At 48.6% G+C, this 143,302-nt stretch overlaps 2 protein-coding genes and 1 long non-coding RNA gene across 5 annotated transcripts; 2 read left to right on the top strand and 1 right to left on the bottom strand.

The window, feature by feature from the left end:
• Positions 1 to 15,724: 15,724 nt before the first annotated feature.
• TNFRSF13B (TNF receptor superfamily member 13B) lies at positions 15,725 to 49,521 on the top strand. Its single transcript, XM_014789436.2, has 5 exons — positions 15,725 to 15,818; positions 34,306 to 34,443; positions 37,290 to 37,535; positions 48,532 to 48,717; positions 49,271 to 49,521. Exons 1-5 carry the CDS (start codon positions 15,758 to 15,760, stop codon positions 49,519 to 49,521), a joined length of 882 nt encoding a protein of 293 aa, XP_014644922.1. The 5' UTR covers positions 15,725 to 15,757.
• Positions 49,522 to 61,611: 12,090 nt separating this feature from the next.
• On the bottom strand, positions 61,612 to 105,172 carry USP22 (ubiquitin specific peptidase 22). 3 transcript variants are annotated; one of them, XM_004432979.3, is made up of 13 exons: positions 104,917 to 105,171; positions 88,810 to 88,942; positions 81,616 to 81,729; positions 78,728 to 78,829; positions 77,379 to 77,548; positions 75,563 to 75,710; positions 72,660 to 72,765; positions 70,902 to 71,060; positions 68,697 to 68,823; positions 67,712 to 67,803; positions 66,557 to 66,619; positions 65,685 to 65,834; positions 61,612 to 64,802 (listed from the first exon to the last, which is right to left on the bottom strand). In XM_004432979.3, the coding sequence occupies exons 1-13, from the start codon at positions 105,085 to 105,087 to the stop codon at positions 64,760 to 64,762; spliced, it is 1,578 nt and encodes a 525-aa protein (XP_004433036.1). In that variant the 5' UTR covers positions 105,088 to 105,171; the 3' UTR covers positions 61,612 to 64,759. The 3 variants fall into 3 exon arrangements, with proteins under 3 accessions (XP_004433036.1, XP_087296385.1, XP_087296384.1); XM_087440259.1 differs by lacking the exon at positions 104,917 to 105,171 and adding an exon at positions 104,065 to 104,508; XM_087440258.1 differs by lacking the exon at positions 78,728 to 78,829 and having other exon boundaries at positions 104,917 to 105,172.
• Positions 105,173 to 125,573: 20,401 nt separating this feature from the next.
• LOC147914854 (uncharacterized) lies at positions 125,574 to 134,860 on the top strand. Its single transcript, XR_015554605.1, has 4 exons — positions 125,574 to 125,708; positions 131,328 to 131,428; positions 132,608 to 132,719; positions 134,422 to 134,860. It is a non-coding gene; the product is annotated as an uncharacterized LOC147914854 (long non-coding RNA).
• Positions 134,861 to 143,302: the final 8,442 nt, after the last annotated feature.

The raw sequence follows: 143,302 nt of genomic DNA, 5'->3' as shown, positions 1-143,302 counted from the left end.
TACACTTGTGGAGTTTGCTCCCTGTTTTCTTTAAGCTACTGCACGTTAAGTTGAGGCCCTCTGACCAGGCTGACCCACGTCATCCCCTCCCCAGAGGGAATCATTCCTCTGAGTTCGGTTTGTGTGGATCCAGTCCATTTTCTATACTGACATGTGTAGGCAAGTGTGCATGAATTATACCTAGTGCTCTTTGGGGTCTGGGTCTAAAATCCACAGCCATGGAGCCACGCTGTAACTGCCTCTCTTTGCTCACGGTGTTTGGGGGAGCCGTGGTGGAGACGCACGCAGGTCTGCCTTGTTTCTCTCTCCTGCTGTACAGTGTTCTGTGCTGAGCACGTCACGTTTTATTCATCCCTTTCCCTGTTGCTGTATCAGGCAGGGTCTGAGCAGGAAACAGGAGGAGCGCTCGAAAAGAGAAGGAGCTGAGTGGAGGTCCTTTTCAGAAAGGTGCCGCAGGGCCAAGGCAAGCAGCACAATCGCCGCTCGCATTGCCTGCTGCTCTCAATGGCCCCGCAGCCAACGGAGCTGTCCTGTGCTCACGCGCCAAAGCTCCTCCCAGGTCCCCGCGAGGGGGCTGCCGGGCCGGGTCCTCAGACACTGCAGTACCTGATCCAGCTCTACCTGAGAAGGTAGGGAATGGCCATTTTGATCTGCAAGTGAATGTACCTCACAGAGGAATTCACCCTGAGTCACCCCGTCCTGGAGTCACCCCGGAGGACTCCCCATGGGGCTTTTTGTACAGCTTGTCAGCACGACCCTATTAAACAAACTGCAGTTCACAGGATGACGTAAGACAGAGTGCTGGGTCCAGCCTCAGCCCCATCCCCGTTAGCTGTGCCTTTGTGCTTCTGTCTCTTCCTCGTCAGCGCCGGCGCAGCTGGGGCCCCTCCTTGCCAAGCCCACAGAGAACCAGGGGTGGGTGGCGGGGCCGGGGCTGCACTGGGCCCTGGGGAGCGCCTGGCGGCTCACTGCAGAAACAGTTCTTTTCTGCAGAAAGAACAAAAGTGCCCGCCTTTCTCTCACTTCCTTTTTGGGGCCTGGGTGGGTGGGCCTGCGAGTGGCCAGCTGCTATTTATGGGCCTCGGCTGCTCTGTGTGAAACCTCAGGCCCTCCAGAGAGGAAAGAGTGGAGGAAGGGGGCGCCAGGTGACCTCACCCTCGGTCCGCCGTGCCGCCGGCCCAGGTGTGGCGGTTACTGTCCGAGTCAAACCCACCCTGGAAGTCAGGACGGTTCTGGTGGCAGGTCTCCTAGCAGATAGCACAGCGCACATCGCATTTATAGATGCTCAGAACACAGAGTGGGGCTGCCTGTTGGATGACAGCAGCCACTCTCCCTGATTCTGACAGAAGGGGAAACTGAGTCCCAGCATGGCGAGTGCCTAGTCTGAGGTCACACACTGAGCTTGACATCAACAGGACTAAAACCTGTGTCTGGGCCCCCTCCTCAGAGGGGTGAGGGGCCAGGGTCACCCGTTTGGAGCAGAAATGAGATGAGTTTTGAGAGCCCTTGAGCATCTTCCCCTGCCCCTCGCCGTTTCCGGGGTCCTGGGCCTCCTGGTATCGTCCAGAGTCCCTGGTGGACGGGCAAGGCTGAGCACTGGGGCAAGGAAGGCGCGGTCAAGGGGGAAGACAAGGGGCTACCCAGACAGAGTCTCAAAATCTGCATCAGGCCGACAAGCAGAGCTGCCCTCCCTCTCCCTCCCATCCCATTCATGTTGGCCTTTGTGGTCTGTTTTTGGCACCATCTGGCTGCTCTTTGGTGTTCATTGTAACCTGATTTCACTGGAATAAAAATGGCTGTGTGGGATTCCTCCCCCTCCCTCCCTCCCTCCGTCCCTTCCCATACTTGTTGAACGTGTACTATGAGCCAGACGCCATTCTAGAAGTGGTCAGGGTTGTCCTCATTGACAAGGCAGGATCTGAACAAGATTTGCAGGAGATGATGGGTTACCCAAGCAGCTATCTGGGCAGAGGGAATAGCAAGTGCAAAGGCCCTGAGGCAGCTACAGGGCGGATATGCTTGAGGCCCAGAGGAGAAGTCCCGTGTCTGGGGTGGCACAGCAGGGGGAGAGCAGCAGACAGCTCAGAGAGAGACAGGGCCAGGTTCAGTGATCTGCGGCCCTTGGAAGGATTCGGGCTCTCACTCAGAGTAAGCTGGGAGCCAGCAGAGGGCTCTGAGCAGAGAAGGGTGAGGCTGTGACTTAGGTTAACCGGTCACAGGGGTCCTGGGCAGGCAGGAGGGGCACGGGCAGGAGAGAGGCCAGTGAGGAGAATACCTCACCGGTCCAGGTGGGTGAGCAGGGCTCAGACCAAGTGGGGGCAGGGAGGAGGTGAGAAGTGGCCGTCTCAGCACCGTTTGGAAGGTGGTGTCTGCACAACCCACTGGGGGGCTAGATGGAGAGGGGTGCGGAGGGAAGGCAGGGGTCCGAGCCCACCGCCCTGTGCACGGTGTGGGCCACGCCGGCTGGGCTCCAGCTTCAGCTCGGCCCACAGCGAGCTGTGTGACGCTGCCCTGGCCCAGACTCCCTGAGCTCCTGCCCCCTCCGTAAGGGAACGGCAGCCCCCAGGCTCCAGACTGCACGTGTCCAGTGTCCAGCTCAGCGCCCGGCCCGCTGCCAGTCCTCGAGCAGTTCTGACAACGTGACACCAGCGGTCACCATTCATTATGACCTGGGACAAGTCTCTTCGCAGCGCCACGTCTGTCTTCCTCTCTGTGAAACACAGGCAGCCCCTGGACAGACGTTTACTGAGCTGGAATCTCCCCTGCTGAGGACACATCGGTGAGCTAGACCAGATCCCTGCCCTGGGCTGGGCCACCTGAGGAGAGACAGCTACATGGCAGCAGCTGAGACACGGAGTTGTTGCGAGCTGTGAAGAAGATGAACGGGGCTGGGAGACAGCAGTGAAGGAGCGGCACACTTGAGCAATGGCAGACAGGAGAGGCCTCCCGAGGGGGGACGTTAAAGCTGAGGCATACAGGAAGAGAAGGCACCTGGCAGGCAGAGGATGGGAGGGAAGAGTGTTTTCGGCAGAAGGAACAGCATGTGCAAGGGCTCTGAGCCCAGACAGGGTGTGGCACGTGTGAGGAACTGGAGGAAGGTGTTTGCAGGTGTGGATGAAGGCACTGGAAGGAGATCGAAGGCAGAGAAGTACTGTCTGGGTGAGCCCAGAGGTGGTGACACAGGTTCGGGCCGCGGTTGTGGGCAGTTTGGGTAGTGGTTGTGATACAGGTGTGGGTGGTGATTGTCACATAGGTGTGGACGGTGGTTGTGACACAGGTGTGGACAGTGGTTGTGACTCAGGTGTGGATGGTGGTTGTGACACAGGTGTGGACGGTGGTTGTGACACAGATGTGGATGGTGGTTGTGACTCAGGTGTGGGTGGTGGTTGTGACTCAGGTGTGGTGGTAGTTGTGACACAGGTTGGACGGTGGTTGTGACAGGTGTGGGTGGTGGTTGTGACATAGGTGTGGATGGTGGTTGTGACTCAGGGGTGGGTGGTGATTGTGGCAGGTATGGTGGTGATTGTGACACAGGCGTGGACGGTGACTGTGACATAGGTGTGGCGGTGGTTGTGACTCAGGTGTGGGCAGTGGTCATAACACACAAGTGGGCGATGTGTATTCCTTGTCCCCAAAGCGGTTCAGAACAGGGCGTCTCCGGGCCCGTTAACACAGGTCAGTGGCGGGGAGGAGAACAGGCGTGGAGGGAGAGCCAAAGGCGGGCCTTGCCCCGCCCTGGGCATCTGGCTTTCCTTGAGACAGGGTGCCATTCAGGGCGAGGGCCCTGGGACTTGGGGCAGGCGCAGGGCCCTGTGCCGCTCTGGTCTGGACCCAGCTGGGCCCCAGTGGTCGGCGGCTGGCCATGAGGCTGGCACCCACAGCCCTTCCCTTCCAGCTGCTGGAGAAGCCCCCGTGGCGGGGGGGAGCAGAGCTCCGGGGAGTTCAGAGTGGTCCTGATCCCAGAGGGGGTTGTTTCTGGAAGCAAAGATCCAGGGCTTATCCTCCTGGGACAGGTGAGACCCGGCGCTCGACCTCCCCAAGGCTTCACACTGAGTGACAGAGGTGTCTTCCTGTTGATTCTGAAGGAAGAAGCGTGTCACTACTTCGTCTCACCCTGTCCTCACAGCAGCCTGGGCAGCAAGGACCACGGTCATCCCGTTCTACAGACAAGGACATTGAGGCTCTCCCAAAGTGTCGCAGTCACTGAGGGCAGAGGCCCGTCTGACACAGCCCAAGCTGTTGGGACTCTCATGCATAGCTGGGGAGATAAAGGGGCACAAGCCTTTGGGAGGTAGTAAATGATGTGGTGGTGTTCACCAATGCTGAGCCTATGCTGCCCACGGGCATGTGTCCGGCGCTGACATGTCCACTCTTTCAAGCGAAAGAATGTTCACAGCAGTGCCCTTACAGCCCCAAACTAGAAACTTCCCAAAGTTCCATCAACAAGAGGATGGATAGAAGAACTGTGGTATATCCATGAAGTGGAATAGTACACTGAAAACGGGTGAATTACACTCAACACCACTGATGAATCTCAGACGTGATGTGGGGTGAAAGGAGCTAGACCCACAAGAATAGACACTATGACTCCATTTCTATGAAGCTGAAGATCAGGCAAAACTAAGCTCTGTGACAGAGGTCACCTGGTGGGAGGGACAGGCCATTGGGCCTCCCGTGGGGCTGGAAATGCAGTTTCGTCTGGTTGCTGGTTACCTGGCTGTATTCACCTGTCATTGTTCACTGAGCTGTGCACGCTGCTATATTCCAACCACCCTCAATAAGAAAGAAAACACCTACACGCCTAGCCCCTCTCTCCCATCCCCGATCGGGCTGGGGCTCACGCAGGTCACAGGAAAACGAGTCCTGGGCCAGCGTGAGCTGCTGACTCTTTAAAGACCCTCCCCTGCTCCCCGCTCCTCACAGCACACACCCAGCACCGTGGGGCAGGACCTGGGCTGGTGACCAGGGGCCACAGGGCTGACACACAGAGGAGAGGAGCGGGCAAGGGATGTGAACAGCTGATGGTGTCTGGAACTTTCTGGAAAACCCATCACAGGGGTGTAGAACCAGCCCGATACAACCTTAGTTGTGTCCACTCTGTCACTTGACTGTATTTAGTGGTGACCTTTTCCCGGTGCCCAGTGAAGACTGGGCCGCCTGTCACTGTTCTGGCCACTTTCTGACCGTGGGAAGTCCTCCGGATGCTCTGGCTGGGGCTGTCCCGCCCGGGCACTCACAGGCTCGCCCACGCAGTCATCACAGCGGGGGCCTCGCCTGACTTGGGGCTCCTTCCCTTCTCCATCTCTGCCTCTTTCTGCAGGAAACCCCAGGGGGACGCCGGGATCATCGACTCCCTGCCCTCTCTGTGCCCATCCTCTCGGCCGCCCGGGGGCCGGCGAGGGGCCGCCTGGGTGCAGGCCAGTGCAGGGACAGGTGCAGGCCCAGCAGCAAGGGCGGTGGGAAAAGTGGGCTGCCCGAGTGCTTGCCCCGCGTGGTCTCAAGCAATCCTCACAGCAGCCCAGAAGCAGGCGCTGTCTGTGATCCCGTTTCACAGAGGAGGAGACCGAGGCTCACAGTGGGGTCCCTTTCTGGCAGCAGCAGAGATGGAGTGTGACCTCAGGCCCCCAGCTCTCTCTGCCCAGGGCTCCGAGCCCCGCCAGGAGCCCTGCGGGCAAACCCGGCAGGCGGGCCCACACCTCAGCAGCCCGCCCCGGGAGCAAGTTCAAAGTGTGCTCTGGGGACTCCAGCGGGACTTCCCAGCCACAGATCCGCGTGAGGCGGGTTTTCTTCAATACTTGCCCCAAACAGCACACCCATCGCCAGAGACTGGCTACAGCAGGTGTAGGGTGGACCCACCTGGCCTTTCTTGAGCCGGACCCCGCAGAGACCCGGGAACACGTACCACGGGGCTGCCCTTCTCACTCCCGTGCCTTCAATACGTGGTGAATGTCTCCTAACAATGTGTTGTTTATCTTAACAAGTAGTGGGTTTATTATTGTTATTGTAAAACCAATTGATCAGTAGACAGGTCTTTAACTTCTCCGTCTGAATTGCTAACGTGGTCACTATTGGCAGGTGTAACCCACAAACAGTGGCTCCCCAGCTCCCCCGTGGGGAGCAGGCCCCGGGCAGGAGATCAGACAGTAGAGAACGCAGGCCCAGGGGAGGGCAGGCGCCTTCTCGCTGGCACGGGGACGCCATGGCGGGCACAGCTCTCTGCAAAACTGTCCTCCCACACGGTCCCCTCCTCTGCCCCCTTCTCGGCCCCCACACTTATGTCCTTGGTAAACCGGCTCACAGTGGCCTCTGATCCATCTTGTTGGAGCCTCGGTGGTGCTCCTCAGAGCTGCTGGGTTGGGAAAAACAAGGAAAGACAGAAACTGTCATAGGTCAGAGGGGACTGAGGAGACAGGCCGAGTGAACGCAGAGTGTGGGATGCTGGGGGTCCTGGGACACGTATAGGCGTTCAGGGATAAACTGGTGAAATCTAATAAGAATGGCAGTCTTTATCATTTTGTTAATAACATTAGTTAATAGTTAACTCTATTATTTAGCCCATAGTGTTGCACCAGTGTGATGTCTTGGTTCTGTGAGTGTTGATGTTGGGGAATGCTGGGTGGAGGGTATGTGAGAACTCTCTGTGGTAGCTTTTTAATTTTTCTGTAAATCTAAAGTCATTCCAAAATTAAAAGTTCATTTAAAAACGGAGGCAGCTACCGTTCCATTTCTGTGCAGTGTACACCAGGCAGGCCGGTGGTGTGGAAGTCAGGACAGTGGTTGCGACGGGGAGGGCAGAGGCTGGGGGCTAGGCACCGTCTCTTCCTTGACCGGGGGCTGGTGACTCAGTCTGTGAAAGGCCTTTGAGCTGCATACTTGCAATGTATGTAGGTCGTATCTTAATGAATATCCAAAATTTCAATTAACAAAAGAAACTAGGTTTTGGCTGTGGGGCCTCAGAGGTTTATCCAGCTGTGACCCTTGGCCTGAGGCTGCCCACGCCGCTCTTGAAAATGGGCCTGGGCATGGAGGGCATCAGTCCAGACCCAGGGGACCCATGGGACTATGGAGTGGGGTTGGGGGGGATGTAGTCTTAAATAGACGGTCAAGGAAGAATCACAGAGAAGGGGACATTTGGGCAACGGGCGAGGGAGGGAATGGAGGCAGACGCTGGACAAAGGGCATTCCAGGTGGAGGGAGGGAATTCATCACTCACCGGATTCAACTCAATTCCATTGCGATATTTCTGGAGGGTCTCCTCTGTGCAGGCTCTGAGGGAGCCCAGAATGTTGTTTCAATCGTCCCTTCGTTCGGTACATGTTTCTCCCCTGCGCCCACGCCCACACCAGGGGCCTTGTCTTCTACCCTGTCGATATGCCCGGTGCACCCACTGCCTGGACCCCCTCCACCTAGACCCTTGCGAGCCGCCCCGCCCAGCCGCCCTTCCGGAACTCCTGTGCCTGTCACCCCCTGACCCCGGCGCAGACTGGTGTCTGACCTCTGTCCTCTGCTTTCACTGGTGTCCTCCCCCACCAACCACCAGCCCCACTAGCACAGGAACTTGGGCTCAAGCATTGCTGTATGCCCAGCACCCACGCACACAGTAGGTGCTCAGTTAATGCTTGTGGACTGAGCGAGTGAACGACTCCGCTTCTGGGCCTGCATGTCCTCTCTGAGAGGGTGAGGGGCCCCTGGGCAGAACACCAGGTCAGGCAGGAGCTCAGGCTCCCCTCTGGGACCTGACGAACATGTGTCACAGCCCCAGCTGCTCCAGGAGCAGGGGCTCCAGGGGCAGAGATCATGGGAGGAAAGCTCGGCTCCACCACATCCTCAGCTATGGGCAAAACGCTCAGTGTCTCTAAGCACAGACTCCCCTATCCGTAACCCGCAGGTCTGGGCGGCATCTGCCTTATTTTGAGGATGAAGCGATTTAAGATAAAGTTTGTGTCTGGCACATGGTAGGTGTTCGACTAACTGTGGTCAGTTATTGTTCACCTAATGCCCACCCGATACACACACGCACACGCCAGAGCCTCCCGTGGAAAGCAGCTCTAGGCCCTCTTTCTCACTCATACGGCAGCTGTGTGCGGGGTGCCTGTCACGGCCGGGCACAGCCACATGCACCAAGGACACGGTGACCCCAAGAGGGAGCACTGGCCTCCTGGAGCTTACATTCTGGCGGGGCAGCAGAGGGCCTTCCTGAGAGCATGTGAACAGGCTGGCTCCTCCTACGCAGAACTGAGAGCTCAGAGGAAATAAACCAGATCAGGGTGGGAGCGAGGGCTGCTGGGGACTCTGGCCAGGGTGGTCAGGAGGGCCTCTCTGAGGAGGTGCTGCTGGGGCTGAGACGCAGTCATGCAAAGAGCCGGTGGTCGAGGGTTCCCGGCAGGGGGAACGGCAGGGACAAGGGCCCCGGGGTGGGCATGTGTCTGGCATGTCTCCCAGAGTGAGGGGGAGGTGGGAGTGGACAGCAGGGAGGCGGTGGGGCCAGGCTGTCTGGGCCTTGTCCAGATTCTGTTCCTGGCTCTGTACTTCTCCCCTCTCGGGACCTCTGTGAGTCAGTGGACTGTGGATGTGAGTGCTCGCTGAGTCACCGACCGCCTCCCTGAGGGGCGTGGCCCCATCTTCTCACGAAGGACCCGGTTCATTGATTCTTCTTCCTCCAATCGGTCACTCCACCCAGCAGAACCCAAAGCTTGAGGGTTTCGTTTATTTGTCGGTAATTGTCAACCTTCTCATTCATTGATTTATTCGTTCAACATCTATTTGTGAAACGTGTATTGTATGCTGCATGCTTTGCTGGGCTCTGACGACAAGTTGACGCTTTGGTGTCCTCAACCAGCTCGGAGCCTAGAGGTTTCAATGCCTCAGCTTTCCCATCTATAAAATGGGTAGGCCAAACCTGAAGTCTGTAAGATACTCCACTTCTAGAGTCCCGATGACGATGGAGAAGTCTGGAAACATTCCTGCCCAGTATCACATGTACAACAGAGGGCTTGGAGAGAGAGACAGAGACAGAGAGAGAGGGAGAGACAGAGAGAGAGAGAGAGAGGGAGAGAGAACCAGAAAGAGAGAGAGCAGAGAGAGAGAGAGACAGAGAGAGACAGAGACAGAGAGACAGAGAGGGAGAGACAGAGACAGAGAGAGATAGAGACAGACAGAGAGAGACAGAGACAAAGAGACAGAGAGACAGAGACAGAGAGACAGAGAGAGAGGGAGAGATTCTTTCGCTCCCAAACTTAAGATATAAGAGTTCCACAGTTGTCAAGTCTCGTGGGTCTATTCCCCACCCACCCTGGCTACACCAATCCCAAAACTACAAGAGATAAAGAGATCACCAACCCACCTCTCCTTCCTGGGCTGCAGTGAGAGAGTACTTTCCACTGCCTTCTCTGTTTGTCTCCTAATCCAGGAACCTGGGCCAGTGGGCTGGGAGCTATTTGCAAGGCCGCACTTTTTGGTTAACAACCAATCCCTCTGCTCATAGCTAGGGGGAGGGGCAGGAAAGCCAGAACCGGCCTGCTTCTCTCAGTAAGAAGCCTCTTTTACTCTCTCTGGGAACTCTGTGGGCACGTGTGAGGAGTGTGGAGAGGCAACGCTGTACATAGGGAAGGGTTTGGGTGCTGCAGGCAGATCACTTACCAGCTCTACGGTGACCTTAGGCAAGTCACTGTACCTCCCTGACCTTCAATCTCCTCTTCAGTAGAATAGGAATAATAATAAATGAATTCCTGAGAGGATGAAATAAGGTCTGTAAAGTGCCTGTACGGTAAGCCAGTAATAAGTGACAAGTATTATTATTAATACAAATATAGAGGCGCTGTGAATTGAGAATAATTACATTCCCTCCATGGTATCCACCTGATTAGCTAATGTAGCTCCTCTCTTGGCTTAGGGTGGGCTTCGGGGGCACCCTTCCTTCCCGGGGAGTGACTGCAAGCCTTCAGGCTGCAGCTCCTTCTCCCAACGGCCGGTGACCGTCTGTGCACAGCCTCGCTAGCGTACAGTCGGGAAAGGTAAATTAAAGCAACAAGATACCATTTCTCACCTATTTGACTGCCAAAAAATCTGATGCTAAATGGACCAGTCTGATACCTTCCCCTGTAGGTGAAGATATGGGGAATGGGGACAGTCACACACTGCTATGGGAGTGCATATTAGTGTGGCCAGTTTGGCAATCCTTCCTGAAATTGGGAAAAAATTCTCTGTTTGAGAACATCCACCGAGAGAGACTCTCATATGTTTGCACAAAGATGCGTGCGCAGGTCTGCCGGAACAGCACTGCTCACGACAGCAAGGACGTGGAGACGGCGGCCCTCAGGAGAGGAGGGATGGAGGGGTCAGTGTGGATACCACACAGCAGTTGAAAGGAACAAACTAGCAATCTACGAATTAGTACGAGCTGATCTCAACAACGTTGGGTGAAAACAGGAAGATGCATGATGATATATACAGCATACTATTTATATAAAAAATTTAAAAATAACTCATGCAAAACAGCACTACATATGGTATTGTTCATAGATAAACACATACTTATAATGGTGTAAAAATGACTCTTGGAACTTAGAGCCATGTTTCTGCTGGTGGCTCCTCCTGGTGAGGAGAGGTGATGGGGGCGGGGGATGTCAGAGCTTTCACTGTAATGTTTTCCTTCTTAAAAAAAATTTGAAGGTGGTTATGCCAACCTTTTAACATAATTCTAAGTGGTAAAATATGGGTTTTGCTATATTATTCATGGTTATTTTCTGTATATTTTTTTCAAAAAAAGAAATAAAAAGAAAACTCTCCTTCCCAGACAACACCAGCTAAGGACTGCTGAAGGAATGATAGGGACAAGCTGTTGTCTTGTAGGTGTGTTGCTTGTCTCAGGCAAGGACCATCGAGGAAGCTACAGCTGTCTACCCAAGGTGGCTGGGGACCAGGACGCACAAGGTGCCAAAGTAGCACCCAAAGGTGACACTGACACAGAAGGGCAGGTGCCTTTACCTGGGGACATCTGGTGTACCCCCCAACAGGTGGTCCGCCTCAGCCTCCCTGCGTGCAGGACAAGCTGACATGGTACACCTCTGGATGAGGTTCCGTAGGAACGACACCCCATCACCCGGGAGGTCTTCTCCCCCAACTGTGTAACCTGAACCCAGGGAGCATGTGGACCTGCCGTGCCAGTCCAGAACTCACAGAGGATGAGGACAAACTACACCAGGAGGAAATAGTCAGAGATGCAGATGCGGGACCTTCACTAAGACAGCGGCCGAGTCCACACCAAACAACAAAAGAAAGGAAAGGAAGGCAAAAGAAAAAGAACTAAAGGGAGGGGACTGTTCTGGGCGAAAAATGACTGAAGAGTCATAAGCAAACGTGTGACCCTAGGCTGGATTTTAATTCAAAAGAAGCAGCCAAGAAAAACTTCTTAGGACACCTGGGGAAATTGAAACATGGACTAGTCAGTAAATGATGTTATTGAATTCTCACTGACTGTCTTGGGGGGAAAATGATCGTCTGTGTAAGAGAACATAGTCCATCTTCCTAGGAGTCGTCCGGGAGGCATCTGGGCGTGAAGCTTCAATGTCTGCTTTCAGCTGTCTAAGTGAACAGCTGTTGAGTCTTGGAGAGTCCACGGGTATTCATTTTACTTCACTTTTAACCTTTCTCTGAGTTTTGAATTTTTCATAATAAAAAGTTTTGAGGGGAAAATTTTAAAATAGAAAAAGAAACTAGGTCTTCCCACAAAAGATTGGGTGCTTTTATTGTAAAGAAATCAGTGTTTGCTTCTTTGGTGGGTTTTGCTCAAGTAACAGTATCTAGCCTTTCTGAGAAATTAGTACAAATCGAAGGAACAGGTATATTAGCAAAGTAGGAAATTCAGCACATCTGAGTCGTGTATGTAAATTGCAATCATGAAAATCAGGGCTTTCGCTGCATTTCTAAGAAATGTCCTTTTTTGGGTACTCTTGCTTTTATCTTACCTCTAAGACTCTTTAGAGAAGGTTCAACGGCGTGGCCTCAAAGGGGCCAGCGGGGGTGGCGGACACGAGGGCGGGATGAGACGAACACCCGCCGCCTCAAAGACCCTCCCAGCCCTGGAGTGGGCGAGGGGCCCTGCAGTCACAGCATCGCACACGCGGGCGAGGAAATACTGACCAACACGGCAGCGTTCCCTCTGACAGAGTGACTCCCCCTGAGGAATTCCAGCCATTCCGTGAGTCACAGAGAAGATAAAACAGACATTAATGAGCACATGTCAAGTGTTTAAGAATAGCGCCTGGCACACAGTGAGGGGTTCGGAAATGCTCGCTCCTGTTATTATTCCTAGCGAGCATTCTAAGAGCTCATTTAAAAAGGTAAGGACTGATTGATAGGATATATTAAGGGAGAAAAGGAGCATGTTAACAGTGTGTTTTATCTGGATAAGCCAGGAATTACGTTAAAAAAAGCACGTGGGGGAAAATGGGGCAAAATCTGTCCTGTAGTGACCCACACTCGCACGAAGGCCTGGGCCCTAGTGGAAGGCTGTGGGAACAGACGTGCTGGCGGCTGCTGCCTCTGAGGAGGGGAGTCTGGAGTATCTAGATGGGGGCGAAATTTGCTTTTTGCTATATTCTCTTTCACACTGTTTGAATGTTTCTTTACCAGGTGCTCATTTCAACAGTTTAAATACACGTATATGAATGAACCAGTTCCCAAACCTTGAGGTATACAATGTGTCTTTGCTCTGGGTTCCAAAACTCTGCTGTCGCCTTGACTGTGGAGCTTAAAATTAGAACTCCGCACCCCCAAGGAGACAAGTCAGAAGGGCTGGTTTCAGAATGAGGTTTGGAAGGTTCAGAATGAGGTTCGGAAACCTCCACCACCTGCACTGAGGCAGCCCAGAGTGGTGGGGGCGGGGCTGGGGGGATGTTGTCGTGGGTCATGACATAGACCGAGCATGCCCAATAGCAACAATGATAGCAATTCCCTGCAACTGTGCGTCCCTGGGGGGAGAGGTCACATGTGCTCTCGTCTGTGCAGTCCTGTTTCAGCTTCGTGGTCATCCATTTGATAGATCAGGAGAAAATGAGACTCGCAGAGGTCAAACAACTTCCCCCCAAAATCCCCACAGCTTTGTTCTGTCTGGTTTAATCGCATCTAACATGGAGTGAAACTAGACACAGTGGATGACCCCATCTGTATGTTCCCATTCATCCCATTCGTACAGGCACAGGCAAGGCGATTGTATGGGGAGAGAGGTCAGAACAGTGGCTATTCTGGGATGGGGGGTACTGCCTGGAGGGGGAGGGAGGGAGCCTTCTGTGGGGGGCTGAAAAGGTTCTAAGTCTTAATCTGGGTGGTGCTGCCTGGATATGCACATATGTAAACATTCATTGACCTTCCACAGGACATGCATGCCTTTCATCATATGTAAACGACACCTCTAACTAAAGAAATAGAAACTAAATGAAATCCATCATCTGTAAACTGTTTGAGAAAAGCATTAACAAGCTGTGATCAGCAATGAGACATCAGGGAACCCCACCATGCAGTTCTCAGCCACCCCAAAAGTCAAGTGGGATTTTGTGGGCTTGTCTTTCAGTTTCCGCCTAACCTATGCTGGCTGTAAAACTCCAGAGTGCTGTCTCACTGACCGAGACCATGCATGTGGCTCCAGAGAGCGGCAACCTGTCCAGAGGTTGCGTTTCTGGAAGGCACAGTGTTCAATAGATGGAGACAAGCTGTCCAGTGGTCAGAGCTCACCCCCTGGGAGCCAACCGCTTTGTGAGGTGGTGAGAGCCTCGGCCCTGGGAGTGTGCAAATCGAAGGCAAGGAGGGGATGCAGTGAGGGCATCCAGCAGTGACTCTGGGCTTGCCCCATTTCAACAGGCAGAACGTTCCTGGCAACAGAATCTATGGTTGCCTCTGGCTCACGCGTCTACCCCACCAGCCCAGCCGTGGGTTTGCTACTTTTCATTGACACAAGTAATATGTGGTATCTTCTCCATGTGAAAATTAAAACAGTATGAATAGGGCTAAAGTCCCCTTTGACCATCACCCCCAACCCTGCTCCCTTCTCGCCCCCCGCCCCCTGGATGCAGCCACTGTCATCATGCACAGCCCTTCAGACTCGTGTCACATTCACACGTACGCGATCGTGGACAATATAGTGGCCTTGTGTGTGTGTGTGTGTGTGATCTGCTTGTTTGTGTTTTACTAAAAGGCATCTTACTGTAAGTATCATCCTATAAACTATGTTCTTTCCACTCAACGATCTGTCTTGACAATCTTTCCACGTCACTGCTTACAGATCTGCCTCATTCTTTTTAGGCGACGCGTAGTGTTCCTGGTTATGGCCTGTGTACCTCATTTATTCAGCCATCTCTATTGGGTGGGCATTCGCGTCGTTCCAGTTGCTCACTGTTATTGACTATGCTTCAGCGAACATCCCTGTGCCTCTGTGGCACAGAAAGAATTTCTGGGTCCTGGGTTAGGCATATGTTCCACATTTACTTGACGCTGCCAGGTTGCCCTCTGAAATGGCGGTACCCTCCTCCAGCAGGGCGTGAGTTCACATTTCCGCAGATCCCCTCCAGCCCTCGACACCATCAACTTTAAGACTTTGCCAACTTGCTGGATGAAAATCAGTTTTTCATGGTTAAGTCGTACTTTTCTGCTTATTGGTGAGATTAAGCATTTTTTAGGGTTACGAGCCATTTGCATTTTCTCTCCTGTTCTGCTCACCATCATCTAAATTGGCCTTTGTTCCCCGCACCGCTCCCCGCTGCCCTGACCGCTGCCTGGAAGGCCTATCTCCTTCCCTCCACCCGCCTGATTCCTTCTCAGCCCTCAAAGGTCCCTTCCTGAGTGCCGTGGGCTTCCTGTGACTTCTAAGTGCGTCCCACTCCAGCTTAAGCCGCGGGGCTCCTCATGCTCACGGAGGTTTCAGAGGAGCTGGGAAGACAAGAGTGTGAGGAGGGCTACGGCACTAATCTCCATATCATTTAGTGAGAACCTGCTCTGTGCCAAGAACTTGCTCTACAAATTCCACTGTGTTAACTCACTTCATTCTCATAACAACCTGTGAGACAGGGACTGTTATTATATCCATTTTACAGAAGAGGAAATGGAGGTCCAGAGAAGCTAAGTAAACTGCCACCAAGGCTTCCTGCTGCTAAGTGGGCGAGCTGAGATTCAAATCCAGGCTTTAGTGTCAGCCTCTTGGAGTGCTTTGATGGGAGTAAGGATAGAGCTTAGGAAGCACAGAGAATGGGCACCTAACCTGGCCTGGGGCAGTCAGGGACGGCTTCCCAGAGGAGGTGACACCTCAGCTGAGCCTGAAGAAGGAATAAGAGGAGATGACCGGGCAATGAAACAAGAAATAGTTGTCCAGGACGAAGGAAGGGCCTGAGCAATGCTCGGAAGCTGGAGAGCTGTTTCCCGGGCCTGAGCCTGGCGTGTCCGCGGTGGGGCAGGAGACCAGGTCCCGGTGGGAGGTCAGGGCCAGATCTGGGCCATGCCAGGGTTGGTAGCCAACGCCGGGGCAGGGTCGGGCCTTCCCCTGCTCTGCCCGGGTGAGCAGCGTGCGGGGGGCTCAGCAGACAGCGCCCGACGGGACTCCTGGGGCGCCGGGCCACGTCCACCCCCAGCAGCTCCCGAGACAGCGCGCAGGCGCGGGGGTGAGGGGTGGGGGTGCCGCTGATTTACATCCTACAGGTTGGGGGGAAAACCCAGGAAGTGCAGCAGGGGCACTAATCAAATCTGAGGCTAATAATAAACGTCCTGAGTAATGAGGGGCCCGGGCCAGAGCAGGAGAGGTGGCCGGAGCCGGGCGGGCCCGGAGGAGCGGCGTGAGTAGCCGGGGAGGCGGGGGTGGTTGGGAGGGCTCGGCGCCGCCTGGGCTCCGTGGGGTCGGTGGGCGCGACGCCCACAGCAGATGGGCAAGCTGGGGCGGTCCGGGGCCTCCCCAAGCCCCCCCCGTGGAGAGCCCAGGTCTGGGGACTCCGGGGTCTGTGCCTTGCAGTCCAGGATGGGAGCCGCGAGGCCAGATGGTCAGCCACCGGGCCGGAATTCCCTCTGAGACCCCTACCACCAGCTGGCCAGAGGGCCCCGAGCCAGATTCACCAGGACTTTTTGTGTGTGTGTGAGGAAGACCAGCCCTGAGCTAACATCCATGCCAATCCTCCTCTTTTTTTCTGAGGAAGACTGGCCCTGGGCTAACATCCGTGGCCATCTTTCCTCTACTTTATATGGGTCGCTGCCACAGCATGGCTTGACAAGAGGTGCATGGGTGCGCGCCTGGGATCCGAACCTGTGAACCCTCGGGCTGCCAAAGCGGAGCGCGGGCACTTAACCACTGCACCACCGGGCCGGCCCCCACCAGGGTATTTTAAAAATATTTTATTTTGAAGTTGACACTTAGGCAAGAGTAGAGAGGAGAGTTTACAAACCCTCCTGGTGGGTCACCCGCTTCACATTTATCAATATGTGACCAACTCTGGTCACCCACGCCCCCCATCCCGGCTCCGGCCCCCTGGAGCATTTTAAAGCTAATTCCGAACATCGTGTTGTTTGATTTGGGGACACCTCAGGATTTATCTCTTAAAAACTCTTTAAAAAACAAAAACCAAAAAACTAACCATGATGTGGTGACCACTTCTGAAAACCATGATTCCTCGGTCTCTCCCCACTGCCGGCCGGTCAGTGTTCAGACTTCCCGATGGTCTCAGCTGTGCCTTTTCCTGTTGATTTGTGCAAACCGGGATCAAACACAGCCCACGTCAGCCTTTGACCCTATGTTTTAATCTAGCACCGTTCCCATTTTTTCCCTGCTGTTTATCTGTTGAAGAAGCTGAATCATGTGTCAGGGCAGCTTTTAAAGGTTTGCTTGAAAGCAGAAACCTGGAAGCGTAGGTCGCTAAAGCGGATAAAAGGAGCCAGGTCCTCCCTGTGCAGATGGGACCCGGGGCCGGATCTGAGCGGGTATCAGGGCCCACAGTGGCACAGCCTATTCTCTCCCCCACGCATCAGGTAGGGAGCCTGTCTTTTCTCTGTTCCCTTTTGTGTTGTGACCACATCCCCAGACGTGTCCTCAGCTAAGGGCTCAAATGTATAAAATTTCTGAGAGAGTTGGACCAGGGAGGGACCAGAGGTCGCCTTGATACAGGATGAAACTGCCTGGGCCCCCAGGACCAACCATGAGTCAGGATGGGTCAGAGCTGTGACCTGGCACTGATGGAGGCTACCTCATGCCGAGGACTCAGCCCTGGCCGGGAGTCAGGAGTTCTAGCTTCTGCTGCTCACGGACTTGCTGTGTGACCTTGGATGAGCCGCTTCACCTCTCTGGGCTCCCTTTCCTCAGCTGTAAAAAGAAGAAGAGCCTCTGTTCCACCAGATGTCCCTCAAAAACACAGAAGGGCTTTGAACCTGCCAGAGCCCCTCTTGAAGAGTCACAAGCAGTGGTTCTGAGAAGGGCTGCCGTTAAAAAAACACACTTTGACTTTCTTTAACCCAGCATTTTTCAAACTAATTTGACCCCAGAGGTCTTTCTTGGTGCAGCACCTATTAACAAGCCAAGCACGTGAGGAAGCATGGGCAGTGGGCTCCAGGAACCGTCCCTCCTGGCTGCTCTCCAGGCTCAGGGTGCACGGGAGCTGGGCTGGGAGCCGGGGCCACAGACCAGGCATGCAGGACTCCTTCCCTTCTTCCCCGTGTGTCAACAGAGCTTCTTTCCCAAGCTTCTGTTCTGCCTGGCCGGTGTCAGTCCTGGGGTTTTTCTGCCCTCTTTGGGGCTGACGATGACTCTGGCATTTTCCGTAGGTCCAGGCAGTGGTGGAGGAGGGGGAGCAGGGACGGCACCCTCTGGCCACTTGGGCGCTGTCTCTCGGTCAGGTCCAGCGGCGTGGTGGCTTCCCGGCCACGTGTCTTGAAAGCTCTCTCAGGCGCCCTTGTCCGATCTGACCCACTATCCACCCAACCATCACCTCACAGGGGGTTGGGTGGGAAGCAGTCTCTCCCTCTTTTCTCCCCAAATGAGGGAAGGGTCAAGGGTCTCTTTTTAATTTTGTTTGATTTGTTTGTTTTTTAAATTGCTTTTTGAATATGTAGTATAGTCACATGGTTGGAAGCTCAGAAAGTATAAAAAGGTATATAACAGAAAGCCTGCCTCCCCTCCCTGTCCTCTGTCTGCCCAGTTCCTGCCTCCCCTAGAATAAATAGCTTTATTGAGATATAATTTATATGCCATAAAGTTCACCCATTTAAAGTGTACAATTCAGTGTTTTTTAGTGTATTTACAGAGTTGTGCAGCCATCACTATAATCTAATTTTAGAAGATTTTCATCCCCAAAGAGAAGCCTTGTCCCTCCTCATCCTCCCCACCCCCAGCCTTAGGCGACCACTAATCCACTTTCTGTCTCTATAGATTTGCCTATTTTGCACGTTTTGTAGAAATGGAGTGTGGTGTTTTGTGACTGGCTTCTCTCACTTAGCATAATATTTTTGAAGTTCATCCATGTTGTAGCACGTATCAGTACTTAATTCCTTTTTATGGCCAAATAATATTCCATTTTATGGATATACCACATTTTATTTATCCATTCATCAGTTGATGGATATTTGGGTTGTTTCTACTTTTTTGTCTATTATGAATAACGCTGCTATGAACATTTGTGTACAAGTATTGGGTGGACATGTTTTCATTTCTCTGGGGAGTGGAATTGCTGGGTCATATGGTAATTCTGTGTTTAACATTTCAAGGAACTGCCAAAGTGTTTTCCGAGGTGGCTGCACAGTTTTATAATCCGGCCTAACACATGAAGGTTCCAATCTCTCCACATCCTTGCCAACACTTGTCACTGTCTTTTTCATTATAGCCATCCTAACAGGTACTCAGTGTGGTTTTGATTTGCATTTCCCTAGTGACAGATGATGTTGAGCATCTTTTTATGTGCTTGTTAGCCATTCATATATCTTCTTTGGAAAAATGTCTAACTCCTTAATCCATTTTTAAATTGGGTTGTCTTTTTATTATTCAGTTATAAGAGCTCTTTGTATAGTCTGGATACAAATCCCTTATCAGATATATGATTTGCAAATATTTCCTCCATGTCTGTGGATTGTCTTTTTATTTTCTTGATGGTGTTCTGTGAAACACATAAGTTTTTAATTTTGGTGAAGTCCAATTTCTCAATCTTTCTTTTAATCATTTGTGCGTTTGGTGTCATTGCCTAACCCCAAATCATGAAGATTCACTCCTGTTTTCTTCTGAAAGTTTGGTTTTAGTTCTTACATTTAGGTCTGTGATCCACTGCGAGTTAATTTTTTGTGTATGGTGTGAGGTAGAGATCCAAATTCATTCTTTTGTATGTGGCCATCCAGTTGTCTCAGCACCAATTGTTGAAAAAACTATACTTTCTCCCATTGAATTGTCTTGGTACCCTTGTTGAAAATCAATTGACCATAAATGTTAGGCCTTATTTTTGGACCCTCAGTTCTATTCTATTTATCTGTCTAGCTTCATGCCAGTGTCACACTATCTTATTTACTGTTGCTTTGTAGTAAGTTTTGAAATTGAGAAGTGTAAAAACAACTTTGTTGTTTTTCAAGATTGTTTTGCCTCTTCTGGGTCTCCTGCGTTTCCATATGATTTTAGGATAAGCCCTGGCAAATTCTTCAGAAAAGCCAGCTTGGATTTTGACTGGATTGTGTGGAATCTATGGAAGAATTTGGGGAGTATTGCATCTTAACAATGCTAAGTCTTTCAATCCATGAAAGTGGGATGTTTCTCCATTTATTTAGGTCTTTAATTTCTTTCAACAATGTTTTTTAGTTTTCAATGTACAAGTTTTGTAATTCTGTTGTTAAATTTATTCCTAAGTATTTTATTTAAAACACTGTTTTTGGTTTCTTATGTTTCCTTACAGTGTTTCTTTATGTGTATACCAACACTTATAAATATAGATTAGAACTTTCCCCCTTCTTGTAAAAAATAAAAGGAGGAAGGAAGGAAGGAAGGAAGAAAAGGAGCTTATGAATCGTGCTGTTATGTACCTTGTTTTGTTTTTATTTTTGTTTTTCCAATTAATATATCCTGGAGTTCTTTCCACAGCAATATACAAAGAGGTTCCTCATTCCTTTTTTAATAGCTGCATAATAGTCCAGGGTATAAATGTACTATAATTTACTCAGTCAATCCTCTTTTGATGGACATTTGGGTTATTTCCAATCTTCTGCTATTACAAATATTGCTGCAATGAATTTATCGTTTCGCACTCTGGGATAAATCCTTGAGTTTAATCACTGTGTCAGTGGGTAAGTACATCAGTAATTTTGACAAATATTGCCCTCCATGAGGGCTATCCCTGTTTCCTCTCCCTCTATAATGGATGAGAGTGCACTTTCCTCATGACCTTGCCAATAAACGGTGTCATTAAGCTTCTGGATTTTTAACAATCTGTTAGGGGAAGATGGTATTAGTGTAGTTTGAATCTGCCTTCTCTTGGGAATGTGACCAACATCTCGTGCTGTTTGTCCCTGTCTGTGAACTGTCTCTTCAGCGCCTTTGCCCCATGTCTGTTGGCTGGCTGGCTTTTTTCTTTCTTTGCACTCTTTAGATATGAGTTGTGAATGTTTTGTTCCCATTTTTCATTTGTCTTTGGACTTTCCTTAAGTGTTGCCTGCCATGCAGAAGTCTTTTGTTTGTTCATTTGTTTTGTGTCATCTATTTTATCAATCTTTCTTTATAGCTTTTGGATTTGGGGTCATAGTTAGAAAGACCTTTTATACTGCAAGATTATAAAGAAGTTATCAGATGATTTCTTCTCTAGAATTTTTTATAATTTTATTCCTTTTCACATTTAAACCTTTGACTGGGCTGTTTTTTCGATCTAGGGAGAATTATTTTCTCTGCTGGTTTTCTGGCTCAGCCACTTTGTTTGTGCCACGATCTCTCCCCCAAATTTTGAAAGCAAAAGCCAGGATTTCTGCTCCCCCCCTCCCCCTACCGGGACCCCTCTGCCCTGAGTCCTTGGAGGCAGGAACTGCGGCAGGGGAAGAGGGCAGGATGAAATTCACATAGGATCCCAGCCTGTAACACAGTGCAAGAACGTGCATTGCTTTTCATTCCACAAGTCTTTACTGAGGACAGCTAGCTATAAGATTTTCGGTCATTTATGAGCATTTATTAAGCTCCCGCTGTGTGCCTGGTATTGTGGAAGGCACTGGATTCAGAGATGAATGAGACAGTGTCAGGAGGCAGAGTGGCTACTCTCCCAGAGGTCAAATTACAAAACAAGAAACAACACAGAGAGAGTGTGCTCAGGCCTCACGCTCACAGAGGGAGGCACACGTGAGGCAGCTCAGGGGAGAGGCAAGGTGACAAGGCGTCCATGGGGACAAGTGTTTGGAAAGTCATGTTGGTTGAGCCACGAGTTGAGGGTCTGGGAGCAGTTCCCAGGCCTGGAGTGCTAATTTGATACTGTCATTATTATTAATAACAATATTATAATCATTTTACATTACTGTAATAAAATCATTTTCTATTACTATATTATTACAATCATTTTATATTACTATAAATGGTTATAACGAATCCATTATATTTTATACTACTTATATCAAAACAATAACTACCATTGGGCAGCCATGTCTTGGGCCAGTTACAGGCGTGTCATGTACACATCCTTGGGAAACTTCCTCTGCAGAGGAAAGGCTATGATCCGCATTTTACAGAGAAGGAAAGCTGAGGTTTTGTGCTGCCCAGAGAGCTGGGCTCTCCCCATCACGGGCACCTCTGCTCTCACACACACTCTGTCACTGAACTGTGGCAAATCAGTCTTCAGAATGAGCTAACAGGAGGCAGAAGTTACGATGGCTAGAAATGGGTGCCCCCATTGTATAAACAGAAAACTGAGCAAGGGACTTGAGTAGTCACTCAGGCCTTAATTTAGTTCCGACTTTAGACCCAGCGTGGGGATGGTGCTCACCACCCTCAGAGTCTCTGACAGTTCGTTTGGGTGGGGGTGGTGCCTGGCAGGGGTTGGTCTCAGAGCTACTTTCAGTATTTCAAAAAAGCCTGTGAGAAATCATGTATAGCTAACTGAAGTGAAAAGCCACCTTTTCCTCTTCCTTCTCCTCCTCCTCCCCTCCTCCTCCTCCCCCCTCCCCCTCCTCCTCCTCCCCTCCCCTCCTCCTCCCCTCCTCCTCCTCCTCCTCCTCCCCTCCTCCTCCTCCTCCTCCTCCCTCCTCCTCCTCTCCCTCTTCCTCCTCCTCCTCCCCTCCTCCTCCTCTCTCCTCCTCCTCCTCTCTCCCTCCCTCCTCTCCTCCTCCTCCTCTCCTCCTCCCCTCCCCTCCTCTCCTCCCCCCTCCTCCCTCCCCTCCTCCTCCTCCTCCTCCTCTTCCTCTTCCTCCTCCTCCCCTCCTCCTCCTCCTCCCTCTCCCCCCCCCCCCCCTCCCCTCCTCCTCCTCCTCCCCTCCTCCTCCTCCCTCTCCCTCTCCTCCTCCTCCCTCCTCCTCTCCTCCTCCCTCCTCCTCCCTCCCCTCCTCCTCCCCTCCTCCTCCTCCTCCTCCTCCCCCTCCTCCCCTCCCTCCTTCTCCTCCTCCCCTCCCCTCCTCCTCCTCCCTCCCTCTTCCTCTTCCTCCTCCTCCCTCCCCTCCCTCCCCTCCTCCCTCCCCTCCCCTCCTCCTCCTCCCCTCTCCCTCTCCTCTCCTCCTCCCCTCCTCCTCCTCCTCCTCCTCCTCCCTCCTCCCTCCTCCTCCTCCTCCTCTCCTCCTCCTCCTCCCTCCCTCCTCCTCCCTCCCCTCCTCCTCCCCTCCTCCTCCCCCCTCCTTCCTCTTCCTCCCCTCTCCCTCCTCTTCCTCCCTCCCTCCTCCTCCCCCTCCCCTCCTCCTCCCCCTTCCTCCCCTCCCCTCCTCCCCCCTCCTCCCCTCCCCTCCTCCTCTCCCTCTTCCTCTTCCTCCTCCTCCCCTGTCCCCTCCCCTCCCCCTCCTCCTCCCCTCCCTTCTCTTCCTCCCCTCCTCCTCCTCCTCTCCCTTCTCCTCCCTCCTCCTCCTCTCTCCTCCCTCCTCTCCCTCCCCTCCCCCCTTCTTCGTGATTAATAAAATTGAGGATGTAAATGGCCGTTGTCAGTTCTCCCACGTCACCCAGGTTTCAGGCTGTGGCCTCCTCCAGGGCACACACCCATCTCTTCATAGTGGAATCCCCTCCTGCCTCCACCCCACCAGTGACAGCCTAGCTCATAGCCCCCAGCTCAGGTTGCGTTTGCTCAAAGACTGGATGAGAAATTTCTCCTGTGTTGAAGCTTTTATTGCCCTTTCTTTTCAAGTCGTATGGACAGGTTTTCTTGGCACAACTGTAAAGAGCAAGCATGGGGAGCCAACACTTTCCCCACCCTGCTCCGTTGTCAGGGCCAGAGCCCTTTCCCCACCTGGGGAAAGACAGGGAGTTGGTCCTCCTCTTTTTCCCTTGCCCCAGGTCAGGCCTGGGCCAGCACAGTCCCCTGTGTGGCGAGGAGCCGCGATGTTAATAAGGGCAGTGGCTCAGGGAGGGAGGCCTTTACTCAGGAGCTCAGCACCACCTAGATGCTCACCATGGCCGTGTGAAGTAAGCCACAGTGCCCCCACTTTACAGGGGAGGTGAGCCCGGGTCCAAGGAGGGGAAGTTCTACCCAGGGTCACACAGCTGGAGAGGCTGGACCCGGGCTTCATGGTCCAGTGGTCCCCAACCATTGCTGCCCGGCGGCTTCACCGGCTCATCTGCAGAGTCTCAGAATATAGTATGCCCACACTGCTGGGTCTTGACTTTTCAATCTTAGACACTGTGTATTGATTTCCTGCTTTCTAAGATGAGAACTTCGCTCTCACATCACCTTACATCTGCGCACACCCCTCCCGTAGTGTGGTGTTAGGTTAGACCTGTGTGGGCTGTGAGCAGTTCTGATGCAAGGAATGGGCGGACCCCATGGTGGACACAGTGACCCAAGAGGGCATGGGAGGGCCAGCAGACATGACACCCAGACGGCCTGGCCCCTCTGCCCACACTGACGCCCTCAGGGGTTTCCAGAGAATCCATGAGCAACTGGATTGTCCTGGATCCCCCTACCTGACCCGGGTGCTCCAGGATAGACTGCCCTCTCTGCTGCCAGCTGGTCAGTTTGCCCCCGAATGTAAAACCCTCTGCGGTTTTTCCTGCCCCCTCCTTCCTCTCTCTTACAAGTCGTTGTTGTCCCTGTTTGCTGACGGTGGTCTCATGGCTGTCCCCCCTCGGGGAAGCGAGCAAGCTGTTTTACGGTGGACATAATTCATGGTCGCTGAGTTAGTCATTGGTAGCTGTTCACATATTGATGACAATGTAAACTTTGTTCACAGCCGAGCCATACATGCACTCTGATTTTCCTGGAGTTGATAACTCCTCAGTTTTCTCTGCCTGTCTCAGTAATTTAGCCCCGGCTCTGTGACGGATCCAGCCTGTCGATGGGTCAAACATGCTCGCTTATCTGTTGTTCCCACTGGAGACACTCCTTCTCGTTTCTCCTGTTTTAGCGGGGGCAGGGTTCCCTCTAGGCCTGCAAGCAGCCGTCTCCGGGGAGACTTCCTTCACCTTCACTCTGAGAATTTCTGCCTTCACCTCTTTGCTGAGATGGATCCTGTTTTTCTCCCCCCCTCCTCATGTTTTTGTCTACTCTCTAGCATGTGGAGTAAACACGGGTGGGCTCCACAGCAACGGAGCACATCCTCCAGTAGCTGACCGAGCAATGGCACATGCGTGGAAGATAAGATTTTTGAGATCTTGTATGTCTCATAATGTGTCTATTCGAGCCCCCACTTGGTTCATAACAGGTAGTGTTCTAGACTGAAAATAATTTTCCATCATAAATTTGAAGCATTGTTCTACTTTCTTCTTCCTTCTTGTTTTGCTTTTTTTGTGGTAAAATATATAAAACAAAACTTACCATTTTAGTCATTATTAAGTGTACAATTCAGTGGCATCAGTACACGCATGATGTTTTGCAACCATCACCACTATGTATACCCAAAACTTTTTCATCGTCCCAAACGGAAGTTCTGTCCCCGTTAAACAGTAACTCCCAATTCCCCTCTCCCCCCAGCTCCTGGTAACCTCTAACCTACTTCTTAACTCTACAAATTTGCTACTTTATTTACCTCGTATGAGTAGAATCATACATGTTTGTCCCTTTGTGTCTGGCTCATTTCACTTAGCGTAATGTCCTCGAGGTTCGTCCACGTTGTAGTGTGTGTCAGTACTGCACTCATTTTAGTAACCGAGCAATATTCTAGTGTACGTGTATACACAGCACAATTTACTTGTCCTTTCATCTGTTGATGAACAGTTGGATTTTCCACCTTTTGGCGATTGTGAATACTGCTATGAATGTTGGTGTACAAGTCTCTGTTTGAATCACTGCTTTCAGTTCTTTTAGCTATACCTAGGAGTGGAATTCTTGGATCATATGGTAGTTCTACGTGTAATTTTTTGAGGAACTGCCAAACTGTTTCCTGTAGTGGCTGCACCATTTTACATTCCCACAATCAACACGTGAGCGTTCCAATTTCTCCACATCCTTACCGACACTTGTTATTTTTCCCTTTTTTGATAATAGCCATCCTAGTGGGTGTGAAGTGGTATGTCATTGTGGCTTTGATTTGCATTTCCCTAATGACTAATGATGCTGAGCACTTTTTTCATTTGCTTCTTGGCCATTTGCATGTCTCCTTTGGAGAAATGTCTATTCAAGTCCTTTGCCTATTTTTAAATTGGGTTGTTTGTCTTTCTGTTATTGAGTTGTAGGAGTTCTTGATATATTCTGCATATTAATCCCCTATCAGATATATGATTTGCAAATATTTGCTCCCATTCTGTGAGCTGCCTTTTCACTCTCTCAATAGTATCTTTTGATGCACAGAAGTTTTTAATTTTGATGAAGTCCGGTTTATCTAGGTGTCATATCCAAAGCGTCACTGCCAAATTCAATGCATGAAGATTTTCCTCTATGTTTTCTTTTAAAAGCTTTTTAGTTTTAGCCCTTAAATTTAGTTCTTCGATACATTTTAAGTTAATTTTTATACATGTTGTAACGTAAGTGTCCAACCTCATCCTTTTCCATGTGGATATCCAATTTTCTCAGCATCATTGATTGAAAAGACTATTCTTTCCCCATTGAAAGGTTTTGGCACCCCTGTTGAAAATCAATTGACCATACGTGAGAGTTTATTTCTGGGCTCTATTCTATTTCACTAGTCTGTGTGTCTGTCTTTATTCCAGTATCACACTGTTTACTTTAGCTTTGCAGTAAGTTTCCAAATCAGGAAGTGTGAGTCTTCTAACTGTGTTCTTCTTCAAGATTGTCTTGGCTTATTTGGGGTCCCTTGCAATTCCATATGAATTTTTAGGATGAGATTTTTTATTTGTGTAAAAAAGTCATTGAGATTTTGTTAGGGATCGTACTGAATCTGTAGGTCACTGGGTAGTATTGACATCTTAACGATACTGAGTCTTCCAGTCCATGAACACGGCATGTCTTTTATTTAGGTCTTCTTTAATTTCAGCATGTTTTGTAGTTTTCAGGGTACATTTCTTTCATCACCTTGGTTAAATTTATTTCTAAGTATTTTATTCTTTTTTATGGCTTTAAAATGGAATTGTTTTCTTAATTTCCTTTTAGGATTGTTCATTGCAAGTATATATATATGCAACTGATTTTGAATCCTGCAACTCTGCTAAATTCTTTTATTAGCTCTAAGAGTTTTTTTGTGTGTGGGGAATTTTTAGGGATTTTACGTATAAGGTCACGTCCTCTGTGAACAGAGATAATTTTACTTTCTCCTTCCCAGTTTGGATACCTTTACGTCTTTTTCTTGCCTAATTGCCCTGGCTAGAACTTCCAGTACTATGTTGAATGGAAGTAGTGAAAGGGGTCATTCTTTTCCTGTTGCTAATCTTAGGGGACAAGCTTTCAGTCTTTCACCATTGAGTATGAGGTCAACTGTAGGTTTTTCAGATATGGCTTTTATCATATTGGGGAAGTTCTCGTCTATCCCTACTTTACTGACTATTTTTATCTTGGAAAGCATTGAATTTTGTCAAATGCTTTTCTGCATCGAGATGATCGTGTAGTTTTTTCTTCATTCTTTTAATGTCTATCACATTGATTGATTTTCATGTGTTGAACCATCATTACATTCCAGTAATAAATCCCACTTGGTTATGGTGTATAATCCTTTTAATATGCTGTTGGATTTGATTTGCTAATATTTTGTTGAGGATTTTTATATCTATATTCATAAGGCAATTAATTTTCTTTTCTTATGAGGTCTTTATTAAAATTTGGTATCAGTGTAATGCTGGCCTCATAGAATGAGTTAGGAAGTGTTCCCTCCTCTTCAATTTTTTGGAAGAATCTGAGAAGGATTAGTGTTAATTCTTCTTTAAATGTTTGGTTGAATTGACCAGTGAAGCCATCTGGTCCTAAGCTTTCCATTGGGAAGTTTCTGGTTACTGATTCAATCTCCTTACTTCTTATAGGTCTGTTCGGATATTCTTTCTTCATGTGTCAGTTTTGGTAGATTGTATATTTCTAGGAATTTGTCCATTTATCTAGATTATCCAATTTGTTCGTGTACAGTTATTCATAGTATTCTCTTATAATCCTTTTTATGTCTGTAAAATTGATAGTAATGTCTCCACTTTTGTTTCTGATTTTAGTCATTTGAATCTCTTCTCTTTTTGTTAGTCAATCTAGCTAACGGTTTGTCAATTTTGTTAATCTATTCAGAGAACCAACTTTTGGTTTTATTGATTTTCTCTATTATAGTTTTTCTGTTCTCTATTTTATTTTTCTCTCCTCTGATCTTTATTATTTCTTTCCTTCAGCTAGCTTTGGATTTAGTTTGCTCTTCTTTTTGTAGTTCCTCATGGTGTACAGTTGGGTTATCATTTGAGAATTTCTTCTTTTCTAGTGTATGTGTTTACAGCTATAAATTTCCCTCTTAACATTACTTTCGCTGTATCCCATAACTTTTGATTTGTTGTGTTTTCATTTTCATTTATCTAAAGATATTTTATAATTTTCCTTGTGATTTCTTTGTTGACATGTTGGTTGTTTAAGAGTGCATTGTTTGATTTCCACATAATTGTGAATTTTCCAGTTTTCCTTCTGTTATTGCTTTTTAGTTTCGTTCCATTTTGATCAGAAAAGATACTTTGAATGATTTCAATCTTTTTAAACCTATTAAGACTTGTTTTGTGATCTAATATATGGTCTGTCTTGGAGAATGTTCCATGTACATGTGAGAAGAATGTGTATTCTGCTGTTGTTGAGTATAGTGTCCTGTATATGTCTGTTATATGTAATTGGTTTATAGTGTTGTTCAAGTCCTCTATTTCCTTATTGATCTTTTTTCTGGTTCTTCTATCCATTACTGAAAGTGGGGTATTGAAATATCCAAAATACTATTGTAGGGCTGGCCCTGTGGCTTAGCGGTTAAGTGCGTGTGCTCCGCTACTGGCAGCCTGGGTTCGGATCCCAGGCGTGCACCGACGCACCGCTTCTCCGGCCATGCTGAGGCCGTGTCCCACATACAGCAACTAGAAGGATGTGCAACTATGACACACAACTATCTACTGGGGCTTTGGGGGAAAAAAAGGAGGATTGGCAATAGATGTTAGCTCAGAGCTGGTCTTCCTCAGCAAAAAGAGGAGGATTAGCATAGATATTAGCTCAGGGCTGATCTTCCTCACAAAAAAAAAACAAAACAAAAAAAACAAAATACTATTGTAGAACTATTTATTTCTCCCTTCAATTCTGTCAATTTTTGTTTCATATACTTTTGGGCTCTGTTGTTAGATGCATATATGTGTATAATTGTTATATCTTCTTACTGTATCAAACTTTTTATCAATATATATTGTCTTTCTTTGTCTCTTGCAACTTCTTTTGATTTAAAGACAATATGTCTTTAAATGTCTGACAATAATATAGCCCCCTCAGCTCTCTTTTGTTTATAATTGCATGGAATATGTTTGTCCATTGTTTTGCTTTCAGTCTCTTTGTGTCATTTTATCTACAGTAAGTCTCTTGTAGACAGCCTATAGATGGATCATGTTTTCTCTTTTAATCCACTCTGCCAATATCTGCCTTTTAGTAGGGGAGTTTAGTCCATTTACATTAATGTGATTACTGATAAAGAAGGATTTACTTCTGTCATTTATCTGTTTTCTGTAGGTCTTAGATATTTTTTATTCCTCAATTCCTCCATTACTGCCCTATTTTGTCTAGTTGATTTCTTGAAGTGTATCATTTTTATTCCCTTTTTCTTTCCTTTACTGTATTTTTTAAGTCATTTTCTTAGGGGTTACCTTGGGAATTAACATCTTAAACTTATAACTTAGTTTGAATAGTATACAAACACTCTGTTCCTATGTCTCTGACCCTTCCCGTTTACATTGTTATTGTTACAGATCACCTCTTCATATATTTTATGCCCATTAGCATCAGTTTATAACCATTGTTGGCCCATTAAATCATATATGAAAAAAGAGGAGTTATAAACCACACAAGAAGTACAATAATATTGGCTTTTATATTTCCCCGTGTAGTTATCTTTACCAGTGTTCCTATTTTTTCTTGTGGCTTCAGGTTACTGTCTAGTGTCCTTCATTTCAGCATGAAGGACTCCTGCTAGCATTTCCTGTAGGGCAGGTCTACTGGTAATGCATTCCCTCAGCTTTTGTTTATCTGGAAATGTCTTCATTTCTCCTTCATTCTTGAAAAATGGTTTTGCTGGGTATATAATTCTTGATTGACAGTTTTTTCCTTTCAGAACTGTAAATATATCATCCTACTGCCTTCTAGCCTCCATGGTTTCTGAGGAGAAATCAGCTGTTAATTTTATTGATAATCCCGTGTGTGTGACAAGTGCTCTTCTCTTGCTGCTTTCACAGTTCTCTTTTTGTCTTTGGGTTTTGGTGATTTTATTACAATGTGTCTCAGTGTGGGGCTCTTTGAGTTTATCCTGCTTGGAGTTCATTGAGCTTCTTGAACATGTATCATCATGTCTTTCTTAAGACATGAATCTTAAGATTTGGGAAGGTTTTGGCCATTATTTCTTCAAGTATTTTTTCTGCCCCTTTTTCTCTCTCTCTTCTCCTTCTGGAACTCCTATAAGCATATGGTGGTACGTTGATGGGGTCCCACAAGTCCCTCAGGGTCTGCTCATTTTTCCTCATTCTTTTTTATTTCTGCATCTCAGACTAAATAATTTTAATTGTCTTATCTTCAGATTCACTGATCCTTTCTTCTGCCTCCTCAAATCTGTTGTTGAACCCTTCTAGTGAAGTTTTTTTTTTCAGTTATTGGACTTTTCAATTCCAGAATTTCTGTCTGTTTCCATTTTTTAATAGACCATCTTTTAGAGCAGTTTTGGATTCACAGAAAAGTTGAGTGGAAAGTACAGAGAGTTCCCATAGACCCCCGGCCCCACACTTGCCCAGCTTTCCTCACTGTCCACACCCTGCACTAAAGTAGTACATGTGTTACAATCAATGAATTTACATTCATACATCATTATCACTCAAAGTCCATAGTTTACATTAGGATTCACTCTTGGTGTTGTATATTCTGTGGGATTTAACAAATGTATAATGACTTGTATTCACCATGATAATATCATACAGAATAGTTTCACTGCCCTATAAAATCCTCTGTGTTCTGCCTTTATCTTTCCTTCTCCCCAACCCCTGACAACCACTGATCTTTCTACTGTCCATAGCTTTGCTTTTTCCAGAATGTCATATAGTTGGAATCATGCAGCAGCCTTTTCAGCTTGGCTCCTTTCACTTAGTAATTTGCATTTAAGTTTCCTCCATGTCTTTTCATGGCTTGATAACTCATTTCTTTTTAGGGCTGAGGAATATTCCATTGTTTGGATGTACCACAGTTTATTTATCCATTCACCCACTGAAGGAAACTTTGGTTGCTTCCAGGTTTTGAATCCTTTTTTACAACTTCTCTTTATTCACATTCTCATTTTGCTCGTACATAATTTTCCTGATTTCCTTTAGTTCTTTGTCCGTGGTTCTCTTTAGCTCATTGGACGTATTTAAGACAGTTGATTTAACATCCTTGACTAAGGTTTCCTCAGGGATGGTTTCTATCAAATTCTTTTTTTTTTTTCTGTGAATGTGCCATATTTTCCTGTTTATTTGTATGTTTTATAAATTTTTTGAGAACTGGACATTTTGAGTATTGTTTTGTGGTAACTCTGGAAATCTAATTCTCCCACTCAGGGATTGATGAATCTTGCTTGTTGAGGGCTAGAGTCTGTTTGTGACTTTTCCAAATTATTTTTGCAAAGTGTATATGCCTTGTGTGGGGTCACTGAAGTTTCTGTTCCTTCATCTCTGCAGTCAACCAGTGATCTGACAAAGATTTCCTTAAATATCTGGTCCCCAAAAGGGTGGGAAAGTACTGTCTGTCTCTTTAAATCCCCTGGAAGCCACATCACCCCTTGGGGGTTGAAACAATGGCCACCAGCCTCTGTCCTGGCTCCTCAGTGATCGAAAGCAGCAATAAGCAATCAGAACTCACAACCCCAATATCTGGAGTGTGAGGCCCTTCCTGGCCACCCGGGCTCCAGCAAGGTGCACCAGGAATGCGGGCAGCTGTCTCCATTGCTGCCTCCGTGGGGCTGGGGGCTGGGGAATGGTAGCCACCATCATGCGATAGGCTGGAATGCAATGAAATTCCCGAAATTTACCAGCTTCTGCACTCAGCTCTCCTCTGGACAATTCCAGAGTTCCAAAATAGTTACTTCAGACGGTTGCTGCTAGCTCCGTAGCCGTTTAGCTGGAGGGGCAGATTCCTGGGGCTTCCTGCTCTGCAACCTTCCCTGCTCTCCTCACATCCCAGTTTCACTTTGAGATGTTCACTCACTTCCTAACTAACAAAGCTCTGTAGATAGCCTGCTTGTTCTCAAGAAGGTTTTAGGATTTGCTCTTAATCTCTGGTGATCCTAAATTTCATGATGCTGGGTCTTGGTTTGTGAGAATTTATTGTGCCAGACACCTGATTGGCTCGTTGAATCTGGAAGCTAATGTCCTTCAAATCTGTTTTTTGTGGAACTCCCATAAGTCAACTTTGCGACCTCCTGAAATGATTCCATAATTTTCACGTCTTTTCTCTCCCTATTTTCTGGTAAGTTTCTTTGATTACATCTTACAACCCTTCTACGGATGCTTTTATTCTGGCTATTATATTTCTAATTTCTAGTAATTCTTATTTGTTCTATGAATAGTCTTTGAAAACAGTACACCATTCTTTTTCGTAAACGCAAAAATTCTCCTACCTTTCTGAGGGTGTCAGTTGTGCTGTTGCTGTCCTGTGCTTGTCTTCATCCCCGCATTCTCTCCGTCGGCTCCACGCGTGTCTCTTCCTGTCACATGGAGGTGGGCTCCAGCGTCACGTGACTCATCACAGTTCAGACTGAGGCACAAACAGCTGACTAGAAGTTCTGGGTAAACGGACGGGTAGTTAACGCAGCAGCTTTGCTCTGGGGCGGTCAGGCTGCGACTTGGTCATTTTCTTGAGAGAATCTCCCGTTCGGTGCCTCCAGGCCTTTTCCTTTGGGTCAGTTTTCCCAGAGCAGAGTCTGACGATTTCCTGCCAGTTGCAGGATGGGGCAGGAGACATTTAAATAAACCAGGCCACAGCTCTCCTTAGGTAGTGGCTGGGGCGAGTGTGGACCTCTTGCTGCCCTCAGCTGTGCCTGACGAGACCGCAGTCTTCTGCTTGGATGGGCGAGGGGCCATCACCTGCCTGGCGATGGGGGTCTGGCTGGGGTCAAGCCCTCTTTATATAAATTTCCAACTAATTCTTCTACCATTGCTTTGCCCTCTCCTCCCCCACTGTCAGAGATTCTTGATTCCAGAGTCTTCCTGGGGTACTGTGGCTCAAATCAGCTTCCTTCCCCCTAATGGCACAAAAGAGAGATCTTAAACTGCAGTCAGTCACCCCAGTCCCTCTGCCTTCCATCTTCCAAAGTGTTGCTGGCATCTGTCCCCTGTGGTGGCAACTTCTCCCATTCTCTTTATCTTTGAGGATGAACTTCCTTTTAGTAGGATTTCAAGAGGGAAGGAACATAAACTCATGTGTTTAAGCTGCCATGTTAAATGGGGAGCCCCTGGTCTTTTCTCAGCTATTTTCATTAAAGAATAAACGGATGCCTCGCAGAACATTTAGGAGAAGGTGTTGGGGGAGCGGATATCCTGGGATCAGACAGAGCATCATAGAGGAGGTGATGCACTCATGTGGCAGGCTCGGCGACACCGGTGACACACAGCAAACCGCCGGCAGAGCCTCCCAGGGGCGGGGCTCAGGATCTCCTGGCGCCAAGGAAACCAGACACTGAAGTTCAGGATCAGGCAACGTTGACCACCTGCCATGTCAGGGTCAGGGCAGAAGTCACCGCTGGGAGCGGATACGGGATGGGAGGGGCCTGAGAGAGTCTTCAGGGGCAAGAATCCTTTATACCTTGATGCGCATGGTAGTGACAGGTGTATACATACGGAAAAATTCAACAAGCCCATGTTTAGGATTGGTACACTTTACACATGCCTTGGGCGTGTCTCATACCTCAGTGAAAAAGAAAAAGGAAAGGAAGTTGACATGTATTGAGTGCTTGCAGTATGCTAGGCACGGGGTAGGTCTGCTTTTCTTTTTGTTCATTCATTAAATGAGCACCTGCTCTGTCCTGGGCACTCTCCAGGTTCTCAGGACCCAGCAGCAAACAGAAAATCAGAGTCCCTGCCTGCATAGTGCTCACAGTGGGGAGACGGTACCAAATATTCACACTCGTAGAAGTGAAGTGACAAGCAACAGGCAGGTCAGTGTGCAGAGCAGGGGCGTGTCCTGGTCTGGGGGAGAGCTAGAAAGGCTCCCTGAGGAAGTGAACCTGAAACAAAGGTTTAAAAGATCAAGAGGAAGTAACCAGCCAAGGAGCGGGAAGAACAGCATTTTATGCAAAGGGGGCAGTGTGTGCCAAGATCCTGTGGCCTGTTAAAGAAGGCAGAGAACAGGGCCTCGAGGGGCACTGATGTGAAGGAGGGGCCTCAGAACGGCCATGTCACAGGTGGAGAAACTGAGGCTCAGGGAGGTGAGGTGGCTGCCCCAGGTCACCCAGCGAGTGCAGCTGGGGTTGGAAGCCAGTGTTGTGTGGCTCCCCCACTGCTCGCTGAGACAGAGAGTGAGGGCGTGAGCAGGAGAGGCCGCCTGGGTTCCAGCCTCCAGTGGGGTGCCAACTGCCCTCACGCTCCTTGCCTCTCAGCTCCACAGGGCCTGCGGACGGCAGTGGCCATGGAGCCCTGCCCCGAAGAGCAGTACTGGGACCCCCTGCTGAACGTCTGCTTCTCCTGCAAACCCTTCTGCAGCCACCAGATTCCACGCCCCTGCACGGCCTTCTGCAGTGAGTTCTGGGGCCTGAGCCCAGGGGACGGCTGGGTCACCCCCGTGCTTCCCCCACAGAGGTCCCTCTGGCCCCAGTGCACTTGGGTGCCTGAGGAGGGGTGGTGGGAGGAGATGGCCCCCCTTTACCCCTCGACCTTTCTGCTTTGGCCACACTGTCCGCCTTGCAGTTTCTTGAACATGCTATGTTCTCTCCTGCCTCAGGGCCTTTGCATGTGTCAAACCCTCTGCATGGAATGCATTTCCCCATTTTTCACTCTGCTCACTCCCACCTAACCTTCAAGACTCAGCCAGATGTCAGAAGTCTTCTCTGACTACCCAAAAGGAATTAGGCCCGGCTTTGTCATTCTCTGTTCTTACTTTCTTTTGAAACGTTTTATTATAGAAATGATCAAGCATAGAGAAGATAGCATAATAAACCTCTATCTACCCATCATCTGCTTTAAAAATTCCGCCTTTTTATTCGACTAGTTTCTTTTGCTCGTTTAAAACCAGTCCAAGAACTCACATCATTTGACCTGTAAACACTAAATTGTGAGTCCCTAACACATAAGGGCCTTTCAAATAGAACCTTGACGTTTTGTCGCCTCAGCGGTAATTCCTTAATGTTGTCCGTATTCAGGCCAGATCTAATTTTCTCTGATTTTCTTGAAAAAATATATTTTTCTTGCTGCTCTTTCTCATAATGTGTCCTTTTTCTCGCTGGAACAAGTCACAGTTTGTATTATGTTCTTTCGTGTGTATCTGTTTCACGTCTGTCTCTGTGAGCTCCTCGAGCCCAGCACAGTGCCTGACACACAGCAAGTGCCTCACAAATACCGTTTATGGATAGTGGAGCTCAGAGAGGCTGAGTGACCTGCCCAAGATCACACAGCATAATAGAGGAAGAATTAGGATTTGAACCAGGACTCTCTGCCTCCAAAACCATGACTGCACCACTGTCCATTAACGAAGTAGAACATTCACTGTGTCGTTCCACCAATATTCACGGAACTCTCTGCCCCCTCGAAAGTAGGAATCTGACACGACCCTTCAAAGAGGTTTTCATTTAATGGGAGAAATGACTACATTTAGAGGTAGAAAGTAAAGTCCCATAAATGCCACACAGCTGGGAGAGACCGCCTCCGGCTGATGGCTTGGAGAGCAGAGAAGTGTTCCTGGAGGAGATAGCGCCTGAGGTGAAGCGTGAAGAGTGCGTCGGTGTGGGAGTCGGGTGAGGGGAAGGCACCACTGGGAGAGGGACCAGTGTGGGCAAAGGCACGGAGGTGGGCAGACACCCACAGGGAGGTTGTGCGGTCAGGCAGCGAGGGAGCTCAGACACCTCCTGCTCAGCCACACTGGGGTCCCTGTGGAGGGAACGAGGTCACAGAAAACCCAGGAACCCCACCGCCATCAGCCGTCAGGTTCACTCCATCTCGTGCGGGGCCTCAGGGCTTCTGTGGCTCCGTGGAGCCCCGGGGCCAGGGCAGGGCCGGCGGGGGAGGTCACTGGTCCCATCAGGGCCGTCTGAGTCTGCCCTGAGGTCCCAGATCCACCATCTTTCTGGTCTTTCCCTCTACTCGGTCAAGGATGTTAAGGGTTGGTGTGTTTGCATCGCAAAGAGGCACAGATGAATATTCTACTCGAACCTTCCAGTAACTGAGCATTTATTTATTATGTGTCAGGCCCTGTGCTGGGAACTTCAGATCCTCACAACAACCTTAAGAAGTCAAACTATGATTACTTCTCTCTTGGGAATGAGGAAACTGAGGCACGGAGAGGTTAAGACCTCACAAGCGGCAAGAGGTTGAGGGAGGGAGGCCCCACGTCCACGGGGGCCTTGGAGCCTGTGTTCTCAGCCTCTGCCCTGCGCTGCCTCTGAGCCGTGCCCCTAATGTCCCCTGTGTGTCACAGTGGCATGGAAGTCGAGTCTGATTTTAGAGACGAGGGCCGAGGCCCTGCGCGGCAGACGCAGACCGTCCTGCGCTCCCAGGAGCTCTCCTGAGGCCCGCGGGTTGGCTTCAGCTCGTGGGCCTTCTGCTCCTTGGCCCCGATACCTGGTCAAGGTCCTGTAATTCTCACTCACTAAGACACAAGAAACAGTCTTAATTCGAGTTTTCCCACCTTCCTTCCCCCTCCCCCAACTCGCCAAGGCGGATTCTGGCTTCCCCTCCAATCGTTATGTTCATGTGAAATATGTTTCTCCTTTATCAGGTTTGAAAACTGCAAGTAAAGAACTTACGTGAGAAGAACTTAATAACTTAAATATCAATTTTAAGAGATAACTAGAAAATCCTTATATGTTTAGAAACTAAGAAATGTACTTTGTGTGTGTGTGTGTGTGAGGAAGATTAGCCCTGAGCTAACATCTGTTGCCAATCCTCCTCTTTTTGCTGAGGAAGATTGGCCCTGTGCTAACATTTGTGCCCATCTTCCTCTACTTTATATGTGGGACGCCACCACAGCATGGCTTGACAAGCGGTGCGTAGGTTCACGCCTGGGATCCGAACCTGCGAACCCCGGGGCCGCCAAAGCGGAGTGCACGAACTTAACCACTACACCCCCGGCCTGGCCCGAGAAATGCACTTTTAAATAAGCTATATAGGTCAAGGAAGAAATAATAATGAAAAGTAAAAACACTTTAAACTAGATATAGAGAAAATACTGCATATCAAAATGTGTGTAATGCAGCTAAAAAACAGTACTTAGAGAACAGAGGACAGCCTTATATGTGCATATTGGAAAAGGATTATTCTGGAATTGCTATTCTGGATTGTGATTTGTTTGAACTCTGGTGCCCTTTGCGGCCAGACCCACAGCTCCTGCAGCTCTGGTCACCCAGCGCCATCACTTGTTTCTGTCTCCCAGAGTCTCTGAGCTGCCTCAAGGAGCAGGGCTGGTACTACGACCAGCTCCTGAGGGACTGCATCAGCTGCACCTCCATCTGCGGACGCCACCCCAAGCAGTGCACGTACTTCTGTGAGAACAAGCTCAAGAGCCAAGTGAGCCTGCCCCCCGAGCTCAGGAGACAGAGGACGGGGGAGGCCAACGCCAGGCCCGACGGCTGGGGAAGGTCCCCGGGATCGGAGCCCAGAGGCTCGGAGGCAGGTCCAGGTAAGTCACGTGCGGTTGGCTGCACGGTGTCTGAGGGTCAGAGGGGTGGAGGGCCAGGCCCCAGGCCTGAATAACAGGGATCTGCAGAGCGGGAAGTCAGAGTCCAGGCAGATGGCCAGAAGCCAGGAGGATCATCACAGGAGAGAAAAAAATTACACAAAATATCCAGAAGTCTGGGGGCGAGAAGGAAGCGGGAGGAGAAAAGACCTGGTGGTCGGGAGCCTTAGAATGGAGGCCGAATGTGTTCTTAAAACACAGGGCGGCAAGCAACCCGCAGGGCTGACCTGTGAGCAGGATCTCATTCCATTCAGAGGCTACGGAGACTTCCTCAGAATGAGAAGGAAAAAGTATTACAAAAAGGCTTATGGTGGGGGCTGGCCGAGCATTGAAAATGGTCTAACGATCCTCCCAGAAGACACCTCTTGGCTCGCCTGCTCTGTGGTGGCAGGAAGGACGGGACGGGGAGGCCATGTGGACCCACAGACGCTTGAGATGTTATTACACTGCCCTGTCGGTGGGGAGACCGGCTGAGCTCGCAGCGTGCGGGCTGACTTCGTCCCCTTGCTCTGACTCCCTCGTGATGGCGTCCTTCCCATGCAGCCAGGCTCTGGTGCCAGGATGCCCAAGGGTGAGCTCACGTGCCCTGAGGATGGAGGCTGCCTGTCCCCAAGTTCTACTCGGCTAGACTGTCGTCTCCTACTCTTGTCTGCTCTCTTGTCCGTGAGCTGTGGCGCGTCACAAAGAGCCCCCACGCTCAGTGGCTCATGCCTCCTGAGTCTGGGGTTTGGCAGGGTCGGCTGTGTTGGGCTGGCTCAGCTAGAGGTGGCTCTGCCCCCTGTGTCTCTCATCCTCATCTTGGGGCCAGCGGGCTGGCAAGGCACGTCGTTCTCTCGTGATGATGGCAGGAGTGTAAGAAGTAGAAAGACACAGGCCTCGGGATGCCTGGGCTGTGAGCTTCATTACACCATCGCCGCTGCCTCCTATGACTCAAGTTGCAAAGCCAGCCAGATCCAAGGAGGGAGCCAGATGCCACCCCTTGGTGGGAGGAGAGGCAAAGAATTTGTCACCATGGTGAGTTTTAATCTAGCACAGCAGAGAGAGAGAGAGAGAGGAACTGCAGATTCCCATGCAGAGGGGGTGGACACAGAGGGAGCAGTGAACCGAACCACGAAGCGGGGGGCACACCTGCTCCCCATGTGTCTGGTGACCCTGCACCTGCCCTACAGTCGGCGACGTATTTGATTCTTCCAGCTGAACCCGGAACCTTCCCCACCTCTGATGCAATAGATTCCTCTTCAGATCAACCCTACCCACTTTACAGGTCGAGAAACTGAGTCTCAAAATTTGACGTGACAGCTGAGAGCCGCACAGCGAGTGCATGGCTGAGCTGGGATTTGGGCCAGGCTCTGGGTTCCAAAGTTTGTCCACTCTGCAAGAGCAAAAATCCCAGAGTGGTGCCCATGGGATTGTCACCCCCTGAGGGTGGCCTGCTGCCCATGGGACATGGTTAGCCATTCCTGTTTGTGATCATAGCCCAGCCCCTCCCTGGAGGGCACTGGGTGGAAACTGGAGCCTCATCTCGGCTCCAGGACGTGTGGATGGGGGGTAAGGACAAGTTGGGGCAGCAGGGGCAGCTGGCACGGCCAGGGGACACCACGGGTCCTCCCCGGGCCTCGGTGACTTGGTGACCGTCCTGTGCCCCCTGCCCTGTGTCCGTCCAGAGGTCTGGGTGTAGGTCGGTTCTGCTCTCTCCCGACAGTGGGTGTGCTGCTGGGGCCGGAGCCGGACTTGTTGTGGACTGTAAACAGGAAGTACCAGGGCCGCATGCCCGGGAGGGACCAGGTGTGGACCTGTTTTAGGGAACTGGAGGACACTATGTGACCAAGCCGTGTCCAGCTGCACACAGTGGTGGAGCTGATCTGTCCCCTGCCCCCCTGGTGGGCTCCCCGAATCCTGCCATGCCCCTACTCATTCCCCGCCCCTGCCAGGCCCCCCTCAGCCCGCTCGAGGGCTCTCGTGCGTGCCCCTCAGACCGTCGTTCCTTTGTTGCTGCACAACTGTGGAGGGCTGGCTGTACGTGGGGGAGGCGGCAAGAGCAAGGAGATCCTGTCCCTCAGCCCATGCAAGTCAGTCTAATGGGAGAGTCAGACAATGGACAAGACCCATGCAAACGATAAATTAATCTCAGTGCATGGTGGTAAGGAACCCAGCCAGGGGTGCGACGGAGGGCAAGGAGGCTTCCCTGAGGAGGGGCCTTTAAGGCAGACTGGGGCGGGCGTGGACCCTGGTTCCATCCCTCACTAACTGTGTGACCTTGAGCAAGTTTCTGCACCTCTCTGAGCTTGGTTCTGTGAGACTGAGGTGATATGCCGCCATGGAGTCGTTGTGAAGACTGTAGGAGAGCACTCATCAGGCTCAGGGATGCCCCAGCATACTGTCACTGCTCATTTAAAAAGAAAACGTGTTGAAGAGTCAAGGTGGAGGAAGGGTGTGCCAGGCAGACGGAAGAACACGGGCAAGTGCTGGAGGGGCAGAGGAGCTGGCCACGGGGGCGGGAGGAGCTCTGTGCTAGAGGGGGAGCTGGGGGGACGAGACCAAATCCCGGCACCAGGGGCTCCCAGCCTAGGTGGTGGCCGGTCCGCAGGGGCAGGAGGGACCCCCCCAGATTGTGGGGGCCTTGAGGCTGCCGCTGTGCACACGGGCCGGGATGCACAGAGAGGCTGTGGGTCACACGATGAGGCTCTCAGGGGAGAGGGCCGGGCAGGGCCGGAGCTGGTCTGGACACGGCGTGAGAGGGTGGGAGAGGAGCCTGCTGGGGGTGGCCGGGCCAGAGCTCCCACGTGTGGGAGGGACTCGCGCGGTTTGAATCTCCATTGGCACCAAAGGAGGGCGCACCCGGGCTTTCCTGTCAGCTTGCCCCGACGTGGCGCAGAGGGGAAGGCTCAGACATCGAAGGATGGAGTCGGCTGTTTCCTCCTGGGAGACAGACACGCGGCCCACTCCAGGCCCACGTGATGAGCTCCCTGCCAGGGCCGGGGGCGCCGTACAGGGAGCGGCTCCTCTCCCCAGGGAGACTGCACGGGGGGCACTAGGACAGGCGTGCGGCGGCTGGACGGAGCAGGGACTGAGACGGGCCAGCAGGCATTCAGGGGCGGCTGGAGAGGGTCCTGGGAGGGACCAGACGCTGTCTGCCAGGCTGGGGAGACTGACAGGCTCCTGGAGGCAGGGGCAGGCGCAGCACGAGAGGGTCAGCACTGCCCCAGGGGATGGCGGCAGGGCCCCGCGAGAGGCTGTTTCTGGCAATAATGAAGGCCACAGATGACAAGGACCTGGGATGGAGACGGAGGAACAGTGCATTGGCAGGGGACTGGTGGGGCGGAACGGCCCTCGTGTCTGGTCAGCGGCGGAGGCGTTGGGCACAGCTGGGCTGCTCAGCCACTGCGCCACCTTGGCACTGGGGGTGCACGGGCCCTTCTTGGGGTGATGCTCTACAGTGCAGCAAACACAGCAGGCAGGGTTACAAAGAAACCAGTGGTGTTGAGATACCATCAAAAAACAGTATCTCAGAACAGTAGACCAAATATCAAATCAAAATATTACCAAAATATTGCACAGACTGCAACCTCAGACCGAATCGACAGGTTTCTCTATCGATGCATTAAATAACAGGATGGAGTGGGGGCTGGATGACGACAGTGATTTCAGACTACCTGTGAGCACAGGCGATGCTTCAGGCTAAAGCCATTGAAGGGGGACAAGGAAATACCTGTGGTTCTGCTCTCAACAAAGCCACGGTCACTGCTCAGACAACGGGGGCTGTGGCCTCCATGTTGAGTGGAAGCAAAGTCTAAATTTCAGTTGGCAGGCAGTGAAAATAAAGATTTGTTTTTCTTATCCAAGTCCACAGACCCCCAACTCCATCCACAGCCCCCGGGTCCTGAGTTAAGAGCTCTGGGAGCTGTTGTGAGCAGGGCCCTGGGCTGGCCTGCCTGCCCCTGGATCCAGCCCCACCTCCTGGGAGACCCAAGGAAGCTTCCACACTGCTTGTGCCTAGCTGTCCTCCCCCCACCCCCCTGGCACCATCACAACAGCACCTACCTCACAGGGCTCTCAAGAGGCCCCAAATGACTTTGGGCTTTGAGCACGCAGGAGCATATCAGGCACTTAAGGGACCTCGTTGGGTGGGAAGCGCAGAACGTGGCTCCTCTCCTGGGTGGGCTGTGTTAGCTTCCCGTGGCTGCTGTAACAACGTGCCACAAAGCGGGGGGCTTGAAGCAACACAGATGTAGTCTCTCACAATTCTGGAGGCCAGGAGTCGGCTATCAAGGTGTCAGCAGGGCTCGCTCACTCCGAAGGCTCTCGAGGAGAGTCCTTCCTGGCCCCGAACAGCTCTGGGGGCTCCAGGCAGTCCTGACTGTGACCGCATCCCTCCAGACTCTGCTGCCTCTTCACATGGCTTCTCCTGTGTGTCTGTCTGTCTGCTCTGCTTCTCTTCTGAGGACACTTGGCATTGAACTTAGGGCCCACCCTAATCCAAGATGATCTCATCTTGAGATCCTTGACCTAGGACACCTGCAGAAGTTCTTTTTCCTAAATAAGGTCATATTTGGGGCCGGCCCCGTGGCTTAGCGGTTAAGTGCGTGCGCTCCGCTGCTGGCGGCCAGGGTTCGGATCCCGGGTGCGCACCGACGCACCGCTTCTCCGGCCATGCTGAGGCCGCGTCCCACAGACAGCAACTAGAAGGATGTGCAGCTATGACATACAACTATCTACTGGGGCTTTGGGGGGAAAATAAATAAATAAAATTATAAAAAAATAAATAAATAAGGTCATATTTGCAGGTAATGAGGTGGCATCTCTTTAGGGGCCAGCATTCAACCCGCTCCCGGGGGGTCAGAGGAGGGAACCAAGAGCACTGACTTGGGTCCCCCCACGGGAGGGTGACGCCAGCCTTGGGAGCAGCCAGGACCCCCCATGGGTCTGGAGCTCTGGGCAGCATCTCACCTGGAGAACTGGATTTCACTGGCCCACAAGGTGGCAGTTGTGGTCACAGAAATGGAAAAGGTTCCCCGGGGACCCAGGAGGTGTGAGGAGAGAAGAGGACTGAGGAGGAAGCCCTTTGTGGGGGAGTCTGTACCCCACAGACAGGCTGGGAAGGAGCAGTCGGGGATGTCAGAGCAGAACCTGAAGGGCTATATGTCCACCAAGGCAGACAAGGAGGAAAGTTCTAGAAAGAGTAGGTCACACTGCAGAGAAGGGTGCAAATGTCCACCAGCTCTGGCCACAAGAAGGTCAGAGTTGGTCAGGCCCTATGAATGGCCATTTTCAGGCGTCCCCAGGCGGAGGCACTCTGACCTACAGAAATGGCAGGGGCTGCGGGCTCTCCACCCACAGCAGGGAGCCCCTCTCAGCTCCTGAGGCCAACAGGCCAGGCGTCTTCCTCTCCCCTCTCCCCACTGAGCCTCGTCGTTTATCAGTCCCTTAACATCCCCGGGTCCGTTTTAACCTAATTCCACCAGACGGGAATGCGCGGGGCGGCTGGGGCACAGAGCAGCACAGACTGCCCTCCAGGGCCCTGCTTGTTCCCCGGGCAGCCCAGGATGCCGGGCCCGGGCCCAGAGCCCCATCAGGAAGATCACAGGTGGTGGGCCTGAAGCCAAAGGGGGAGGCCCGTGTGAAGCCACTGGAGCCGGTGTGGCAGGAGAGCTGAGCCGGGCAGGTGGGGCTGGAGGAGGGGCTCACAACAGGCATGAGGGACCAGAGACCCAGCGACTAGGCTGCTGGGCGTGCAGGACGTCTGTGCAGGGGGAACTGCTGCTCTGTCGCGTGCGGCCGCATGTGTAAAGCCGGGATCAGCATCGTGGGGGTGACACTGCCTTTGTCCCGGGAGTTGCTCAAGGTCTCCTTTCTTTGGAGAACGAGCTGGACTGGGTGCCCGGTGGCTGGTCTGATGGCTGGCTTTGTGTTTGATAATCTCAGGGTGCCGAGTGTTTTCTCTCTCTTTCCCCCCCGACTGCGACAGGCGACGTCACAGTGGTGGCGCCCACACCCTCTGCCTGCCCAGGGCTGAAGCGAGGTCCCTGGAGCGGGTCCTCAATGAGACCCGCCTTGTAAGACACGGGGGCGGAAGCCCGAGAGGCGAGGGTGGTCGAGCAGGCTGCGGTGGAGGCGGAGGCGCCCCGGGGACATGAGGCTGTGGGGGAGGAGGGGCGGGCAGTGTGGCGCAGGACCGGCTCAGGGCTTCTCGTCCACAGAGACAGGAGCCGCGGGAAGGCCAGCGGGCACGACCTGGGCCAGGGAGAGGGCCTGGAAGGCTGCAGGAGCTGCCCCCTCCCTGTCCTGCTGCGGCCGCTCCTGCCGCTCCCACCAGCAGGAGGGAGGGTCACTCTCAGGGAGGTGGCACCAGAAAGAATGGGGCTCAGGGACGCCAGGCCCTGATGGGGGCGGTGGAGTGCAGGATGTGCCATTCTGGAAACAGCAACCCCCCCCCGCCCTTTCCCAAACTCGGCTCCCAGAGTGATGGCGGCCAAGTGTCCCCACACACACACACACTCACGGAGGAGACAGAGGCATCCTCTGTGGGAAAGGCCCACAGATACGGAGGCACGGAGGCCCTCAGGGCCCTCATGTTGACGCTCACACTCCCTGCAGGACCCCTCTGCAGGGCGGACATTCCACCCAGCATCAGCGCATGTGTAGAACTCGAGGGAAGAACGGAGAGTCCAGGCTGCTGGGCAGTTGTCCTCGTGGACGTGGCCCACAGGGGTCCTCCGCAAGGGAGGAGGAGCAGAAACCTCTCGTGCCTGGCGTCACACAACTGTCACACCAGCCTCACGCCTTCCCAGGGACAAACCCCCGCCCGCTGGCTGAGCCGTGGAGGCGTGGGGATCCTTGGTGACTTGCTGGAACATTCCACCCCGGCCTACCCATGTCGTATGCACAGATGCCAACAACGATGCTGAGAGGAACATCACGCCCCTTTACAGACGAGCACACAAGGCCTGCAGCAGCTGAGTAGTGTCCAAAGCCACGTTCAAGTAAAGAGTTGTGGCCGCAGGCCCAGGCTACACCAGCTGAGGCGTGCTGCCTGGACTCTTGGCCCAGCCCTGCATGGCCACAAAGGCCCCTTGCTCTGCCCCTAAGTGACAAGTGACAACGCTGCCCAACTGGCCAGCCCAAGCCTGAGCTGGGGGCAGCAGCATTCGGGGAAACTATTTTTAGGTGAGAGATGGCTTTGAAGACAGTTTAAAAAAACAAAAGAAAACCAAAACAAAAAGCGGCTTGGAAATAAACTGTCCAGGCAGCGGGGCCCTCCTGGCTCCCAAGCGTCCAGAGCCGCGCGATGCCCCCTGGGGGTGGTGCTTGGAGCTGCACCTCCTAGGGCTGTCTCCCCAGGACTGGATCTTCAGAGGAGGACAGAGAGGCTTCCCTTTCCCTGACCACTTCTGACTGTGCCCCTTTGCTCCGGGGTTAGCAGGCGGTGAAGCACCGGGCGAGGCCTCTCAGTCCCGAGGGGGCCAGGTCACGGAGGGCCGGCAGAAGGCAGCTTCCGAGGTCGTGGACCCGAGTGACCGTCATGGTTGAAGGAAGGAAAGCAGGGACACGCAGGCCGCCGCAGCCCCAGGTGCAGTGGCTCCGGGCGCAAAGGCAGCGCAGGAACAGCCTTCCTGGGCGCGGCTGCGCTGCCGGGCACCGACTTGGGGCCGTCTGGCGGGCCTTGGACCCGGCTCTTCAGAGGTGTGGACCAACCTGCAGGGCAGCTTGGAGCTGCTTTTCTGCTTTGAACAGATGACTCATAGAGATCATTAAAAGCAGAAAAAGGAGAAGGTATTATACACCAAGTCTCCAGGAAAGTCTCCATCCCACCGCCAGCTGCCTGGGTTCGTTCCTGGAGGCAGCGTGTGCTGGCGGTGGTTTGGTCTTCGTCCCCAGGCCCATTTTCAGCTCCCATGTGGCCCCATGGGCGGCGTCCCGGTGCCCCCTGCTTTGTTCTCGCTCCATACCTCCCGGGGTCCCCCATCCTGGGACGCACTGCCTTCGTGGCCGCGCCTTGGGGCACGTGACGCCCCCCCCCCCCGCCGTCTGCTGTTATGAACACACTCCAGGGGTGCCTGTCTCTGTGTGGGTGCCGGGTCCCTGGAAGCGGAGTTGGTGAGGCCACAGAAATCAGGAAGGTGCGTTTTCAGTGTTGGTAGATGCTTCCAAATGGCCCCAAGAGAGGCCACCTGACCACCAGGCTGGCGGCGCCTGTGCCCCACGCCTCCGTGAGATGGGTGGAAAGCACGTCTGTGGCAGTTTGAACTTGCATCTCTTCCTAGTCCAGGGGCTTCGTAAGATGCGCTGGGGGGGCCGCCAGGCAAGCGCTAGTTCATTTCCCACATGAAACCTCACCCTGGTCAGGGCAGAGGGACCAAGAGGAGCTGGGACAAAGCATTCACTCCCTCAGGAGCGGATCTGTGCTGGTTGTCTATCGTGGCATCCAAAGGCCACCCAGAACTTAGTGGCCTACGATTACCAACCAGTTTGTCATCTTGCGTGGTTCTGTGGGTGTCTGCGCTGAGCTGGGCGGGCCTTCTGTGGTGTTTCTTGGGGTCTCTGCATGGTCGCAAGCAGACGGTGTTAGAGTTGGAGTCACCAAGAGGCTCGCCTCTGATGCTGGGATGGCTGGGCCTCCCTTCTCCTCCTCTGGTGTCATGGCCTCCCCTTCTCCACGTGGCCTCTCCAGCTGGACTTCTCATGTGGTGGCTCAGGGCTCCCTGGAGAGCATGAGCAGAGGCTCCCGGTCTTCTTAGGGTGCAGGCCAGGCCTGGCACAGCGTGGCCTCGGCCGCATCCTCCTGGTCACAGGGAGGCCCAGCCCAGCCCAGATTTGAAGGGCAGGAGAGGGGGACGTGGTTCTTTGGGGGACTTCTCTCTGAACGAGTTGCTCTAGGTGTTAGGATTCACAGTGGAAACATGTGAGACGTGCAGATGTTGGGTCTTTCTCCTTGAATCTACACGGCAGTTCATTTGTACACGGCAGCAATCTGCTAGCTGGGCTTCCATCTCTGATGTGAAGGCTGCCAGCCTCTCCCCTGCTGATCCGGCCAGTACGATGTTTTCATTTCATTCCAGAGGCGAGTAAGAGCAGGCGAACAGATGGCAAGACCTGGGAGCTGGGAAATGTGGATGTTGCCCTGCTCTGCCCTCTGCCCTCTGCCCTTTCCCTGGATCCTCTCACCTCTTAGGGCCTCCGTCTCCAGCTCTGTAGCACCAGTGTCTTCGCTTTCTCTCGCCCGTGGCCTCTCTGAGCTCTAGGCAAGGGGCATGAAGGACAGCACTGCAGGCCTGGGCTGGGGACACCAGCCCCCAGAGCTGTGCTCTCCCTCTCTGCACATCAGGGTGGCACCTGCCAGCTCTGTCACTTGATACCTCCCCTGACTCTCAGGAGCGTGTGTAAGGAAGAAGGGCCGCGTCCGCCCTCGTTGCCTCTGTGTGACTGCCCCGGAGCACCGGCCTGGAGCCTGTCAGGCCTGCTCCCAGCTGCAGCTCTGCCACTGGGGCAGTGTGACTTGAGTCTCCATTTTGTCATCTGCAAAGTGGAGTGTAAAACGACACAGCTGTAGACGGTGGAAAACAGTGTGGCAGTTCCTCAGCAAGTTAAACGTGGAGTTACCATCAGCCCAGCATCTCCACTGCTAGCTGTCTACCCAGGAAAACTGACAACACATGTCCACACAGAAACTTGTACACGCGTGTTCATAGCAGCAGTATTCATAACAGCAAAAGGCAGAAACCACCCCAGCGTCTGTGGACGGATGAATGGATAAACAAAAGTGTGGGATGACCGTACAATGGAATATTATGTAGCCACAGAAAGGAATGAAGTCCTGAGACACGCTACAGCATGGATGAGCCTCAAAAACATGCTAAGTGACAGAAGCCAGACACAAAAGGTCACACACTGTATGATTCCGTTCATAGGAAACGTCCAGAATAGGCGAATCCACAGAGCCAGAGAGCAGAGCAGTGGTGCCAGAGGCTGGGGGGAGGGGATGGGGCGGGCCTGCTAGAGGGCACAGCAGAGGGACATCATGGAAATGTCCTCAAATTAAGATAGCGCTGATGACGGCACCACCTTGTGAATATACTAAAACCCACTGAGTTGTACACTTTAAAACGGTGACTTTGAGGGCATATGAATTTATCTCAGTTTCTGAGAGGGAGTAATAAGTCCTCCTTCACAGGAGCAGGGGGACAAGGGGAGACGGTACAGAAAGTGCCCACACGTCAGGTGATGAGTACATTATGTACACATTACACTAACCTTCTCCCCCAGGCCTAGGGGGCACCCCAATTCCAGGGGCCAGGAGAGATTTCAAGGGGTGGGCTTTGGCTCAGGGCTGAGTCTTCCTCTGGCATCCAGACCAGAGGCTCAAAGCCCGGAGAGATAGTGTGAGCAGCACCCCATCTCCCCAGGGCCTGTGAACTAGCAACCACACCCGGCTCACCCTCAGAGGAAGCGCTCCCCCAGAAAGGCTCCTCCTTGCAGGAAGGCGCAGGTCAGGACAGACGGAGAATCCTCCCTGGACTATACTGTCCATTCATTCGTCTGTCCACCTCTGGAACTGTCCCAATCTACATCCCATAGCAAGAGGAGACAGCAAAAAGGGCCAGCTCCAGAGGCGTCCAGCTCTGAGACCCTGGAAGAAGTTGCTACTAGCCTGAGGTAGAGGGGGCTGATTTCCTGCAGGTCCAGACGGCACATCAGCCAAGCCTCAGGGTGAGGGAAGGAACCAGCTTCTCCAGGAGCCAGACAGGCCCGCAGCAGGCTGTGGGCTGGGGCCTCGGCCCTCCAGACGGCATGGGCATGGCCATGTGGCTTGCTTGGGCCTCATGAGGGGACAGACAGACCACAGGACAAGGGGGCTGCTTGGCCTGGGGGGGGGACACTTCAGAGAAGGGCCCTGGGCAGTGGCGGACCCCTCCTGAAGTCAGGGCCTCGGGCTGTCTTGCAGTGCCCCCTGGGCTGAAGCTGAGCTCCGATCAGCTGGCCCTGGTCTACAGCACACTGGGGCTCTGCCTCTGCGCCATCATCTGCTGCTTCCTCCTGGCGGTGGCCTGCTTCCTCAGGAGGAGGGGGGACCAGTTCTCCTGTCAGCCGCCCCCAGGGCCATGTCGGATTCCAGCCAAGTCCTCCAAGGGTGAGTGTGAAACGGGGCTCCTTGCCCTCCCACTGCTTGTGGACCAGCCATGGGCCATCCCTCTGTCCTGGCGCTGCCCCCGCTTCTACATGGAGAGCGCTTGGCCAGCTCTTCCCGGGCGAGGTCTGGGCTAATCCCTGCAGTGTCTTTTCTGTCTGAGTGAAACCAGGTTCAAACGTCAAGGCGTCAAGGCGAGAAGAGAGGGGTACCTGAGGAGGGAGGGGTGTGGGGTGACGGCCATCGGGCTGGCAGGGCCTGGAGGGTTGCCAGGTGCAGGGCTTTCAGGGCTGAAACTGAAAGGAGGTGGTCACCCTGGGGGCTTGGGGGCGCAGGCAGAGCCTTAGCCAAGTGTGGAAGCCTGCTCCTGCGCAGGCTCCCCCAAGCAGAAGGGGAGCTGGCGCTGGCCGGGGCTGCCCGGGAGGCGGCTGGGTGGAGGAGGGCACACGGTGTGCAGGGCAGTTTACCTTCTCCCTTCTCCCAACAACCCGGCCGGCTGTCCCCTGGGTGCAGGGGTCGGGGCCAAGGCCAACGCCCTCTCCCCTTCTGCACACAGATCACTGGATGGAAGCTGGAAGCGTGGCGGGCGGGCCGCCCGAGCCGGTGGAGACCTGCAGCTTCTGCTTCCCGGAGCGCAGAGCGCCCACCCAGGAGAGCACGGGCCCGCCCCGGACGCCAGGCCCTGAGCGCACTGGGAGGTGGGGGCTCCTTGGCCGGACCATGGCTGGACAGCCCTGTGCGCGCGCCCCCGACAGCGGCCTCCAGGTCGTCTGCGCTCCGGCCCAGGAGGGAGGCCTGGCCACGTGAAACTGAGGGGGAATGGTGAGAGGGGGAGAGAGAGGAAGGGGGCGGGGAGAGAAAGAGAGGGAGATGCGGAGGCAGAGAGAGAAAGACAGAGAGCTTACTGGGGGAGAGGAGAGACAGAGGGTGAGAGGGAGAGACAGCAGGAGGAAGGGGGAGAGAAGAACTGGGGGAGGGGGCGGTGCCAGGGCAGGAGGCCGTCCCTATCTTTATCCCAGGTCTCCACTGTAGGTCACTGTCACCTACACACACCTGCAATAAAGTCACCGCGTCTGCTGGACACAGCCCCCAAGAACCCTTCTGTAGAAATAAAACCTTCACGGCTGCCCCTCCTGTCACTGGTGTTGGTCATGTCTTCCCCTGGGATGACTCTGGATGGTCCCACCTCTCATGCTGCCTCCCTTGGCTCAAGGCTCCAGCACACATGGCCGCAGCCGCCTGGTTTCCGAGCACCTGCGTGTTGACCGTCTCACGGGGCTCCCAGGACAGCTTGTTGACCTGTGTTCACAGGGCGGGAAGCAGCGGGTACCTGCTGGGGCTCTGCTGCTCGCTGTCATTTAAGAGGGAAAGAGGAGAAAACTGGAGACTGGCCCGCAGAGAGGGCCTGTGGGCAACACCAGAACCAGGGTGGGGCTGCCTACATTTCTCTTACAAAGCAAATTCCCACCTCGCCTCCTTAGGGAGGGCATGAGGCAGTGTGCACGCGCACGTGTGTGCTGAGGGCGTGTGCGCACACATGCGTGTGTGTGTGTGTATCGGGGCGTGGGGTGGACAGGAAGGGGCAGGCAGGCTGAGCCCAGGGTGCCACAGGCTCTGAAAGTCTGAGGTTCTTTGCCTGGACCGCAGCAGGAGTGGCCGCATCTGCACCCACCTGTGACCTTTGGCTGCATCTAGCCACCAACATGCACTGTTAGTTGCCTAATATTTTTCTTTACGTTAACTCACCTTTTCTTCTAGACCTACCTAAACCTCATGCTAAATGTTATGGATTCTGACTGATGACAGTAAGCAATAATATCTGAGCATTCACAAACTTAGATGTTACCTATATTTTATATTAATATTTTTATTAGCATTGAAACCTATATTTTAGTAGCATTTAAACCTTAAAAATGCGTAACTATTCGTAGAAGCATTTATACTGTAAGATAAATACATGATTACGTCAATTAAAATGATTCACCCTTCACCACTCAGACTTCACACGTGTGTGCACCTTAAGTCCACACAGCGCACTCTGGGAGGTGCAGACAGGATGGCTGACGCCCCGTCTTCTCACCCCCACGGGCTGACGGGCTGCATCAGCGTCCTGGGGCTGCCGTCACCAAGCACCACACTGTGCAGTCCACACAGAAGAAGCTCACTGACAGCTCTGGGGGCCAGGCGTCCAGAATCAATTGTTGGTAGAGTTGTTCCTCCCGAGGGCCATGGGGGAAGGAGCCGTTCCAGGCCCTGCTCCTTGGCCTGTGTCTTCTCCCGGTGTGTGTCCAAATTACTCCTTTGTATGAGGACACCAGTCATGTTGCATTAGGGCCACCCTAGTGACCTCATTTTAACTTGATCACCTCTATAAAGACTCTACCCCCAAGTAAGGTCACGCTCTGAGGTGCGGGGGGTTAGGACTTCAATGCATGAGAGTTTTGGGCACGTGATCCAGCCCAGAACACTGGCCCTCCCTAAGTCCACCTCTGCTTCATCTGTCTGCAGGCAAGTCGGCTTCTAAAGAGTATCTGTCGAGACCTGTGTCTGCCCCGTCAGTCAGCCTGATGTGGCAAACGGCAACAGCTTGGCTGCGGTGTTTCCTACCGCCGTGCCTAATGCAAGGAGCGTCTATCTTATTACAGAGTGACAACACCCTGAAACTGCTGCAAACAGTAGCCAGATGCTGGCAACGCAGTCGCACACCTGGGGGCTGCACGGATGCCGCTCAGAATGCTAAGGCTTGTCTGAAAGATGTGCAGGCCTCTGTTCCTTCTACAGTTTTCATTCTGCTCATCTGAACTGGGGTATCTGGGGGCGTTTCTGGTCCTGTGTGGGGGTTAGGGCTGCTGAAAACACAGGCAGCTGGGTGCCCAACTCTGACTTCCATCAGACAAAAATACTCTTGGTTTTTGTCAGTTTTTCAACTGACCTTTTGTATAAGTTTATGGTTTTTGTCTTTTTAAGACAGGGACCCCTTGCTAGAAAGAAAATCTGAAACTCTCACTACTGTCCATTTATCCATGGTCAGTCAGTGTTCCGTTGGTTCTATCTCCAAAACATATTCTGATTCCCGCCACTTGTCACAGCCTCTTGAGGCCAGGCTCCTGTCACTTCTCCCCTGGGTGACTGTACCGGCCCCCACTGGCTGCCCTGTGGCCACCTTGTCCCCCAGCCCAGGGATCAGCAAGCTTTTCTGAACAGGACCAGACAGCAAACATCCTGGGCTCTGTGGACCAGTCTCTGGGGCAGCCTCAGCAATGACTCAGCTCTGCCCGGGCAGTGCAGATGAGCAGGAATCAAGGCGCACGATCCACTCCCACAAAACCAACACGACAACACAAACGGGCGGCGGGCCGGACTCGAACCTCAGGCCGAGGCTTGCCAACCCCGCCCTACTACATGGCAACACCGAGCTTTTTTCTTTTCAGCTTTATTGAGATCTAATTGACATAACACTGTGTAAGTTTAAGGTGCCCCACCTGTTGATTTGATACATTTGCATAGTGCAAAATGCTTCCCACTTGAGCGTCAGTGAGCACCTCCACCCCAGCGTGGAGTGACCACTTCTTTTTGCGGTGAGAACATTTAAGATCTCCTCTCTGTGCGACTTTCAAGTATATGATCCAGTATTGTCCGCCATCACCACCGGGCTGTGCCTCAGACCCTCCTTGTTACTCTGAGAACTGCAAGTCTGCACCCTTGGGCCAACGTCTCCCACTTCCCCGATGCCCAGCCTCTGGTAACCACCACTCTTCTGTTTCTCTGAACACTGATGTTTTTATTAATGCCTATTTCAATTGCTCTGAATAGTTGTTTACATAAACATCTTCACTGCATCACAGTCACCCTCAGATAAACGCCTCCACGTGCAGTGGAGACCCCTTACAGCCGTGCACGCCCAGCCCACAGCTTCTGTGCCGCTCTGGGCACAGTGTTTACTTCTCCACATTCTATAATCGCACAAGACACTGCTACTATGTTTGCTTGAGAAATTCAGTATCTCTTAGAGTGAATAAAAATAAGGAAAACAATGCCTTCATATTTACCTTCAACTGTGGACATCTTCATTTTCTGTGTAGACACCCCAGTCTCCATCTGGTATCGTATTCCTTCTGTGTGAAGCAGTTCCTTGAACGTTTCTCACAGTGCAGTCGGCAGGTAATGAATCTGTTTGCGTTTGTTTGGAAAAGCCTTTATTTCTCTTCCCTTTTGAGAGGTATCTTCTGGGCGTGGTCTTTGGGTTGCCAGTTTTTTCCTCTCAGCATTTTAGAGACGTTCCTCCGCTGTCTCTGGCGTGCGTGGTTCCTGATGAGACAGCTGCTGCCATTCCTAGCTTCGTTTCTCTCCAATGTGTGCCTGCAAATTCCCCTCTTTCTCTTCCTTTTCAGCAGTTTGAACATGATGTGTCTGAGAGCTTTTTGTTGTGGCTAGGTTTGTTTTGTTATTTGTCCTGCTCGGGATTCTCCGAGCTGAGATTCTGGATCTGTAGCTTGATGTTTTCCATTATTAAAAAAACATTATTGGCCATTATCTCTTCAAACTGTTTGATACTGTCCCACAGCTCAGGTGCCCTATGCTTTTAGGTGGTGTTTTTTCCATTCTTTCTCTGTGTTTCAGTTGGCGTGACTCCTCCTGACCTTAAAGTTCACTGCTCCTTGGCTCAGCTGCGCTAGGCTCACCGGCGGGTCTGTGAAAGGCGTTCTGCGTCTCTCACCGTCGGTGTTTCTTCTGGCACTTCCTCGGGACCACGCCTTCGAGCTTCCATCTCTGCTGCAGCCCCCATCTCCTCATGCACGTGTTCCCCGTGTTTGAAGGCAGCCTTCCACATACTCATCTTAATTACGCAAAGCGTCCTGCCTGATGGTTTTCACGTCCAGATCGTCCCTGCATCGGCCTCTGCTGATTGGTCTCTCGGCAGTGTTTTTACTTGCTCTTTTGTGTGTCTTGTAGTTTTTTATTGAAGGCCAGACCTGTGGGGGCAGTAGAGAAACTGAAGTGAGTGGCATTTGTGTTGGAAATGGGCTCGCCTTTTCCCCTGCCAGGCGGTCAGTGAGGGTTGAGACAACCGAGCCACACGCTGGGCTGGGTGGGTTTCTTGTTGCCAGGATCTCAGTGCCTCAGTGGCTTCAAATCCCCCGGTGTTGCCATGTCTCAGGTGGGTGCTGGGTCTGCAGCACTCCTGCTCTGCCCTGGGCTGCACAGCTCCCTGTGTGGCGGCCTCAGTGAGGGCCTTGCATCACGACTCTACCCTCCCTCGGTTCGGTGCAGACCACTGTTACTTGGTGCTTGCTGAGCTGGGGGGCCGTCTGGCGGCCCGTTCTGCCTCCATCTCTGGCAGGCCGTGTGTGCCTGGGCCGAGGGAATGAGGCTCTTCCAGTGACCCTTCCCTCCCCCAGGAGCAGGAGCCCTCTCCTGGATCAGCCCTGGCACAGTTTCCTGGCCCCGAACTGGAGGGGAGGCGCTCTCCTTTTCCTTCCTATCACTCTCAATAGGTTTTCACCTGCATCCTGAGACGGCTTTTGTTTGTTAGGGAAGAAGGGTCTGGGTGGGGCTTTGCGCCACCTGTGCACCCTGCTTGTGCGCGGGTGGCTCTCTGTGGCCGATCTTTGTTTCCATGAGGGTCTGTGGAGTCTGTGGGTGTCAGCTCCCCTTGTCTGCAGTTTCCAGGAATTCCACACTCTCATGCTAAGGCACACTCAGCCCTCAGCAATTCTTCGGAGCACTGCCGAGCTCCTCTGACCCACGTGCACGATGGCTCTGCCTTCTTCCCTGAGCTCAGCCACAGGTGGCCAGTGTTCACATCCCCTCGCTCCTTGGAAGCACTGCCTTCTTTAGAGAAGAGATGATTCTGCAGATCATCTGGCTTTTTACTGCTGGGAAGGGCTGTTTCCCACTCTGGCTTTCTGCTTCCTTAGTGGCAGCTGAAGCCAGATTGATCTTTTTAGAAATCAATTACGGGCCGGCCCCGTGGCTTAGCAGTTAAGTGTGCGAGCTTCGCTACTGGCGGCCCGGGTTCGGATCCCGGGCGCGCACCGACGCCCCGCTTCTCCGGCCACGGTGAGGCCGCGTCCCACATACAGCAGCTGGAAGGATGTGCAACTATGACATACAACTATCTACTGGGGCTTTGGGGGAAAAATAAAAAAATAATAAATAAAATTAAAAAAAAAAAGCACAAAAGTTTAAAAAAAAAAAAAATCAATTAGATCATGTCTCTTCACTGTTTAAAACTTTCCAGTGGTTTCTTGACACAGAATAAAATCCCAGCCTCTTATAAGGGCCTTCGAGCAGCCCTGGTCTGGCCCTGGCTTCCTCTCAATCTCAGCTCATACCATGCTCGCCCTGGTCCTCGGAGACGTGACTCCACTCCTCACTCCTGCCCCGATCCCCGGGGACAGCCAGGCTTAGACCGGCTCACCTGGGCGCAAAACGGGCCGTGTCACCCACTGGTCTGACATTCGGTCTCTGCTTCCAACAGAATAGGGACAGGTCCCACATCTGCCTAGCAAAATACCTTGTTTCTTCCTAATTCTTTTTGACATTTTCTCATTTATAGACTAATCAAAGGAAAAACCAAATGTATCCTAGGAAACCGACCTGTGGGCTTCTGACCGCATTTTCCCTTTGCTGGTCAGAAGACAAATGTGGGTTCCCAAGAGCCCCAGGCTTTGATGCGTCTCACGTTTGGGCTTTTAAAAACATTTATATAATTCTTACTACATGCCAAGCACTTTTCTAAGTACTTTACATACATTAACAATTTTTCTGTATAATAATCCTATGAGGGAGGACTATGAGTGTCCCCATTTACAGAGAACTGAGGTCGGAGAGTTTAAGTAGCTTACCCCAAGGCACCCAGAACCAGGATTCACGCCCAGGCAGCCAGCTCCGTATTCTGTCTCTCAATCACTGGACTATATTGCAGAGAAGGTTAAAAATCACGATTTAGGATATTAGAGAAGCTGGAATTTCCATGTTAGCACGCAGTGACGAGCCTCTGACATAACAGAGAAACCATGTGTTAACACACTGGCATGGAAAGCATGAAAACTTCTGGCTAGAGACTAAGAGGAACTTCCCCCAGCGCACCATGAGAACCAGACTGCGATGCTGGTCAGAGCACAGCGGCCCTCGTGCAAGCCTCTGAGCCCTGGCTTTCAGAATTCATGGGAAACAAGCAGTGTGGGCTGGACCAACGGTAGACAGGGTGAGCCCGCTACAGGGGCCCCTTAGCCTCCACTTTCCCATCTTTGAGGACGCGCCGGAATGTTCTGCCTCTGGCAGCCCGTGCTCACTCTCACGTCATTCGGGTCTCTGCTCGAGGTTGCCTCAGTGCGGAACCCCCACCAGGCCCTGCGTAAGAGGCACCTGCTCCCGCCCCTCATCTGCCTCTCGGACACAGCGCTTACCACAGCCCGACGTGGACTGGTGCCACCGCAGACTGCACCTCACGAGGGAGGCTGTGGTCTCTCTGACTCCCCAGTGTCCAGACGGCTCCTGCGTGACACGCGGCCGCCAAAGAGCGGCTGAATGAACGAACTCAGGAGCCCAATCAGATCATTCCTAAAGTCTTTTCTAGTTTTAACATTCTACAAAAATGAAACTTATTTACATTTGCTCTTCCTCTTCTAGCTACTGGCATTTAAATTTATTCATGGCTGATTGCAATCACTATCAGAAGCAGCGAGGGGAAAAAATTCTGAGACTCATCAAGTGTTGGGGGTGGGAAGGACTTTCCAGACCACCCATGTTAAGCTCTCCCTCTTCTCGTCTCATAGACGAGGGGCCGGGGCCTCCAAGGGAAATCGCCAGCCCCAGGGGCACGGCCCGTGAGCGTGGAGACCCAGCTACAACACTCGTCTCTTGTCTCCCGAGAAGAGCTTTTCCCACTGCACCAAACTGCCCTCTGCAGGAGCAGGGGGACCCGCTGACGGAGACGAGCGGAGGGGCCTGTGGAGCCCTCATTACTCCACCTTAGTCTTCACACACGTGTTACACGAGGAGCATTGTCTCAAACTTAAATGAGCTCCCACACTGGGGTGACGTGCGTAAGATCTCAGGCGGGCAAATTTCTCCCCATGAGAAAGGCGGAGTATGCCTCCCTCGTCAGCAGTCACGCGTGCCGACAGGGAGCCGGGGACCCAGAGAAAACCCGGAAGGAAACCGTCCTCCCCGTGGAACCGGTCCAGGCTGCCACTTCAGCTTCACTCTGGACTGGACCGGCCACCCCGCCGCTGCAGGCTGGGCTTTGTGCCTGGACTCACAAGAATCTGAGTTCCAGGAGGCAGAGATGTCACTGGGTGTTGGGGACGCTGGGGTGCAGGCCCCCGTGCCCTCTCTGTAGGAGGGCTGCCTGCGGAGGCTCACAGCCGGCGCTCCTCTAGGAACCGCCCTCTCGTCAACAGAGCCACCCTGCCCACACTCAAGCTTCTTCCTGAGGGTCACCTGCACCCGCGAGCGCCACCAGCCTAAGGGTAGGGCCAGCCCAGCCCCAGAGCTCCCCGCAGCATTGGCAAGGCCTTTGCTATGACTGCATCGCACCCCAACTTCTCCCACACTGGGTCTTGCTCCCCTCCCCGGTTTGATCCCGAGAGCACCTCCCGGAAGTCCTCCCTCATCTGTCTTTTCTAGGACACCAACCTGTCACGTGCGACTCCTCCTCAGAGGCCTAGACGGCAGGCAGATCCTTAGTCTTGTTGCCCCTGACTGACTAGATGGGCCCATCTCACGTTTACACGGCTCTCTTGGCAGCTTCCTTTTTCAGGGTGAGATTCCACCTCTTCGTAACTTCCCTTCCATCTGGTTCTACTTTTCAGGGGCACCTGGAGCCAAGCTCTGTTCTTCCTCCGTAAGCCAGCCCTTTAGCCGCAGAAGTGATTCCACACATCGTTAGGACGCAGCTCCTGTCCTCAGCATTCCTGCTGTGGCTGACCTTGGGGTCTGCCTGCCATCTTGTGTTGCTGCTCTCGACGTCTCCAGCCACACAGTCACCTCCCCTCTCGTGTGCTCCGGCCACTCCAGCCTCTCAGCATTCACCAGGACCCCCGCTGCCCCGGGGCATTTGCCTGTGCTGCCCCCTCTGCTAGGAACTGCCATCACCCTGTCCTGCTAAACGCCACTTCCTCAGCTGGGCCCCCAACTGCTCTGTCAGATTGCCAGAGTGCCGTATACCTTCCTTTGTCCACATCGCTCAGACGGTGTGAACACGTTATCAATGCTTATCTCCCTTCCTGCAAGTTCCTTGGGGACAGGGCCTGGCCCCCTTCCGCTCACCCATGTATCCCACTTGGGATATTACGTTATGGGAGTCACAAGCTAGGTAGAACAGTCGCTTATTCAATGAATACTATGGACGAGGCACTAGGTTTAGTGCTGTGCACATGAAAAGGCTGGATCTGGCCGCTCCCCATCTTTAGATAGCCTTCTTTTATTGATGCAGCCCAAGACAATAGCTTTTTTTTTTTAAAAAAACTTCTATTTCTTGCTCACTAACATGTCCATCCAGACTCACCACAAGTTCTCCTCCATGTCATCCTCTACCCAGGATACGCTGGTTGGGGGAGGCTCCCTAAGTGAGCCTTGCCAGTTGTTATGGCAGAAGGGAAGAGAGCACAGAGCAGCACGCACTGGCTCTCAGAGATTCTGCCCAGAAATTACACATACAATTTCGTATTTTTTTTAAACTGAAGTATATTTGAGCCATTCTGTGGTTATCTCCCCAGCTCCTGAGTGTACAGTGGGCATACTCGGCAATTGGCAGGATCTCCGTATTACCCCTTTGATACACTGGGTGAGGGCTGCTGTGGCTGGAAGACCTATGTGGAAGCCCCTGGAACATCACCTCCCTACCAAGACAGTCAACCAGAAGCAACACTGTTCCTGGGGCATCCACAGATGAATGCCCCCATCCAAGACTGAAAGCAGCAGCAGTGACAATACCTACCACATCCCCATTTAACTCACCTGTTGGGCCCGGGCAGAGTCTGACGCATCTTAGGGAACGACTGCAGACTACTATAAACCTAGGCAGGGCCAGCAGATTGCAGCTGCTGGCACAGACGCAGCATCTTCACCGGCGCAAGTCAACACGGCCCCTGGCACGAAGTCTGCATCCACTGACCTGGCTGCATATGCCTCCTTCCTCGCACCAGTTTGTGAGGACCACCAAAGCAGTTTGCTTTTACCAGGCAGGGCCGACAGCATACCCTCGCCGCACAGCCTCAGGGCTGCGTTAATTCTGCTTTCTGCTCTAACAGCCTACAGGCGTCCTGACCGTCCTGATAACTCCATGAAACAGCACTCTGGTCCACTACAGTGATGACAGTGTGCTGACTGCATCTGACAGGCAGGAAGCAGCAAATTCCACAGATGCTTTAATGAGAAGTGAACCAAAGCATAAGAAACAAACTCCCCAAAACTCAGGGGCCCCCAACTCAATGAAGTTTCTCGGGGTTCAGTGGTCTGAAGCACAATCAAGATACCCTCTTCCAGGTGGAGGACAAGTTGCTGCCCCTGGCACCACTTATGATGTAAGAGGCCGAGTGCTCGACGGGCCTCGCTGGTTTTGGAGGCCGCACATACCACACCTGAGGGTGTTAATTCAGCCATCACTTGGAGGCCCCCTGGGCTCCCAGCTCTAAGTGGGACCTGAGTAAGTTCAGGCTGTCATCCATGCTACACCACCACTCAGATCTCATGATCCAGAAGATCCAAAGATACTCGACGTGTCCACGGCAAATAAGGATGCTCATGGAGACTCTAGCAAGGACCAAGAGAAATAACAGCACAGACCGCCAGGATTTCAGAGCAAATCAAATCTACATCCTCCTCCCCAGGTACTCTCCTTTTCAGACACGGCTTCTGCTTGCTCCTTGCACTTAACAGTAGAGACTGAACACCTAATCATGGACGTCAGCTGACTGTGCAGCCCGAGCATCCCGTCACACGAGGACTGTCCGAGCCACTGAGCCTTAAGGGTGAGCGTGTGCAGCAGCCACCTCTCACCTCGTGGAAGTGGCACGAAGTGGGACTTGGCAGTCCCAAGCAGCAGACTGAGCTTGGGAACGTCCGGAGGGAACAGTGAGCGCACGAGCAGGTGGCCCAGACTCTTCAAGGCCTCCTCAGGTGCTCCTTGTGGCCAGACGACTGGGGATGGTCCTGAAAGACAGTGATGAAGGAAAATCCCCCGAGCGGAACCTGGAGCTGTACGTCTGGTTATCCGTCTCATCTGGAATGAGACAGTGCCGAAAGTCCTTCTACGTCGATTCACGGGCAGTTGCTAACAGCTTGGCTGGATGAAGGACTTGGAACAGGATTGAAAGATTAGTGACAAGATCTGGGTGGGGACAGGCCTCTCAAAATGGACACAGCCTGTGAAGATATCTGCATCCATGTGTGCCCGGCAGAGAATCCCTACTGAGGATGCTCTTAATGATCAGGGGCACAAAATGGCATGCCTTGTGGATGCAGTCAGCTTCTTTCCCCTGCCACCACCCTTGCTCAGTGGACCCATGAACTAAGTGGCCATCAAGACGGGGGTGGAGGCCAGCATAGGCTCGATGTCACAGACTTACCCTGACCAAGGCTAGCTACTGCTGAGTGCCTAAAAGCTGACAACAGACACTAGCACCGAATCCCTGGCACAGCATCTCCTAGGGGGACCACATGGAAGCGGGCTGACTACACTGGGCCTCCTCCCTCACGGAAGGGGCAGAGACTTGCCTTCACTGGAATAAACCCATGTTCTGGATATGGATCTGCCTGCCTGTCGGCACCACCATCCACCATCACAACATCCCACATAGCACTGCTTCATCAGGGAACCCGATTCACAGTAAAGGACATGCAGCAACAGGCTCGTACCCATGCAACTAGCTGCTCCTGCTACCTCACTCCCACCTGGATGCAGCTGGGCTCACTGAAGACTCGGTTGTGGTGAAGGGACGGGGTTCTGCCTTCCAGGATGACTTCTGCTTCTAACCAGAGACCACCACACGTGCCGACCCCCACCACCAGCACGTGCGGGTCCGAGGGGAGTGGGGTCGGCACTTTCCAGTATTACACTGAATGATCTAGTCACAAGTGTTTCTTACTCCTGTCTTGGAAAACTCAGGTTCTGCGGGTTCAAGGGTCTCAGACCTCAAGGTGGGAGCCTCCCCTGGGGGACACAACACGGGTTCTATTTAGTTTGGAGAGACTGCCCCACAATGGGGATGGGAGGCCTAAGCCTGGAACCCAGCAGGATTCCCTGGAGCCTCTGGGTATTTCCAAGTAGGGAAGTAAAGGAACTCGCTACAAAGGCATCCAAAGAAAGACGTCTCAGGAACGAAGGTGTGGGTCGACCAGGGAAAAACCAGCGCGGTTCCAGGGAAGGGGAATGTGGACAGAGCAGGAGGAGGACATCACAGGTCACCTACAGCCCATGACCAGAGTCCAGGACAGCGCTAAATGCACACTTTCCCTTTGCTTATTCATTTACATACGCTATTTCTCATCACTTGGGGAGCCTGTGACCCATGCAGATTCCCATCCACATCCTAGGCCTCGGGATCAACTCTGTCAAGGATTCCTGCACTCAGAGAAGCCCCTGAGGTGACTTATGACGTGCACGTCTGAGGGCCCATGGCTGTCCTGAATCCCAGATACGTCATCATCCTGCCCACAAACGGAGGAAGAGAAGGACAAAGAGGCAGTGGGCCAATCACAGACACGAGACGACACGGCTGCACGACTTTCTAACACCCAGAGCTGCCACAGACCAGACCGCAGCCCTGGAGGTTGAACTCGGCAGGGTCCTGTCTCAGCAGGGGCTGCCCTGCTGGTGTTCACAGATGAAGGCCTCTCGTCCCCTGCCCCCTCTCTTCGGCTCCTGGCGTCAGTAAGGGGACAGCTGGCTGATTTTCAGAATAAAAGGTAGCTTTATTATGACATAGGAAAGACTACAAGCCATTAAGGGGGGAAGAGTCAAAGGGTTCCTCAAAATGACAGGGAAAAGGGAGATGTAAACATCTTGGTAATAAAGTCCACAGCATGATCATTGGAATCTTTTTCTTACAATTCTTGTTTTCAAAGCTATAGTAAATGAAAGTCACTTGAACTGTCAAAAGAACAGCAATTTTACATAATGAAAGCATACACACAAGCCAAACAATGCCAGCAGGGGGAGACGTGTGGTGGCGCTGCAGGCAGAGTCCTGGGTGCACCCGCGCCCGGCCTGCAGAGGGGGGCCTGGCCACTTGGTCCGCACTGCACCACTCCCCCAGCACTGACCCTGCTCAGAACTCCCTCCAGACACCCGAGGAGGGAAAGTCCACTGTTCTGCTGTGAGGCTCTGGAACGACAGCCATCATCTCAGAAACACAGGAGACTTTACACACACTGGTGTGGGGGGGGTCACCCAACGATTCCTTAGTGGTCAAACGCACTTGACCATGATCAGAAAACCTACAGAGTGGTGATGGTCAGGAAACAAGGAAACCATTCTCCTGAATGTAATAGCGTGATTGGGACTAAAAGGAAATGAATTCCCAAACCCATCCTGTAATATTTCGTTTCCAACAAAGTGAATTCAAACGGGCACGTCGACCACAGGACCCCCTCTTCGCAGTGCAAGACGCAGCAGCAGTACCCCCCGGGGGCCCCCAAGCAGTTCCTCCAGTCGCAGGAGAATTTCTCAGCAGCAGAGAGGTAAGCGCTGAGAATGCGAATGCCAAAGGGAACAAAGAGAATTAATTTGGACACAAAAGTTTCCTGTCTATAAAGATAAACGTGGTCTCACTGTCTCTCCCCAGTCCTCATGTGCTCAGAGCAGCTGAGCCCCTGAACCCGAGAGGAGACAGGACGGGGTGCAGGGGCCGAGACACATGCGGGGAAGCAGGGCTGGCCAGGCCCCGGGGAATCTGCCACAATACCCCACGGCCAATCCATCTGCTTTGTCCCCACTTTGCATCCAAGACATCTCAGTAAAGGGAGGCGGCCGCAGGCAGCACACCACAGGAAGAGCCTTCATGGCTCAGAACTCTGCGGGCTAACTGCTGTCAACTCTCCTTCCCATCAGATTCGTCCCTATTAAAAGACAACAGCTCTCCCAAAAAGGCACCTTCACAGCACAGGCACACACAACACACACGGGCACATGGGGCCATTTCTGAAAATCCTGCACCCAGCCATATTTCTCTGCTAATGCTTACTATTTTAAAACATGCTTTAAAACTTGCATTCCTTAAATGCAAAAATACAACTGAGAATGAACTGAGCAAGTACTTAAAAAATTGTATCACTAAGGATTCTGCCATATATGATTCTGCAGTATATGATTGCTGATTCACATATTCTAGCATTTTCCACACTGAGCAGTAACTACTCAACTCCTAACTGAACTATCTTAATGAGCTAGATCTGGTCCACTGTTTATTCTACGGCCTGTCACCTAAGAATAGTTTACACTTGTTAAATAGTGTAAAAAATAGGGAAACCATGATGTGAAAATTATGTGAAAATCAAATTTCAGTATCCATAAATAAAGCTTCATTAAAACACAGCCATGCTCATGTTCTCGTATTATCTATGACAGGAATCACACAGCCCACAAAGCCTAAAATATTCACAATCAGGCCCTTGACGAAACAAGTCTGCTGACTCTTCACCAGATGGTCCCTTCTTCTCTAGGAGCAAACGTTCGACAGCTCAGAGGCAGACTGGGCTCCCAGGGCAGGTACAGCTGGTCTCACAAACTGCATTAAAGCAACGTTTCCTCCCCCACGTCTCTGGGCTATAATTTCTCAGAAATGGACAATCTAAGTTTGGGTTTGAATAGACAGACGCATGCAAGGTATCTTATAAGGAACAACTCACACTGTCCCATCTCCTCAGTCAGCTCTTCCCACAGCTCAATCACAAAGCCATCTTTTCCCGCGACAAGGGCACCTACACTGAAGGTAAAGCAGAGCACCCACGGCCAAGGGCAACCTCCCCTGGCAGCCACGCCAGCTGCACGCCCACACTCCAGCCAACAAGCAGCGGCAGGCCAGCCAGAGGGACCGGAGGCCAGGAAGGAACTACAAGAAAGGGAGACAACGAAACCACTGAGAAAGGCTTCATCCACTCAGGAGAGTCACGTGACAGAGACAGCTACTCGCTGCAGCCTGATCCTCCTCTGCTGCACCCAGCAGCTGTAAGCAGGACAGGGACGCCCGGGGGGGGGGGGGGGGCAGCAAAAACAGCACCAATTAAAAAGCAAGATTCACTCTCAAGAAAAAAGGGAAAACTATCTAGATTTCAGTATAAACTCAATAATTCATTCACATTACTATCATTACATTTATGAAATTCACCATTGTGGAAAAAGAGGAAAGGAAGGGGGATAAGAAAATGCCTATTTTCAGAAAACCGAGAGACAACACCTGGGCTGGTGCCTCCACATGCAGTCTGATGCTAAGTTCTCTGCAGAACAGACGTGGCTGGAAACCCCAGTTAGCATCTTCAGTTCCACAGGCTTGGGCGGTTCTTCCTGTCTGCTGATAAAACGGAGGCTAAAAGTTCCACACTACATATACCTAATCCTAAAACTCACAAAGAGAAAGATACTCACAAAGTCCTCGGTCCCTGCACAGGACCTTTGTCTCCACTACTGCTTTAATGGACCCATAATTCTAAAACGAGCTGGCGCCTTTTTAAACTCTGCGCCGTCGTGCAGCTGAACTGAAGCACCGGGGCCAGGCTGCTCCACGCTGAGGGTACCCCCGTCACCCACACACTTTCTTGAGGAGCACAGGAGACACACTCGTGACACATCTCCCCCGCCCCTGCCCACGCAGAGCAGAGCCTTCACGTTATGCAGTTCCTGGAGCCCGACCGCAGTGCTTGTCCAAACACCACGGTCCTGGGCACCCATAGGGGCCGCCTCTGGACCCAGGCCGCAGAGGACCCTGAGCTCTGGGGCACTTCCATGTGGGTGGCGGTGTCCTGTCGGGGAGGTCGGGGATCATCCTGTGAGGCTTGCCAATTCATCGCCTTCACTTCTTCTGGCCAGCTGTGGATAAGGCTACTCGTACTCCAGGAACTGCTTGTGGTAGAACAGTAGGTATCTGAGGAGTGGAAACAGAGAGCGTGCTAACGTCCTAATCCATGAGAAGTTAAAGCAGAACCAACCCTCCCCGACCGGGACACCTGCACCAGGGCCTCGGCGTGCAACGGCAGTGTGACTGCTTGGCTGGATGGTTTTTGGTTCTTAGTCCCCAACGAGGAGGGTCCTTAGCCAGGTAGCGGCAGCGCGCCCACCTAATGACCAAGCCCCCAGGCCCGTCCTTCTGCCCGTCTACCAGCCAGTCAGGAGTCCAGTCAGCCTTGCCTCCTACACAGCTCTGGATCGCAGCCTCTCTCGTCTGGGACTGCCACTGCCTTTGTGTCAGGGGCTACTTTGGGGAGACTCCTGCCACGGGTTCCAGTCCAAATCCACCTCTGCTCCGGCCTCCTCACTGCCACAGGGCTGTCCTCTCCAACACAAACTGGCCTACATACATGCTCCCAAGGGGCTTCCCCACTGCTCAGAACACCAAGTCCAGGTGCCTGAGATTGTGAGTCCGAGTTCCCGGTAGCTCATCCCTGGGGCTAGGAATCCTACTGACGGGCTCAAGACTAGGAACTCAGCAAAGCTAAAGGTGGACGATGACGTGCCAGGAAGGAATAGAACGAATAAAGAGTAGAGGAGCTGCTAAGGAAGCGATGTGTCAGCTCACACTGTGGTTAGAATAAATGACTGCCACCATGTTCTCTGTGCATTAATCCAGCGTGCCCTGGTCAGCTATATTCTCTCCCAACCAGTGACCGATCGAGGCTGGCACCCCGTCCTGAGCAAGCCTCGTGACTTCAGCAACCGAAGGTGAACCTCCATGAACGGGACTGAAAACAGACGTGGCTTTCGAGTCAGATGTACACGTGGGGAAACAAGCTGCCACCCCCGGACGTACCCTTCGCTGTCCAGCACGTCCTCGATGCTGGCCTTGGTGATGATGGCGTCGTCACATTTGAACCACTGGTCCTTGTGCTGCCTGATGAAGCTGGTGTAGTGGCCGCTCTCCAGGGTCCCCTGGTGGTTAACAACCGCAAATAAGGAGTATCTGGTTTGGGAGGAAGGAACAGAGAGACGCAGCAGTTAACCCAACTTCATCACCCCCGGACACCAGACAGCCCACGCAGTCAGAAGGCTGCAGGGTGAGGGGCGCCCGCTGACCCCAGACGGCAACCCCGCAGGCAGGAACCCGAGCTGCCGCACAGCGGGAGGGCGCAAGAGGGCCGGCTCGGCCCCACTCGGCTCTTGAGCTGCTCTGCCAAAGCCCCCGTTAGTGGAGATGGCGACAGCAGCCAGCGGTGAGAGGTCTGTAACCACGCTCTCCCTCCACTCTTCCTATCCCAGCAACAGTGAAAAGGATGGTGAGGGAAAGAACAGAGGCTTCATCACGATGCTGAGGGGAGGCAGAGGCCAAGGGGCCCAGGTCAAAGACGCTGAGCTCTCTCTCGGACTGAGCCACCAGACCGACCCTCCCTCACACACAGGGGCCAGGGCCAGGGGTCGGGCTCCTACGACAGGAGGAAGCGTTTATGGCGCAGGTGTGAAACGCCCTCTCCTGACGGAGGGCTTACTCGTCTTCAACAAGGTCAAGGGGCAGCAGGACAGGAAGCAGCCAGTGGCCCAGGGGAACGAGAGCTGTGCCCCTGGCCCTCACACACGAGGTCGCCGCCCAGACACGCGGACGGGGCCCTCTCTGCAAGGCCGACCCAAAGTCCCACACGCCCTGCTCACCTCCGGGACGCCCAGGGCGCACCACAGGGGACCACTTACTTGTTATCGTTACTGAGACTGTCCATGGGCTGCTGGTACTGTCCGTTCATCCTGCTCTCTTTGCTGTAACAAACAGCAGCAGACTCAGCATCATTTAAAATGACGAACCAGAGACGCCTGGCTTGAACGCAATACTAGTACTGCTGGGGCCCCACCACGCCAGAGCCCACGCTGGGTCCACCTTACACACGCCTTCGAGCTCCTCCAACAACTCTCCTTTGTAGGAGAGATTATCCCCGCATTAGGGTGAGGAAACCGAGGCTCAGGCTGGCAAACTGAACCTCACGGCAAAGAGCACACCGGCCATGAGATGTGGAGCCAGAGCCAGTCCAGATCGACGTGGCCCCAGCTCTGGCAAGGAGCAGAATCTCCCCTCAGCCCTTTCGAGGACTGCAGCCCCGCCAGCCCCTTGCTGCTTAAGCGCCACCAAGTCTGTGGTGATTTGTTACAGTGCCCCTAGGAAACTAACACATCTCTAATATGTTAGTGCCATGGTTTTTTTGGAGGGTAACTTTCAGTGGTCTATGATATAAAGATTTGAAAACAAGAGAAATGGGGGCTGGACTGGTGGCATAGTGGTTAAGTACACGCGCTCTGCTTCGGCGGCCCAGGGTTCGCAGGTTTGGATCCTGGGTGCGCACCAACGCACTGCTTGTCAAGCCATGCTGTGGCGGCGTCCCACATAAAGTAGAGGAAGATGGGCACAGATGTTAGCCCAGGGCCAATCTTCCATGGCAAAAAGAGGAGGATTGGCATCAGATGTTAGCTCAGGGGTAATCTTCCTCAAAAAAAAAAAAGGAAAACAAGAGAAATGGACTCTACAACTACAAAATCAACTACGTTTATCTGTATTCCAGAATCAGCTCCATCATCTAAAACACCGCCTACGTGCTGCGATCCCACCTTGATGACTTCCCAAGTCTGAAGTTAATCAAGGACTGCTGGGGAAAACCTAGAGCCGACACACAATATCTGAGGAAGAACAACTCATTAAACTAAAATGTGCCTGGGCTTAAGGTCAGGATGGTAACTCGGTTTGAGCAGGGGCAGTTGTATGGATGTCACAATCACCTCCACAGGGACCTGGTGCGACCACTGACCTAATGGAGCCACACCCTCCTGACCCCAGACACAGCCCCGCAAACCCTCTCATACCTGGACGCCATGAAGGGGGTCATGTCCAGTTCCAGGGGAAAGGACACGTACGTGGTAATCTTCCGCCGCAGTTTGGCCGAGTGCTCGAATCGCTACAGAAACGGGTGAGAAGTGGGAGGGAGAGGAACAGGGCTGTGAGGGGCTTCCTCCGATGGCACCTCTCTGTGAGCTCCCAAAAGTGGGCTTTCCATCTACTTTCTGAACTGCCTTTTGGCCACGTCCAGAGCTTACAGACTCAGTAACACAGTATCAATCCATATAAATCTAATCTACGGGGTTCAAGTCAAGTCTGGAAATGACATCATTGTTCAAAGTGATAAACACCAGATGTACAAAAAAGTAATCTCACGACAAACCCAGCAAAGTGTAAGATGATAGAAAACAGAACAAATATCCATAACCCCAGGGAGCAAAAACGAATATATTGTTCTTTGCACCAAACAAAAGACTCCTTTGACCACATCAGGGGCCACCAAACCCAGCCAGCAAGCTAGCAAGAGTTTTTTTTTCAACATTTTTAAAGGTCATAAAATAAAACAAAGAATAATACGAAACAGACATCGCATGTGGCTGTGAAGCATAAAATATTTACCATCTGACCCTTCACAGAAAGAGCTTGCTGATCCCTGGAGTAGACCCTGGTGCTAAGGGTCTTTGTTTGCTTTCAGGGAAAAGAAAAGCAGAAAACCTAGGGAGCAGATGGAAGGACTTGGGCAGGAGGAGCAGTGACACCTTAGCAAGCCCCATCCGCAGGGGAGGCACTCGCGCCCCGTTCCCCTGATGAAGGAACCACTTTTCTTCTCCCGACAGGCCTCTCCAGCAAGAGGGGAAGGGGGCAGAGCTGAGACTCGTCGCCCCCTTGTTTCTTCACGTTCCTGACTGGGTCTCCCAGTCATTAAATGTACGCTACACCCACCAACAGGATCCCAGCTGTACTGGGGACTAGAAACAGCCTGCCACCAGAGCCTGTTTTCTGGACACTGACTTTGAGGTGAAAGCAGGCCACGATGGGCAGTTTCTTCATGGTGAGCTGTTTCGTGGACTCCTGGTAGCTATGGCAACCACTACACTTGATCTTGGCACTGCTTCCTAAGTGCTCCGGTCTCGTGAATCTAAAATACATTTAAAACATATCTTTTAGGAGAAAAAGATGGGAGAGGTAAGAGAAGAGTTATCACTTTCAATAGTTTCAATTAACCAATTTCCTTACTAAAAACGTACATCAAGTTAGGGATGTTTATAATTCCACAATGAAAAAAAACAAACCATTTCTTCCTTCATTCTTTCTCCTCATCACTTTAAAAAATATTTATCTTGGGGCCAGCCTGGTGGCATAGTGATTAAGTTAGCACGCTCCGCTTCAGCGGCCCGGGGTTCGCAGGTTTGGATCCCAGGCACAGCCCTACTCACCGCTTTTCAAGCCATGCTGTGGCAGGTTTCCCACATGTAAAATAGAGGAAGATGGGCATGGATGTGAGCCCAGGGCCAATCTTCCTCAGCAAAAAGAGGAGGATTGGCAACAGATGTTAGCTCAGGGCTAATCTTTGTCAGCACCACCAACAAAAAAAACTCTCCATAAAACAGATGTTTCGATGCAGTTTATGCCAAATTTTTAAAGTTGAAAAACAAATACAAAATTCAATCTTTTCACAACCGGATCTAGAAACCCTCATTCATCCTTTGGAAATTCTGTCACCTCATCAGGGTGAGACGATGCCCCCTGACCGAAGCTGAGCCTGTCTGCCCCACGAGGGGCCAGCTGTGGAAGCGTAAGGAGAACAGCGGGATCCCATGGAGCAGGAGGGATGGAGGGCGGCATCTGAGCGCAATCACTGCAGCCACGAGAACCAGCCCACAGATGCACAGCAAAACCCAGGGTGTGGAGTCCAAGGACAAACCCTCTCGTCTTTTCAACACAGCAGTGGCCCAGAAAGAAGAGGGGGCAGCTCAAGCCTGTGGATGTGAGAGGGGCTTACAAGACCCATCACCAGATGTGATGTGTGCACCTGGTTACGATCCTGCTTTGTGGGCAAAGCTTTGCTTCTATTGAAACTTGAGATAAACACTTGCTTGAAAAATGTTTTTTGGTTTTCATTGTTCATTTGTTTATTTTCCAAATTAAAAATTGGATACTCCATTTATATCTAGATCTATCAGTGTAACAAAGCTGATGCATTTTAAAATTCTACATATGCACCTTTGGGCCTGTTGACTACACAGCGAGGTAAACACCTAGAAACCTGTCCCTCTTCATAGGAACACTTACACCCAACAAGGACTCATCTGCAGTGACCTTCAACTAATGCGATTAAAAGAAAATAAAAGCGGGCTGGCCCCATGGCTTAGCGGTTAAGGGCACGCGCTCCGCTGCTGGCGGCCCGGGTTCGGATCCCAGGCGTGCACTGACGCACCGCTTCTCCAGCCATGCTGAGGCCGCGTCCCACATACAGCAACTAGAAGGATGTGCAACTATGACATACAACTATCTACTGGGGCTTTAGGGGGGAAAAAAAAGGGGGGGATTAGCACGGATGTTAGCTCAGGGCTGATCTTCCTCACAAACAAAAACAAATAAATAAAAAAAAAGAAAATAAAAGCTATGAAATACTAAACTCAAAGTTCCAGAAAGGTTTCTGGTTTCCCCACAATTGTATGTGACCGCTATTTAAATACATTTTACAGCATCCCAGATCTTATCACTTGTCTCAACCAACGACGTGTTAATGGACAAATCAATCCCAACTGTGAGTGCAGGACTCGAGACACACGTCCACCACGGGCAGACAAGGCCCACTCTCCCAGCGCAGATGCTGCTACAAGCTACTGTCACAGACGGGGAGGAGCCTCACACTTGTTCTTTGGCTCTGTTAATTTACATGGGGGGGATAACACCTGTGATACAGACACCCCGCAACACAAGGCTGGTGAACAGAAATATCTAGTTAACTTGCAAACACGTGACAAATCAGTAGGGCCACTGGGCATGGCACCAGTGGTAGCTGTCTGCAGGGCGACATATCTTTTCTCACGTTTTATACTGAACATGTCAAAGAAAATCCTACTGGGGCCCTGGGTGGCCCTGAAACTGAAGTCCCTGTCAGGACTTGACTCGGACAGCCTCGAGGCAAGGAGACAACCGCCGAACAGACAAGGCCTTACTTTCCCTACAAAGTGCAGACAGGCTTTTTACCTTCGCAGGCAGTCCGTAAGCGTCGTGGTTCCTGACATGTGGCTTTCCCCGTTCACCACGCTGCCCTCACTCCCTGGGCTCAGGGGCCAGAAGGGGGTGGAAGAACCAGGCAGGTCTAAGCTGATGTCCCAGAAGGGATCTATTGTGGTGGAGACTCCACTAGAAGCAAAGGGAGAGGAAGCACATGAGCACCAACATCCACGCATGGCTGCAGAGGCATCCCCCGAGAGAGCGGACCTCAGCATCCCCTCACAGCTCTGCCCTGTCATCCAAACGACATGGGTCAGAAAAGCAGGAGCGCTCACACCCAGTGTGTCCCGGGCTCCCGAGGTGCCCTGGGGAGGAAGAGCACGGGAACAAACCACTTATGGCAGAGGCTGCTCCTAAAGCAATGGTCTCCAAACCAGAAGATCATCAGTTATTTGGGGAACTTTTGGACAATATAAATTCCTGGGCCCCATGTCCAGAGGTTCTGAATCAATGGATCTATCTCAGCAGCACGAGAGAACTGCGGAGTTCTTCCCTGGGACCTGGGAACCGGCAGCCTAGGTAATAAGTTAGACCTCCAGGCACACCCCACAGTGAGAGTATGCACCAACCAGGCCCAGCATCCCAGGTTGAAGAGCGGCATCTCGTGCTCTATTTAACAAAGCCAGCTCCCTCCTAAAGATCTATTTCAAAACATACAAAAAGCAACTCACAGATGGGGAAACTTACTACACATATTGGACAGGATGTAAATCCGAGACAACCTCCTACTGATGGACTTCAGCAGCACAGGGCCAACTAAGAGGTTATTTAAAACTATGGGTCTAACACTGCTTAGGGGCCAGCCCATAACGACATGCTATGTAACAGAAAACTGCATTTGTAACACAGGCAAAACTGACCATTTTCCAATATCTAGTCTATCCTCACAAACTGCAAGTGGTAATCCATTATAGGTTCTGCGATAATTTTCGTGGATCATGACCAGAGTTTTTAAAAAATTTGAAATGGAATAAAAACATGGGAGTGCACTGCGGTCGAATGGGAAGGTTCTTCTGACCTCACCAATTGATGCATCCTCCTCCTGGGAAGCAAGTGTGAGCTCTAGGCACAGAGACTTCACTTGTAAAGAATCAGGGACACTACTTTGGAGAAAACGAAACCATCAAATAATTAAAACTGACGCCCTTAGAGCACGCATGCCAAGGATCTGCCACATGTGGTCTAGTCCTTCTCGAGGGGGGCTCTCTGACTAGGCTCCTGGTGTCAGGGACCCTCAGGAAAGCAGAGACGTGGGGGAAAGCTTCATGCACACAGTGCTGGGCATGGACAGTGACAAGGACGGCCTCCAGATGAAGGGTAGCACGCCTGAGGACCCTGCCCCGACGACGCCCGAACTCAGGGTGACCTGCTCACTTCTCCTGTCTTTCCTACCGCAGCTCTTTCATCTCAACACCCGTCGCTGGGGGTCTGCTCCTGCTTCTCCGCCGGCTGCTGCTGCCGCAGCTCCCCTGCAATGGCCACCGGGCCACTGACGCACCACCAAGGAGGAGGACGGGAGGGGCGTCGACTGAACGTCAGGCTCCAGGAGCCTAAAGCCTTTAAACCCTCTCAGAACACAACAGTTTTGTGACTGGAAACACAGTACGACGTTCACTAAGCAGCAGCAGAGAGCAGTCAGTCTTGCTGGAAGGATGGGGGTCCCACACCGTGGCCTGGTTGGCACGGCCCAGACGAGCCGGCCCGTGTCCCGAGAAGCCGAGCACTTACTGGCAGACCTGGCAGGTGACGTCTGACTGCAGCCCGCCCGTGAAGATCTGGTCTATGATGCAGCTGCAGTGGTTGGGGTTGTTGGCCTTCTTCCCGTTGTCGTCACCTGGGGAAAGAACGCAGCTCTGGGATTCAAGTTCACGCCCCAAGCAGCAAGTTTCCAAGAGCCACACCCCAGGGGCGAGGCCACTGGCCCGCAGAGGCAGGATGAGGCGAGGCAAGCCAACACTTTCAACAGGGCAACAAAGAGACTTGGCGGGGAACGGGGGACAACCCAGCCAGTTTATTTTCAATTTTCTTTTTCTCCACTCCCTAAAAAGATCTCCTTAACTTCTATCTTGGCTCCAAAATGTATCCAATGCCCAGTAACTGGGGAGTTACGGATTTCCTTTTTTGATCAGAGAATAACTGAGTAAATGGTTTTCCACTGAGGTGGCCTGACCTGTTGTGGGTCAGACACTCCTGGGAAGGCCTCCTTCTCTCTCTGGACTAGACATAAACGGAGTCCTCACTTCAGAAGGCGCCCCTACAGGACGCCCAGTCTGCTTTTCTCACCAGCTCCTGCATTCTGAAACTTCAGAAACGGCTGTTTCCCAGTCAGCCGTATCTAGGTTAAGTACCACTCCCACCCTCTCCAGCTCAACATAAGTTATACCTGTGTGCAGATACAGGAATATATGGGAGTCTAATACATGTTAATATACATTGTGTATACATTCTATTAACTTTCATGCAACTAGACAATGCGGATAGTGTGTGTATCCATCTGTATACATACATTACATATCAAAAAAGTAAATTACAGAGGAATAAAGGATGGACACTTTGCCTTCTGACAGCAGTTGCCTAGAGAGATTAGTGAGAAAACAATACCCAGAAGGATTTCAAATTCACGGGACAAAATATTAGGATATGGGAAAATACATACAGGAAGACGCAAAGAAAAATAAGCCAAAAAGACACGTGAAGGTCACACCCCATACAAGAACACTTAACCCAGTGCGTGGTGGGCCTGGCTACACGGCCCTCTCCGGTGCTGTGAACCAGCAGCAGCATCAGAAGAACTCTGATGACATGCTCCTAACGAGAAGAGCCTTCCATTCCTTTTCAGACATTTCAAATGGCATGATATCAGAGAAGCTGATCACAATGGTTCATCATTTTTTGCCATATGAACATTTTAACAGCAATGCATTTTCAAAAAGCTGATTTTTAGAACAGATTTTAGAACAGCTGGTGACAGAAGTCTCTCAAGTATCCTCAGGTGGTGGAGTAGTAATTCAATAATCTTTCCCAGCGTCTCTTTTCTGTCTGTAGGTTACACTCGATACCAGGAAACAACCCAAGCTACTAAGCAACATCTGTCTTGTTCCTCAGGCAAGCACTAAAAAGATCACATGTATGTTTTCAGGAAAAAACTTAAGCAGTCACGCGTCGCTTAATGATGGGGACACGTTCTGAGAAATGCATCGTTAGGCGATTTCGTTGTTATGCAAACATCACAGCGTGCATTTATACAGACTTAGGTGGTGTAGCCTCCTACACACCTAGGCTACACGGTACTAATCTTACAGGACCACCGTCGTACGTGCAGTCCACTGTTGACAGAAACGTCGTTATGCAGTGCGTGACTGCACACACACAAAACACCTAAACTCAAAGCCATGAGAATCAAGAACAAGCTGTCTTATTTCAAGTCTGGAATAAGACTTATCTCTGAGCTGGAACCTCAGACCCCACAGGGCACTTAAGAGAGCAGCCCAGTGACCTGAGACTGAGAAGGAGCAGTATGAGGCCACTCAACAAGACCCAGAAAACCAGGGCTTTGCTCCTTAAAAGATATCAACATTAAAAGAAAATGAGCCAGGAGGGTTATCACCTACAACTAGCTGTACCAGCCCAGAGGCCACAAGAACCAGGTAACTCTGCCACCCCCCCAGCACACCTCGGTTCCACTTGAGACTGTGCCCTCTGAGCCAGAAGCAGCATCACCTAGAAACTCATTAGGAGTGAAGAGTCCTGACTTCACTCCAGACCCACCGAACAGAAATGCTAGTGAGCCATCAGGGTGACTGTGACCACACTCCAGTTTGAGAACCACCCCTCAGCTGATACCTGAGTCAGTCAACTTCAGCACAGGGCCTCCAAACCGGGAGGCCCGCCGTGCGGAGGGCTGAGGAGGAACCCACTGAGGCTTGTTCTTCAGTCCTAATCTCCCGCCTCCAGCCCAAAAGCTGCTGCCCGCCGCCCCTCCCCCAGACTATCAACATCTACAAATCTGAAAACTCTGGCGAGGCCGCCGCCCTCTGGGGCCAGGCTGTGGGACCACACTGAGGAGGAGCCTAGCTCCAATGAGATCCTGAGAGAGACCTGAAAGTAAAAGGCCCTTGGTTGGACCCAAAATGAACCTGACTTAGGGTCAGGGAAGCACTGGCAAGTGCGCAGGCTGTTTTCTTTTCCCAGCTCTCTCCGGCTCCCTTACAGTGACGATCAATCGGTCCGTCTGGAGACTCCCCAGGTGGAGGGAGCCAGTTTTGATGGTTAAGCTGTATCTGGAGCACATCTGGAAGCTCCTGGCCTGCCACGGGCCAAGATAACCCAGAGGAGCCGCAGACAAGCTCCTTCCCAAATCAGGCCAAGCAGAACCTGGCAGCAGAGGACTCGAGGCCAAAGCCTATTAAGAATGGAGAGCTCACTGTCACCATCACGGTGACAGAGGACGAATCTCCACGCTGCTCCACTCCCAGCAAGGTGAGAAGACAACACCCAAAACGGTTTCCTCCTCTCTTAAAAACCATGGAGAACCTCTCTGAGGCTGGGGGGGAAAATATACATTATAATACAAACCAAACCTAACAGGTCCCCCACGCTGTGCCCCCGAGGGATGAGGGCGCCGGGCGCACCTTTGCAGTGCCGGTGCAGCACGTCCAGGGCCGCGATGAGGAACTCATGCGCATCCTGCTGCTCGTAGCCCGCCAGGTGCCGGGCGTGAGTCCACACCAGGTGCAGCAACTTGTACGGGATGTGGGGGGACCGGTGCCCAGAGTAAAACTGCTCAGAGAGAAAGGAAACAAAAACTCTTGTCAGGAATAAATGTTATCCTCTGAACACAAAGCACACACAATGAAGAAATACTTAACAGCTGCCTAGAATTTCTTATGGCTAGCTTGACAAAGATGATTCCATTTTGTTTTCCTCTTTTTGGCAAACCGTATTTTTATTTGGACTCATCAGACTTTTCTTTTTTGCTGAGGAAGACTGGCCCTGGGCTAACATCCATGCCCATCTTCACTCTACTTTATATGCAACACTGCCACGGCATGGCTTAATAAGCAGTACATCAGTCCGCACCCGGGATCCGAACCTTTGAACCCTGGGCCACCGAAGCAGAGCGCAGGCACTTAACCACTATGCCACCGGGCCAGCCCCTCATTGGACTTGAGTCTGCATGTTGGTTTTTCCCTTCCCACCATCTGTTTTCTACAGAGAAGCCAAAACGATGAATTATGACATGCATTTGTCAAAACAAAGAGAACTGTACACTAAAAGGCGAATTATGCTGTTCGTACATTATACCTTAATAAACCTGAGCCTGTAAAACGCCCTGACAGACATGAATTCATCACCAGAAGCGCCCAGTGAAAACGAGTGGACCCACGTGTGTGGCCCACCCCCAGCAGTTTCTCAACCACACCGCCCCCTCTCATTTGGCCCGGAGACGTCGTTCAGCTTGTTCACTGCTGTAACCCACCAGTCCCTGCCCACTGTGGGTGCGTGGGGCCTGGGTTAGGCTAGACCACAGTCAGCAGACGTTTTCTGAACAGGGCTAGACAGCATGTGATCCCAGCTTTGCGGGCCCAACGGTCTCCATGGCAAGGGCTCGACCACTCCTGCCTCTGCCGTGCGAGGGCAGCCAGCGCCCGGCACGTAAACGGCGGGGTGGCTGCTGAGCAGGAGTGAGGTGCTACAGTCAGAGGTTACGGACGAAAACGGACTCGGCCGTGCCTGCTGGCTCCTGCGTTAGATGCTGAAATCCATCCAGGTGCCGTCAGCAATCTGTAGGGCAGGAACCAGCCCCGCTGCCGCTGCTTCACCCAGACAGCCTTTCCTGAGGTCACGAGCTGAGCAAAGAGGGTCCAGCCCAAGGATGCCTGAGCCCAGCCCTGAGCTCTGTCATGCTGTGAGTGCTGTTTGGGGACAGACACAGCTGAGTGCAGCCCATGATCACCCAGCAGAACAGAACCTGATGTTCAGAACAGAGGGTCACAAAGACAGAGACCTCCGGTGAAGCAGACTCAAAAGGTCTGGCAATAGACGGGAAGACCCCCTCTCCTTGAGAACAGAGCAGGACAGCGGCCGTGCACGTCCACACGTCTCCCTGTGAGTCAGGATGGCAGACGCCGTGGGGAGGGTAAAATCCCCACAGTATTTACGGACAAATTTCATCCACTGGTCACGCTTCTTCCAAAGGGCTCTTTCTCATCCTCTAAGTCAGCAGTGTGCCTCTAAAAGACGAGGCCAATAGCCTCTTACCTAACAACCTCTTTTAGAAAAAACGTGTGTTCCATAATAAATGCACATATTAAATATTTACTCACTATATCCGGTTTTAGAAATTTGCCTTCCTTTTTCATAGTCAACCTTATTTTATTTTTTTAAACAGGAAACAGTTCCAGGTAGTTACGGAAATGCTGCGCTGCAGCAGTCACCAATGCTCACCTCCTGGAACAGCGACGACATCTCGCAGACCAGGCAGGAGCTGGGGCTCTGCATCTCGCACCTGTGCCTGTCGGAGAGGAAGAAGTCTCGCAGCAGCGGCGTGTGGGTGAGGGCCTGGACGATGCAGTTCATGAAGCAGGTGTTTCCCAGGTTGATCAGCCCCCGCAGACCTGGTCAGGAGGCGGGCGGAGAGCAAGAGTGACCTGGGCACTGAACCACTGCAGTGCCCCCGGACCTTTGGTCTTGCTTCCGTGGTTTCAGTTATTGAGATCAAACTCAGTGCAAAAATATTAAATGGAAAATTCCAGATAAACAATTCATAAGTTTTAAACTGTGCACCATTCTGAGTAGCATGATGAAATCTCTCACCATCCCGCTCCATCCCACCTGGGAGGTGAATCATCCCTTTGTCCAGAGTATCCACACTGTATATGCTACCCGGCTGTTAGTCTCTTAGTAGCCGTCTCAGTTATCAGATCGACTGCTGTGGTATCACAGTGCTGTGTTCACGTCACCCTTATTTTACTTAATAATGGCCCCAAAGCCAACTTTGTTATTAGTTATTGTTGTTAGACTCTTACCGTGCCTAATTTATAAATTAAACTTTATCATAGGTACATATGTATACGAAAACATAGCGTATACAGGGTTCGGTACCATCTGAGGTTTCAGACATCCACTGGGGGTCTTGGAACGTACGCCTCACAGATGAAGGGGGACTACTGTGTATGCACCACTGAATCCCAATGGCATTGCAATGGCTTCCTTTACGTCATGTGCTCATTCTCTTTTATTCACTTATTCAAGAAGCAAAAAGAAATGTAACATTCCTCTAATTTTTATGCCACTTTTATATGAATTGTCCTGAGGAATGTTTACCATCACCCCCCCAACTTCAGCCATTATATGTTTTGATAGAATTACCAAAGATATTCTATAACAACAGGCCAGGCCAGAAAGAAGCCTCTCTAACAAACAAACAAACTTTTTAAAAAGTTCCTAAGATGTACTTCTTGAACTCTTAGAAAACGCAGGGAACCCTCCCTTACACACACACTCCTCCTCCTCATATTACTGTACACGGCGTCAACCCGGCCGGAGTGAACTTAAGGCTTCATCCGATGGTGTGAGGGCCACGGGGCAGGGACCGTGTCCGCCCGTCACTGCACCCCACGCCTGCTCAGGTCCCCGCAGAGAAGAGGGGATCAGGAAGCGGTTGGTGAGCAAACCGATGACTGAGAGGCATGCAGGGGTTCACAGAGAATCGTGTCGTGAACATCAACGGTAAAGCCCAAGAAGTGAGCCTGACTGGATTGAGGGCAGACCCCAGCGCACAGGCACCCACCCACCTATGGTGCAGTTGGAGGTGATCTTGCGCCTTTTCGGGTTGTGTTTCAGCAGTTCAAGCTCCCGCTTGGTTGGTTCCCAAGTTGAAAACTTTTCTCCGACGCCTAAGCACATGAAAGACAGTTCCAGGTGCTGTTAGCTCCATGTTCATCAAGTGTGTTTATAAACAAAAGCGGTGGCATATAATCCTCCTTAGGCTGTTTCAGAGAGGGAGAGCCACAGCACGAGGTCTTTCTAAACCCATCGCACTGTGATGGACTAACAGAACACATGGAGGAGTTTCTTTAGAGGATGTGCTGTGTGTGCGTGTGCATAAGTGCTTCCTGTGAGAAGGGAAGCAACAGCTCCAATTAAAGCCAGCCTTACACTAAGGCCAAAATGGTTGGTTTTTCAAAGCCTTTAGTCCTTGAGTAAACACTGCAGCATCAGAGCCCATGGGAGTACATGCCAACTCAGAAGAAGGCTTCTCCCGGGAGCAAGGGAAACTGACAGCAAGGACAGGCACTTGTTGAAATGTATTTTGAAAATACAACTTGTTGAACAGCTGTACCCATAAAAGATTCAAATGAAAGACAATAATGGTGTAAATGCTAATAAGCCTAACATTCCAGCCTAATATGCATCCTGTTCACTCAGAGGTACTCCTCCCATACTCCCTAAAATTTCTGTATAATTCAATAATAAACTCTAAAAGGCATAGCATCTCACTGACAGACGGAACGGTGTAATGATTTTAGAAGAATTCTATTTTACTCTGGGACATGCATTTCTTAGGCCTGTGGTTTAAGTGTTCTGCACAAAGAAATAATATACTCAGACTCAGACTTAGCTGCAATGTTACTAAGTTTTTAAGTGGGAAAAAAATAGGAAGTTGGTTAGAGACTGTTCTCCAGAAAAGATCTGTTAAACACAAACCATTCTGACCACTGAGAGCACCTGTTTCTACTGTTCCATTCCCAGAAAATGGGGCTGTTTTTAAAGCAGAATAAAGGCAAAAAACTGTAAAACAGATGCTAAATTTGTATGCTCTCTTTGTAAATAGTAACAGTTCTGCTAGTTGACAGATGCTCACCAGTCAAGTGGGCTAACTGTACCTATTACTGTTGCTGTACACCATGAGCATCTGTTGAGAATAGAAATAAACAAAAAAATCAGGAGAAGCAAAAAGAAATAAATGAACAATGAGAAAACAGTTACATGATATTCCTGTGCATCCCTGCCTATGTCCCGATGAGGGAAGCACATGGTGGACAGGGAAGTGACAGCGAGTGAGAAACCCACACTGGTACCACAGCTACTGTGAGTAACAGAAACATGTACACTGGTCTCCGTCCCCAGATCCTGGCACAGGGCTCCTGAACCCTTGTGATTTCCTAAGTGATACGAGTGCCAGGAGCATCTTTTGTTCTTATGAGGCGACTTGGTGGGGGGGAGACCCCTATATAGGGGCTGGTCACCAGAAAGCCATGATGAGAAGCTTGGAATTGTCATCCCCACCCCCTCCTCCAGAGAGGGGAGGGAGGCAGAAACGGAGTTAATGACTGATCACACCTACATGAGGAGGACTCCATAAAATTCCAATAAAATGGGGTTTGGAGAGCTTCCAGATGGGTGAGCACATCCACACTGGAAGGGTGATGCACCCCAGCACTGCGGGAACAGAAGCTCCAACGCTCAGGACCCTCCCAGACCTCACCCTGTGTATCTCTTCATCTGGCTGTTCATCTGTATCCTTTATCACATCCTTTAATAAGTTGCTAAACATAAGTGTTTCCCTGAGTTCTGTGAGCCACTCTAGCAAATTAATCGAACCTGAGGAGGGCCGTTGAGGGACCCTCCCATCCGCAGCGGATTAGTCAGAATCTGGGCCTGCGTCTGAAGTGCGTGCGTGTGAATGGGGGGCAACCACACGGGACGGAGCCCTTAGCCTGTGGGATCTGACACCATCTCTGGGGAGGTCGTGTCAGAAGTGAGTTAAATTGTAGGACACCAGCTGGTGTCACAGAGAATTGCTTGGTGGGAGGAAAACTCCACACATTTGGTGACCAGTGTCAGAGGTGAAGCGTTCTGTGTGAGTGGTAAAGGAGACTCACAGGGAAGAAACACAGTGGGGAAGAACGGGGTTTTCTCTACACAAGAAGGAAACAGGGGAGGTTTTCCCTTATAGCTACAAAGGCACTTTGCCAGAGGGCAACATCCTAAACTAGGGCTTAAGTGGTAGACTCCTACATTTTCCACCTGGCAATTTTAATTCTCTACATAACCAAAACAGTGAAGAGTTTTAAAAGAGATTCTATAATAATTTAATCAGGAAATGGTCTACCCTCCGGGAAGGAACCAGGTGCATACATTTTTACTACTACTGAGGAGACCGCTTTCCGGAACCCTGGAGAGCTAAGGGCCGACTACTCTTCAGAGCCATCTGGGCACTGGACCATTTGTCCCCCGACGGGGACGTGGCCTTGCTGGTGCTGCATCTGGTTCAGCTCTGTGTCCGTCAACACGCCCTCAAATGGGAGAGCATAAGTGTTGGTGCTCATTCTTTCTCAATCCCAGCAGAGCCCCTCAAAGCAGCCCCAGGCCCGTCGGGGACCTGGGGCAGGGAGACGGCTCCGGAAAGCTGTGGGGATTTGCACCTGCGCAGACAGTCACCTCACCTGCCTCTCCTGGCTCTAGGGCGAGCCTACAGGAGGGAGCAAGCAGGTGTGCGGGCTCTTCCCAGCAAATCAGAACACAGCCTGCAAAAACCCAGCTGCCATCCTATCTCCCCACACTCCCCCCCTCCCTCCCCAGACACTGATCTTTCTTTCAGTGAGTTTTGCCCTTGACAGACTGAGAGAATGCAGGACTAAGAGATAAATCAGTCACATAATTCTAGGCAAAACCAAACCTTGCATCTTCCAAGCTTTCCGCTGTTCCTCTTTGGCAATGATTTCTATGTCTTTGTCGTATATGTAGTCCTGACACAAAAAGCAGTAGATACCGCCATACATAAGCTCTATGGCTGAAAAGAGAAAGGAGGGAAGAGAGAAAAAATTTAATTAAAAATTAAAAGATAGTGCTTAAAGACACAGATTAAACATAGAAGGTTTTTAGACATTTGACTGTTTGCACCATTTTTCTCCTCTCAAATCACAGAACCCTATTACTACAAAAAGATTCCCTCCCACTGCAGACAGTTTACCCTCAGTAGATGAGGTATGTGTACTTTCTCTGGAAGCTCCTGCCAAGGGCTGAGGAGTCTGAGTGAGAAGAGAGGTGCCACCTCCATATTTTACAAAGACCTAATACTCACGTATCAGGACCCCTCTCCCTTTTCTCTGAAAGAGTGGTATTTAAAACAAAGGAACTTGGGACCAGCCCCGTGGTGTAGCGCTTAAGTGCACACACTCTGCTGCTGGCAGCCCGGGTTCAGATCCTGGGCACACACTGATGCACCGCTTGCTGTGGCAGTGTCCCACATGAAGTGGAGGAAGGATGGGCACAGATGTTAGCTCAGGGCCACTCTTCCTCAGCAAAAAGAGGATTGGCAGATGTTACCTCAGGGCTGATCTTCCTCACACACACACACAAAAAAACAAGCGAACTTCCATTGAGTATTATCAGTCCACAAGGATTCTCGGCCACCTGACATACAGTTTTACTACGTCTAGAGTTCCCGATACTATTAGAACAAGGAACGCAACAGCTATGTGCCTACTCGCAGTTTCAGGACAGTGGTAAAACATCCTTTGATCAGACAACCAGGGCTGCCTGCTGCCCACCTGCGAGTGGGTCCTGCATACTTTCTCAGCTGCATCATCTATAAAACAAGGATGATGCCGGATTCTTAGTTACTTCACTGTACAGATAAATACGATAAAGTCTGTTGAGCACCTAGAAAAAAGGTACTATCTCTGTTCAACAATTGAGAATTTTTTTGGCTTAGATTCACCAAGCAATATCAGAGGCTGGAGAGGCAATGCAGCATGGAGGAAAGAGCACAACTTTAGAATAACCAGTATTACTCCTGGCTCTGCCATTTACTAGTTATGCGCCTTAGATAACTCACCCCACTTTTCTGAGCCTCAGTTGCCCCTTTGGGCTAATGGAGATAGTAGCAGCACTAACTCCTCACAGGTCTGTGTGGTAAGTGAACACATACAACTGGACTGCAGTACACCCTCTGGTGGACAGTAATGTCTTAACAAACCACAGCTTTCACCTCATGTCCCGTCTTAAGTTACCATGACGCAGCTAAGTGCTATTGTGGTGGATCTTTCAAGTCCTCTAAAGCAGGTCCATTAAAACTCAAAACAGCCATTTAAAAATCCCACGCCTACCTCTCGCACCTCCCAAAACCTGAGAAAACGCCAACAAAATCTGCGACAGTCCACACCAAGGCCACCGTGAAGAGCTCAGGCGGCTGCGCTTCGGCACTACGCACTCCTGAAGGGTGTAGCTCCCGGCACGGGGATGCCAAAGAGAAATCTGGCCAGAGACAAGCTTACAACGAGGACGATGGAAATTTCAGGAAAGCAGGGTAGTCAATGAAAAATATGCTAAGCACAGAGCCAACAAGGAATGACCAGCCCGGGGAACGCACGCGGTCCCAGCCCTCCTAGCACCCTTCCGCAAGGCCATCCCCACACCAGCGTTCCCTCACTGCACAAAACGGGTGACGTTGGCAGGGGTGCCAAGACCACTCAGTGGGGAAAGGACAGTCTTCTTTACAAACGCGGGGGGGACAACTGGGTCTCCACATGCAAAAGACTGAAGCTAGACCCCCACCTCACACCACATACAAGAATTAACGTGAAATGGATCACGCCCTAAGTAAGAGCTAGAAGTATAAAACTCAGAAGAAAACAGAGGGGTACGGCTTCACAACCTTGGATTTGGCAATGGAGTCTTAGATTGGATGATCTGATACCAAAAGCATGAGGAACTACAGAAAAACATTGATAAACTGGACTTCATCAAAACTAAACTTTGGGGGCCAGCCCCATGGCGTATCGCCTAAGCGTGTGCACTCTGCTGGGGCGGCCCAGGTTCAGATCCCGGGCGCGCACCGATGCACCGCTTGTCAAGCCATGCTGTGGCGGCATCCCATATAAAGTGGAGGAAGATGGGCGCAGATGTTAGCCCAGGGCCAGTCTTCCTCAGCAAAAAAGAGGAGGATTGGCATGGATGTTAGCTCAGGGCTAATCTTTCTCACAAAAAAATAAATAAATAAATAAATTGAAAAAAACCTAAACTTTGTACATCAAAGAACATTATTAAGAAAGTGAGAAGACATCCCACAGAATGGGATAAAATATCTGCAAATCATCTAATAAGGGTCTAGTATCCAGAAGATATATATATATTTCCAAAATACTTATACAGAGATATAGAGAGAGATATATATATTGTAAGGTACAACAAAAGACAAAGAACCCAAGCCAACTAAAAAATGAGCAAGTGACCTGAATAGACATTTCTCCAAAGATATACAAATGACCAAAAAGCACACGAAAACACAGTTAACATCATTGGTCATTAAGAAAACCCACATCGGGGCTGGCCCGGTGGTGTGTTGGTTAGGTTCGTGTGCTCCACTTTGGCAGCCTCGGGTTCACAGGTTTGGATCCTGAGCGTAGACCTACACACCACTTATAAAGCCATGCTGTGGCGGCATCCCACATAAAAAGTAGAGGAAGATGGGCACGAGATGTTAGCTCAGGGCTAATCTTCCTCACCAAAAAAAAAGCAAATCAAAGCCACAATAAAATACCACTTCATACCCATTATGATGGCTAAAGTTAAAAAAGAACGAAAATAAGTGTTGGCAAGAATGTAGAGAAATTGGAACCCTCATGCATTGTTGGTGGGAATGTAAAACGGTACAGCAGCTGTGGAAAAGTCTGATGGTTCCACAGAAAATTAAACATAGAATTACCATATGACTCTGCCATATCACTCCTAGGTATATATCCAAGAGAAATGAAAACATATGTCCACCTAGAAACATATGCACAAACGTTTACAACAGGATTCAAGGTGAAAACAACCCCAATGTCCATCAACGATGAATAAACAAAATGAGGAATATCCACACAACAGATCATTCATCCACACAAAGGAATGAATTCTTGACACATGCTGCAAGACAGACGAACCCTGAAAACATGCTAGGAGAAGGGATCCAGACACAGAAGTCACATACTGTATGAGTCCTCCCACAGGAAACATTCAGAGCAGGCAAACGCAGAGACAGAAAGCAGACAAGTGGAGGCCAGGAAGAACGGGGACTGATTAGTTAATAGAGACGAGGTTCCTCCGAGGCGACGAACAAGTTATGAAAGTAGAAAGAGGTGGTGGCTGCACAACACAGTGAGTGACTGAACGCCCCTGAACCGTACACTGTATAATGGTTAACCGTATGCTATGCAAATTTCACCTCAATATAAAATTTTAAAATCCAAAGCAACACCCACATCAAGGCAGCTCCCTTGGAAAATTATTTCACAGTCAAGATAACTATTCTAAGGATGAAGCCTTAACTGTGTCAAGACAAAAGGATCAAGTATAGGAATCCAGCCGCCTGGATGAGCGAGAAGCATTGTCCAGGAAGCGTGGAGACAGGCCCTAAGTACTGTGGGGCTCTCCTATTGGTTTTGTTTTTATCCCTCAGCTTACTTGGGAATTCCCAAGCCATCAGCTGACACAGGTACCATGCATGGGCAGGTCCTTTTCCCCTGGGTCACAGGATGACCCTGGGGATGGAGGGAAAACATCAACTCAGAAGTAAGCTGATATCCACTCGCCCCACTCCCACACACGTACTCATAATCTTTTTTTGGCAACTAAAGTAACGCTTCTAAGATGCATGGAACAAAGCTAAAGGCATTACTTTTACACCTTTCGTGGCTCAAAATCCACGTGCCCTTGTGACTCAGCATAAAACAAAAACTTGTATGAAACTAAAAAGTAGGAAATCAAACAGCTCCCGGATTGTCATCTTCCTCTACTGCACTGGCCTCATGGTTACCTGAGACCCCAACATCACGCTCAGCACACCTGCCAGCAGATGGAGCAGACCCGCAAAGCTGACGACTACACCACACTAGAGTACGTTCTTGTCTCTAACGTGTGTACTTGATCACACCACATCAAGGCGATTTTAGAGGGCAGGCTGGACAAAGGAAGCAGACCCTTTCACCAGACTGCTGTCGGACCCTTCTCGTCCACGCCGTACTCCCATCCTTGCACACGGCCTTCAACAATGACCCACAGCTCCCGACACTCCACCTGTAGGTGCGTCTCCCACAACATTCAGACAGGACTCACTGCAGGCCTCTCCTGCTGCTCCAATGAAAAACTGGCTGCCCAGTGAGAAACGCTTCTAATAATCCACTTTAGGTACCAGTATTCTCCTACTGGATATTCTAGCAGGTAGAAGAACTTGGCCACAAGGAAATCAAGGTTTCTCGCTCCTTATGCAACACTAGGCAGCTCAATTAAGTTGCCCTTGAATGTTCTGCAAAACACCCCCCATAAAATGATAACCAAAATATTGACAGCCTGCGGCGTCGCTCTGTGGGAACAGGCGGGAGCAGCAGAGTGAGACACACAGTGGGGGGACGAGTCTGCACTCAGCGAGTCGGGTTACTGAGACAAAGGGCCAGATAGGAGCAGGGCTGCTCACCCCCGTTCCCCCTCGGGGAGGTGTGCCCTCACTTCCTCTCTCGTTCCCTGCCCTCCTCCCCATCTGACACACAAAACCAACGTCAGCTTTGTGAACACACACAGGCAGCCTTCAATAAATTCACGGACTCGAACACAGCAAGGAGGGGCATCTTCCTCCCATTTCAGGGTTCTGTCTCTTCAAGCAAACTTTCCAAAATTTATTCATTCTAGCCAAAGTAGAGGCAGAGTTGATCAATCAGGTTGAGAAAATGAATAAACACCACAAATTTCTGAAGAGACTTTTGTAGATGATACTGGGTAACAGTAAGATTCTTCAGGCAGCTTCTTGAAGTGCAGATATATTTCCAACTTTCCATAACCCTTTGAGCCACGTGGACTCACAGCCCAGGTGTAACAGCAGCCTCAGTGGGCCTGGTCTGAGAATCAGACATGGCAGGAATACCCTTCCTTTACAGTTTATAAGCAGAGATCCACAGGAAGTAGATACACAGAACTCCACCACGCCCAGACCACCCTGATCAGCGCCCCGTTGCTCTGGTCACACAGTGTTAAGAAGGGACCACTAACGGCCTCGTCCCTCGTGGGACAGGCAGCCTGCACACCCACAGCTCATGCGAACACTGCTAGTGCCATCAGCTCTCCCTCCAAAAAGGCCAAGGAGCACACTGTCACAACCTGAGCCCCCAAAGCCAAGTAGCCTCTTTGCAAATGCTCACTGTAACAGTTACAAATGAGACACGTCCACTGGAGATGACCAAGTTAGCCCAATTCCATCTCTATCACTTACAAAGGCCTAAAAAATGTTCTAGAAGTGTTTTCTACAACAGGTTCTCTGGCTTGGACCTTTTTTTTTTTTTTTTTTTTTTTAAAGATTTTATTTATTTTATTTTTCCCCCCAAAGCCCCAGTGGATAGTTGTATGTCGTAGCTGCACATCCTTCCAGTTGCTGTATGTGGGACTCGGCCTCAGGATGAACGGAGAAGTGGTGCCTCGATGCGCACCCGGGATCCGAACCCGGGCCACCAGCATCGCAGCGCGCGCACTTAACCACCAAGCCACAGGGCCGGCCCTGGCTTGGACCTTTTGAAAGTGATTTTCTTAAGTATATCCCAACAACCTCACAATCATTTAACAAAAAACACTATTCTGAAGGAGAGAAACATTTAATGACCACAGTCAGCAATGTTATAAACCAATGTTACCGCAATAAACAAACAAAAAAAAAGAATTATAATTTCTAATTTCTAAGATAGTGCTTCATAAATGGATCCCTTTTGGAAGTAAAAAAACAAGAATGACCACAGTCAAAAGATAAACCCAAGAGCAAAACTCTGCTTTAGGTAACTTCTAGAATGTATGATGACAGTTTGAATTCCTAAGTCTATGAAATGTCAATTATCTTTTTTTTTTTTTTTTTTTAAAGATTTTATTTATTTTATTTTTCCCCCCAAAGCCCCAGTGGATAGTTGTGTGTCGTAGCTGCACATCCTTCTAGTTGCTGTATGTGGGACTCGGCCTCAGGATGAACGGAGAAGTGGTGCCTCGATGCGCACCCGGGATCCGATCCCGGGCCACCAGCATCGCAGCGCGCGCACTTAACCACCAAGCCACGGGGCCGGCCCGAATGTCAATTATCTTGATGCCAGTGTTGGTAGCCTTTTCATGAACCTGTATTATTGAGAACAACAAAACTCCACTAAAAAAGCAATAAAAATCACCTATGTCCACCCAACTGCGTGCTGCCATCAATAACCTAACACTGCGTTTAAGTTTGTTCTTTGTGGGGGCCGGTCGGATGGCGCAAGTGGTTAAGTGCACGCGCTCCGCTGAGGCAGCTGAGGGTTCGCAGGTTCGGATCCCGGGCACGCACCGACGCACCACTTGTGAAGCCATGCTGTGGCGGCGTCCCATATAAAGTAGAGGAAGATGGGCACAGATGTTAGCCCAGGGCCAGTCTTCCTCGGCAAAAAGAGGAGGATTGGCAGATGTTAGCTCAGGGCTGATCTTCCTCACAAAAAACAACAACAAAAAAGTTCGTTCTTTGTGGATTTTTGCCTAACCTAATACTTAATCATGCTTTTCAGAGGGAAAGATGAGTCTATGATACCCCATTAAAGAAAAAGAACATTTCCAAGAAAGTCAGCTGAAACAGTGAGCCACCATAATTTATCATTTAAGGTTACATAAAATATTAACACCAACTTAAATGCCTTAAGGCAAGCTGGGTACATAATCCACCTGAGCTCAGTTTATCCCTTCCATCTCCCCTGTGGAGTTTCACAAGGGCACAAACGATTTTAGATAAAAGCAGCGGACTGCTGGAAGAGTGAATGCAAACCCAAGTTCAAAGAGCAGCAGTCGGGGGCTGGGACGATTCCCAATGCCAGGGAGACATCGCAGGAGGGCACCTTACCCAGGTTGTGCCGTTTCGACTTCGCATGTTCATGAATATGTTTCTTTGTGAAACAGCCAAAGAAGACACAGTGGAGGCAAGAGTGAAGCCTGTTGAGGTGGACACCACAAACATGGCAGACGCACGACTTGGCCTGAAATTCAGAGCAGAGAATTAAAAATCAGCGCATGGTATGACAGGAGATCCCAGAGAGAACATTCCAGCACCGTGACCCACAAGGGGCGCAGCTATGGAGGAAAGGAAGGCATGGATTTCCTCAGTCTTAGTACACTAAACGATCATTGTGTTACTCGTCTCAACTGCCCCGAAAGGTACTTAGTTCATTTAGCTCAAAACTAGCTCCATGTAAGAAAACTCAGCCCATAATCTCAATGACCAAAACCAGTAAGTTTACCACATGAAGCTTTCGGAGCAAAGTCTGTGTCCTCCTCAGAGTCCCCACAGGGTGCCCCACCCCAGCTCCCAACCCCATTCCGGGCCAGCAACTCACAACCCAGTCACCCTTAACCTGTATATCATTTTAAGCTTGATATTCCAGGTTCCAGGATCAGGGCAAACTGAGAAGCAACCAATCAATCAGTCAAGAAGAACGTGAATCAAAGCAATATACAGGAACAAGGGAAAGGAATGGTTTATTGCCAAGAGCTAGACCACAGAAACCTAAAATTTTAATCACAGCAATTACAAGCACAGTGGTAAACAGCTCTTATATACCCCAACCGCCCTGAGCACCACTGTCCCCCAGCACAGTAAGACACTTACACGATTAAACACAAATCCCCTGCAGATTATCGACCTGAATTCCCAGCCTCTGAGATGACACCATGGTACGTAATTCTCTTCTGTTTTGATGGGGGGGCGGGGGCAGGTAGATGAAGGAAGGTAGAAAATAAACAAGGTATGGGGAAGGGAGGGTTAAATAAAATAGAAAGGGCCTCAGAAAACAAAGGCTGGCAACACCAACATTACATACCACCTGCTGGATGCTCTAGACACTGGTGCCGGGAGCTTTTGGCCAATTCGTCCCATCCAATCCTCATAACCACCCCACAAGGAGGGTTAAGCCCTTACTCAGTGTATTTGCTTGTGACCACACAGCCGGGGGACACAGGTAGAATGTAGACTAGGACGTGTCTGACCCCAAGAGCCCACACTCCCCCACTTAGTCCCGAGGCAGCCCCTTCTAAGCTCCACTCTGCGCACACGCGATCAGGGCAAGTGACAAGCCCAGCAGTGACAGGCTGGGCACTCACCTAAGGGGAGGGCAGGGCGACAGCAGGACAGGGCCTGTGTTTACACAGCACACGACTCACGGCCTTCACCTGGGTGGTAACTGCCCAAAGGGGAGCTGCATGGGGACATCAGTAACTCCTGTGGTCTCCAGAAGAGGCAGAACTAGTGCGGTGAGTCAGGCGGGGAGGACGTGTGGATGCACGCTCCATAAGAAAAGAGCGCCCTGCGGCTGAAGCACCAGGTCAGAAGACAAGGTCACAGACAAGCTAGAACTGTGCACACACCCTGCGGCCACACCAGAGACGCTCCTTCACGGCAGCTTCTCCGAGTGCAGCCCAACCAGCCCCGCTGGGGTTAACAGGCCCCGAAGGCGACTCCCGAGGCTCTCGTTCCAGAACCACAGCCTCAAGAGAAGTTCGGCATGCCACCAACTCCATGGACAATTTATCTCTGGACTCAGATTCAAATCCGATCAGTAAAACTACATTTCTTCTTGATTAAGCAGTTACTCTCAATGGTTACTTATTTTTATTTTTTTAACACTATGAAGAGGTTATCTCTTCAAACCCCCAAACGCCCCACTGCGGGACTTCTCAACAGCAGCACCACCGACATCTGGGGCCTGATGACTCTTCGCATGTACGTGGGTGGGTGCGGGGTGTTTCCCGTAGCTTGTAGGATGTTCAGCAGCAGCAACCACTCATCAGCCACTCTGTGGCAGGACTGACATACAAAATAGAGGAAGACTGGCACAGATGTTAGCTCAGGGCGAATCCTCACCACCACCACCACCAACAACAACAAAGTACTTAGGACACTGCCTGTACACACGAGGATTTGTAGGGGGCTGACGGTGGCCCCCAAAGTTATGTCCCTGTCCTAATCTCCACAACCTGTGGCTGTTACCTTATTTGGAAAAAGTATTTTTGCACATGTAATTAAGTTGAGTCGAGATGAAATTATACTTGATTGCCTGGATGGGCCCCACATGCCATCACAAGTGTCCTTACTGAGAGATGCAGAGAGAGATGTGACACAGGAGTGAAGGCAATGGGAACGTGGAGGCAGAAACCGGAGCAAGGGGCCTCAAGTCCTGCAGGAGCCACAAGTTCCCACCCTAGACACTCTGGGGGTGTGTGGCCCTGCCGACAACCTATTTCAGGCTTCTGGCCTCCAGAACTTGTTCTAAACCACCCAGTTTGTGGTCATTTGTTACAGGAGCCACAAGAAACTAATACAGAGTTCATGTTAGCTATGATTATTCTAATTCCCTTCTACTGACACCGAAAAGGTTAGAAATCGAACTCCCTAGACACTCTTGCCATATTGGCTGTTGGTCTGAGTCAGTGGGGGGTGGCAGGGGGCAGGGGCATCTGCTTCTGGAGTGGGAGGCTGCCGCAGAGGTAGCCCGGCTCCTTCAGTGGCTCTCACAGCTTCCTGTCAGGAGGCACACGGGCAACGTGCCCAGTTCTGCAGAGGCAGGACTCTGGAGGCTGGCGGGTGTTCCAGGAAACTCGACCTAGAAGTTACAGCTCCTGGAGGCCTTGCAATGATTTTTGTACTCAATTCCTTTCTCCCATAAATTAATTCAAGTCGCTTCAGTAGCCTGCAAGTAAATCCTGCAACTAGGATTTGTGTGTGATCACAACACCAGTTGGGGAATCAACAAATTTTTTTTTTTAATTTTATTTATTTTATTTTTTTCCCCCAAAGCCCCAGTCGACTGATAGTTGTATGTCATAGTTGCACATCCTTCTAGTTGCTGGATGTGGGACACGGCCTCAGCACGGCCGGACAAGCGGTGCGTCAGTGCACGCCCGGGATCCAAACCCGGGCCGCCAGCAGTGGAGCGCGCGCACTCAACCGATAAGCCACGGGGCCGGCCCTGGAATCAATAATTTTTAAACTAACGGTTGTTTTTTTTTTTTTTTTTTTTAATAATTTTATTTATTTATTTTTGTTCCCCCAAAGCCCCAGTAGATAGTTGTATGTCATAGCTGCACATCCTTCTAGTTGCTGTATGTGGGACGCGGCCTCAGCGTGGCGGGAGAAGCGGTGCGTGGGTGCGCGACCAGGATCCGAACCCGGGCCACCAGCAGCGGAGCACGCGCACTTAACCGCTAAGCCACGGGGCCGGCCTATAAACTAACGGTTGTTGATTTTACACAGCACAAGAAACACACTGCAAGTCCATTAATTTGGCCCCAATATTAAGATTATTCCCTTGGGTATCTTAATCTCTATTATCTCCTTTCTCATGCCCTCCTCCTCACCCCAAGAATGATGGGGAGGGGCAGGAGAGGCACAGCCCTTGAAAGTCAACACACGAGGGCTCACACCAGTGGGATGACTCAGTTGTGCGGTGAATCTGAGTTCAGCTTGAAAAAAGTACAGACACAAGCTAGCACCTCGAGAGCTCACCCATATCTCACACGTTACCTATGACATCAACTACTCCTGGTCTATTAAAACCTGACGATTGTGAGAAGGTAAGTTTAAGTCTCGTGCATCCTCTTCAATGACTTTTTCAAGGGCTCACAATACTTTGCTACCATCATGAACTCTGATATAAGCAAAGGGACACGTATAAACATTCCATTTTCTGCATGAACAAACCAAAGCACTAAAAGGTAAAGACCTGGCCGAAATTAGACAATCTCCTCAAATTTCCCAACCTCAGAAAGCCAGACTCAGACCTTTGCATGTCCGAGCTAAAACAGATCTTTGGATCATTCTAGTCCAATTCCTTCAGTTTTCAAAAGTGGTGACATTAATTGCGATATAGTAAGAAATACATGTTTGGTCTTAGTCCAAAGTCCCAAACACAAAGCTCCTAAACCCTTGGAATTTCTTAGGTGATAAGATTGATAGAGGTGTTTTTTGTTATTCAAACAAGTCCCTTTCAACCATGTTTAGTTATGTCAATGAGGTGATTTTTGGAAAGCTCCTGGATAACTCAGGATAGGGACTGGTTGCCAAGGGAAACAACCATGTGATTAGAGGGCTGGACCCTACAGCCCCACCCACCGACCTCCACCAATGGCCAATGATTTAATCAATCGTGCCGATGTAATGAAGCCTTCATAAAATTGGCTTCATAAAATATGAAGGATTCATAAAAATCCTAAGTGACAGGGTCCTGAGAGCTTCTGCATTGGTGGATGCATCCACGTGTGGGGAAGGTGGCACACCCCAACTCCACTGGGACAGAAGCTCCTGTGCTTACGGCCCTTCTAGATCTCACCCTACGTACCTCATCTATATCCTTTATAATAAACTGGTAAACGTAAGTAAATGGTCCCCTGAGCTTTGTGAGCCATTCTAACAAACCACTGAACCCAAGGAGGGGATCAGGGTCAGCTGGAAGCACAGGTGACAACCCAGACCTGTGACTGGCATCTGAAGTGGAGGCAATCTTGTGGGACGGAGCCCTTAGCCTGTGGGGTCTTACACTATCTCCAGGCAGTGTCAGAACTGAGTCAAATTTGTAGGACACCCAAGTGGTATCCGCTATGATTGGAGAATTACTTGGTGGTGTTGAAGAACTTTCCAGAATAACTGAATGAGAGCATGAACTTCAGAGTCAGACTGGCCTAAATTCAAGGCCCAGATCCGGCATTTATTAGCAGTGTCCTTGGACAGGTTAGGACACTCACCTGCCAAGCTTACCTAAAAAGTGTAGCACCAGTATCAAACCAAAATAAACTTACATGTGAACAGCGCTTTATATATACATATATTTTTGTGTGTGTGAGGAAGATCAGCCCTGAGCTAACATTCACGCCAATCCTCCTTTTTACTGAGGAAGACTGGCCCTGGGCTAACATCTGTGCCCATCTTCCTCCACTTTATATGGGACGCCGCCACAGCATGGCCTGACAAGCGGTGTGTCAGTGCGCGCCCGGGATCCAAACCCGGGCCGCCAGCAGCAGAGCGCTCGCACTTAACCGCTACGCCACGGGGCCGGCCCCAACACTGCTTTATAAAATGTAACATGCGGGCCGGCCCCGTGGCTTAGCGGTTAAGCGCAAGCGCGCTCCACTGCTGGTGGCCCGGGTTCAGATCCCGGGCGCGCACCGACGCACCCCTTCTCCGGCAATGCTGAGGCCGCGTCCCACATACAGCAACTAGAAGGATGTGCAACTATGACATACAACTATCTACTGGGGCTTTGGAGGAAAAAAGGAGGAGAATCGGCAATAGATGTTAGCTCAGAGCCGGTCTTCCTCAGCAAAAAGAGGAGGATTAGCGTGGATGTTAGCTCAGGGCTGATCTTCCTCACAAAAAAAAAAAAAACATGCTATGTAAATATAAAGGACGATTATCATAAATGAGTGAAGCCCGAGAGAGATCTGGGGACTTGTCCAAGGCCACACATCAGGGCAGACGCAGGCGAGGGCAAAATCCCCACAGCACTGACCACCTTGGGCTACCGTTAATTTAAAATTTAGATCATTTCCCAGTTGTCAGTTACAAGCGAGTATAGGGAGTGATCAGATTATCCTAAAACCTCAGTTTACCCTGCTGTTCTTTCTTCCCCGAAGTCTTTTACCAGAGCAGCCGACAAGTAATAATAAAAGCTACTGACACACGATTGTTTTAATTTATGATCTTCACCACTCTCTGTGCTGGCCATCGTAAGATGAAAGGCAAGAAACAGACCTCAAACAGCTTGTAGGGCAGGTCATCTCAGTCCCTGAAAACCGAGCTTACCTAGTTCCCACCTAATCCTCTGAGTGTCTGCTTGATCTCTATCTCATCAGGTCTGTGCACTAAAGACAACAGAATCTTCAGAAAAGACATGACACTACCTAAGATCTCCCTAAAGGATTAAGCTTAAGCCTGACACAGCCTCTGGATCGGCTACCAACTTGCAGGAGACACAGAGAACAAAAGAACAAGCTGAGCCTGCACCACAAGCACGCAGTCAGCAAATCCCAACTGCGGGCAAGTCAGCAAGTCAAAGGCCCAAGTTCTTCAGCAGGTAAACTGTAAGGCAAAGAAAGGGATGAAAGGAGAACGTGCAGAATAAAAGACTTAGAGGACACTTGTTACCGAACCAATGTGAGTTTGCTTCTTGGTGACTTGAAATCAAAGCCTTCACCAGAAGTAGTTGTCATGCAGAGTACAGTTTATTTGCAGCAAATAAGGAGCCCATGAGGAATTATTTCCAAAGCCATGGCTCCCCAAGCAAGGGAAAGCAGAGGCCTTTTATTTTGGGTGGGGAATGAACACTCCAAAGGGAAGTTTCGTCATCACATGTAGAGGTGGGTGTAAGCCTGCGAGGGTGCAGCTGGAAAACACACTTCCACATACATCACTGAGTGTTATGGTAACAAGGCCTAAGCTCTTGGGGTGGGGTGGGGGGAGGTCCTAACATTAAAATGAACCCTTGGGCACTTCTGGGCCATCTGCACAGGCGTCACTCCTGAGGTGGGGTGCGGGGTCTGGACCAGTTCAGGGCAGTTGGTAATTGCATCTCTTAACATAACTAAAAAAAATTGTTTTTGAAAAACAGTTAGTGCTTCCGAAAGCTCCTCTGAGTTGCTCAGAGCAGTCAGTCAGTGATGGCATCAGGACAGCCATACAATGGGGTACTCTTCAATGACAGAAAGGAATGAGCTGTCAATCCATGCAACACTAAGCGCATACTGCTGAACAAAAGAAGCCAGTATGAAAGGCTACATACTCCGTAACTCAATTTATACGACGTTCTGGAAACAGCAGCACAACAGAGATGGAGAACAGCGCATGGTTCCAGGGCTTTGGGTAGGGTCGAGCAGGTGAAGCATGGGGTTCTTCCAGGGCAGTGAACTGTTCTGTACAGCATGCAGTGGCAGAAGCATGACACTATGCATCTGTCAAAAATCATTCAACTTCACAGCACAAAGAGAAAACCTTAATATAGACAAATTTTTAAATAATTGGTGAGGCAGTCAGAGGATGGAATGCAGGCTAGGACAAAAGAATCGGATTGTATTACAAATGTGTAACAACCTCACTGAAGGGGGGCGCCCACAAACTACCCAAGTAACACAGAAACGAGTGGAGAGTATAAAACTAAAGGCAAAAGGAACCATATCTAAGCACTCTAGGTGATAAGGTTGTTTCCCAAGAGAATACGCGTTAACAATTCTGAAACCTATACTATACATGTACCCTGAGATTAAACAGTTAAGTATGTGGATGGTGGACAATGGAAGCTAGGTTTCCCTCTGTTGGAGAAGTTATAGGTAAGTGAGAGGGAAAGGCTAGAATGATCCATGGAGTACTGGATCAGAGCTGGAAACACCAATACGAACTCAGGTATAGTTTAATATAGGTGGACAGGGATCTATATATACAGTCATGTGTCACTTAACAACAGGGATATGCTCTCAGAAATGCATTGTTAGGCAATTTCATCGTTGTGCGAACATCACAGAGTGTACTTACACAAACCTAGATGGTATAGCCTACTACACACCTAGGCTATATAGTACTAATCTTATGGGGCCACCATTGTGTATGTGGTCCATTGTTGAGGGACACGTCGTTATGCAGCGCATGATTGTACTGAAATTACTGTAGACGTGCGTTAGTATACACGCATCTGTCTCCTAGCTCTGTGCCCTGAAGGCTGAGAAGACACAAGCCTCCAGTATCAACAAGCAAGCCAGCGCGCAGACTGTATTTTCTAATCCCCTTCTCCAACAAAAGGAGTCAGGGCTCCTGGGAGAAATGGCAGATTCTAAGGCTAGGGCAGAAAATACACAAGATGAGCCTAGAAGATCTTGCAGTACCAGAAAGCAGGAAGTGCTCAAAAACAACAACAAACAAAAAAATGACGAAGGTACGTCAAAGGGACACAGAAGACAACTGAAGAGCTCCCAGTGGCTGAAGCTGGAACAATTTGAGCAACAAAATAAATAACAAAGCACTGGATTATAACCTGTAGCATAAAATAAATATTCACAAATCCATACTGATATAAACGATGGAGCAAATACCGAATGAGTGAGAAAAGACAAATCTCTCACACAGAAAAATTCCAAATAGTTTATGTACAGATACTCGGGCCTCAAGTGTGACCTGTGCAGCGACTCCACTCCAGAGAAGACAGTATGGAAAGATGGAAACAAGGGTCACCTCCCAGTGGAGCAGTCTGCCAGCATGTGGTCACACTCACCACCAGCAGCGTCAGTCACGCTGACTGCACCACCCTGGACAGGACTCGGGAAAGGCACTTCACCTCTGTGCTCCTTCTCCCAAAACCTTCTCCCGTAACCAGTTATGAACCATGAGAAAAACATCACAAACCCAAATTGAGGGACATTCTACAAAATACTTGAGCAATACTCCTCAAAACTACTAAGGTCATCAAAAACAAGGAAAGTCTGAGAAACTGTCACAATCCAGAGGAGCTTAAGGGCAACTAAATGTAATGTGAAATTCTGGATGAGATTCTGGGAAGAAAAAGGAGATTAGGGAAAAACTAATGAGATCTGAATGAAGTATGAAGTTTAGTTAATAATATATCAAGCTTCGCCATCAGTCATGACAAAATGTACCACAGTAACGTAAGATGTTAACAATTGGGGAGATTGGGGCGGGGGTTGATACAGGACCTCTCTGTATTATTTTTGGTAAGTTTTCTGTAAATCTAAAACTACTCTAGGGGCCGGCCCCATGGCTTAGCGGTTAAGCGCGCATGCCACACTACTGGCGGCCCGGGTTCGGATCCCGGGTGTGCACCGACGCACCGCTTCTCCGGCCATGCTGAGGCGGCATCCCACATACAGCAACTAGAAGGATGTGCAACTATGACATACAACTATCTACTGGGGCTTTGGGGGAAAAAAAGGAGGAGGATTGGCAATAGATGTTAGCTCAGGGCCAGTCTTCCTCAGCAAAAAGAGGAGGATTAGCACGGATGTTAGCTCAGGGCTGATCTTCCTCATCAAAAAAAATAAAATAAAATAAAATAAAATAAAACTACTCTATTATTAATTTACACAGAACTAAATACACAAATGAGTACAAATAAACCGGGGAAATCAGAATAAAATTGGTGGACTATATCAAAGACGGACCGCATCAGTGTTGACACCTGGTTGTAATACTGTGTTACAGTTCTGCACGATGGTACCACTAGGGGAACTGGGTCAAGGGCACCCTAGATCTGTCTGCATTATTTTTTACAACATATGTCAATCTACAATTATCTCAAAAGGAAAATTCTTTCCATTTTAGACTTTTTACTTGGATTGGCCTGTCTCCGGCTTAGTATGATTGGTGTAATGTTTTGTCATGATTTGAAAGATTCAATTCATCAATAAACAAAGCAAAAGTTAATTCCTAAAAGCAATAAAGTTTGAAAAGGAGAAAAGTTTACTTAAAAAAAGGATATATACAAAAAATGAAGAAAAAAAAAAAAGGATGAAAGACAGGAGACAGCTCTCAGCAGCACTCTCCCCATCATGGAAGTGCCTGGCTGAACTTATAAGGACGGACTGAGCCACTGGCGGAGCCAGTCCCACGCATACCTCTTCCACGGCTCTCGGTCTACTCTCTACCAGACGGCGTGTCTTGTCACTCCAAGTGTTACATCTAAGCCACTAACAAGAGAACTGTTACTCCCCAATGACGATGTCTACCAAGAAGTTCAAACCTAAGAGATTCACTCACATCTTGAGATGACTCTCAGACTCCAGAACTGAAACACTGACAAAAAGAGACGACCAGTACAGAACCCTAGAGTAAATCTTTTTCTAAAAACATGGCAAAGTACCACTGACTCAAGAAAAATAATACGAGACAATTTTCCACCTGAAATGACCTTCCTTTCCACACCACAACCAAAGGCCTGAACCACACTTCTAAAATGCTACCGGGGCCGGCCCTGTGGCGTAGCGGTTAAGTGTGCGCGCTCCGCTGCTGGTGGCCCGGGTTCAGATCCCGGGCGTGCGCCGACGTACCGCTTGTCAGGCCATGCTGCGGCAGTGTCCCACATAAAGTGGAGGAAGATGGGCACAGATGTTAGCTCAGGGCCAGTCTTCCTCAGCAAAAAGAGGAGGATTGGCATGGATGTTAGCTCAGGACCAGTCTTCCTCAGCAAAAAGAGGAGGACTGGCATGGATGTTAGCTCAGGGCTGATTTTCTGCACACAAAAAAATACCTACATACATACATAGATGAAATAAAATGCTACCTACAAAACCCACTCTCTTCTTAGGCAAGTGACCACAGGCTGACAAACTACATACATTCACTTCGTAAAGACACAAAATGGAAGTCAGGGCGTTACACTCGTCCTCTATGAAACGATACTATCTTAAACTTTTCTGTTTTACGTTTAGTTTTTGTATTTCTCTCCTTTCAGCCACCCCCTGGCTCCTCACTGTTTCCCATACACAAAACTGCACTTTTTAAATGCCTCTCAGGTTTGATATCAGGTAGACAAACCACATTTCAACCCTCAGCAAACCAAAACAGACATAGTTAAAAATGTCTTGCCCAAGATTACTCCTTTAAACTGATTACCAAGCTTAAGTTTTACAAATTCTTAGTAAATCATCCAAATTGAAAGCTTGGGGGAAAAAAAAGGAAAATATACAATGCTGTTTCCATTCAATGGAATATTAATTGCACAGCCTAAGAGTGAGATTTATATGCACAGGCAATAAGTAAAAGAAGGAAAAGATATATACAACATCTATATTTACATAAATAAAACCAAAAATATGTACCTTTGCTTTATATGTACACACGTATTTGGAATTCTTTAAAAATCTGGAAGACCCAGGCAGCAAACAGATCTCAATAGTGGTTACCTCGGGCCAGGGAAGACTCACCTTGTACATTCTATAAGCTTTTAAGGTGTTTTATTTTTACACATTGAGAACATGTTCATATTATCACTTCCGTAATTATTTTTTAAAAATACATAGATTCATGGATTTTAATCTTCCTCAATAAAACTTGCTGCAAAGGGTTCCTGGACCCAATTCCAACAGGTATACGTGGAGTCCTCCTCATAGCAACACACACTTCTCAGACACTAGCAGGTGTGCGAGGACTGAACTCACTTCTGACACTACCTACTGGACAGAAGCAGATTAAACAGGGAAAGGGCTCAGCCCCACAAGACAGCCCCCACTTGACATGCCAGACGCAAGCCTAGGCCGTTACCTGTGCTTCTGAAAGACTGGCTGTAAATCAGAGGTTCCCACAACCCCCGCCTCAGGGTCGGTTAATTTGCTACAAGAGCTCACAGAACTCAGGAAAACACTTACTCATGTTTACCAGTTTATCAAAGGAGACGATAAAGGGTACAGATGAACATCCAGACGGAAGAGACGCGCAGGGTGAGATCTGAGGGAAGGGTTTGGAGCTTCCATGTCCTCTGCGGGAACACCCCTCTCCCACCACCTCCACATGGTCACCAACCAGGAAGCCCCCGGAAAAAACACTGACGAGCTGTCCTTTGGGTTTCCATGGAGGCTTCGTCACGTGGTCACAAGTGACTAAATCACTGTCCATTGATTCAACCTCAAGTCCCGTCCCCTCCCTGGAAGGGGGGGGGGGCGGGGACTGAAAGTTCCAGTCCTCTGATCACCTAGCCGGTTCTCCCAGCATCCAGCCCCCACTCTTGGGTGAGTCCAAAAGCCACTTTCATTAACATAAACAAGAGGGGCCGGCCCAGCAGCACAGTGCTTAAGTGCGCATGCTCCACTTCAGTGGCCCGGGGTTCGCCCTCAGTGGCCCGGGGTTCGCCGGTTTGGATCCCGGGCACATACTGACGCACCGCTTGTTAAGCCATGCTGTGGCAGTGTCCCTATAAAGTAGAGGAAGATGGGCATGGATGTTAGCCCAGGGCCAAAATTCCTCAAGAAAAAAAAGGGGAGGACTGGCATCGGATGTCAGCTCAGGGCTAGTCCATCTTACCAAAAAAAACAAAAAAAAACCATAAACAAGAAATTCCAAGGGTTTTCGGAGCTGTGAGTCAGTAACTGTGGAAGAAGACCACATATATATGAGAAACATATCTTGGTCATCTGAATGACCAAATATATGTTTCTTATAAATCACATCATCACACTCACCAACATCTGAGCATCTAGAGTTGTCTATGCTATCCTTTACGTATGTTTGGGCTATAATTATCCTACATGTAAAAATTGGACATCTACAAATACTCTAAACTTTAAGGTAAATATTTATCATCTTGCTATTTGACCCCTACAACAGTAGGGGTACATGGTCTTTTGACAATTATGACTTCCATTCCTCAAGACAAACCCAAGCAGGGTTAAGAGATGACTCTGGACTGAAGAGAGAATGGGAGGTCTAAAAAAATATGGAAGCACTCGACTTTCTTCCAAAGGATGCCCATTCCACATTTCTTTAAATAGTGGTATTAAGGCCACAGAGAAACAGAAAAAAATGCTAAAGTAAGGTAAGGCTTCTGGATCTTAGAGCCCTCCGGTCTCTCACCTATCATTCCCCAGATGGAGTTCCTTCTCTAGCATCTTTCTCAAACAAAACATTCTCTAAGATTTTCTACCTAAAAGGTTGCTTTGGGCCCCAAATTTTGTGCTGAGAAGCCTTCAAAAGCAGTTTTCCGTCCTCCAGATTACTGCCCAAATTAAACCAGAACTGATAATGGTCCACAATTACTAACAGTATGTTTGACAACTCTTCTTCACTTGTGGGAAACTGTATTTGATAAAAGCATTTACTATAGTTACAAAAAGGGCTCAGTGTGTGTGTTTTTGGGGGTTTTTTTTTGGTGAGGAAGATTCACCCTGGGCTAACATCTGTTGCCAACCCTCTTTTTTTTGCTTGAGGAAGACTGGCCCTGAGCTAACATCTGTGCCCATCTTCCTCTATTTTGTATATGGGATGCCACCACAGCATGGCTGACGAGTGGCGTAGGTCCACACCCAGGAACCAAACCCAGGAACCAAACCCACGAACCCGGGCCGCTGACGTGGAGTGTGCCAAACTGAAGCACTACGCCGCGGGGCCAGAAGAGCTCTATGTGTTGAGGACAAGTTGCTGGAAAATTTTAGAGTCAAAGAAAAAGTGCAAAGAAGAGAGAAATCATTATTTTAAAAAACATTACCTTTCCCCCAAAGTGTCTATGAATTCAAAATATAAAATATGTTGAGTGATAATAGCCAGTAGAATTGAAAATTCCTGATGTTTTTATGGCCAGTTTCTCTTTTCACACACAAACCCTAAAGTGGTAAGGTATTTGTTCTATTTAACACACGTCACAAATGCACAGGAGAGTCCACTGTGGTACCACTGGGTCCTAAATCGGGGGCACATCTTTACATGTAGTTATAGAAGTTTTACTGCACTTCATGCCTAAGTTGGGCAGAAAGTTGTCAAATCTGTTCATGTTGTTTTCACTCTCTGCCTATCAAAAGAAGGATCAAAGTCTGGAGATAAAAACCATAATGCACCTCTACTTAGGCTAGACAAAGTTTTTTTTGTTTTTGTTTTGTTTGTTTGGGAGGAAGATCAGCCCTGAGCTAACATCCGATGTCAATCATCCTCTTTTTTTTTTTTTTTTTTTTTGCTGAGGAAGATTGGCCCTGGGCTAACACCCATGCCCATCTTCCTCTACTTTGTATGGGACACCACCACAGCCTGGCTCAATAAGCAGTGTGCTCATGTGCACCCGGGATCCAAACTGGCAAGCCCAGGGCTGCCAAAGCAGAGTGCAGGAACGCCACCTCGAACACCACCAGGCCGGCCCCTAGAGGTTCTAACTCCTGTTCATCCAGAGATCCATTTCTGTACTTACACTGTAGCTGAGACGTCAACCTCAAAATGTACCTGTTTGTTTATGAAGATTACCATATAACTTTAACTATTTTTATAAGAAACTTCTTATCTTTAAAACTAAAAATGCACTAAGCCTATAGATCTGCTGAGAACCCTATGCAAACTGTCAAACGTGTATTATTCACTATTAATCATCAGGGTTAAACTCTCGCAAACCAACTCTTCCTTGGCTGGGCCACTAGAGAGTGCTAGAAATGCAGTTACACAGGACCCCAGTGATACAAGAAAACGACCCCGCCAAAATTCAGAGAATAGCAAATGAAGGATATTAGGCTTCATTGCTGGTGGACCAAAAGGTACCGCAGTACTGACAGACCCGAACTGTGAAGTATTTACCACCACCTCTCTCTGCCTATAGCTCAAGCTCTTACCGGCCAACAATACAGATGCATTTCAACAGCTTTCAAACTAAGCAACTGACATTAAAAGACATTAATCCAAGTCATACATAACAAAAAAATGTGATTCCTTCCTCTAGGAAATTAGGCAAAGTTAACGACGGGTTAAACTTCACCCTTTCAGGTTTGTTAAAAATTACAGGGGAGGGGAAGGGGGAAGACGAGGGAGAGAGGGAGGAGGAAGAGAGGAAAAGAGGAGGAGGTTCCCCCACTTAATCCAATGTGGAGATGAATCTTACACACATCACACAAATCTTAACCAATTAACTGACAACATAGAGCACTAACATATTACCGTTTCAAACAGGTGATCTTTTTTAAAGGCACACAGTTCCATTACCAAGAATCTCACTCTGATCTAATAGAAATTTGTTTCATCTCTGAATTTAGTTCATCCTAAGAAGTAATGCGTCCCAACACCATTATTACCTTAAAAAAACAAACTGGTGTTTAACAGTCCTTACAACCTCAGAGGATCTGTTAGTTTTCCCATAAAAAAATGCTATTCAAGGTGGAAACTGCCTAACATCTCCCAACCTTGCAGATTGTAAACTGCAAAATTGCTTTACACTGTAAAAACAAGGCTCATTCGGATAAGAGAAAAGAACATCGTTATTTTCTGATTTCCAAGTCATTAATAAGCCTAATCGCTTAGATGGGACACATATCGGAAAAGTATAATACTCAAGATAATTTCCTCAGGGTCTCAGACGCAGGGGCATCAGTTCCTTACTAAAGGCTCTTACCGCAGAAGGCAGGCCAGGTCCCACCTTCTCATCAGACTCACCTTTAAGCCCACTCCTCCGTGGCTACAAGGGATTCTCCAGACCACAATCGTGCCGACCACGACAGGCTTTCCTAGGCCGGCTCTAAAGGGCGGCAGGACCGGCCGCATTTCTAACCGCCCACTCGCTCAGCACCCCCACCCACGTGAGATCTGAGACGGGGTGGGGGAGAGCCATCCCCTCCTTGGCTCCTGCAGACCCGGACCCGGCGGGGGTTCCGCCCAAGCGCTGCAGTGGACACCGCACCCTAATAACCCCAGGCCCGACGGCCGGTTCCATGTCCTCAGCCCAGGTAACCCTTAGTGAACACTCTGGAATAATGGACACTCAGCACGGAGGCAGGCGGCTGATCCACAGCAGGCACCGACGGCACCGCATAGTCTTTGTCTCTGTATTAATTTTTTTGTCCTCTTTTTCTCAGGGCCCCCATCCCCGCGCCGAACCTCCCACCCCCGGAGGGTTCCTCGGGGAAGCCTCGCGCCGGAAGGCCGGCGACCCTCCTCCTCTGTCCCAGGCTTCCAAACAAACCTGCTGGCAAAGGCCGCCCCTCCCCAGGCCTGCGCTCGCCCACCCCCGGAACTGGCCGCGCCCCAAACCCCGCCCCGCTCGTCCCGAGCGCGCCCCGAGCGCAGGGGGGAAGGGGGAGGGAGAGGGAGAAGGAGGGGGGAGGGAGAAGGAGGGGGGAAGGAGAAGGAGGGGGGAGGGGAAGGAAGGGGGAGGAGAAGGAAGGGGGAGGGGAAGGAAGGGGGAGGGGAAGGAAGGGGGAGGGGAAGGAGACGCGCCTCGCGCCCCCACCCCGGCAGGGGGCACAGCCCTCCCCCCGCCCCCGCGGGGCGCGCGCTCCCGGGGCGCACCTTGCGCTTGCGGGCCTCGGCCGTGCCGCTCCACACGAAGCACTGGTAGATGGCCCGCAGGTTCTGCTTCCAGTTGTCCACCTTGAAGCTGCCCAGGTGCGAGCAGCCAGGCGGCGTCACCACCAGCTCCGCGTCCATGGCCTCGCTGTCCGGCTCGGGCCGGGAGACCATGGGCGGCGAGGGCGACGAGGACGACGCCAGCGCGGCGCGAGGCTGCTCGCTGCGCGCCCGGCCGACGGGGACCGAACCTCGGACAAAGCCGGGCTGCGCGGACGCCGCCCGCGCTGCGCCGCCCATGCGCGGGAGGGGCGGGGCGGGGCCGCAGGCGCGGGTGACGTCAGCCCGAGCCGCGGCCTCACTGCGCAGGCTCCGCGGCCCCCGGGCCCCGCCCCGCCCCTCCCCCCGCGCCCGCAGGCTCGCGGCTACCCGCGCCCGAGCAGGCGGCGAGAGGTGGGGCTAGCGAGGGCCCGCCCCTGCACCCACGCCATTGGTCGCCGGCCGGCCTGCGGCGCCAGCGGCAGTTATCATTGGCTATCAGTACAGTCCGTCTGGTTCAGGGCCGCCTCCGGGGACGCTGGCCGCTCGATGTTCTCGGTCTCCCTCCGAGAGCTGGGGAGGTGGGGACACACGGAGGAGTGGCTGGCGCGAGATGTCCGTCAGGGCACTGAGCCGGTTTGCACCGGCCTGAGCTCTGCCGCAAAGAGGCGGAGCCACAGGCTGCGCCGAGCACGCCCCACGGCCTCGCTCGGCCGCGTCCCCGCGCGAAGCCGCCGCCTGCGCCCTCCCGCCCGCGCGGAGCCTCGCCGGCCCCGCCGTCAGTCCCCTTGGCCACGGGAGCTCCTCGTCGGGCCTCTGCGGGTCGCGCCCGCCGTCCTAGCCCGTCCCGGCGCTCCTGTGCCGCCGCGGAACTGCCGCTGCCTGCCCTGCGCTGCCTCGGGGAGGGAACGCCGTCTCCTGAGCGTCCGTCCAGCGCTGTCCAAAGAAGCAGGATGCCAGCCGCGTGTCTCATTTAAATGTCCTCATAGCTGCGTTTTAAAAAATGAAAAACTAGTGAAATTAAGCAATAACATACTTTAATACAATATATCATCACTTCAACCTGTAAGCAGTGTTGTAAAATTATTAAATGAGATGTTTTACAGTTTGGGCATGAATTCTTGGAAATCTAGCATTTTATACTTACAGCCCATCCGATTCGTCCCAGCCGTATTCGAAGAGCTGACGGCTCGCATATTGGAAGGACAGACCTCCCCACGTAGGTGGCTGACGCAGGGCGGGGCAGGTTGTGAACCGATCTTGAAAGACATGCAAACAAAGCCGTGGGGGAGTAGGGCGCAAAGGATCCGGGAAAACTGGGGGGCAGCCTGGCGCTACCCGCCTGTGCTGCTCGGCTCCTAACTGCTTTGCTGCATTCCTGGACAGGTTGAGACAAGGGCGAGTCCTGTGGAGGCCAGTGCAGAGCTATCACCAGTTAAAAAATAAGTCAATAGAGACGGTCTCATAGCGAGGAAGGCTGCAGGGTTTAATGGGCGGAGGACTGGGATAAGGCGTTCGTGGTTTGGACAAATTGCCAAGCACACTTTTGCCTTGGGCCTTGGTACCTGCAGTCCTCTCTGCCTATAATGTGTTCCAACCCCATGTTGCTTGTGCTCCCTGACCTCCTTCACGGGGTGATTGGACACTGCCTTCTCAGTGAGGCCTCCCCCTACCACCCTATTGAAAATTCCAGCCCCCCCAAATTCTCCATCCTCTTACCCCACTTTATTTTCCCCAAAGAATTTATTTACTGGTTGGTTTTTGTTTTTGAGGAAGATTGGCCCTGAGCTGATATCTGTTGCCTATTTTCCTCCTTTTTTTTTTCCTTTGTTCTCCCCAAAGTGCCAGTAGATAGTTGTATGTCATAGTTGTACGTCCTTCTACATGCTCTATGTGGGATGCCACCTCAGCGTGGCTTGATGAGCGGTGAGTAGGTCTGCGCCCAGGATCTGAACCCGGGAACCCTGGGTGCTGAAACTGAGTGCACGAACTTAACTGCTATGCCACTGGGCTGGCTCTACTTGTTCATTTTTTATTTTCTGTCCCCTCAGTACCCTTCACGAGGGTAATGATTTTTGTGCGTTTTGTTAATTTCTATATCCACCAGTGCCCAGAGTAGTATTGGCTACATGCAGCTTCTCAAAAATTAATGTTCAATTAAGTAATTAATTAACCCAAACTTTTATAGGAGAATTTAATGAGATCATTCTCAGAATAAAACACTGGTTAAGTAAGGCACACTATGGATATGTTAAAGAAAGGAATATCAGTTTACTAAAAGGTGAGATCATAAATAGTCAATAAGTTAGGAATGACAAATTATTTGTGATTCGCCTCTATAAATATTACATGTGATGAATATTCCAATGCTACTGGGCTTACAAATATGGTTTGGTTTTAAGAATGTGCACTTAGCATTCAGACCCGTAATATCTATCAATAACATTTTTTATCAATATGGTCGTCTAACTGTGAAAGACTTTCTGTGCTCGATACTCGAATTATAAATAATAATTTAAAATGCTCCATAACCAGAACAGCCTTATACGTAAATAAAATGCAGAATATATCCTGGAGAAGCAATTCCTAAAAGAGGCATGGACAAACCTGTTTAGTGTTGCATTTTTTTTTTTTGGTTGCTCAGACACATAATCTTTATTATTTTTATTTTGTTGAGGTAGTAATGGCTTATAACATTGTGTGATTTCCGGTGTACATTATTATTTATCAGTTTCCGTATAGACTGCAATGTGCTCACCACCAGTGGTCTACTTTTAATCCATCACCATACATATGTGCCCCTTTACCACTTTCGCCCGCCCCTCAACCCCCTTACCCTCTGGTGACCACTAATCTGTTCTCTTTAAACAAATAATGTGTTTGTTTATCTTCCACATATGAGTGAAATCATGTGGTGTTTCTCTTTCTCTGTCTGGCTTATTTCACTTAACATAATAGCCTCCAAGTCCATCCATGTTGTTGCAAATGGGACGATTTTGCCTTTTTTTATGGCTGAGTAGTATTCCATTGTATAAACATACCACATCTTCTTTATCCATTCATCCGTTGATGGGCACTTGGGTTGCTTCCACATGTTGGCTATTGTGAATAATGTGGCAATGAACACAGGGGTGCATAAGTTGCTTTGAATTGTTGATTTGAAGTTCTTTGGATAAATACCCAGAAGTGGGATAGCTGGATCATATGGTATTTCTATTTTTAATTTTTTGAGGAATCTCCATACTGTTTTCCATAGTGGCTGCACCAGTTTGCATTCCCACCAGCAGTGTATGCGAGTTCCCTTCTCGCCACATCCTCTCCAACATTTGTTATTTTTTGTCTTGGTAATTATAACCATTCTGACAGGTATAAGGTGATATCTCATTGTAGTGTTGATTTGCATTTCCCTAATAATTAGTGATGTTGAACATCTTTTCATGTCCCTGTTGGGCATCTGTATATCTTCCTTGGAAAAATGTCTGTTCATATCCTCTGCCCATTTCTCAATCAGGTTATTTTTTTGTTGTTGAATTGTGTGAGTTATTATATATTTTGGAAATTAACCCCTTGTCAGATATATGACTTGCAAATCTTTTCTCCCAGTTGGTGGGTGCTCTTTTCATTTTATTCATGGTTTCCTTTGCCTTGTAGAAGCTCTTTAGTCTGGTGTAGTCCTATTTGTTTATTTTTTCTTTTGTTTCCCATGCCTAAGTAGACATGGTATTTGAAAAGATGCTGCTAAGACCAAAGTTAAAGAGTATACTGCCTATATTTTATTCTAGGAGTATTATGGTTTCAGGTCTTACGTTCAAGACTTTAATCCATTTTGAGTTAATTTTTGTGTGTGGTGTAAGATAATGGTCTACTTTCATTCTTTTGCATGTGGCTGTCCAGTTTTCCCAGTACCTTTTTTTTTTTTTTTTTTGGTGAGGAAGATTAGCCCTGAGCTAACATCCATCACCAATCCTCCTCTTTTTGCTGAGGAAGATTGGCCCTGGGCTAACATCCGTGCCCATCTTCCTCTACTTTATATCGGACGCTGACACAGCATGGCTTGACAAGTGGCACATCAGTGCGCACCTGGGATCCGAACCTGCGAACCCTGGGTCACCGCAGTGGAGCGCGCGCACTTAACGGCTATGCCACTGGGCCAGCCCCCCAGCACCATTTTTTGAAGAGACTTTCCTTTCTCCATTGTATGTTATTAGCTACTTTGTCAAAGATTAGCTGTCTGCAGATGTGTGGTTTTATTTCTGGGCTTTCAATTCTGTCCCACTGATCTGTGTGTCTGTTTTTGTGCCAGTACCATGCTGTTTTCATTATTATAGCTTCGTAGTATATTTTGAATACAGGGATTGTGATGCCTCCAGCTTTGTTCTTTTTTCTCAGGATTGCTTTCGCTATTTGGGGTCTTTGGTTGTTCTGTATAAGTTTTAGGTTTCTTTGTTCTGTTTCCATGAAGAATGTCATTGGGTTCTGATTAGGATTGCATTGAATCTGTAGATTGCTTTAGGTAATATGGACATTTTAACTATGTTTATTCTTCCAATCCATGAACATGGAATATCTTTCCATTCCTTTATGTCATCTTTGATTTCTTTCAATAATGTCTTATAGTTTTCAGGGTATAGGTCTTTCACCCCCTTGGTTAAATTTATTCCTAGATATTTTATTCTTTTTGTTGCAATTGTAAATGGGATTGTATTCTTGAGTTCTCTTTCTGCTAGTTCATTATTGGTGTATAGAAATGAAACTGATTTTTGTAAGTTGATTTTGTACCCTGCAACTTTGCTGTAGTTATTGATTATTTCTAATAGTTTTCTGGTGGATTCTTTAGGGTTTTCTATATATAGGATCATGTCATCCACAAACAGCAAGAGTTTCACTTCTTCGTTTCCAATTTGGATACCTTCTATATCTTTTTCTTGCCTAATTGCTCTGGCCAAAACCTCCAGGACTGTATTGAATAGGAATGGTGAGAGTGGGCACCCTTGTCTTATTCCTATACTCAGAGGAATGGCTTTCAGTCTTTCACCATTGAGTATGATGTTGGCTATAGGTTTGTCATATATGGCCTTTATTATGTTGAGGTACCTTTCTTCTACCCATTTTATTGAGAGTTTTTGTCATAAATGGATGTTGGATGTCAAATGCCTTCTCTGTGTCTATTGAGATAAACATGTGATTTTTATCCCTCATTTTGTTAATGTGGTGTATCACATTGATTTATTTGCAGATGTTGAATCCCTGAATCCCTGATATAAATCCCACTTGATCATGGTGTATGATCCTTTTAATGTATTGCTGTATTTGGTTTGCCAATATTTTGGGGGCATTTTTGAAGCCATGTTCATCAGTGGTATTGGCCTGTAGTTTTCCTTCTTTGTGTTGTCCCTGTCTGGTTTTAGTATCAAGGTGATATTGGCCTCATAGAATGAGTTAGGAATTGTTCTGTCTTCTTCAGTTTTTTAGAATAGTTTGAGAAGCATATCTATTAAATCTTCTTTGAATGTTTGGTAGAATTCTCCAGAGAATCCATCTGGTCCTGGACTTTTGTTTTTTGGGAGGTTTTTGATTACTGTTTCAAGCTCTTTACTTGTGATTGGTCTATTCAGATTCTCCATTTCTTCTTGGTTCAGTTTTGGGAGGTTGTATGAGTCTAAGAATTGATCCATTTCTTCTAGGTTATCCAATTTGTTGGCATATAGTTTTTCATAGTATTCTCTTATAATCCTTTGTATTTCTGTGGTATCTGTTGTAATTTCTCCTCTTTCATTTCTAATTTTATTTATTTGAGCCTTCCCTTTTTTTTTCTTAGTGAGTCGAACTAAGGGTTTGTCAATTTTGCTTATCATCTCAAAGAACCAGCTCTTAGTTTCATTGATCCTTTCTACTGTTTTTTGGTCTCTAGTTCGTTTATTTCTGCCCTAATTTTTATTATTTCCCTCCTTCTGCTGACTTTGGGCCTTTGTTTGTTCTTCTTTTTCTAGTTCTTCTAGTTGTAGTTTAAGGTTACTTATTTGAGATTTTTCTTGTTTGTTGAGGTGGGCCTGTATTGCTAGGGGTTTCCCTCTTGGAACCACTTTTGCTGCATCCCATAAGAGTTGGTATGATGTATTTTCATTTTGATTTGTCTCCAGTATTTTTTTATTTCTCCTTTGATTTCTTCATTGATCCAATAGTTGTTCAGTAGCATGTTGTTTAGTCTCCTCATATTTGTGACTTTCCCAGCTTTTTTCTTGTAGTTGATTTCTAGTTTCATAGCATTGTGGCCAGAAAAGATGCTTGTTATGATGTCAATCTTCTTAAATTTATTGAGGCTTGCCTTGTTTCCCAACATATGGTCTATCTTTGAGAATGTTCCATGTGCACTTGAGAAGAATTTGTATTTTGCTGTTTTTGGATAGAATGTTCTATCTATATCTGTTAAGTCTATCTGCTCAAGTGTTTCATTTAAATCCGCTGTTTCCTTGTTGACTTTCTGTCTGGATGATCTACCCATTGATGTAAGTGGGGTGTTAAGGTCCCCTACTATTATTATGTTGCCATTAATTTCTCCCTTTAGGTCTGTTAATAGTTGCTTTATATACTTTGGTGCTCCTGTGTTTGGTGCATATATATTCATAGGTGTTATGTCCTCTTGGTGGAATATCCCTTTTATCATTATATATTGCCCTTCTTTGTCTCTCATTGCATTTTTTATCTTGAAGTCTGCTTTGTCTGATGTAAGTATGGCAACACCTGCTTTCTTTTGCTTGCCATTTGCTTGGAGTATCATTTTCCATCCCTTCACTCTGAGCCTGTGTTTGTCTTCAGAGCTGAGATGTGTTTCCTGGAGGCAGCATATTGTTGTGTCTTGTTTTTTAATCCATCCAGCCATTCTGTGTCTTTCAATCAGTGAATTCAATCCATTTATATTTAGAGTCATTATTGATATATGAGGGCTTAACACTGCCATTTTATCTCTTGTTTTACAGTTGTTCTATATTTCCATTGTTTCTTTTTCCTTGTCTTTCTGACGGCCATTTTAGTTTGGTGGTTTTCTGTGATGGTTTCCTCAGTTTTCTCTTTATTTATGATTTGTGTCTCTGCTCTGATTTTTAGTTTAGTGGTTACCATGAGGTTTGTATAAAAGATCTTGTAGATGAGATAGTCCATTTTCTGATAGCCTCTTATCTCCATTAGCCTAAGCAGGTTCTATCCCTTTCCTCTTCCCCTTCTAAGTTATTGTTGTCACAAATTATTCTGGTTTGTGTTGTGAGTTTGTGATTAAAATGAAGTGTTTATAGTTAATTTTGATGCTTTCCATCCCTTTATCTTTTATGTTGTAATTAACTAACCTGTTCTGTTAGAGAGCTACAATTTTCTGATTTTGTCTGTCTATTTATCTCCTTGCTCAAAGCTTTGTAAACCTCTGCCTTTTTTGTTTTAGGTATGAGGGGATCCTTGATCATTTCTTGTAGGGGAGGTCTAGTAGTGATGAACTCCTTCAGCTTTTGTTTATCTGGAAAGCTTTTATTTCTCCATTGTATCTGAAGGATAGTTTCGCTGGATAGAGTATTCTTGGCTGAAAGTTTTTGTCTTTCAGTATTTTGAATATATCATTCCAATCTCTCCTAGCCTGTAAGGTTTCTGCTGAGAAATCCACTGAAAGACTGATAGAGGTTCCTTTGTAGGTTATTCTCTTCTCTCTTGCTGCCCTTAATATTTTTTCTTTGTCATTGACTTTTGCCAGTTTTACTATTATATGCCTTGGAGAAGGTCTTTCTGCATTGATGTAATTAGGAGTTCTATTGGCTTCATGTACTTCTAAGTCCAGTTCTTTTCCCAGGTATGGAAAGTTCTCAGCTATTATTTTTTTGAACAAGCTCTCTGCTCCTTTCTCCCTCTCTTATCCTTCTGGAATACCTATAATTGTTATGTTGGATTTCCTAATTAAGTCAGATATTTCTTGAAGAGTTTCTTCATTTTTTTTAAGTCTCAGTTCTCTCTCCTCCTCCACCTGAAGCATTTCTATACTTCTGTCCTCTAAATTACTAATTCTGTCCTCCATGTCATCACATCTGTTTTTTAATGTTTCTAGATGTTTTTTCTTTATCTCATTCATTGTGTTTTTCATCTCCAGAATTTCTGGGCTTTTTTTTTTTTTTAGAGTTTCAATCTCTTTGGTGAAGAATTCCTTCTGCCCATTAGTTTTATTCCTGAGTTCATTGAACTGTCTTTCTGAGTTTTCTTGTAAGTCACTGAGTTTCTTTCTGACAGCTATTTTGAATTCTCTGACATTTAGATGGTAAATTTCTGTGACTTCAGGATTGGTTTCTGGAGACTTGTCATTTCCTTCTGCTCTGGAATGTTACTGTAGTTCTTCATGGTGTTTGATGAAGTGATCCTTTGCCAGCACATAGTGGTAGTATCAGGTCGCAGATTCCACCTGCCACCACTGGGGAGCTGTTTTCTGAACCCGCTATGTCTACTGGAAGTTGTGCTGATAGGGTTCGTCTGCATTTGCTGCTGGCTGCAGCCACTTGGCGGGTCACACATGCACACGCAGGTGCTCTGGTGCTGATCCGCTGCCTTGGCCAGGGACCAGCTGAGCTAGTGTCCTAGGTGGGGAGCAGGAGGGGCACTTTCTTTCACTCACACATGGGCAAACTCTGCACTCATGGACAGTTCACCTGAGCTGCTGTGTTTGGTGGGGGCGCCCACGTGGTGGCCAAGCACGCCACTTGGTATGGAGCGTTCCCGTGGGCCAAACTGCGACTCTGAAAGTGAAAGCATTCACTCAGGGCTGCCTGCTCCCCCGCCTCCTCTTACAGTCAAGCGTCAGCTGCTGCGTGAGGACCTGCAACCTAGATTGCTGCAGCTGGGAAGGGAGTGTGGATCCACTCACCTCCTTCCACTGCTTCCCAGGGATCCAGTACCCCCACCTTCAGATGTATGGCTGTGTGGATCTCTCAGATGTCCTATTGTGCTGTGTAGGGAATCCTCAGTTGGTTAATGAATGTCTGTTTGGTTATAGCTCAGAGGGAAGAGACTAAGCAAACAGCTAACTCTGCCATGATGCTGACGTCACTCCAGCAGTTTTTTTCTGATGGGAAAAAAGCTGAAAACATCCTAAATGACCCTCAATAGGAGAATGGTTGAATATACTATGGAATAGCCATTCTAGGGAATTCTATGCATCTGTTAAAAAGAATGAAACAGATCTATAACTACTAATATGGAAAATCTATATGACATAAGTGAATAAAACAAGTTGCAGAAAAATACAGACAGTATGCTGACATTTATGGAAAAATAATACCATATGTAGGCATTACTGCCAAAAAAAGGGGGTTTTTCTACTCGCTACAAGACAAACCAACAGTCAAGAGGCAAGGTGATAGGAGAGAAAGGGTTTTTATTACAGCTTGCTAGCAAGGTGGAAGATGGGGGGACTAACATCCAAAAGAACCATCCTACAAAACAAAGACTATAGGCCAGGTACATAGGGGCTGGTCTTCGTGTGGGGCAGATATCTAGTCTTAGTTCCTGATAATATTTTGTTTTACTGGATATGCGTCAGAGACTGGAGCAACACCCTCTACCCTGATGTAGTTTAAAGATAACAAGAACAAAATCTTTAATCTGTATAGTAAAGATTACTGTTTACGTGAGTGGTGCCAAGATAGGTATATATTAAAGGGCTGGAAGAAACAAACAAATCCATCAATCATAGTTAACTTCTGGTGAGGGAGAACTTTATAATATTTGAATTATTTTACAGTGAGAATTAATCGTATGTTATTTTGTACTGAAAAATCACTAAAACATAAATGACAAAATGTCATGATACAAGGGTGCATAAAGAAGCTAAGGCCCAGAGAAAGAGGACTTGCTCAAGTTCACACATTCGCACGGTCCCACAACATCTAGAAAACAGGCGGGGTCCAAAACTCCCATTTATTCATCTATCCTGAAAACAAGTCAGACTGCTAATTTAGAGTCCTGGCTCCCCCATTTACTATCTGTGTAACCTTGGGCAGATTGCCTAATTTTCTCAGCATGTTTACTTATCTGTAAAATTGGGGTAATATTGGCTTAGTGCTTATAGTAAAGGGTCGTGCCAAGGAATAAATGAGATAATCTATGCAAAGCTCTTAGCACATGCCTTTCATTTATTAAGAGCTCAAGAAACATTATAAATTATTGTTCTGGTACTTGCTGGGAATTGAGATGACTAAGACAATATCCTACTTTAAGAATCTCACATCATAGTGGGATAAACAGCAACATTTGTAGGCAATTATAGTAATATGAAATTGCAATGATAAAGGAAAGTCCAGGTAATATGAAAATAGTCCAGGACAACTCTCACCCTAACCCTGCCAGTGAAGGGGACCGAGAAATGTTTTCTCTGCCCTACCTAAGTGTAGTAGGATGGATAGGAGTTGGCTAATTTTTAAAAATAAGTGATATGGTAAGGGATTTCCCTCAAAAGGCATTTCCCACCATCCATTGGACTAATGGCCTAAAATCTTATTCTCTATGTTTATCTGTTATTTATTTTATTTTAAAACTTAAAAAAATTTAAAATATCCATGGAATTAGGCTTCCAAGATGGTCAAGTAATATCCTAGACCAGTCCTTCCTCAGATGACAACTGTGAACTCTGGACAGAATACAAAAACAAATACCTGAAGGCATTGGGGAGTGAATCAAAGCAGGCCAACTTGGGAGGGAGTAGACACTTGGGAGAAGGGACCCGCACAAAGGAAGTAACCTGTTTTTTATAGCTTAAAGGACAAGCTACACTTGGAGGAGCCCAGAGATGGAGGCTGAAACTCTGATAGAAAACTGACAGACTTTCTGGACTGAAGAAGCAGAGAATAGAGTACAGAATAACTAAAGAACTGAAAAGTGAGGAGAGAGTCAGAGAAGGGGGGGGGTCCCAGAGTCTATGTATAAACTCTATCCAGGTATCTAGTTGACCACTGAGCCACTCGTGTGCAGCAAATTCCCAGCAGCCCAACTAGAACAAAAAGAAGTGAGCAGAGATTTAAGCTGCTGTCTAAGAAATAGTTAAATATTAAGTTAGTTGCCTAATAAAACAAAAACATCAACTCTCTTTGGAGGTATATAACAACAACCGTACTTTTAATAATATAACTTTCATAACATTTCAGATACAATCCAAAATTATTTGACGTAAGAAGAAAAAACAGAAAAATATGATCTATTTTCAAGAGATAAAACTGTGAAAGGTAAACAATCCTAAGATATATCACATGTTGAAATTAGCATGTGATACTTCAAAGCAGCTGGGATAACTGTGCTCAGTGAAGTAAAGGAAAATATCCTTGAAATGAATGAAAAGATAGGAAATAGCAGTGAAATACAAACTATATAAACAAACCAAATGGAATTCCTAGAACTGAAATATACAGTATCTCCAATAAAAAGGTCACCAAGTGGGCTTAAGAGCAGAATAGAAATGACATAGGAAAGAGTCAGTAAATTTGAAGATAGATCAATTGAAATTATCCCATCAGAAGAACAGAGAAAAAATGTTGAAAAAAAATGAACAGAGCCACAGAGACCTGTGGGATAATATCAAAAGGCCTAACATATGTGTAATTCAAGTCCAGAAGGAAAGGTGAGAGAATATGAGAGAGAAAAATATATTTGAAGAAGTAATGGCAGGTATTTTCCCAAGTTTGGTGAAAAATATAAATGTACAGATTCAAAAATACCATTGAGTCCCAAGTAGGATAAATGTGAAGAAAACATGCCTAGGCATGTCATAGTTTAACCAATGAACACAAATAATAAAGAGCAAATCTTGACAACAGAAAAACAAGCCATTCTATACAGGTAAACAATGACATATATATATATATTTTTTAATCAGAAACCATGGAGGCCAGAAGGCAGTGGAAGAATATCTTGAAAGTGCTGAAAGACAAAAATTTTCAACCTAGATTTCTATATGCAGTGAAAATATCCATCAGTAATAAAAGTAAAATAAATACCTCCCAAGGTAGATAACTGGGCAAATTGATGAAATAAAAGCCTAGCACCGAGGGACATGATGGACCCAGGGCAGGCAGCAACCACCCTGGCACCGAGGGGCAATATTTCTATCAGCAATGCTTTCTATCAAAAAATTATTGATCAAAAGGGGAAAATGACAAGAGATTCTTACATACTGCGGTATATGGGGTAGCTATTTGGGTTCAAAACTGATTCAGCTTGAACTAAAATGCCTGACTTACAGCCTATCAAACACACACTGTACATCAGCTTAACCATTAAAGAACACACTCCCTCAAGATAAGAATGCACACTTCCCTCCTACGCCCTATTGGTAATGCCAGATTAGTCCGTTTCCTGACATCACAGTCATGTTCACCTGCTAATTTGCAACGAAACACCCCTTTGAAATTTTGATGAAAATGTGTCCTAGGTGTGCTTACTGCATGTTCTTTGTTCTAAAATGATATAAGACTGTACTGAAAACCACGCTTCTCTGGAACACTTTCTAAGGCCTTCCCGGATTATAATTCTCACTCTGGCTCAAGTAAACTCACCTTGTTTCTCTTATCTATAGAGTTGTTATTGGTTATTTTGCATCAACAAGAGTAGAACTTAAATGTTCTCACCCCCCAAAAAAAAATTTAATTCAATGGGGGAATCCTTTCACAATGTATATGTATACAAAATCATCATGTTGTACACTTTAAATATCTTACAATTTTATTTGTCAGTTATACCTCAATAAAGCTGAAAACAATCAACAATAAAAAAAGTAAAATAAGTAAATTTCATATAAAAGAATAAGAGAATTTTCCCCAGCAAATCTGTATACAAGAAATGATAAGGAAGTTCTATGGCCAAAGGGAGAAGATACCAGATGGAAACTTGGATATTCAGAAAGAAATGAATAGCATCAGAAATAACAATTATCTAGGTAAATATAAAAGTCTATTTTTTCTTAATTTATTTAAAAATACACACGACTATTTAAAACAAAAACTATAACATTGTCTTAAGGGGTGCTATAGACTGAATGTTTGCGTCCCCCCAAATTAATAGTGAAACCTAATCCCCAATGTGATGGAATTAGGAGACAGGGCCTTTGGGAGGTGATCAGGTCATGGGGGCAGAACCCTCATGAAAGGGATTAGTGCCCTTATGACAGAGTCCCCAGAGAGCTCCCTCCCCAATTCTGAGTTCAGGGAGAAAACAGCTGTCTGTAAACCAGGAAGCAGACCTTCATCAGACACTGAATCTGCTGCCTTGGTTTTGGACTTCCCAGCCTCCAGAACCGTGAGAAATAAGTTTCTTGCAGTTGTTTACAAGCCACCCAGTCTATGGTATTCTATTATAGCAGCCCAAACAGACTAAGATAAGGGCTTCGTATGATAATACAGAGAAAGATATAATACATATGACAGCTGTTACACGAGGGACAGGAAGGAGGGGTCAATGGACTAATAAGGTTACAAGATTTCCAAATTTTATGTGAAGTGATACAATATGAAATTTAAGTAGATTATTAAAAGATAAGGATTGATATTATAATCCCTAGAACAGACACTAAAAAGGAATGCAAAGTAGATAGCTAAAAAGTCAGTGGATAAATTAAAAAATAGAATTATAAAAATATTCACGTAACCCAAAATAAGGCAGGAAAGGGGGGAAAGAGGAACAAAAATCAGAGGTAACAAACAAAAATTGAATAATAAAATAGCAGACCTAAATACAAACATATCAATAATTCCATTAAATGTTACTAGACAAGAGGACTTCCAATTCCACCCATGATGGAGAACCAGGGACAGACTTGCCTCCTGCTGTAAACAACAACAACAAAAACCAGACAAAATATAAGAAACAATGGTTTTCAAACGTTGGAAACCAGGAAGCACAGAACAGTGGTCCCTGTTAGAAAAGAAACAAATGCGGTGAGCCCTCTGGCTGGCAGAGCCTCCTGCCTGGACAAGCACAAGGAAGGGGAACCCCAAGTGGGGCACTGGGACGTTTCCAGTTTTAGCGCTGAAAGTCCTGTGTCCTGGGAACTCCTCAGTCCTGGGTCAGTGGGGGAGGGTGGCCTCTCCACCAATCAGGGAGCAATAATCCCCGTGACTTGCGGATGTAGGGAGGTCAAAGTGGCTAGAATTCACAGGACAGGCAACCAGCAGAGAGAGAGCTGCACAGAGAGAGGGTTCCAGAAATCTGCACACAGTCCCCTCAAGTCTTCAGCTGACAGGCAGGTGTAGACACGTAGATAAACCTGAGGTGGGGGAATAAATGCCAGAAAGGAGCAGGTAAAACAATTCCTGGGGTTCACATAGGGCTGGAAATAGTTCACATTCCCAACAGCCAGAGTGGAGAAACCTTTAACAGGTGGGGCATCTGGGAGAGTACTGGGAGGGGTGTGGCTGGGTCGTGGGGGCAAAGCAGCCCTGGGATAAGGCTGTTGGGTCATTCCTTATAAACCATGAAAGCTTGGAAGGATCAAACTGCTTCCAGTAACTTAACCGTGATCCAAAACAAAGGCAAAAAATATTTAAGGAATACAAAAATATAAAAAAAGAAAGAAGGAAAAGAGGAAAAAAGCACCAAACTAGGTAAAAGTCACAATGTTTGGCACCCAATCAAAAATTACCAAGTATACAAAGAAGCAGGAAAATACAAGCCATAATGGAGAGAAAAATCAGTCAACAGAAATAAACTCAAAACAAAGCTCATGACAGATTTAACAGACAAGGACATTAAAAGAGGTACTATAAATATATTCCATATGTTCAAAAGCTAGAGGAGAGACTGAACATGTTAAGTAGAAATATGGGAGACAGAAAAAGACAAACAAGCAAACAAAATGAAGAGAGCATCAATGAGCCGAGGGGCAACTTCAGGAAACCTAATATACGTGTAATTGGAGTCCCAACAGTAGGAGGGGGAATAAGCTCACAAAACCAAGTCACTCCGAACATACTTGAAAGTGTTCCAACAACTGAATCAAGTTTTTCAATTTCAATTAATTAAAATTAAATAAAAGTAAGCATTCAGTTCTTCAGTCACACTAGTCACATTTCAAGTGCTCAACAGCCACATGTGGCTAGTGGCGACCATCCTGGACGTCACAGGTCTAGAGTTAGGAGAGAAAAGACATTTACCCATCTCAGGAGCTTGTGAGCATGGGTGCGAGCTGCAGCGTTCTGTTAGTAAACAGAAGGGGTAGGCCGTGTGACAACCTAATCCAGAGATTTGGGCTGTGTTGGAGTTACAGAATCACTACGTAAGAACCGTAACTGGCAGTCAGCTCAGGCCACGTGGGTCACAAAGCAGAACCTGGGCTCACCTCTGTTACAGCTGAGATCACTGCAACAACAGAGGCTGCAGATGGCGCGAGGCCTCAGCTATCGTGACGGACGTGCACGGGACACCAGCGTGTCCACTGACTGGGCGCTTCAGGTCCTAGAGAATCACCCACAGGCAGGCAGCGAGGCTGCCGCACACCATCCAAGCAATTCGAGACATTTGGCCCCAAACCAAATTTCTACTAAAGTAGACGTTGCTTAGACATGATATCATACTTACTGCTTGAATATCTCTTGCCATATAAATTATCTTGAATTTTTTAATAACATGCAGAAGAAAGCCATATAATGATTTTTATTCCTCGTTTTGTTAATGTGGTGTATCACCTTGATTGATTTGTGGATGTTGAACCATCCTTGTGTCCCTGGTATAAATCCCACTTGATCATGGTGTATGATCTTTTTAATGTATTGCTGTATTCGGTTTGCCAATATTTTGTTGAGGATTTTTACATCTATGTTCATCGGGGATATTGGTCTGTAGTTTTCCTTCTTAGTATTGTCTTTGCCTGGAGAAGAAAGCCATATTAAACAGACTTTTTTTCTTTCTTTTTCTCCATCTGTGTCAGAGTTTGCAGTCACAAATAATGGAACACACCACAGCCTGTTTAAACAGAAAAGGAGACCACCGAAACTCGAGAAGTCCAGAAAGTCCGAACCTCTCCACAGTTACCTTCGCCAGAACCTGGGTCCCAGGAAACGCTTGTCGCATCTACTGCTTTCTTCTGAAGCCGTGTCACACAGGCACACCCAACTGGTGGTAGAATCTGGTCACAAGTCTGCACCTTCATGGAAAGAGAGTCTGGGACAGTGAGTTTTTGGCTTTTCTATCCTGAAGAAGAGAGACCCTTAATGTGGAACATTGCTCAAACACAGGATGGCTGTTCATGACGTGCTGGGAGACCATCAAGAGTGGCTGAGGTCCACCCCAGCACCCAGCTAGAATAACAAATGGAAATAAAAACTTAATGTATTCCTTTAATGTTGGCATTGAAGTATAATTTTCAAAATGTTAAAAAATATATAGTTCTCATATAAATAGGTAGTGAGAGACACATGGATCAATAGAACAGAATAGAGAGCCCAGAAATAAACCCACACATATAAGGTCAATTAATGTATGGCAAAGGAGGCGAGAATATACCATGGGGAAAGGAAAGTCTCTTCAATAAAGGTGTTGGGAAAACTGGACAGCCTCACGCAAAAGAATGAAACTGGACGCATATCTTACACCATACACAAAGTCAATGCAAAATGGATTAAAAGCTTGAACATAAGACCTGCAACCATAACACTCCTAGAAGAAAACATAGGTGGTAAGCTCCTTGACATTGGTCTTGGCAATGATCGTTTGGATCTGACACCAGAAGCAAAAGCAGCAAAAGCAAAAATTAACAAGTGAGACTATATCAGCCATGGGGATGTAATGTACAGCATGGTGACTACAGTAATAGTACTGTACTGTATATTTGAAAGTTGCTAAGAGTAAATATTAAAAGTTCTCACAAGAAAAAAATTTTGTAACTATGTGAAGTGATGGATGTTAACTTAACTCATTGTGGTAATCACTTCACAATATGTACATATATCAGGTCATTATGTTGTACACCTAAAATTAATATAATGTTATGTGTCCATTGTACCTCAATTAAAAAACAGGTAGTAAGCACACATCAAAGTTTTAATTCATTAATAAGGGAACCAGCAGGAAGATACAGACAGGTCAAAAGATTGAAACCAAGCATGAAGAAGTTAAAAAATCTTCCCTAGAGCAAAAACTTTGAGATAAGCTTTGCTAATGGCAGCTGTGCATACTCAGCATAATCAACTGTTGTTCAAAACTAACCAGGTCTTTCCGTCCCTCCTTAGCATGTGAGTGAGCTGTCTTTCTCACGAAGTCAAGGTCCAGACATCAAGATTCAGCCTCACAAGGTCAAACCCAGGCTGAAGATGAAAGCTAACCAGAAGAGTCCAGACAATCAAGGGAAAGAAATTCAGTCTTCAAGGCCAAACACAGACTGGTGGGAAGGTGCCAACCAGCATGGCCACATGCTCCCCTCCCCTCCCTAAACCCCAGCACACGCTCCCCTCCCCTACCTAAACCCCAGCACACGCTCCCCTCCCCTACCTAAACCCCAGCACACGCTCCCCTCCCCTACCTAAACCCCAGCACACGCTCCTCCCCTACATAAACCCCAGCACACGCTCCCCTCCCTTCCTAAACCCCAGCACACGCTCCCTCCCCTACCTAAACCCCAGCACACGCTCCCTCCCTACCTAAACCCCAGCACACGCTCCCCTCCTTCCTAAACCCCAGCACACGCTCCCTCCCTACCTAAACCCCAGCACACGCTCCCCTCCCCTTCCTAAACCCCAGCACACGCTCCTCCCCTACCTAAACCCCAGCACACGCTCCCTCCCTACATAAACCCCAGCACACGCTCCCCTCCCCTTCCTAAACCCCAGCACATGCTCCCTCCCTACCTAAACCCCAGCACACGCTCCCTCCCCTACATAAACCCCAGCACACGCTCCCCTCCCCTACCTAAACCCCAGCACACGCTCCCCCTCCCCTACCTAAAACCCCAGCACATGCTTCCCCTCCCCTACCTAAAGTACCTACCTACCTCGAAGCACAGTGTGGGGGAAGAGGGAGAAGCCCCCTCTGCCCTTTCCCTTAAGGTTCTTATGGCTGGCCAAATAATTAACAAGACAGGTTAGCAGGAGAAAATAATACCAAGTTTAATAATATGTATACATGGGAGAAAGCAGGGACACTGCATTTCTCAACACAATAGCAGAAATTCTCGTCTTAAATACCATGTTCAGCCAATGACAAAGGAGGATGTTGGGGGTGGGGGGAGTCAGTTACAGGAGATTACCACTAAAGCACAGTAAACAAGAGTAAGGTTATTATGCAGATTTAGGGCCTCAACTTCCACATTGATAAGTTTCTAGAAATGAGGTCATCCCCCCCCCTTCTCAATACAGAGAGGGAGATACCTTTACAAATGGAGATTTCCCTTATAAATGTAAATGTTTGTCTGGCAACTCCTCCCGGGGCCATCCAGAGAATGTGGCCAGAGAGACAGAACTTCTGATAAGGTGGGCTTGTTGGTGCCTTTTCTATTGTAACATCTATTTTACATTATATTACAGCCATCAGATAGAAGATCTGTTCCAGGAAGGAGTTACTATGTCAAATTCTTTAGGCAGTTAGTGGGGGAGGTCAAATGTCCGTCAGAGAAAACAATCAAGGCAAAGAGATATATTTCAGGGTGGCCAAATCTTGATCTCCCACAACAGGCTCCCACTCCCCTACCTAAACCCCAGCAACGCTCCCCCTCCCCTACTTAAAACCCCAGCACGTGCTTCCCCTCCCCTACCCAAAACCCTAGCACACACTCCCCCTCCCCTACTTAAACCGCAGCAAATGCTCTCCCTCCCAACCTGTAAAACAGCTTGCCTCCCATCATTCAGGGAGACGGGACAAATTTGAGAGCTCTGGTCTCTCGGCTGACATCATCCGAAATAAAAACTCTTTCCTTGCCATAAGCCTGGCATTCCAGTTTTATTTGGCCCCTCTTGTGTGGCAGGTAAAGAGCCTGGGTATGTATCCGGTAACACTATGACACAGAGTTCCACTCTTTGATATGTGCCAAGAGAAATGAAAGTATATTTTCACAAAAAGTCTTGCACAATAATGTTCACAGCCACTTTATTCATAATAGCCCTAAACTGGAAAGAGCCCTGGTAGCCATCAAAGGAGAATGTTTCAACAAACCATGGTGAATCCACTCACTGGAATACTACTCATCAATAAAAAAGAATGAATTGCTGCTACCCACAATAAAGATGAATCTCAGAAACATTTTCCTGAGTGAAAGAAGCCTTACATGAAGGAAGCATGGTGGATGATTCTATTTATATGAAGTTCTAGAAGAGGCAAAATAAATCTATGTAGGGAAAAAATCAGAACAGCGGATGTCCTGGGAGATTGTTCCCGGGGATTGACTAGAAAAGGGCATGAGGATACTTTCTGGGTTATGGTGATGTTGTATGTCTTGATATACTTTGAGTTATACACACATATGTTTTTGTGAAAACAGAATATGCAACCTAATATTTGTACATTTCATTGTATCTAATATTTTCCCACTTTTTTGTTGTGGTAAAATATATGTAACAAAATTTGCCATTTTAACCATTTTTAAGTTTACAATTCAGTGTCATTAATTACATTCACGATGTTGTGCAACCATCACCGCTGTCTATACCTGAAACATTTTCATGACCCCAAACAGAAATTCTATACCCATTAAGCAATAACTCCCCACTTCCCCCTCTCCCAGCCCCAGGTAACCTCTATCTACTCTGTCTCTAAGAATTTGCCTGTTCTAGATGCCAGGAGCTCAGCTGGGCTGGGAGAGGGAGCTGAGCCGTCAGGTTGGAGCGGCCGATTAAAGCAACAAGCCCAGAACGAAGGAGAAAGGCTTTAATCACTTACTATGAGGACATAAGCAAGAGTCTAAACCGGAGAAGGCACCGACTCCCCCGTTCCATCTTCCCCTGGGAGCAGCGCACCTGTGGAGGGCGGGGGGCGGCGCGCGCGTGCAGGGCGGGGGCGGCGCGCGCGTGCCGGGGCGGGGGAGCGGCGCGCGCGTGCCGGGGCGGGGGAGCGGCGCGCGCGTGCCGGGGCGGGGGAGCGGCGCGCGTGCCGGGGCGGGGGGGCGCGCGCGTGCCGGGGCGGGGGAGCGGCGCGCGTGCCGGGGCGGGGGCGGCGCGCGCGTGCCGGGGCAGGGGGCGGCGCGCGCGATGCCGGGGCGGGGGCGGCGCGCGCGTGCCGGGGCGGGGGCGGCGGGCGCGTGCCGGGCGGGGGGAGCGGCGCGCGCGTGCCGGGGCCGGGAGGCGGCGCGCGCGTGCAGGGCGGGGGAGCGCGCGCGCGTGCAGGGGCGGGAGGCGGCGCGCGCGTGCAGGGGCCGGGGGCGGCGCGCGTGCAGGGGCGGGGGGAGCGGCGCGCGCGTGCCGGGGCGGGGGCGGCGCGCGCGTGCCGGGGCGGGGAGGCGGCGCGCGCGTGCCGGGGCGGGGAGGCGGCGCGTGCCGGGGCCGGGGGCGGCGCGCGCGTGCCGGGGTGGGGAGGCGGCGCGCGCGTGCCGGGGCCGGGGGCGCGCGCGTGCCGGGGCGGGGGAGCGGCGCGCGTGTTGAGGGGCCCCAACAAAGGCTCTGGCAGTTGCACGGAGGGAGGATGTGGCGCGGGTGTGAAGGAGGAGGGCTCGGAGGGCGAAAGCACTGGGCACTGGGTCAGAGGGGGAAGTGCCTTCGAGGCTCCCCCTCATCCCCCTTCCAGAGGCCTCACAGAGGCCCCGAGAAGACCCCTGCCCGAGGCCTCAGGTAAGGAGACCTGGGAATGCAGGCGCCCGGGCTGGGAATGTAAAAGGCGAGGAGCATGGCCGGCCAGGGCCCTGAGTCTTTGACGGCGACTCCCCCCAGAGCCCGCAGTGGCCCCGCCACCCGGAGCTCCCCACCCCTCCCCGTGAGGCCCCCAGGGAAAGCCTTTGTAATGGCCTGTGGTCAGGCCGGAAAAGTCACACAAAGGTTTTTAACTAGGAGCCCGACTCCTCACTACATATTTCAAGTGTGGAATTTTACAATATTTGTCCTTTTGTGTCTGGCTTATTTCACTCAGCATAATGTTTTTATGGTTCATCTATGTTGTGACATGTGTCAAAACTTCATTCATTTTTGTGGTTGAATAATATTCCATTGTAGTATACACATGTGGTTATCCATTCATCTGTTGATGGACACTTGGGTTGTTTCCACTCACTGGTTATTAATGCTATGACACTGGTGTAGAATTATCTGTTTGAACGGTTGTTTTCAATTCTTTTGGGTATATACAAAGGAGCGGAATTACTGGGTCATAGGCTAATTCTACATTTAACTTGTTGATGAACTGCCAAACTGTTTTCCACAGCAGCTGAATCATTTTACATTCCCAGGAGCAAGGCATGAGGGTTCCAATTTCTCCATATCCTTGTCAACATGTTATTTTTCTTTTTCTTTCTTTCTTTTTCTAAATTGTAGCCATTCTAATGGGCGTGAAGTGGTATCTCATTGTGGCTTTGATTTGCATTTCCCTAATGACTAATGATGCTGAGCATTTTTTCATGTGCTTATTGGCCATTTGTATGTCTTCTTTGGAGAAATGTCTATTTAAGTCCTTTGCGCATTTTTAAATAGGGTTGTTTGTCTTTTTGTTGTTGTGTTGTAGGAGTTCTTTATATATTCTGGATATTAATCCCTTATCGGGTATATGATTTGCAAGTATTTTCTCCCATTCTGTGGGTTGTCTTTTCGCTTTCTTTATAGTGTCCTTTGATGCACAGAAGTTTTAATTTTTATGAAGTCCAATTTATCTATTTTTTATTTTGTTACTTTTGCTTTTAGTGTCATATTTAAGAAACCATTGCCAAATCCAAGTTTATAAAGATTTTCTCATATATTTTCTTCTAAAAGTTTTAGCCCTTAAATTTAGGCCTTTGATCCATTTTGAGTAAATTTTTGCATCTAGACCAAGGTAAAAGTTCACTTCATTCTGCAAACGGATATCCAGTTTTCCCAGCACTATTTGTTATAGCGAGTATTATTTCCCCATTGACTGATATTGGCACCCTTGTCCAAAATCAATTGACCATAGATGGGAGGGTTTATTTCCAGGCTGTCTATTCCATTTCATTGGTCTGTATGCCTATCCTTATGCCAGTACCACACTGTTTGATTATTGTAGCTTTGTTATAAGTTTTGAAATCAGGAAGTATGAGTCTTCCAACTATGTTCTTTTTCAAGATTGTTTTGGCTGTTCAGGGTCTCTTGAGATTCCATATGAATTTTAGATTGTGTTTTTATATTTATGCAAGAAAAGCCATTGGGGTTTTAATAGGGATAGCACTGATTCTGTAGATTGCTTTGGGTAGTATTGACAATACTAACAATATTCTGATCCATGAATCACAGAATGTCTTGACATTTATTTAGGTCTTCTTTAATTTCCTTCAGCAATGTTCTGTAGTTTTCAGAAGGGGGATTTTCTCCCACATTTATCTATTTGTTTTCTGTATGCCTTATATGTTTTTTGTTTCTCAATTCCTCCATTACTGCCTTTTTTGTATTTAGTTGATTTTTTTGTAGTGTATCATTTTTATTTCCTTCTTTTTTCCTTTTCTACATATTTTTCAGTTATTTTCTTAGCAGTTGCCTTGTGGATTACAATTGATGTCTTAAACTTATAGCAACATAGTGTGAATAATACCAATTTAGTTTCCATGACACACACTCTGCTCCTGTACTTCTCCATGTCTCCCTCTGTACATTGTTATCATCACAGATCACATCTCTATACATTGTGTGCCCGTTTAAACATAGATTTATAATTACTGTTTTATGCATGTGCCATTTAATCATATAGAAAAAGAAAGGGGAGTTACAAACCAAAAGTACAGAAATAGTGGCTTTTATATTTATCTATGTAGTTACCTTTACCAGTGTTCTTTCCTTCTTCATATGGCTTTGAGTTACTGCCTGGTTTCCTTTCATCTCAGCCTGATGGATTCTTTAGCATTTCTTTCTTTCTTTTTTTTTTAAACAATCTGTTCTTATTGTCTCTCAGTGGTTTTTTGTTTTTGTTTTTGTTTTTCTTTTTGTTTGCTGGGCAAGATTCACCCTGAGCTAACATCTGTTGTCAATCTTCCTCTCTCTCTTTTTTCCTCCCCAAAGTCCCAGTACATAGTTGTATATTCTAGTTGTAAGTCCTTCTAGTTCTTCTATGTGAGCCACCGCCACAGCATGACTACTGACAGACAGGTGGTGTGGTTCCACACCCAGGAACCGAACCAGGACTGCCAAAGTGTAGCACACGGACCTTTAACCACTAGGCCATCAGGGCTGGCCCTCTTTAGCATTTCTTATAGGGCAGATCTACTAATGCCTAACTCCTTTAGCTTTTGTTTGTTTGGGAATGTTTGAATTTCTACTTCATTTTTTGAAGGATAGTTTTGCCAGATATAGAATTCTGAGTTGACAGTTTTTATTCTTCAGCACTTCAGATATGTTATCCCACTGCCTTCTGGCCTCCATGGTTTCTGATGAGAAATCAACTGTTAATCTTATTGAAGATCCCTTGTATGTGACAAGTTGTTTCTCTCTTTCTGCTTTTCAAATTTCTTGCTTTGGCTTTGGCTTTGACTGATTGATTATAATATACCTCAGTGTGGATCTCTTTGAGATGATCCTCTTTAGAATTTGTTGTGCTTCTTGGATGTGTAGATTTATGCGTTTCATCAAATTTGGAAAAGTTTTCACCATTATTTCTTCAAATTTTTTTGTTCCTCTTTCTATCTCTCTTCTCCTCCTGGGACTCCTTTGATGCATATGTTGGTACTTTTCCTGGTCCCACAGGTCCCTCAGGTTCAGTTCATTTTTCCTCATTCTTTTTTCGTTATGCTCCTCAGACTGGATAATTTCAACTGGCTTATTTTCAAGTTTGTTGATTCTTTCTTCTGCTCAAATATGCTGCTGAACCCTTGTAGTGAATTTTCATTTCGGCTGTTGTACTTCTGAACTCCAGAGTTTCCATTTAGTTCCTTTTTATAATTTCTATCTCACTTTTACATTCCCTATTTGTTCATACAGTATTCTCTTGATTTCCTTTAATCTTTCTCCATAGTTTTTTCTTTTGTTTTGTTTTTTAGTCACTGAGCATACTTAAGACAGTTGATTTAACATCTTTGAGTAGTAATCCCAAAATCTGGGCTTTCACAGAGATAATTTCTCTCAAATCCTTTTTTCCTGTGAATGAGCCATGTTTTCCTGTTTCTTTGTATGCTTTGTAATTTTTTACTTTCAATTGGACATTTGAGTATTATGATATGGTGACTCTGGAATTAGATTCCCCCTCCTCAGAAATTGCTTTTGTTTCTTGTGGAGGGCTGCAGTTGTCTGTTTGCAAAGTGACTTTTCCAAAATGTTTTTCAAAGTTTATTTTTTCTTGTTGTGTCTGGTCACTGAATTTTCTGTACCATTATCTCTGCAGTCAGCCTGTGGCCTAATAGAAATTCCTTTAAAAATATGGATCTAGGGCCGGCCCTGTGGCTTGGTGGTTAAGTGCGCGCGCTCCGCTGCTGGTGGCCCGGGTTCGGATCCCGGGTGCGCATCGAGGCACCACTTCTCTGTCCATCCTGAGGCCGCGTCCCACATACAGCAACTAGAAGGATGTGCAGCTATGACATACAACTATCTACTGGGGCTTTGGGGGGAAAAATTAAATAAATAAAATCTTTAAAAAAAAATTAAAAATATGGATCTAAAATAAAAGATGTGTATGTCTCTTTAAATCTTCTAATAAATGCTGCCAGGGGAGCTGTGTCAGCTGCTCAGCAGCCTCTCCACTCGTCAGACGTCTGATCACATTCCAGAGTTCTGCAATAGTGGACTCTGATCCTTTTTTCCAGTTTAATGGTCACTTCAATGGGCGAAACAAGCTCTGGATCTTCCTATCCACCATTTTCTGAGACTTTACTGTGTATGTAAATTTTACATGAAAAGAAACATGTAAACACAAGTTAGACTCTAGTGAATGATATGCAAGGTAAAGTATTTAGAGGAAATGTATGATGGCTGAAATTTATGTTGAAATACATTTAAAAATACACTGGCCTAACAGATAGAGAGATGGATAAATATGTGATAAAGCAAGTATATCATTCAGGTTCACTAGAGAAGCAGAACTAGTGAAAAATATACATTAAGAGACTCATCGTAAGGAATTGGCTTGCACAGTAGTGGGGCTGGCTGTGTAAGCCTGAAGGGCATGGGCCATGCTGTCAGGAGGGGCAGGCTAGAACCCAGGGACACAGGCTGAAGCTGCTTCTCTCAGGGAAGCCGCAGCCCTGATTTTAAGGCCTTTCAGTGGATTACCTCACGCCCCCCAACCTGCCTAAATTATTCTAGATGATCTAGGTTTAATCACATCTACAAAATGCCTTCATAGCAACATCTAGGTTAACGTCTGATGAGTATCTGGGGGTGGAGTCTCACCAAATAACCTCAAGAAAAAGACCATCACTGTCCACCTCTAGTCCTCAAAAACACACATAACTTGTGTATATGTAGGATATCTCTAGAGCAACATATATTTAAAAAATAATAATAATAGGGCTGGCCCTGTGGCTTAGTGGTTAAGTGCACATGCTCCGCTACTGGCGGCCCGGGTTCAGATCCCAGGCGTGCACCGACACACCGCTTCTCTGGCCATGCTGAGGACGCGTCCCACATACAGCAACTAGAAGGATGTGGAACTATGACATACAACTATCTACTGGGGCTTTTGAAAAAAAAAAAAAAGGAGGAGGATTGGCAATAGATGTTAGCTCAGAGCTGGTCTTCCTCTGCAAAAAGAGGAGGATTAGCGTGGATGTTAGCTCAGAGCTGATCTTCCTCACACAAACACAAAATAAATAAAATAAACTTTTATAAAAAACAAATAAAACCCCACCATTTCCTCTGAGGAGGAAGAGGGATAGGCAGAGGCTTATTATATCCCTATTTTGTAGTGTTTGAATTTTTACCTGTGCCTGCATACTTTCTTTAAGAATAATTTAAGAATATATAAACACAGCCAGCTATTGTCTGGGGGGTACTCTGCCTCACAACTCCTGTGCTGTAGCTTCCCTGATTTCCAGAGATAGAAACCCCAAAACTACATTTCCCAGGTTCCCTTGTCAAATGCTGCCCAATTAGCTTCTGCCAGTGGGAGGCCAATGAGTGAGAGCTGCAGGTGGGAGGCAAGAGGAGGCTTTGCTGCTGCTGACAGCTCCTCTACCAGCCGCAGGGCTAAGTGGGGTCGTGGGTTCCATCACAAGGCCAGGGCCAGTATCACTTCCTTATCTCTCAGTAACACTATCTTCCCATTTTTGTCCCTCTAGCCTTTTCAACAAATTTGATCTCTTGCAGTGACTCAAAAGGAATTGAAGAGGAGGATATTGGGAGAATTTGGATAAATCTGAGAACCTGGGACCCATATTCAACCCAAGCCTTTCCTTGCTTGAAGACCAGTGAGTGACCTCATCTGAGGCAGTCACTTTGTTACCAATTTTCCTCCAGCCCCACTTCCATCTCTCCTCATTGCCTTCAGACCCTAACTAGAGTCAGATCCCAGCAGGCCCCAAGGAGACAGCTAAAACTTCTGAAGCCAGAGGAAATAGCGTATACACCAATACTGAAAGAATTGTAAGATTTCAATAACTTACATCTGCTAAAATCTGGGGAAATCCATAGAAATGGATTTCAACGGCACTCGATCAAGGAGAACAGAACATTTTGTTGGACTGGGCAGAATTTAGAGATATGGGTTCATTTACTAGGAATTCTGGATTTGGTGTATTAGCATGAGCAGCTGGAAGTGGCTTTAATGGATTGTTTGATTGGCTGACTGCAACCTGAATTCAATGAGGCTGAGAGGCAGAACATTCCTAGCATAACATCAAGCAGTTGTTCTTCAGTGCGTTGGGAGCCTGTTAAAACACAGGTTCCTGGACCCCGCCCTGAAAGACTATAATGCAGTAGGTTTGTGGTGGGACCCAACAACCTTCATTTCTAACAAGTTTCCCCCTGGTCTGGGACTGTACTTTGAGAGCCCTTGATATTGTAGGAGATGAAAATTGGCCACCCTGAAATATGACTCTTTACCTTAATGATTTTCTCTGATGGACTTTTGACCTCCCCCAAACTGCCTCAAAAATTTAACATAGAAGACCTGTTTCAGGAAAGAGCCACTATCATATGATGGCTGTAATATAATGTAAAATAGATGTTACAATAGGAAAGGCACCAACAAGCCCATCTTATCAAAAATTCTGTCTCTTCCCAGCCACATTCTCTAGGTGGCCCTGAGAAGAGTTGCCAGACAAACATTTACATTTATAAAGGAAATCTCCATTTGTAAAGGTATCTCCCTCTCTGTATTGGGAAGAGGGGGGGATGGCCTTATCTGTGGAGACTCTTGTCAGTATGGAAGGAGAGAACTTAAATCTGCATACTCTTGATTACTGTAATTTCTGTCTCCCTCCCCACCCCCAACATCCTCCTTTGTCTTTAGCTGAAGATAGTATTTAAGATGAGAATCTCTGCCATTGTGTTGAGAAACTCAGTTTCCTGGGTTTCTCTCATGTATACGTGTTATTAAACTTGGTATTATGTTCTCCTGCTAACCTGTCTTTTAATTGTTTGGCCAGCCATAAGAACCTTAAAGGAAAGGGTGGAGGGGGATTCTCCCTCTTCCCCAACGATATTGAGGACAGAGCCCAGGCTGAGAGACCTAAACATGTTGGAGGGAATTTCTCGTGGGTGAGTTGCCTGAACACCCTCCCCCAATATGTCCCCTGGAGTGCACAGAGAATGCCCCCTTCACCGGGGCATTGCAAAGCCTCAGCATCTTTGGAAAGCTATGGGGCTTTTAGAATGTTGGTGTGGCCTATAAAAGACTTAGCTTTTGTGCCAGTTGAGAGCCAACACCTGCAAGGTCAGGAGGCTGTCCTGTAGGATGCAGCACATGCTTAGAGCCAGGGAGCAACATATGGGGCTGTTTTTCTCCTATAGCCAGAAGCCTGGGACTGGAAATCACAGGTGGAATTCAAAGTGGCTCCTATCATTCTTTTTTTTTTTTTTTTTTTGGTGGTAAAATACACAGAACATAAAATGTACCATCTTAACAATTTTTAAGTGTACAATTCAGTGGCGTTAAGTATATTTACATTGTTGTACAACCGTCACCACCATCCATCTTCCAAACTCTTTTCATCTTGTAAAACTGAAACCCCATACCCATTGAACACTAACATCTCATTCTCCTCTTCCTCCAACCCCTGGCAGCCACCATTCTACTTTCTGTCTCTATGAATTTGACTACTCTAGGTGCCTCATATAAGTGGAATCATACAGTATTTGTCCTTTCGTGACTGGCTTATTTCACTCAGCATAATGTCTTCAAGGTTGATCCATGTTGTAGCATATGTCACAATTTCCTTCCTTTTAAAGGCTGAATAATACTCCATTGTATGTATTTACCACTTTTTGTTTATCCATTCATCCACTGATGGACACTTAGGTTGCTTCCATGTTTTAGCTATAGTGAACAATGCTGCTGTGAACATGGGTATACAAATATTTCTTCCAGACCTTGCTTTCAATTCTTTTGAGTATATGCCCCGAAGTAGAATTGCCAGATCATATGGTTGTTCCACTTTTAATTTTTTGAGGAACCTCCACACTGTTTTCCAATGCAGCCGTGCCATTTTATATTCCCACCAGCAGTGCACAAAGGTTCCCTTGTCACCACATCCTCACCAGCACTTATTTTCTGTTTTGTTTTTTTTATAGTAGCTATCCAAATGGATGTGAAGTAACTTTTCATTCTTACACATAATAATTCACTTGCAAAAATTTTGCTTCTGATCCCCATGATGTTGGGCACAGTCAGGGTAGAGGTCCTTAGCTCCTAGGGGAGGAATGCTTCCACAGGGCACACAATAATTATTTGACTTAACTGGAAGTTAGGACTGCCTCCTAGCTACTTTCAGCTCTTCCATCGAACCAACAGGCAATTAAGGGAGTTACTGCACTGGCTTGGATGATTGGTCCTGACTACCAAAGGGAAATGTGTTGCTGATTTGAAATGTGGGCAGGGATAACCATGTTTGGATCCTAGGGGGTCTCATAGGGGGCGTGTGTGACTCTTAGTGCTTCCATGTCCAGTAGTAAAAGTCAATAGAAGATTTTAGTGACCTAATAAAAATGAGACCCTAAGGGCTCAGACCTTTCTGGAATAAAATTTTTAGTCACCCACCAGGTACAACCCCTAATCAGCTGTGATGCCGGCTGAGGGTAGAGGTAAGGTGGAATATGTACTAAAAGAAGGAGTTAGAAACATTACTTACGGCCTCTGACCAGTTATAGTAAGGAAAACTGTAGTAAATATTCATACTTCTGTCTTTGCTTGTATTTGTGTAAATTAATCAATTTTGGTTTTCTTGGTTCCTCTCTTCCCCAGTGATTTTAGATAAGGAAAATGGTGGTGATTAACCTCCTAGCCTTTAGGTAAAGACTAGACTGCCCAGGACTGTGACTGAAATAGAAGAGGAGATCACATCACGGAGAATTATATACAGCGACCGATGGGATTTGTGTCTCCCTTTTTAGGGAATGAGATGAGAACTTGTAAGAAGGAGTTTTACACATATTGACAGAAGCAAGATGTTGTTATCATTGTGTGGAAAGTCAACAAAGGTGCCCACCAAAAACTGCTACCTGATTTTCTTGATGACCTCAGGGCTCACGTTTCTTATCGAAACATTTTATCATTCTTTCCTCTCATTCTTATTCTTTCCTCTCCCGCCTCTCCATTGACTCTTTCCAAATAGGGGAAAGGCCTGTTTGAATTTATGAAAATTAAAATTTCACCAAATTGTATTATGACTTTCCAACCAGAATTAAGTGTTGACAAAGTAATTTTAAGTGTAATATTTTATTTGTTGTTAGTGCCATCTAGTCGAGTCTGACACCTAGCTGCCCTGTGCACAGCAGAGCGGAACCCTGTTTGGTCTTTTTGTGCCATCCTCTCGCCTTCCAGTGCTCTATCAGACAATGCTCTGCTGCTATCCATAGGGTTTTCATGGCCAATTTTTTCTAAAGTGGGTGGCCAGGTCCTTCTTCCTCGTCTGTGTCAGTCTGGAAGCTCCACTGAAACCTGTCCACCATGGGTGACCTGCTGGTATTTGAAATACTGGTGGCATAGCTTTCAGCATCACAGCAACACATAGCTGCCACAGCATGACAACTGACAGACAGGCGGTGTGGTCCCCTGACTGGGAAATGAACCTAGGCCGCAGTGAGGAGAGTGCCAATCTTAACCACTGGACCACCAGGGCTGGCTGTAATATCTGATATTACTTTGAAATTAGTAATGTCCACCATATTCAAGTACAAAAAATGTGATGTCTTTAAAAACAATTTCTAGATGGAACAAAGTTAATTTCTGTCCTCAGCAGGTTGAATGATCACAATTTCTTCATCAGCAGAGTTCAAACTCTTAGTTTGAACTCTCAAACTCATTGTTAAATAACAAACCCATTTTCCATCACGCATGTGGGAAAAGAGAAAGGGGCCAATAATCCTCTTCAGATTTAACAGATAAAACTTAAAAGTATCTATTAAGAATACAGAGATGTCAATTACAATAGTACCCCACCCCAGCAACAAACTATCAACTAAGATAACTATGTAGAAATAAAGTCCTTTATTGTGTTTGGGGTTTTTTGGCAGGACGTGGTAACAATTCCTAAAGCTTTTGTGTTCAAATAACACTTGCAAGGAAAAATTTATTTTAATCACAGACACGACAAATTGGTAACTGTTATAAATATGCACACCACACTCCCTTCACACAGCAGAGGGAAGTGTCTTGTGACCACTCTCAACTTACCATCTTAAAATCAGATTATTTTAAATTAACTTAATCGTAAACATGATTATACTAGATTAAGTAGTTTAGATTATTCAAAATAGGTTATTTTAAATACTTTATGATGCAGGACATTCTCTCTAACCCTTACATCCTTGGTTCTTTCTAGACTTCCTTTGTTAATTCTTAAGACATAATTTTTAAGGCCAGGCTCTGAAGTGGCACTACTCAGCATTATATGCAAAGAACAGACCTGCAAAGTACCTTTTCACACCGGCAGAAATGGAGAAAAGACTAAATATGGAGTATCCTTAACAATAGTGAAATGAAAATGAAGAGTGATGGAATTTTTCTTCTCTGAAATGAATTAGGCTATCCTGGATTCAGCTTTATTTGGGAAAAGATTCAAGATATTAGCAGTCTCTTATGCTTCTTGAAACAACCACTTTCCCGTGTAGCGTTCGTGTAACTGTCACAGCAGCCCTGTGGGGCAGGCCTGAAGCTCCATCCTGCCCACTAGGGACCGGAAGCCCGGAGGCTGCCGCGCACTCAGCTTTAGTGGCAGAGTGAGGATGCTCGGGCTCTACGATGGTGGTGATAACAACAGCAATAACAACCAGTATTTATCGAATACTTACTGCGTACACATATATAACGTAACCCTCATAACAGCCCAGTGAAGAAGGTACTGAGACTGGCTCTAGCTCACGTTGATGCATTACACTCTTCAGCCCAGAAAATGTTTACACTTCAAAAAGTACCAAGGTTTACATTTCTAAAAACTTTGCATTCTGAAGGGCCATAAATATAGAAGCTTCCAGAAAGCATTGAAGTACAAACATCAAAAGCTTGGCATCTTTAGAATGAACCATGTCTTGTTTTTTATTAATAAAAGACAGGTATTTCCGGTTGTCATCAAAAAGAATAATAGCATTACCCAATCAGAAGTGACAACTTGTATATAATAATCTGAACTATAAGTACCATCTCTTTTTATCCGCCAGCCAGGTGTTCTGAAAGCCACACTCCTTTGTGTGTTTTCCATGGGAAGTAAAAGCTTTCGCCGCTCCTAATTGGCGCAGCCTGACACCGCCCGTCCCTGGAGGCCTCTTGATTGACAGCCCTACCAATCTCCGCGCAGACCCGCCGGCCACGCGCGCGGAGGGGGAAGGCAGGAGACAGCGCTTCCTGGGGGTGGATCCAGGGGGAGACAGCACCAGACCCGCCAAACCACGCGCTCCTGCAGCGCGCTCCCTAGGCTTCCCGAGGCGATTTTAGAGTCACGGAACCGACTAGATGCAGAGCTGGGTGGCAGGGGGAGCTGCCTCTCGTGAGGGGGGCAGAATTTGCATCTCTCCTCTTTCAATTTAAGGTGAAAAAGGAGAAAAGCCAGTAACTCATTGAGATCAGAATGTGACATCTGATTCCCAGCAATTCCCGGAGGACCGTATCCATTTCACGCAGAGGTGGAAACCTCCAGAGAGGAGAGAAAATCAGAATGTAAATGAATTCAGGCAGCCGTTTTCCTGTTCCTCAGCTAAGAGACTGGCCACCAATCTGTACGCATTCAGTTGTGGGAGATCAAGATTTGGCCACCCTGAAATCTATCTCTTTACCTTGGTTGTTTTCTCTGAGGACATTTGACCTCCCCCACTAACTGCCTAAAGAATTTGACATGGTGGCTCCTTCCTGGAACAGATCTTCTATCATGATGGCTATAAAGATAATGTAGGATAAATGTTACAATAGGAAAGGCACCAACAAGCCCATCTTATCGGAAGTTCTGTCTCTCTGGCCACATTCTCTGGGTGGCCCTGCGAGGAGTTGCCAGACAATCATTTACATTTATAAGGGAAATCTCCATTTGTAAAAATATCTCCCTCTCTGTTTTGGGAAGGGGGGGGATGGCCTCATTTCTAGAGACTTATCAATGTGGAAGTTGAGGCCATAAATCTGCATAATAACCTTACTCTTGTTTACTGTGCTTTAGTGGTAATCTCCTGTAACTGACTCCCCCCACCCCCAACATCCTCCTTTGTCATTGGCTGAACATGGTATTTAAGACGAGAATTTCTGCTATTGTGTTGAGAAACGCAGTGTCCCTGCTTTCTCCCATGTATACATGTTATTGTAGGGGGAAGAGGGAGAATCTCCCTCTGCCCTTTCCCTTAAGGTTCTTCTGGCTGGCCAAATAATCAACAAGACAGGTTAGCAGGAGAAAATAATACCAAGTTTAATAACATGTATACATGGGAGAAACTCAGAAATGAGCAACTCGTCCCTCTGTCTAAGCTGCTTGCTTAAGTATTGCAGCTAAAGGCGAAGGAACGTGTTGGGGGTGGGTAGTGGCCTGGGACTTCAGAGGGCAGGAGGACAATTCTTTTCAGGGTCATCTATTGATAATTTGGTCAGGGAGAGATAGAGTTTTTTGATAAAAGGTGCTTGGTGCCCCTCCCATTGTAACATCTATTTTACATTATCTTTATAGCCATCATGATAGAAGATCTGTTCCAGGAATGAGCCACCATGCCAGATTCTCTAGGCAGTTAGTGGGGGAGGTCAAATATCCTTATTGTCTTCAGCTCGAAATAATCCGCATACCAGAGTGGTGCTTCCTGGGGCAGCTTGCCCTGAGCACCATCATTATCAAACTTGGTATTATTTTCTCCTGCTAACCTGTCTTGTTAATTATTTGGCCAGCCATAAGAACCTTAAGGGAAAGGGCAGAGGGAGATTCTCCCTCTTCCCCTGACACAGTAATACACTAGTTGGCATTTGGACCCGACAGCACTTTACAACCTCAAAATAACTCTAAGTATCATCTAGATTCACTTTATAGATAAGTAGCCCTATGACTTCAAACATCAGTACCTAACTTACAAGGGAGAAATTAAACATCCATAAACACAAATTGAGGTAAGATGCTTTAAAGTTTCATGTCTTAAACTCTCCTCAACCACAGGTTATTAATAGGGGTGGGGAGAAGGAAGGATGGATAGGCGGAGCACAGAAGATTTTTAGGGCAGTGAAAATACTTGGTATTATATTATAGTGATGCATATATGTCATTATACTTTTGTCCAAACCCATGGAATGTACACCAGCAAGAGTGAACCTTAGGGTAAATTGTGGACCTTGGGTGATTATGATGTGTCAATGTAGGTCCATCCTTGGTAAAAAAGTATACCATTCTGGTGAGTGATGTTGGTAATGGGGGAGGCTATGCATGTGTGAGGGCAGGAGGTATATGGGAAATCTCTGTACCTTCTTCTCAATTTGTTGTAAACCTAAACTGCTCTTAAAACAACAGTTTTAAAAAAAGGTTGGGGCCATCCCAGTGGCGTAGTGGTTAAGTTCACGCCTCCCAGGGTTAGGCGTACAGGGTTTGCTGCTTTGGATCCTGGGTGCGGACCTACACACCGTTCATCAAGCCATGCTGAGGCAGCATCCCACATAGAAGAACTAGAAGGACCTATAACTAGGATATACAACTATGTACTGGGGCTTTGGGGAGAAAAAAGAAAAAGAGGAGGATTGGCAACAGATGTTACCTCAGGGCCAATCTTCCTCAAAAAAAGAAAAAAAAAAGGTTATGGCACTTAATATGTGCCAAAAAGGGTGAGATAGAGAAATACAATTCCTGTCCTCAACAGCCTGCCAGTTGAGGTAGGGGGAAGACCAAGGGTGGTTTGGATAATTAAGACAAATATATGTTAATTTGTTCCCCAAGTCTCCATGTGATTGGAGCTATGAGAATATCAAAACGTTCTGAGAATGGGGAAAACTTTTTCAACCTGGAGAAGGGGGCAGGGTTGGGAAGGCTTCAGGGGGAGGTGGCATGTGAGAAAACATCATGACATCATCAGCATTTATATATTGCATACATTAAAAGCCTGCATGGGGGCCGGCCCCATGGCTCAGTGGTTAAGTGCGCGCTCCACTGCTGGCGGCCCAGGTTTGGAACCCCGGGCGCGCACCGCCGCACCGCTTCTCCGGCCATGCTGAGGCCCCGTCTAGTACAGCAACTAGAAGGATGTGCATCTATGACATACAACTATCTACTGGGGCTTTGGGGGAAAAAATAAATAAATAAATAAATTTAAAAAAAAGCCTGCATGAAAAGCACATAGCGCTGTGGAAACCAGGGTACAGCTCTTGCCCTCTGGGTGTTCACAATCAAAGTATGAAGCACAATGTGGATTTTTTTCTGAGTTACTTAAATTTTATTCACATGGCTCAAAAACATTAACTTTTAAAGCATTAATAGGCTCAATAAATAAAGTATAAAAGTCATTCAGTGACAGTGTCCCCTCTCACCCCTGTTCCTGCCTGCCCCAGGCTCTGTGCTCCCCTCCTTAAGTCTCTCTGAGCTCAGCTTCATATGCATCTCTGCTTAATTGTTGCTCAGCGAATCTTCCCTCTTCTCACCTCTCCCCTCTGTGGTGGGGTTGACTTCCCTTCTGCTGACTTGGGGTTTGACTACATATTTCCTTTGGCTAATGGGAGTTGGGCAGAAGTGCAAGTGCTCCATTTCCAGGCCGAGGCTTTAGGAGGTGGGGTGAGTTACCCCTACACCTCTGGCACTCCTGCCATCCACTATAACAAGAGCTTGCCCCAAGGAGCATCTGTGTACCTTCAGGCTGGGTCCCAGAAAAAAGTCGTGTGGAGTGCACCTGAACCTGACTGGCTGCTTGAAGCATCGGGAGGCAGCCTGACCCACAGATATGTGAGCAAGAAAATGTTGTTTTAAAGCAGTTAGTTGGTGGGGGGGGGGGCGGGTTGGTGCGCAAATTTGCTAGGCAGTATTATTGCAGCAAAATCTAGTCTTACTTTACTTTCTTTTACTTTATATATGTCACTAAGATATATAGTGACTTCTCATATTGATACATAGATATTCCAGTGTATGGCTGTGCCCAAATGTCTTTAACCGACCTTCCAATAATGGATGCTTGGGTTGGTCCAGTCTTTTGCTAACACAAATAAAGATGCATTGAATAGTCTTGTACGTACGTCATTTTGCAAAGGTATCTATAGAATCGTGGGATTGCTGGGATGGAGGGAATACGAAGTTTGAAATATTGAAAGAATCGCTCAATTGCCCTACGTAGGAGTTGTACCAAGAACAATGGTATTGATCAACAAGGTAAACCTGGATGAGATTAAGAAGACACTTTAGTTTCTGTCCCTCCTGTACCCCTGTTCTCATCCTCCTCCGAGGGTCCCTCCCACATCTTCTCTTCTGCTTTCCATTCCCTGTGTTCACCAAGGATCTGTCCTTGACCTCGTCTCAGTCAGGACGGGCGAGGTTATGCTGTGTAAATAATGACCCCCATTTCTCAGTGGCTTACAACAACAAAAGGTCTGCTTCTGGCTCGTGTACATGTCCACTGTGGGCTGCTACAGTCCTACCACTCACCTTCTTCATTCCAGGACCCTGGCTGCTGGAGAAGCCTCCATTCGGGACATTGCTGGTCTTAAGGCAGAAAGAAAAGAGACATGGTAAACCACACAGTGAATCCTATAGTTTCTGGTGAGAAGTGACCCATGTTATTTCATTGGTTGTGTAGCTCTTACGGCCACTTCTGAGTTCTGTAGAGCAGAGACGCTTAATCCTTCGGCGGTATGGGCTGCCACATATGTGTAAACAATAACTCAATCTACCACAGCCCTGTTCTCTTCTTACCCCAAAGTGTAGACCTGGGGCCCACATCTTTCTCTAGGGTGATCTCATGAACTCCCGTGGTCTCTGCTCTGTTTCCAGGCCCGATGGACTCACAAATCCAGTGCTTGCCGGGCTGCTCTATTGGGCTCCCTTGCCAGAAGCTCAAATTCAACACATCTAAAATTGAGCCCAGGGCCGGCTCCGTGGCACAAGCGGTTAAGTGCGGACGTTCCGCTGCAGGCCCCAGGTTCGCTGGTTTGGAGCCCGGGTGCACACCGACGCACTGCTTGGCAGGTCATGCTGTGGCGGCGTCCCCTATAAAGTGGAGGAAGACTGGCACGGATATTAGCCCAGGGCCAGTCTTTCTCAACAAAAAAAAAAAAAAAAAAAAAAAGAGGAGGATTGGCAGATGTTAGCACAGGGCTGATCTCCTCACCAAAAAAATAAATAAACAAAATAAAAATAAAATAAAATTCCCCTCCACACCTGCTGCTTCTGTGATAACTGCTACCACTCTGGATCCTGCCCAAGTTGTGTTTCCCACTCTTGCTCCCTCCGCTTCCATCCAGACCATTGTCAAGCCATGTTGAGTCTATGCCTTCCATGTCTCTGGGTTCCATCCTCTTTCTTCTCTATTTCTGCCCTCAGGACACTAATTTTGGAGTTCGTTCCCTTCATTTTTCCCAAACCACCTGGCACATAGTAGGAATGCAAGAAATATTTGTAAACGAATGAATAAATTCCCCGAAATTCCACAAGTATTTTCTGTGAACTTGCAGTAAGTTTGGTGGTTGGGATGCACCTGAGAGCAGTATTACTCCTGCTTCCTAACTGGGCTGTCTGCCTCACAACTCCCTTCTGTCCATCTTTCAGAGAGCAGCTGTGGGAACCTTCCTGATGTGATACGAAGAGTCAATCAGTTCCCTGCTACAGAGCCCGCCGTGGCTCCCCACTGCAGACCGAAGAGAGTCCACTCTGACTCTGTCTACTTTCCCACTTCTCATCTTCTCCCACCCTGGACAGCAGCAACCTCAAATGAGTGACCATTCTCTGTGTGTTGCTCTGTGCCCTTGCTAATGTCACTACGGGTGAAATGAACATGTCCAAATTCTCCCCATCCTTCAAAGTCCCACGCAAGTATCTCCTCTCCCATGAAGCCTGCCTGGATACCCATCCTTACTCCATCCACTCCTAATCTCCACAGCAGTGTGATGAAACTCTTCTACGTTACATGCCATTTTCTCTGTTACAGCTAAGTGTGTACATGTCTTCTCTCTCCCCCAGCTCCCGAGCTTCCGTGGGCTGCAGCTGTGCCTGCTTTACCCTTGTACTCCCACACTACCCACACATAGTAAGTGCTCCCTAAGCATCTGTTGAATGAACACAAAGGAAATGGAAAGTAAGGAAATGAGGTGCCTTTCTCCACAAAAGACACCTTGACTGGGGAGAATGCCTTGTCAGTACTCTCCTGAGTGCTTACAATATACTAAGCCCAGGCCTGAAGTCTTGGACTCCAAGGAGCTGAATCCGCAGGCTCCTGGGCTCTCCCTGTATGATCTTCCACGCTCCTGGGCAGGCAGTGGTGGGAGCCCTCACTTCCCATTTCATCTTACAGATCAGACGGGTTTAAGTTAACACAGAAATGTCACAGGCCCCGTGCCGTGGCTGATGGGGACCTATGCACCACTTAGCAAGCCATGCTGTGGCCTGAAAACCGGGGGGCCGCCAAATGGGAACGTGCAAAGTGAACTGCTATGCCACTGGGCGGGCCCCTGGTCTCACACTTTATCTTCATTTTAAGGATGA

Source organism: Ceratotherium simum, chromosome 16 (assembly GCF_057802395.1).
Source record: "Ceratotherium simum simum isolate JZ-2026a chromosome 16, ASM5780239v1, whole genome shotgun sequence".
Lineage (NCBI taxonomy): Eukaryota > Metazoa > Chordata > Mammalia > Perissodactyla > Rhinocerotidae > Ceratotherium > Ceratotherium simum.
The sequence above is the reverse complement of the archived record's forward strand: the minus strand, read 5'-3'. Positions and strand labels throughout refer to the sequence as shown.

Bases quoted from the DNA above. Each gene is read 5' to 3' on its own strand.
- TNFRSF13B (XM_014789436.2), top strand. From the start codon at position 15,758: ATGAGGGGCCCGGGCCAGAGCAGGAGAGGTGGCCGGAGCCGGGCGGGC. The intron at 15,819-34,305 runs GTGAGTAGCCGG...CTTGCCTCTCAG, and splicing joins GGCGGGCCCGGAGGAGCGGC to CTCCACAGGGCCTGCGGACG. The intron at 37,536-48,531 runs GTAAGTCACGTG...GCTGTCTTGCAG, and splicing joins AGGCTCGGAGGCAGGTCCAG to TGCCCCCTGGGCTGAAGCTG.
- USP22 (XM_004432979.3), bottom strand. From the start codon at position 105,087: ATGGTCTCCCGGCCCGAGCCGGACAGCGAGGCCATGGACGCGGAGCTG. The intron at 75,711-77,378 runs GTGAGCATTGGT...CTCTCTGAGCAG, and splicing joins TGTCGTCGCTGTTCCAGGAG to TTTTACTCTGGGCACCGGTC. The intron at 71,061-72,659 runs GTAAGTGCTCGG...CTTTGCTTCTAG, and splicing joins GTCACCTGCCAGGTCTGCCA to TGGAGTCTCCACCACAATAG.